General features: G+C 45.3%; 1 protein-coding gene across 1 annotated transcript; it reads right to left on the bottom strand.

Moving 5' to 3' along the window:
• Positions 1-62,117: 62,117 nt before the first annotated feature.
• On the bottom strand, positions 62,118-143,734 carry GASK1B (golgi associated kinase 1B). The gene is made up of 4 exons (XM_063920478.1): positions 142,584-143,734; positions 93,703-93,917; positions 68,811-69,037; positions 62,118-65,544 (listed from the first exon to the last, which is right to left on the bottom strand). Exons 1-4 carry the CDS (start codon positions 143,467-143,469, stop codon positions 65,337-65,339), a joined length of 1,536 nt encoding a protein of 511 aa, XP_063776548.1. The 5' UTR covers positions 143,470-143,734; the 3' UTR covers positions 62,118-65,336.
• Positions 143,735-144,179: the final 445 nt, after the last annotated feature.

Here is a 144,179-nt window from a genome sequence, read left to right as displayed (position 1 = left end):
AGCAGCCAAACACCAGTCACAATTGTTAGCACCGGTGTCCCAACGTGCCGCATTAGAGGGAAGAAGATGCACTTATTAAATTACAGCTCCCAGCAGCCTTAGTGTCGGAATCCTCTGGTGCTCAGGGCTGCTGGGAACTGTAGTTTATTTAGTGCATCTACTTCCCTGTAATGCAGTCCGTTGGGACACCGGCACTAACAATAGTGACTGCCTGGCAGAACTGACTGACTTGCTGAATCAATGTAAAAGGTGAGAGTGCTGTGCAGTGTCATTGACACTGCACACCCACTGCACTGCACAGCACTGTCACCTTTTACATTGATTCAGCGTCCAGACATTACCCTCCACGATATCACCCACTCTATCCGTTACATTAGCCATCTCGGGGGTTCCAGGCCGGCAGCTAAGGTGCTGTGTTGCGGAGTCAGGGCATCTGGGGATCTGTGTGCGGCTGTTGTGGGGAGACAGTTCTCTGACATCACGCGCAGAGGAGGCTCTGGGGCTCAGAGAGTATGCAGCGCAGGGAGGGCTATGAAAGCCTTCCGCTGCGCCGCTTTCATACATATTTATGCCGGTGGCCGCAGCAGCTTTTGTTCCACCTGCATCGCGGCTAGGGAGTGGGGTTTGTTGATGCCGGAAGGGGCAGGCAGACTGGCAGCAGGACATAGGATGTTGCAGTAAAAGGATTTTTTTTCTCTCTCTATCTACAGTGCAGAGACTTGCTGCAGATACAGTGGCATACCCTCCAACTGTACCTTTTTAGCAGGTACAGTCCCTTTTTTCTATAGTCTGTACCGATTTTTGGCTCTCCAAACTTCCATTGAAAGTATAGGAAAAGGGGCGTAGCCACGCCACTTTACCCATGACCACGCCCCCTTTTCACATTTGTACCGATTTTTATGTGTAAATTGTTGGATGGTATGTTGCTGCAGATGCAGTGGGCTTATTTTGGGGTGTGGACTTGGAGCTGCAGCCCCATTAGCCCCATTGTTAATCCTGCTCTGGAAACACACAGCAGCCAAAGGGCGGGTATGGGTCGTTGGGTCGATTTAACTTAGGTTGACAGTCATTAGGTCGACCACTGAAGGTCGACATGAGTTTTTGGACTGTTTTTGGTGTAGTTTTCTTCATAAAGTGACGGAGAACCCCAATTAGTGCTTTGGGCAGGTTACCGTTCCAATCTTAGTAAACGTGGATCGTCAAGTATGGAAAAAGCCAAAAAATGAAGAAAAAACTCATGTCGACCTTTTGACCTGTCGACCTAGTACATGTTGACCTAATGACCATGTCGACCTATTGACCATGTCGACCTAATGCATGTTGACCTTCAGTGGTCGACCTAATGTCTGTCGACCTATGCTGTGTCGACCTAACGACCATATCCCCAAAGGGCAGAGCCTCCCATTGGATGTAACCTGTGTGGGAGGGCGTTTCTCGCCCAATCAGCTGTGGACTGGGTGTGATAGATCTGCTGCTAACACAATGAGAGCTCCTAGCCAAGCCCAGCATTGTACACACAGTCACAGAGTCACAGATCTGGGCTATTATATAGGAAATGTAATGCTGGCCATACATTAGTATAACTTGCATTAGATGTGAGTCATAATGATCCCCCTGCCAGCCGCCGGGCATGCGATAGATTGTATGGTGCTTTTGCACCATACAATCTATTGTACCTCTGCAATTGCCAGGGGCTGGGATCGGCTGATCATATGTGCAGCACATATGATCAGCTGATGCGACTTGCAACCTGCGGGTCCTCACATCGCATTGTGGCCCTCATTCCGAGTTGTTCGCTCGCTAGCTGCTTTTAGCAGCTGTGCAAACGCTAAGCCGCCGCCCTCTGGGAGTGTATTTTAGCTTTAGCAGAAGTGCGACCGAAAGGATCGCAGAATTGCTACAAAAAAAGATTGTGCAGTTTCTGAGTAGCTCGAGACTTACTCCAAGCTAGCAATCACTTCAGACTGTTTAGTTCCTGTTTTGACGTCACAAACACGCCCTGCGTTCGGCCAGCCACGCCTACGTTTCCCCAGCCACTCCTGCGTTTTTATCCGACACGACTGCATTTTTACACACACTCCCCGAAAACGGTCAGTTACCACACAGAAACACCCACTTCCTGTCAATCACTCTGTGGCCAGCAGTGCGACTGAAAAGCGTCGCTAGACCTTGTGTGAAACTACTTTGGCTGTTGTGAAAGTACATTGCGCGTGCGCACTGCGCCCCATACGCATGCGCAGAAGTGCCGCTTTTTTACCTAATCACTGCACTGCGAATGAAAGCAGCTAGCGATCAACTCGGAATGAGGGCCTGTATTTGCACCCGTTAACTTGCACAATGTGCATGCAATGGGTCGATTGATAGGTCAATATCGTGTATTCGTACATGATATCGACCTAGTGCATGGCCAGCATAACTTAGTCTCTTTCAGATCTATATTACTTTATATTGCAGCCCGATTACACTGCTCAACTCACACAGCCTCCATGGATCCTGCTGGCGCTCTCTGCTTTACCACACTGTCTACCCAAATCTCCTGCTCGCATTGCTGGTGCTCTACTGCAGCACTCTGTCAGTGGGTACACAGTGGCCCTGGCACTCAGCACAACCTCAGTGTTGTTTCTTACCCAATCCTCACCCACAAACCTGCGGCACCTCTCCAGCTCCTCTCCGCAATGTCTGCTGCAGAGCACATGCAGTGCAGAAACACGCAGTATCCATCCGCAAATGGACTTGCCATCATCAGTCTTTTTGGACTTTTTTATATTGAGGTTTATTGAAATCTATTTCTATACATTATGAATGCTTACGTGAAATTGTTTGTAATGTTCATTTTATTTAGATTGCTTATTAGCATATGCAGTAACTCATGGAGTGCTTAGGAAGGTTTGTTTTTGTGTTTTTATATATTTTCACAATTTATTAAAGTTGTATCTCCATAATTGGTCAGCAGGTAATTCTATTTTCACAGTAACCATTATATGTTAAATATTTAGAGTTATGCTTATTGTACATTGACAACTTGTATATCATCATGAAGACTTCTAGTAAAAAGTTTGGGTAAAAAAAATTAATAATAATAATAATAAAAGAAAACGCAGTAAAACAAAATGATCATTATTATATTACTACAAACTATGTACTGGAGGTTGAAGTTCAAATTTGGGCTATGGGTGCCAAACAAACTGAAGTGAGACTGTGTTTTTAAACAGGATGTTTAAACTCTTTTTTACTTTGACCTTTTTTATCTCCATGAATTCTACAAACCTGCTGCTGTACAAAGTGCCTATCTGCTTAGTCAGTGCTGATAGAGCCATTTATGTAAACCTTCACATTCACATACACTAGTTCTCTAGTCAGGGACAGAAATGGATCTTACACAATAGGCAGGCAGTGTCCAAATATTTAAAGATACAGTAATCAGTAAATCTACTGTATTTAGGGGGTCATTCCGAGTTGATCGCACATGGCAACTTTATGCTGCCCGTGCGATCAACTCGACGCCGTCTATGGGGGAGGGATTTTTTGCATAGCAAGGCTGCAACCGCTTGTGCAGACCTGCTATGCAAAAAAAGTTTTATGTGGAATTAGACCAGGGTAACAGTTACTTAACCTATGCGATCAATCCAGCGATGCAGGTCCCGGAATTGACGTCAGACATCCGCCCTCCAAACGCCTGGACATGCCTGCGTCGGACTCACCACTCCCAGAATACGGTGAGTTGCCGCCCCGGAACACCTTTCTGCTGTCAATCTTCTTCTGGTCGTTGCCCGGCGACGGCCACCACTGGGCAATGACGCACGTGCGCATTTTGACTGCTGAGCAGGCGCAGAACCGACCCATTCGCACCGCTGCAGCGTATGAACTGGTCGGCATGACCCCCTTAGACTTCACATCCATCCTGTTGTTTTGGAGTGGCAAAATGCAGACTCTATTTTATTTTTCTCAGGAACAATTATACCATATATACTAGAGATGTGCACTTGAAATTTTTCGGGTTTTGTGTTTTGGTTTTGGGTTCGGTTCCGCGGCCGTGTTTTGGGTTCGACCGCGTTTTAGCAAAACCTCACCGAATTTTTTTTGTCGGATTCGGGTGTGTTTTGGATTCGGGTGTTTTTTTCAAAAAACACTAAAAAACAGCTTAAATCATAGAATTTGGGGGTCATTTTGATCCCAAAGTATTATTAACCTCAAAAACCATAATTTCCACTAATTTTCAGTCTATTCTGAACACCTCACACCTCACAATATTATTTTTAGTCCTAAAATTTGCACCGAGGTCGCTGGATGACTAAGCTAAGCGACCCTAGTGGCCGACACAAACACCTGGCCCATCTAGGAGTGGCACTGCAGTGTCACGCAAGATGGCCCTTCCAAAAAACACTCCCCAAACAGCACATGACGCAAAGAAGAAAAAAAGAGGCGCAATGAGGTAGCTGTGTGAGTAAGATAAGCGACCCTAGTGGCCGACACAAACACCTGGCCCATCTAGGAGTGGCACTGCAGTGTCACGCAGGATGGCCCTTCCAATAAACACTCCCCAAACAGCACATGACGCAAAGAAGAAAAAAAGAGGCGCAATGAGGTAGCTGTGTGAGTAAGATAAGCGACCCTAGTGGCCGACACAAACACCTGGCCCATCTAGGAGTGGCACTGCAGTGTCACGCAGGATGGCCCTTCCAAAAAACACTCCCCAAACAGCACATGACGCAAAGAAGAAAGAAAGAGGCGCAATGAGGTAGCTGTGTGAGTAAGCTAAGCGACCCTAGTGGCCGACACAAACACCTGGCCCATCTAGGAGTGGCACTGCAGTGTCACGCAGGATGGCCCTTCCAAAAAACACTCCCCAAACAGCACATGACGCAAAGAAAAATGAAAGAAAAAAGAGGTGCAAGATGGAATTGTCCTTGGGCCCTCCCACCCACCCTTATGTTGTATAAACAGGACATGCACACTTTAACCAACCCATCATTTCAGTGACAGGGTCTGCCACACGACTGTGACTGAAATGACGGGTTGGTTTGGACCCCCACCGAAAAAGAAGCAATTAATCTCTCCTTGCACAAACTGGCTCTACAGAGGCAAGATGTCCACCTCATCATCATCCTCCGATATATCACCGTGTACATCCCGCTCCTCACAGATTATCAATTCGTCCCCACTGGAATCCACCATCTCAGCTCCCTGTGTACTTTGTGGAGGCAATTGCTGCTGGTCAATGTCTCCACGGAGGAATTGATTATAATTCATTTTAATGAACATCATCTTCTCCACATTTTCTGGAAGTAACCTCGTACGCCGATTGCTGACAAGGTGAGCGGCGGCACTAAACACTCTTTCGGAGTACACACTTGTGGGAGGGCAACTTAGGTAGAATAAAGCCAGTTTGTGCAAGGGCCTCCAAATTGCCTCTTTTTCCTGCCAGTATAAGTACGGACTGTCTGACGTGCCTACTTGGATGCGGTCACTCATATAATCCTCCACCATTCTTTCAATGGGGAGAGAATCATATGCAGTGACAGTAGACGACATGTCCGTAATCGTTGTCAGGTCCTTCAGTCCGGACCAGATGTCAGCATCAGCAGTCGCTCCAGACTGCCCTGCATCACCACCAGCGGGTGGGCTCGGAATTCTGAGCCTTTTCCTCGCACCCCCAGTTGCGGGAGAATGTGAAGGAGGAGATGTTGACAGGTCGCGTTCCGCTTGACTTGACAATTTTGTCACCAGCAGGTCTTTGAACCCCAGCAGACTTGTGTCTGCCGGAAAGAGAGATCCAAGGTAGGTTTTAAATCTAGGATCGAGCACGGTGGCCAAAATGTAGTGCTCTGATTTCAACAGATTGACCACCCGTGAATCCTTGTTAAGCGAATTAAGGGCTCCATCCACAAGTCCCACATGCCTAGCGGAATCGCTCCCTTTTAGCTCCTCCTTCAATGCCTCCAGCTTCTTCTGCAAAAGCCTGATGAGGGGAATGACCTGACTCAGGCTGGCAGTGTCTGAACTGACTTCACGTGTGGCAAGTTCAAAAGGTTGCAGAACCTTGCACAACGTTGAAATCATTCTCCACTGCGCTTGAGACAGGTACATTCCACCTCCTATATCGTGCTCAATTGTATAGGCTTGAATGGCCTTTTGCTGCTCCTCCAACCTCTGAAGCATATATAGGGTTGAATTCCACCTCGTTACCACTTCTTGCTTCAGATGATGGCAGGGCAGGTTCAGGCGTTTTTGGTGGTGCTCCAGTCTTCTGTACGTGGTGCCTGTACGCCGAAAGTGTCCCGCAATTCTTCTGGCCACCGACAGCATCTCTTGCACGCCCCTGTCGTTTTTTAAAAAATTCTGCACCACCAAATTCAAGGTATGTGCAAAACATGGGACGTGCTGGAATTTGCCCATATTTAATGCACACACAATATTGCTGGCGTTGTCCGATGCCACAAATCCACAGGAGAGTCCAATTGGGGTAAGCCATTCCGCGATGATCTTCCTCAGTTGCCGTAAGAGGTTTTCAGCTGTGTGCGTATTCTGGAAACCGGTGATACAAAGCGTAGCCTGCCTAGGAAAGAGTTGGCGTTTGCGAGATGCTGCTACTGGTGCCGCCGCTGCTGTTCTTGCGGCGGGAGTCCGTACATCTACCCAGTGGGCTGTCACAGTCATATAGTCCTGACCCTGCCCTGCTCCACTTGTCCACATGTCCGTGGTTAAGTGGACATTGGGTACAACTGCATTTTTTAGGACACTGGTGAGTCTTTTTCTGACGTCTGTGTACATTCTCGGTATCGCCTGCCTAGAGAAGTGGAACCTAGATGGTATTTGGTAACGGGGGCACACTACCTCAAGAAATTGTCTAGTTCCCTGTGAACTAACGGCGGATACCGGACGCACGTCTAACACCAACATAGTTGTCAAGGCCTCAGTTATCCGCTTTGCAACAGGATGACTGCTGTGATATTTCATCTTACTCGCAAAGGACTGTTGGACAGTCAATTGCTTGGTGGAAGTAGTAAAAGTGGGCTTACGACTTCCCCTCTGGGATGACCATCGACTCCCAGCAGCAACAACAGCAGCGCCAGCAGCAGTAGGCGTTACACGCAAGGATGCATCGGAGGAATCCCAGGCAGGAGAGGACTCGTCAGAATTGCCAGTGACATGGCCTGCAGGACTATTGGCATTCCTGGGGAAGGAGGAAATTGACACTGAGGGAGTTGGTGGGGTGGTTTGCGTGAGCTTGGTTACAAGAGGAAGGGATTTACTGGTCAGTGGACTGCTTCCGCTGTCGCCCAAAGTTTTTGAACTTGTCACTGACTTATTATGAATGCGCTGCAGGTGACGTATAAGGGAGGATGTTCCGAGGTGGTTAACGTCCTTACCCCTACTTATTACAGCTTGACAAAGGCAACACACGGCTTGACAAATGTTGTCCGCATTTCAGGTGAAATACTTCCACACCGAAGAGCTGATTTTTTTGGTATTTTCACCAGGCATGTCAACGGCCCTATTCCTCCCACGCACAACAGGTGTCTCCCCGGGTGCCTGACTTAAACAAACCACCTCACCATCAGAATCCTCCTTGTCAATTTCCTCCCCAGCGCCAGCAACACCCATATCCTCCTCATCCTGGTGTACTTCAACACTGACATCTTCAATCTGACTATCAGGAACTGGACTGCGGGTGCTCCTTCCAGCACTTGCAGGGGGCGTGCAAATGGTGGAAGGCGCATGCTCTTCACGTCCAGTGTTGGGAAGGTCAGGCATCGCAACCGACACAATTGGACTCTCCTTGTGGATTTGGGATTTCGAAGAACGCACAGTTCTTTGCGGTGCTTTTGCCAGCTTGAGTCTTTTCATTTTTCTAGCGAGAGGCTGAGTGCTTCCATCCTCATGTGAAGCTGAACCACTAGCCATGAACATAGGCCAGGGCCTCAGCCGTTCCTTGCCACTCCGTGTGGTAAATGGCATATTGGCAAGTTTACGCTTCTCCTCCGACAATTTTATTTTAGATTTTGGAGTCCTTTTTTTACTGATATTTGGATTTTACATGCTCTGTACTATGACATTGGGCATCGGCCTTGGCAGACGACGTTGCTGGCATTTCATCGTCTCGGCCATGACTAGTGGCAGCAGCTTCAGCACGAGGTGGAAGTGGATCTTGATCTTTCCCTAATTTTGGAACCTCAACATTTTTGTTCTCCATATTTTAATAGGCACAACTAAAAGGCACCTCAGGTAAACAATGGAGATGGATGTATACTAGTATACTTATGAATGGACCAGCGACTGCCGACACAGAGGTAGCTACAGCCGTGGACTACTGTACTGTGTCTGCTGCTAATATAGACTGGATGATGAGATGAAATTAATATATATATATATATATAATATCACTAGTACTGCAGCCGGACAGGTATATATATTTATTATGTAATGACTGATGACGGACCTGCTGGACACTGTCAGCTCAGCAGCACCGCAGACTGCTACAGTAAGCTACTATAGTAGTATGTATCAAGAAGAAAGAGAAAAAAAAAAACACGGGTAGGTGGCATACAATTATGGATGGACCAGCGACTGCCGACACAGAGGTAGCTACAGCCGTGGACTACCGTACTGTGTCTGCTGCTAATATAGACTGGATGATAATGAGATGAAATTAATATATATATATATATATATATATATATAATATCACTAGTACTGCAGCCGGACAGGTATATATATTTATTATGTAATGACTGATGACGGACCTGCTGGACACTGTCAGCTCAGCAGCACCGCAGACTGCTACAGTAAGCTACTATAGTAGTATGTATCAAGAAGAAAGAGAAAAAAAAAACCACGGGTAGGTGGTATACAATTATGGATGGACCAGCGACTGCCGACACAGAGGTAGCTACAGCCGTGGACTACCGTACTGTGTCTGCTGCTAATATAGACTGGATGATAATGAGATGAAATTAATATATATATATATATATATAATATCGCTAGTACTGCAGCCGGACAGGTATATATATTTATTATGTAATGACTGATGACGGACCTGCTGGACACTGTCAGCTCAGCAGCACCGCAGACTGCTACAGTAAGCTACTATAGTAGTATGTATCAAGAAGAAAGAGGAAAAAAAAACCACGGGTAGGTGGTATACAATTATGGATGGACCAGCGACTGCCGACACAGAGGTAGCTACAGCCGTGGACTACCGTACTGTGTCTGCTGCTAATATAGACTGGATGATAATGAGATGAAATTAATATATATATATATATATATATATATATAATATCACTAGTACTGCAGCCGGACAGGTATATATATTTATTATGTAATGACTGATGACGGACCTGCTGGACACTGTCAGCTCAGCAGCACCGCAGACTGCTACAGTAAGCTACTATAGTAGTATGTATCAAGAAGAAAGAGAAAAAAAAAAAACACGGGTAGGTGGTATACAATTATGGATGGACCAGCGACTGCCGACACAGAGGTAGCTACAGCCGTGGACTACCGTACTGTGTCTGCTGCTAATATAGACTGGATGATAATGAGATGAAATTAATATATATATATATAATATCACTAGTACTGCAGCCGGACAGGTATATATATTTATTATGTAATGAGTGATGACGGACCTGCTGGACACTGTCAGCTCAGCAGCACCGCAGACTGCTACAGTAAGCTACTATAGTAGTATGTATCAAGAAGAAAGAAAAAAAAAACACGGGTAGGTGCGGTATACATATACAATTATATATATATTATATACAATTATATATATATATATATATATATATATATATATATATATATATATTAAACTGGTGGTGATTAATTAAACTGGTGGTCAGGTCACTGGTCACACTATCAGCAACTTGCAAGTAGTACTCCTAAGCAGACAATCACAATATATACTGGTGGTCAGTGTGGTCACAATGGCAGTGTGGCACTCTGGCAGCAGAGTGCCAGCAAAAGTGTGCACTGTACGTTAAAATATGTACTCCTGCTCTCAGACTCTAACTGCTCCCCACTGTCTCCCCCACAAGTCAGATATACAGTCACACTATCACTTCAGCAAGTAGTAGTACTCCTCCTAATGCTCCCCAAAATTACTAAAGTAAATAATACTGTGTCTCTCTCTACTCTAGTCTCACTCTCTATAAACGGAGAGGACGCCAGCCACGTCCTCTCCCTATCAATCTCAATGCACGTGTGAAAATGGCGGCGACGCGCGGCTCCTTATATAGAATCCGAGTCTCGCGATAGAATCCGAGCCTCGCGAGAATCCGACAGCGGGATGATGACGTTCGGGCGCGCTCGGGTTAACCGAGCAAGGCGGGAAGATCCGAGTCGCTCGGACCCGTGTAAAAAAACCTGAAGTTCGGGCGGGTTCGGTTTCCGAGGAACCGAACCCGCTCATCTCTAGTATATACTCGAGTATAAGTCGACCCGAATATAAGCCGAGGCACCTTATTTTACCACAAAAACCTGGGAAAAACTTATTGACTCGAGTATAAGCCTAGGGTGGGAAATGCAGCTCTAGCCGTACACAGCCATCAGTGCCAGATATGCCCTCATACTGCCAGATATGCCCCCACAGTGCCAGATATGCCCCACAGTGCCTGATGTGCCAGATATGCCCTCATGCTGCCAGATATGCCCCACAGTGCCAGATATGCCCTCATGCTGCCAGATATGCCCCACAGTGCCAGATATGCCCTCATACTGCCAGACATGCCCCACAGTGCCAGATATGCCCTCATACTGCCAGATATGCCCCACAGTGCCTGATGTGCCAGATATGCCCTCATGCTGCCAGATATGCCCCACAGTGCCAGATATGCCCTCATACTGCCAGATATGCCCCACAGTGCCAGATATGCCCTCATACTGCCAGATATGCCCCACAGTGCCTGATGTGCCAGATATGCCCTCATGCTGCCAGATATGCCCCACAGTGCCAGATATGCCCTCATACTGCCAGATATGCCCCACAGTGCCTGATGTGCCAGATATGCCCTCATGCTGCCAGATATGCCCCACAGTGCCAGATGTGCCAGATATGCCCCCACAGTGCCAGATATGCCCCACAGTGCCTGATGTGCCAGATATGCCCTCATGCTGCCAAATATGCCCCACAGTGCCAGATATGCCCTCATGCTGCCAGATATACCCCCTCAGTGCCAGATATGCCCCCTCATAGTGCCAGATATGCCCCCTCATAGTGCCAGATAAGTCCCCTCAGTGTCACATATGTCGTCCCCCCCCCCCCCCCAAGTGCCAAATATGCTCCCCTAGTGCCTGTTACTTACCCTCCATCGCTCCCGCGCTGTCTTCTGAAGGAGGGACACGGAGCGCACAGCGCGCGCCTTTCCTGTGTCCCTCCTGCATCTCCGGCGGCCGCGGCGGGTCTATTAAAGGAAGTGCCGGTTCGTGAGCCAATCAGAGCTCATGAACGGGTACTTCCTTTAATAGACCCGCCGCTGCCGCCGGAGATGCAGGAGGGACACAGGAGAGGCGCGCGCTGTGCGCTCCGTGTCCCTCCTTCACACTGCTCTCCCTGTCACACTGCTCTCCCTGCACTGACTCGAATATAAGCCAGTTACAGTGGCTGAATGCACATAAGCTTGTGATGCTCAAAAATAATCAGATAAAAACTGGTGTGATCATTAATTGACATGTTTATGAAAGCAATTCAGAGATGCGCTACAGTATATTAGCTTATGTGTGGCCTCCTCATGAGAAGCGAATGGTAGTGTGAGTGTCCTATATACTTCTGCAACCTGTGTGTAGCCAAATTCGATATTGGTCTGATTTAGTTTTGTGAACATGTATCTATCTATCATACATGTATTTGTGTTGCTTGAAGTCTTGACTAGAAAGATCCTAAAGGTGTGAATGTCATGGATGGTTGGTATACAATGGCTTATAGCAGTTATAAGTGTGGAGTAAACGTTAAGCAGATACAGGAGATGTTATTTTAAACCTCCCTGGTACTGGGTGTAAATGTCTGCAGTGTCATGATGTATGGTGTGCCACACTTATTATGGGGATTACTCAGTAAGGATTGCAGATTCTTCTCGGGTACCCCTGAAGATCAGGATCTTCCTATCGCTGGGCTCTGGAGTCAGCTGCTCTAAGACTGCAGTTTCACTCTGTCAGGTGCCCTGCTATGACTGACAGCAAGCACTCCCCCTCATGTTCTTTGTAGGGGCTCTCACTGAAACTGCAGACTGTCTCTCACTCCAGCTGCAGTCACTTGTTTACACAGGCTTGCATCATAATTTACAGGAGGCCTTCCTATTCTTAGATAATTAGAGGTGACTACAAGAGGGCACTTTCTCAGTGGGGCTACCCCACCCCCTTTGCATCACACGAATGATTTGCCATCCTGTGTGTGCCACAGGAGCTTCCCCTTTGTGACATAGGGCCTTTCCCCTTTAGTATATTGTGCCCTCATGGCGAGTGCCAGGCACCCCCCAAATAAATGTCAGACCTGGGACCTGCTCTGCTCCTGTGTCCTGGGCCTCATCTTTCCACCTGAAAGCCAGGAAATTGAGTCTTTAAAGACTCAGGAAAAAACACTACATTGGTCCCCAACAGAAATGAAAAAAAAAAAACACTGGCCCGACAGGGAAAAACACACACTGTATATAATACCAGTTGCTGTCATGACCTACCAGTAAAGGTGTCATCACATTACTCTGACTGGGGAGCATATTATATTGGCTGTGTATCCCCCCCCCCAATTTAGCAGCAAAGATGCCCATTATTTTACACCAAAGTGGTTTCTAATAAAAATTAACCATAGATGGATTCTCATCATGTTATATAGGTTTGGAACACATTATACCAACAGAGTTAACAAACACATTACAGCACTTTGGTAGAGATCCCAATAACTTCAGTAATTCATTTTCCCAGCTTCTGGGGTAATGTGGGAAAGCAGACACAAGGGGAAGTTTGTAAAAGCTCCTCATGTTCATTCTGGGGTCAGAGACTGAGTTCACAGGCAAAGCATAACAAGAGGTTGGACAACTATATATAAGGTACACCCATGCTGGAAACTCTCCAAATATCAGTTGTGAGGAGAGTTTACTTACCTGATGATGTCCAACTCCGTTATCTCACTGTGTCATGATGTCACGCATTGGTCGCGCAGTGCTCCTCTGGGAACAGATTGCAGAGTAATAGTAACAGATCTTAGTGCCAGTATTAGTGATAGTAATACTGGTCTGAGCCCCATTACTGAGTCTCCATAAAACATTTAAGTAGAAGCCAGCCTTTATGATGGATCATGGATGTGTGGGATTTAGGAGGGTATCGCCGGGGGCTATCCTATTAACCCTGATGCGGCACGTTCCTCCCCCCGATGCTGGCACTTATCACGGGTTATGCTTCAGGTGCCTCAGGCAGCGTTAATACATGGGTCCCATGTGCTATCGTGCGATTGCTTGTCTGTTTTCATCCAATGAAAATGGCCTGTAATAGAGTACCTCGATAGTGACCATCAGTCATTAATCGCGAAATCAGGAGGTTTTTATCAGCCAAAAACTGATCAGGGTTAATGGGAAAACCCCACATAGTGGGGCCTGGCCACGGGCCCCCTGCAACCCACCAGGCCCTTGGCGGGCACCTAGGTTAACTTGTGGGAAATCCAGGCCTGTCCTAAGGGCAGCGTTAGTTGTCTTTAGCCCTTTATTGGTGCACATGCACAGTCACACTGGTGCTGAGGAAGCTTTAAAGCAAGGAGTCAATGTTTCACATGTCCCTTGTTAACTACTGGCCGAGATAGAAGGATGTAGGCAGTTAGCAAAACATTCTTTTTTATATATAGTGCAGGTTAGGAGCATCTATAATATTACTTGTATTTTAGTCATACTGGTGCTGTAACTTAACTGCAGCACTCTGTTGGTGGGGTTTTTTTTGTCACTGCCTGGTCCAGTATTAATCATTAGTGCACAGTGCACACTGGTGTTTTTTTTGTCACTGCCGTGTCTACATTACAGTGCAGAGCTCCATATAGGGCTTCATGGTGCACAATGGTGTTTTTTGTCACTGTCTAGTATACATTATAGCCCAGAGCTCCTAAGGCAGGGCAGCAGCATTAACCTTTTTTCTCTTACGTCTGGGGTCCACATTAGTACCATGTGTTATAGACGGGTCCACTAGGAGCCACTGACACTTTAAGAGTTTAATAGTGTGGGCTGGCCCCTCCCTCTATGCCCCTCCTACCAGACTCAGTTTAGAAAATGTGCCTGGAGGAGCCGGTCACAGCTAGGGGAGCTCCATAGGAGATTTTCTAGTTTTATTTTTTTTTCATTAGCGTTTAGGCACAGGGAGGCTGCTGGCAACAGCCTCCCTGCTTCGTGGGACTTAGGGGGGAGTCGTGTCCAACCCTGAGAGGTTAATGGCCACTATCTCCACTGACAGGACACTGAGCTCCTGAGGGTGATGATCGTTAGCCACCCGAGGCGACCGCTCACTCCCGCAGCATGCCGCCACCCCCTAACAGAGCCAGAAGATTCCAGTGGCGAGTGAGTCACCGACGGCCCAGACAAGCGGGAAGCCTGTGTGAATGGTGGCAACAGGGTAGGAGCGCAGTACTAACTGCACTCCGGAGAGCTCAGCAGTACACAGTGTGGCGTGGTGAGGTGGCGCCCTGAGCCAGCGCAGATACCCTACACTGGTCACTCAAGGCTACCAGGGACCTCGGTGATGCTGTTAGCAAAATCCTCAGGCCAGTATAATCTTTTGAAAGTGCGGGAAGAGGCGCCATTTCCAGGGGGCGGAGCTTCTCAGAGTGGACCCAGCAGCGTTCAGCGCCATTTTCTCCCTACAGAGACAGATCCAGAGACGCTGACAGGGAGTGCTGTCCCTCCACACGACTCAAGCAATCCTGTGCAGTACCATGGGGTTGTAGAAGGGGGGGGGCTGTAAACTTCTGTGTAGTCGCCAGGTATTTTGTTATATCTACCTAATTAAGCGCTGTATGTGTGCTGGCTCCAAGCTCTGTGTTTCTCTGAAAGTTCTTGGGGAAAAAACTGTGTCTGACATTTCCTCTGTGTGTGTGGGTGTATGCTCTCTCACATAGCCATGTCCAGGGACTCTGTGTCTTATGGTGCAGAGGATATTTCTTCCCCAGAGGAATCCATTCCATGTACCAAGGAATGTAATGTATTGTCTCAGATTCCTATTAAAGAGCCAGAATGGCTGACTTCTATTAAGGGAATGATCTCTCAGATCTCTACTAGAGTAGCTCATACTGAGACAGAAACTCAGGTTTTAAAGAATTCTATGGCTGTTTGGTCAGGTTCTGTTCCTATTCCTTCTCAATCCCCTAGCATATTCCCAAAGAAATGTGCACTTGCCAAGATTATGCAAAATGACACGGATACCGACTCTGACACGGCAGACGGTGATGGGGATGTGCTGGGGGGGGGCGGCATCCCTGGCTAAGGGGGTACAGCTCCTGATTGAGGCCATTAGAGATGTGTAAAACATTACTGATACACCATCTGAGCAGGTTGAGGAGGATTAAGTCACAGACAATAAGAAAGCCTCGCTAACCTTTCCTATGTCTAAAGAACTAAATGCTTTATTTGAAAAATCCTGGGAAACCCCGGAGAAAAAATTCCAGATCCTCAAGAGGGTTCTGGTTGATTTTCCCTTCCCTGAGGAGGATAGAAAAAGATGGGAAAACCCACCCATAGTTGACGCATCTGTATCCAGACTGTCAAAAAAGGTGGTTTTACCTGTCCCTGGATCTACCGCGTTAAGATTGACACTACGCTAAAATCCATATACTAGAAGATTTAGATACTATGGATAGAAGTGACATTGGGGGTAATTCTGAGTTGATCGCAGCAGGAAGTTTGTTAGCAGTTGGGCAAAACCATGTGCACTGCAGGGGAGGCAGATATAACATGTGCAGAGAGAGATAGATATGGTGTGGTGAGTTCAATCTGCAATCTAAATTGCAGTGTAAAAATAAAGCAGCCAGTATTTACCCTGCACAGAAACAAAATAACACACCCAAATCTAACTCTCGCTGCAAATGTTATATCTGCCCCCCCCCCCCCCCCCCTGCAGTGCACATGGTTTTGCCCAACTGCTAAAAAATTTCCTGCTGCGATCAACTTGGAATTACCCCCATAGACGGGTCCACTAGGAGCCACTGGCACTTTAAGAGTTTAATAGTGTAGGCTGGCTCCTCCATCTATGCCCCTCCTACAAGACTCAGTCTAGAAACTGTGCCCGAGGAGACGGACAACTTCGAGAGAAGGATTTTACACAGATAGTGGCGAGATTCACACCAGCTCACACAAACAAGGCAAACCAAGCTAACAAGCTTGAAAACTCAGCAACAGCTGAATAACATAACTGAACCAAGTAATAACGCAGTACTTAACTAAGAACCAAGCAGTACTGAACCAAGTAACCACTGCAGGATAACAAAGCGCTGGGCGGGCGACCAGCATCCTCTATGGACTACGAGAAAAGGATTTACCGATAGGTAATTAAAATCCTATTTTCTCTTACGTCCTAGAGGATGCTGGGGTCCACATTAGTACCATGGGGATGTACCAAAGCTCCCAGAACGAGAGGGAGAGCGCGGAGGTTCCTGCAGAACTGATTGACCAAACTTTAGGTCCTCAGAGGCTAAAGTATCGAACTTGTAGAACTTAGCAAACGTGTTCCACCCAGACCAAGTAGCCGCTCGGCAAAGCTGTAAAGCCGAGACACCCCGGGCAGCCGCCCAGGAAGAACCCACCTTACGAGTAGAGTGGGCCTGAACAGATTTTGGACACGGCAGTCCTGCCGTAGAATACGCATGCTGGATAGTGAACCTGATCCAGCAAGAGATCGTCTGCTTAGAAGCAGGACACCCAAGTTTCTTGGGATCATACAGGACAAACAGAGAGTCCAATTTTCTGAGACGAGCAGTCCTCTTCACATACATTGTCAGAGCCCTTACAACATCCAAGGACTTTGACGGAATTGAGGAGTCAGTAGCAACTGACTCTGCAGGACTCTGCAAACTTTATGGTGGAAGCCATAAAGGAAATAGGCGTGCTTAACGCATGCACCACTGCTACGGCAGTGTTAGCACGCAGGGCCTTGTGGCTACGCCAGTGGACTGCTGATGCGGACTCCAGGAAAGGCATGGAAGGCCTACCATTCACAGGAGAGGCCTTATTTGGAGATGAACTAGACAAATGGATCTCTACAGCTACTGCGGGTAAGTCTATGTATCTTCCTTCCGCAGCCCCCCCAACCAAGAAGACTTATTCAGCTTCTAAGTTACAGTCCTTTTGGACGGCCAAGTTCAAGGGCAAATCCAGAGGTGCTTCTATGTCCTCCAGCAGCGCAAGAGGTAAACCACGCCTACCAGCAACTGCAGGTGTTCAGAAACAGAGCTCAGGCTCTGCTTGCTCAAAGACTCAGCATGACGGTGGACCGCAAGGCCTGGAAGACTATCAGGTGGGAGCCTGACTACAATTCTTCAGTCAGATCTGGTCAAATTTGTGCCAGGATCCCTCGGTCATAGGTCTTACTTTCCAGGGCTACAGACTGGATTTCCAAGAGCTCCCACCTCACAGATTCTGCAAATTAGGCTTGCCAGTTTCACAAGAGGCAAGTATAATTTTACAGCATGCCATCCAAAAACTGGTACAGACTCAGGTAATTGTTCCAGTTCCACCTCATCTACTAAACAAGGGGTACTATTCCAACTTGTTCGTGGTACCGAAGCCGGACAGTTCAGTACGACAGATTCTGAACCTCAAGTCTTTGAACCTGTACTTACAAGTATTTAAATTCAAGATGGAGTCTCTGAAAGCGGTGATCTCAGGTCTGGAGGAGGGGGAATTCCTAATGTCTCTGGATATCAAGGATGCGTACCTTCATATTCCGATATGGCCATCTCATCAGGCTAATCTATGGTTTGCACTGCAGGACTGTCACTACCAGTTCCAGGCCCTGCCATTTGGTCTCTCCACGGCACCGAGGGTGTTCACCAAGGTGATGGCAGAGATGATGTTTCTACTCCGCAAACAGGGAGTGAACATAATTCCGTACCTGGACGATCTCCTGATAAAAGCGCCGTCCAGGGAGAGGTTGCTGGACAGCATTTGTCTCGCAACCAAACTCCTCCAGGATCACGGGTGGATTCTGAACCTCACGAAATCTCACCTAGAGCCAACACAGAGGCTCCCATTTCTGGGAATGATACTGGACATGGAGTCAGAAAAGGTGTTCCTTCCATTGGAAAAGGCATTGGTAATCCAGTCGATGGATCGGGATGTCCTGAAGCCAACCCGGGTGTCGGTGCATCTGTGCATTCACCCTCTGGGGAAAATGGTGGTCTCTTACGAGGCACTTGAATACGAAGGTTTCACGCAAGACCCTTCCAGCTCGATCTGTTGGACAAATGGTCTGGATCGCATCTTCACATGCACCAGAGGATCCGTCTGTCGTAAATGCTAGGATCTCCCTTCTGTGGTGGCTACAGTCTTCTCACCTCATCACAGGACGGAGGTTCGGAATTCAGAACTGGATTCTGTTAACCACGGATGCAAGACTCAGAGGTTGGGGAGCGGTCAATCAGGGGGTGCAGTTTCAGGCAAGATGGTCAACTCAGGAAGTCACCATTCCAATCAACTCAGGGCCATATACAACGCCCTTCTGTAGGCCTCACATCTTCTTCAAGATCGGGCACTTCAGGGCCAGTCAGACAATGTGACAGCAGTAATGTACATAAACCGACAGGGCGGAACGAAAAGCATAGCAGCAATGTCAGAGGTGTCAAGAATTCTCCTCTGGGCAGAAAGAAACTCTGTGTCATTGTCAGCTGTCTTCATTCTGGGAGTAGACAACTGGGAAGCAGACTTCCTCAGCAGACACGGCCTGCACCTGGGGGAGTGGGGCCTTCACCCAGAAGTGTTCAGGTGCTTGACAAGTCGATGGGGATATCCACAGATCAACATGATGGCCTCTCATCTCAACAAGAAGCTCAGGCGGTATTGTTCCAGGTCGAGAGACCCACAGGTGGTGGCGATAGACACTCTGACAACTCCATGGGTCTATCAGATGGTGTACATGTTTCCTCCACTTCCTCTGATACCAAGAATTCTAAAACAAATAAAAAGGGAAAAGGTTCAAGCAATACTCATTGCTCCGGACTGGCCAAGAAGTGCCTGGTACGCGGACCTTCTGGACATGCTCCTCGAAGATCCGTGGCCTCTACCTCCTCGCGAGGATCTTCTGCAACAGGGCCCTTTTGTCTATCAGGACTTACTGCTGCTATGTTTGATGGCATGGAAGTTGAACGGCTGATTCTAGCCAGGAGAGGGATCCCTAACAAGGTTATCCTGACTATGATCCAAGCCAGGAAGGGGGTACTGTCTAAGCATTACCATCGTATTTGGAAGAAATCCGTCTCTTGGTGTGAGAGCAGAAATTATTCTGTGGCGAAATTTCATCTGGGATGTTTCCTGCTTTTTCTGCAGGCAGGCGTGGATGTGGGCCTGCATCTGGGCTCCATAAAAGTCCAGATTTCGACCTTGTCCATTTTCTTTAAGAAACAATTGGCTTCTCTCCCTGAGGTCCAGATGTTCTTGAAAGTTCTGCACATCCAACCTCCCTTTGTGCCTCCCACGGCACCTTGGGATCTCAATGTAGTGCTGCAGTTCCTCCAATCTGACTGGTTTGAACCGATACAGGAGGTGGACATAAAATATCTTACATGGAAGACCATCACACTGTTGGCCTTGGCTTCAGCAAGACGTGTGTCGGAGCTGGGGGCTTTGTCTCACAAAAGTCCTTATTTAATTTTCCATGAGGACAGAGCTGAACTCAGGACTCGTCAGCAATTTCTTTCTAAAGTGGTGTCTGCGTTTCATATCAAACAACCTATTGTGTTTCCGGTTGTCACCGACACCTCTGCTACTTCAAAGTCTTTTGGATGTTGTGATGGCTTTGAAGGTGTCTGTGAAAAGAACAGCTCGTCACAGAAAGACGGATTCGCTGTTTGTTCTTTGTGATCCCTTTTGAAGGTTTTCCATTTAGGAACTGTACTTTATACATTTATTTCTCCTAACTCCTTATCTCCCACTGCTTCTTCATATCTCTCTCACTGACCCTTCATATTTCTCTTACTGATCATTTAACTATGTCTCTCTGGTCCTTTGTTTATCTGTCAATGTCCCCTCCACAATGCTCTCACTGTCCTTTCCATAGCTCTCCCACTACCCCCTCTATATCTCTCCTACTACCCCATCAATAGCTCTCTCACTGCCCCCTCCATAAACCTCTTATTGCCACCTTTGTCTGTATCTCACTGTCCTTCCATAGTTGTCACTGACCCCTAACATCTCACTGCCCTTACAAATTTCTGTCATCGCCCCATGATTATCTTCTGTTTTTACAGTGGAACAGGATTCTGCTGCGCTTTCCACAGGAAGTGAAGTGAGCATACTTCCTCTAAGCGTAACTTGGTCTGTCTGACTAATCCTTGGTTCACATCCATGGAGTCAGATTAACATCATGCCCTCTGTATACCACCAGGCTGACTAATGTGCCCCCCCCCCCCCCCCCACAGTGCCTATGCTTGCTCACCCTCACATATGTCACCAGAGGCACAGGCCCTGCCAGCCATATGCAATATCTAGGGTTCCAGATGCCCCTGACAAAATGAAAGACTTGACACCCCATCCCTATCATCCAGTTTTTTCTTATAACTTGGCCATTTGTGCTGTATAGGGCATACTATTGAAGACCCTGCCAGTACAAACTTAAAATGCGTTAGCGAATGGTGGGACGATGGACTTAGTGGTCATTAGGGGAAACTGAAGAGGATGAGACTGTGCAGTAAAAGTGGAAGGGGGGTAGGGGTGTTGGCAGGAAGAATGGCAACAAGGAGGGACAGGAAAGGTGTAGTATGACAGGTGGAGATTGAGGGGGAGGATCAGTGGTGGATTTTACCTATGGGCTGTAGGACTGCAGCCCCCCCAGTAAAATCCACCACATCAGTGAGCTCGGCTGAGCCAGATGCAGTCTGTGTGACTGCACTGACTCAGTGGCATCACCGTGACTTGCAGTGACTTCCTATAAGAAGTCCTAACTGCATGTCCCCCGCAGGACAGGCAGTTACAGTTCAATATATACAAAGATTATCCAGTATGTTGTTTGGACCACTCACAATAAGGTACAGCAATTGTATTTCCTGGCTCCTGGTGCGTTATCTGGAGTGTTCATGCTGTAAAACTATTCCCAAGCGTTTGGTCTCAAAGGGTTGTCTTTACATGCTTCTCTGACTCTAGATTTTGCATGCAGGCATGCCAAATCTAGTAGATCGCTCATTTCACCGCTGGGTGAAATGAGCGGCCCCCCATCCACCTCTTCAGCACACATCGCACTGTGGGGGTCATTTCGAGTTGTTCGCTCGTTGCCGATTTTCGCTATACAGCGATTAGTCGCTTACTGCGCATGCGCAAGGTACGCAGAGCGCATGCACTTAGTTATTTTACTAAAAACGTAGCTGTTTTGCTGTGGCTTCTGCGGCGTTTTTCAGTCGCACTGGTATTCAGTAAATGATTGACAGGAAAGGGGCATTTCTGGGTGGTAACTCAGCGTTTTCCCGGCGTTGGCTAAAAAACGCAGGCGTGTCAGGGAAAAACGCGGGAGTGTCTGGAGAAACGGGGGAGTGGCTGGGCGAACGCAGGGTGTGTTTGTGATGTCAAACCAGGAACGAAACGGCCTGAGCTGATCGCAGTGTAGGAGTAAGTCTCGAGCTACTCAGAAACTGCTAAAAATTTTCTATTCGCAATTCTGCTAATCTTTCGTTCACAATTCTGCTATGCTAAAATACACTCCCAGAGGGCGGCGACCTAGCGTGTGCAATGCTGCTAAAATCAGCTAGCGAGCGAACAACTCAGAATGACCCCCTGTGTTCTGAGTGGAGGGAGAGATGTGTGCTGAGTGGTCTGTGCTAGATCGCTCAGCACACATCTCCCCCGTGTATACGGGGATTAAGTCTTACTAGCTAGTTACAGCAATGGAACGTAGAGGGAGATCTTTGAAGCAGGAAAAGTGTAGAGAAGTGAGCCAGTGGAGAAGTTGCCCATTGAAACCAATCAACTTCTACCTATAATTTTATAGAATGCACTTGATAACTGCTACCTCAAAGCTAATTGGGTGCTATGGGCAACTTCTCCACTGGTCCATTTCTCCACTCTTATCACTACTTCGTACATCTTCCCCGTGATGCAAGTCTGGAAGCATATCTTTCAGGAGCATAAAGCTGGGTACACATTGGGATGATGTGTCCCCAGCCAATATGTCATCCAAAAGGGTCAACAAATCGGATCCTGGGTACACATTGAATAATGTAATGAAGATTGGAGCAACATATCTCTTTTCATTAGACATGCCACGGTTGCTAGTTTTATTGTTAGGTTAGATGTACGGACAATGTAGGCAGGTGAGGCACTGCCTCGTCTGTCATAGACCAGTATACTCCAGAGTTTTGACTATAATATTTATTAGAATAATACAAAGAAGATGTTTATAATATTTTCTTTGTATTTTTCTTATAATTGTAAATACTCACAAATCTGAAGTATGCTGAAGTATGACAGGAGAGGCTCTGCCTCAAATGACCGCACGTCACTGATAGTAATAGTCATAGAATGGATGGGTCAAGTTCAGAACATGGAACCCCCTTGGTTAACATAATAAAACTGATTCAGAACATCAATAAACTTGTTAAAAATATTAAGTAAACTATTTTGACACTTACTCTACTACTTCTTACTAATGTAACACTTTTTAACACTTAACCTGCTACTTCATAAAGTAATGCACTTTTTGTATCTTCTCATTACTTCCTAATGTAACATTTTTTTAATGTCCTCTCTATCTGGAGTATAGAGGAGACATGTCTGCAGAGTACCCGGACTGCAGACATGCTCCCATGATAATGCTAACAGCTGACGGCACTACTGTCTTCCCAGGGCCGGCAACAGAAATCTTGGGGCCCGGTACACGGCTATCTCTGGGCCCCCCATCCCCCATATATGGCCATTATGTAATACATAGGATACAGTATAATACTGTATATGCTTCTGACAGCTATGTGACTTATGCTATAAACATCACCACTACATCAGGGTCGTAACTAGTGTTTTTGTTATCTTGACATGTCCCTCCCCCCCATATAAAATTACTACACACATTATTACACCGCACAGTAGTACACCTTATTAACATTACCTCACACAGTAGTGTCCGTTATTCACGCTACACCACACAATTCTACCCCTTATACACATTATGCCACAGTAGGTGTATTACTGACTCCAAGTATATGGGAGGAGGAGGCGGAGTGCAAAGGTAACAGCATCACACGCACACACTACCGTAAACACAGTGTACCGGCTGCATACACACTCCTCTTGTCAAACAATATAAACTAGCGCTCTCCCTAGAATATGAAGCAGTTTTAATATCAATATGAAGTGGTGCTAAAATAAGGTATATCTAAACAGCAGCATGAAACAGACACATAAAATATCATAAATCGCACACACACACACACAATATGTATAGGTACTTTAGGAAGAGTTGGCAGGTGCTTCACTGTCAATATGCGGGGAAAATACCATGTGCTGCAGGCAGCTTTCCCTACCTTTCCCTACTAGCAGTGCCCGGATCCATAGAGCACAGGGCAGCGCTCACAGAGATCTAAAGCTGGTGATTGCAGAGTGTGGAGAGCCCCAAATGCACAGCGCTGGTCTGCTGTGTGGAAGCGCGGATCTCCTATAGAGCTTTTCCCCCCTGGTGTCCTTCCGTGACAGGTGCTGGGAGCCCGCACTACAGCACTGGCTTGCTCAGTCAGCGTGCCGCTCAGGTTCCTCCTGCCTTCCTTCCTCCCGGATATGGCGTACACCATGCAGTCAGTGAAAGCGGCTGCGCCAGATTCTTGGGGCCCCTCTTAACCTCGGGGCCCGGTACGGGAGTCCCCTTTGACCCCCCCTGTCGCCGGGCCTGTGTCTTCCGCACAGTCCCTGCAGCCTCTGGAGGAGTGATTGTCTCTCCTCCAGCTCTCCGGTGGCAGTGGGGACTGTGCGGGAGGCAGCGCTGCTGCCAGCTGTTAGTATTGCCAAGGAAACATATCTGTGGTCCGGGTTCCCTGCAGACATGTCTCCTCTATACTCCAGACAGTGAGGATACTGAAAAGTGTTAAGTTAGGAAGAAATGAGACTATACCTGAAAAGTGTTACATTAGTAAGAAGTAGCAGTTTAGGAACATAGGTTGTCAGTCTACTGGGGCAGTGACTGAAAGCCAAATATTCTCTGTAAAGCAGTGAGTGCTTTATGTGTGTGCGCTACATAACTTGTAATAATAATAGCAATACCTGGCAGAATGTTTTGGAGTGATTTGCCACTGACCTCACTCCTTTACTCGGCCATTCAGGATCTCTCCCCTGTTTTCTCACCCCTGTTTACAAAGTGTAGCCTACTGGCTACATTGGCTAACACCATCTTCAGATGGCATTAGTTGCTGGGCCAAGCATTCCATAGCTTGGTATATTCTGCAATAAAGCAGCCCGCCAGAAAACATTTGCATTGAAAACTGGTACTGCAGTAGATACTGTATATGCAGCAGTCTCCTGTAGATATATCCAGGGGAAACATAATATTTGCAGATACCCCTCTCATAAAAGGTGTTTTTCGTGAATGTCCCGCAAATATTAATTGATACTGTGAGCCAAAAACTCAAGAGCAGGGGCAGAGTTCCTCACCCATCAGAAGGCAGCCATGCCAGTAGATTGGGTTGGGTATGCTTTACCGGTGCTGGAGATCCTGATGGTCGTTATACCAACCGCGGGATCCTGGCAGCAGAATGACGGGAGGATGGGGGAGGGGGGGGCGAGCACAACAAAGCACCTTGCAAGCTCGCTGCGCTCACAACGCAGTGGGCTCAGTGGCGAGCTGTGCTTGCCACAGGTTCTATTTCCACTCTAATGTTGTCGTGGACACCCACAAGTGGGAATATTCCCTGCTAATTGGCATGCCAACTGTCGGGATTTCGTGCGGGCAACATGCAGGGGTCGGTATTGTGACCGGCAGTTTCCTGATCACCGGTCACATAACTACATCCAAATAGGTTATATCTATTCGACTGTGCATAAATACAGTACATGAAGCACATACTGTAATACAGTAATCCAGTTCATTTGAATGATTTTCATTACATTTCTTATTTTCCCCAGAACGTATTTAATTGAATTTACCCAATTCCATGAGTAATGTTTCCTTTAGAGACATGAGCAAAGTGCAGAGAGAACAATATGTCCTTTAGGTTTACAGTCTGTATCTAATTAGAGTGGGAGACACATTCTGGTATGTCAGCTGTAGTTCTACATTATTGCTGAAATGGGCAGAAAATAACTTGTGTTAACTAGTTTAGGTTGTAAAAGTCCATTTATATCACAGCGATAAAGGTTAGAGATCATTAACATGTATCAGAAAGAGTACTAGTAATGTTCTCCATCAACAGCTGCCTTCTATCTCCCTTAGCTTGGATTAAGTCTCAAAATGTGCCCCCTGGGAATGGAAGGATCTGGGAAGCAATGGATTTCCTGTTTAGCACAGCAATTCTCTCTGAAATTGCATTTTTCACATCTACAGTATGTTTGTTTCATAATCACTATTAATGTTTATTTAGTTCCCATCTCTTGGTAGCTCCTTATTTACCATATATGGGCGGCAAAACAAATACTGTAACTATATAATAACTGTAATGTGTAATCCATACACAAGCTGGGGCAGAACACTACATTGCCAGCCAATAGGATAATTTGGGCCAATGAGGCTTTAGCCTTCCAGGCAGACTGGTCCATGTTCAGAAGAGGCCTCTGCTCTGCTTTTTGGATAAACAGAAAGCAGCCGTACATAGGTGTGTTCTGTGAAGGTGGTTGATGTTTGTTGAGGTGGGGGATAGGGAGATAAAGATCCTCTCCTCAAAAGCAATAGCTGTTTCATCGTTTAAACTGGTCTTTTTTGCTTCACTGCAGCCTGATAGTAAATCATGGACTTTCTTTTGTAGGGTGCATAACGAGCAAATTGTACACAATAAAATCTATAGCTATGGTCATTTACATAAACAGCGTCACCCACCCAACCACATCCATCATGATTACCCCTCATGATGCACCACTCGCTCAAATTATTCATCTAGCAATACCATACTGTATATAGTAGCTCATACCCACTTCTACTCACAGATACCATCTCACCCACTGAAATATCCCTAGCTCACCATCACCACTTACTGACACCATACCTCACTCACAGAAATATCCCTCTCCCACCACCACTCACTGACACCATACTGTACCTCACTCACAGAAATATCCCTCTCCCACCACCACTCACTGACATCATACCTCACTCACAGAAATATCCCTCTCCCATCACCACTCACTGACACCATACCTCACACACAGAAATATCCCTCTCTCACCACCACTCACTGACACCATACCGCTCCCACAGAAATATCCCTCTCTCACCACCACTCACTGACACTATACCTCACCCACAGAAATATCCCTCTCCCACCACCACTCACTGACAACATACCTCACTCACAGAAATATCCCTCTCCCACCACCACTCACTGACACCATACCTCACTCACAGAAATATCCCTCTCCCACCACCACTCACTGACACCATACCTCACTCACAGAAATATCCCTCTCCCACCACCACTCACTGACACCATACCTTACTCACAGAAATATCCCTCTCCCACCACCACTCACTGACAACATACCTCACTCACAGAAATATCCCTCTCCCACCACCACTCACTGACACCATACCTCACTCACAGACATATCCCTCTCCCACCACCACTCACTGACACCATACTGTACCTCACTCACAGAAATATCCCTCTCTCACCACCACTCACTGACACCATACCTCACTCACAGAAATATCCCTCTCCCACCACTCACTGACATCATACCTCACCCACAGAAATATCCCTCTCTCACCACCACTCACTGACACCATACTGTACCTCACCCACATAAATATCCCTCGCTCTCCAACACTCACTGACACCATACCACACCCACAGAAATATCCATCACTCACCACCACTGACTAACACCATACCTCTCCCACAGAAATATCCCTCACTTATCACCACTCACTGACACCATACCTCACCCACAGAAATATCCCTCTCTCACCACCACTCACTGACACCATACCACACCCACAGAAATATCCATCACTCACCACCACTCACTAACACCATACCTCTCCCACCGAAATATGCCTCACTTATCATCACTCACTGACACCATACCTCTCCCACAGAAATATCCCTCACTCATCACCACTCTCTGACTCCAGACCACTCCCACAGAAATATCCCTCGCTGACCACCACTCACTGACACCATACCTCACCCACAGAAATATCCCTCACTTAGCACTACTTACTGATACCATACCTCATCCACAGAAATATCCCTCACTCACCACCACTCCCTGACTCCATACCTCACCCACAGAAATATCCCTCTCTCACCACCACTCACTGACACCATACTTCTCCCACAGAAATATCTCTCACTCATCACCACTCACTGACCCCATACCTCCCCCACAGAAATATCCCTCACTCAGCACCACTCACTGACACCATACCTCTCCCACAGAAATATCCCTCACTCAGCAGCGCTCACTGACCCCATACCTCTCCCACAGAAATATCCCTCACTCAACACCACTCACTGACACCATACCTCATCCACAGAAATATCCCTCACTCAGCACCCTTCACTGACACCATACCTCATCCACATAAATATCCCTCACTCAGCACCGCTCACTGACCCCATACCTCACCCACAGAAATATCCCTCACTCACCACCACTCACTGACCCCATACCTCTCCCACAGAAATATCCCTCACTTAGCACTACTCACTGATACCATACCTCTCCCACAGAAATATCCCTCACTCACCACCACTCACTGACACCATACCTCTCCCACAGAAATATCCCTCACTCACCACCACTCACTGACACCATACCTCTCCCACAGAAATATCCCTCACTCAACACCACTCACTGACACCATACCTCATCCACAGAAATATCCCTCACTCAGCACCCTTCACTGACACCATACCTCATCCACATAAATATCCCTCACTTATCATCACTCACTGACACCATACCTCTCCCACAGAAATATCCCTCACTCATCACCACTCTCTGACTCAAGACCTCTCCCACAGAAATATCCCTCACTCAGCACCACTCATTGACCCCATGCCTCACCCACAGAAATATCCCTCACTCACCACCACTCCCTGACACCATACCTCACCCACAGAAATATCCCTCACTTAGCACTACTCACTGATACCATACCTCATCCACAGAAATATTCCTCTCTCACCACCACTCACTGACACCATACCTCTTCCACAGAAATATCCCTCACTCAGCACCGCTCACTGACCCCATACCTCACCCACAGAAATATATCTCAATCACCACTCTCTTACTCCAGACCTTTCCCACAGAAATATCCCTCACTCACCACCAATAACTCACACATACCTCTCCCACAGAAATATCCCTCACTCATCACCACTCACTGACACCAAACCTCTCCCACAGAAATATCCCTCACTCACCACCACTCACTGACCCCATACCTCACCCACAGAAATATCCCTCACTCAGCACCCCTCACTGACACCATACCTCACCCACAGAAATACCCCTCACTCACCACCACTCACTGACACCATACCTCATCCACAGAAATATCCCTCACTCAGCACCACTCACTGACACCATACCTCTCCCACAGAAATATCCCTCACTCAGCACCACTCACTGACACCATACCTCACCCAGATAAATATCCCTCGCTCACCACCACTCACTGACACCGTACCTTACCCACAGAAATATCCCTCACTCAGCACCACTCACTGACACCATGCCTCACCCACAGAAATATCCCTCACTCGCCACCACTCCGACTCTATACCTCACCCACAGAAATATTCCTCTCTCACCACCACTCACTGACACCATACCTCATCCACAGAAATATCCCTCACTCAGCACCCTTCACTGACACCATACCTCATCCACATAAATATCCCTCACTTATCATCACTCACTGACACCATACCTCTCCCACAGAAATATCCCTCACTCATCACCACTCTCTGACTCAAGACCTCTCCCACAGAAATATCCCTCACTCAGCACCACTCATTGACCCCATGCCTCACCCACAGAAATATCCCTCACTCACCACCACTCCCTGACACCATACCTCACCCACAGAAATATCCCTCACTTAGCACTACTCACTGATACCATACCTCATCCACAGAAATATTCCTCTCTCACCACCACTCACTGACACCATACCTCTTCCACAGAAATATCCCTCACTCAGCACCGCTCACTGACCCCATACCTCACCCACAGAAATATATCTCAATCACCACTCTCTTACTCCAGACCTTTCCCACAGAAATATCCCTCACTCACCACCAATAACTCACACATACCTCTCCCACAGAAATATCCCTCACTCATCACCACTCACTGACACCAAACCTCTCCCACAGAAATATCCCTCACTCACCACCACTCACTGACCCCATACCTCACCCACAGAAATATCCCTCACTCAGCACCCCTCACTGACACCATACCTCACCCACAGAAATACCCCTCACTCACCACCACTCACTGACACCATACCTCATCCACAGAAATATCCCTCACTCAGCACCACTCACTGACACCATACCTCTCCCACAGAAATATCCCTCACTCAGCACCACTCACTGACACCATACCTCACCCAGATAAATATCCCTCGCTCACCACCACTCACTGACACCGTACCTTACCCACAGAAATATCCCTCACTCAGCACCACTCACTGACACCATGCCTCACCCACAGAAATATCCCTCACTCGCCACCACTCCGACTCTATACCTCACCCACAGAAATATTCCTCTCTCACCACCACTCACTGACACCATACCTCTCCCACAGAAATATCCCTCACTCAACACCACTCACTGACACCACACCTCTCCCACAGAAATATCCCTTACTCAGCACCGCTCACTGACCCCATACCTCACCCACAGAAATATCCCTCACTCACCACCACTCACTCACTCATACCTCACTTACGGAAATATCCCTCACTCAGCACCACTCACTGACACCATGACTCACCCACAGAAATATCCCTCACTCGCCATCACTCCCTGACTCTATACCTCACCCACAGAAATATCCCTCTCTCACCACCACTCACTGACACCATACCTCATCCACAGAAATATCCCTCACTCAGCACCCCTCACTGACACCATACCTCATCCACATAAATATCCCTCACTCAGTACCGCTCACTGACCCCATACCTCATCCACAGAAATATCCCTCACTCACCACCACTCACTGACCCCATACCTCTCCCACAGAAATATCTCTCACTTAGCACTGCTCACTGATACCATACCTCTCCCACAGAAATATCCCTCACTCACCACCACTCACTGACACCATATCTCTCCCACAGAAATATCCCTCACTCACCACCTCTCACTGACACCATACCTCACCCACAGAAATATCCCTCACTCAGCACCACTTACTGACCCCATACCTCTCCCACAGAAATATCCCTCACTCAGCACCACTCCCTGACCCCATACCTCACCCACAGAAATATCCCTCACTCAACACCACTCACTGACACCACACCTCATCCACAGAAATATCCCTCACTCACCACCACTCACTGACACCATACCTCACCCACAGAAATATCCCTCACTTATCACCACTCACTGACACCATACCTCACCAACAGAAATATCCCTCTCTCATCACCACTCACTAACACCATACCTCTCCCACAGAAATATCCCTCACTTATCATCACTCACTGACACCATACCTCTCCCACAGAAATATCCCTCACTCATCACCACTCTCTGACTCCAGACCTCTCCCACAGAAATATCCCTCACTCAGCACCACTCATTGACCCCATGCCTCACCCACAGAAATATCTCTCACTCACCACCACTCCCTGACACCATACCTCACCCACAGAAATATCCCTCACTTAGCACTACTCACTGATACCATACCTCATCCACAGAAATATTCCTCTCTCACCACCACCACTCACTGACACCATACCTCTTCCACAGAAATATCCCTCACTCAGCACCGCTCACTGACCCCATACCTCACCCACAGAAATATCTCTCAATCACCACTCTCTTACTCCAGACCTTTCCCACAGAAATATCCCTCACTCACCACCAATAACTCACACATACCTCTCCCACAGAAATATCCCTCACTCATCACCACTCACTGACACCAAACCTCTCCCACAGAAATATCCCTCACTCACCACCACTCACTGACCCCATACCTCACCCACAGAAATATCCCTCACTCAGCACCCCTCACTGACACCATATCTCACCACCACAAATACCCCTCACTCACCACCACTCACTGACACCATACCTCTCCCACAGAAATATCCCTCACTCAGCACCACTCACTGACACCATACCTCACCCAGATAAATATCCCTCGCTCACCACCACTCACTGACACCGTACCTCACCCACAGAAATATCCCTCACTCAGCACCACTCACTGACCCCATGCCTCACCCACAGAAATATCCCTCACTCAACACCACTCACTGACACCACACCTCTCCCACATAAATATCCCTTACTCAGCACCGCTCACTGACCCCATACCTCACCCACAGAAATATCCCTCACTCACCACCACTCACTCACTCACTCATACCTCACCCACAGAAATATCTCTCACTAATCACCACTCTCTGACTCTAGACCTCTCCCACAGAAATATCCCTCACTCACCACCAATCGCTGACACCATACCTCTCCCACAGAAATATCCCTCACTTAGCACTACTCACTGATACCATACCTCACCCACAAAAATATCCCTCACTCACCACCACTCACTGATAGGATTGTAGTTGGATAGGAAGTCTAGGTCTGGAAATAGGTCTCACTGGTTTAGAAATTGTTGGGGGTTTAAATACTTGTATAGACCAACTTCCTCCTTATACCTTAACAAAGAAACCTTTTGGTTTTGAAACGCGTTGGTAAGGAGGAACAGGAGCTCAGTGGATTCTTGCTGCGATACTTATCTTTCCGGGGACATGTGTGGAAATATCATTCATGCGTTTTTGTCTGCTTGCATGTAGACAAAAGCCTTTGGTAAGAGTCCACTTGGACCCATTGTTTTAAGGACTTTTTATGGATGTTTTATTTATTAAATTTGATAAGACACTATTGGAAGCATTTCTCTTTCATATGCATGCTTGACTGATCAGTGGTGGATATTGAGGCTGGCATTGATCGCCCTTTTATAAATGTGCCAAAGTCTACATTACTGGTAGACTATCCATGAGGGTAAGAGTCCATGTATTTGGTTTCCGTGAATTAAACAGAGGTGGAAATTACAGGGTTACACTATTGGATTGTTTCCTTCTCTTGTATGTCACTTTTGAATCATATTGGAGGATTTTATCAGAATCAACTTGGAATCAGCAGTGTTCGCTCTTACATATCTGAATGGTCTGCGTTTGGTAAACTTCTTCCACTGAAAATACTCCGTGGGAATTTCATGTGTATAGCGCCTGAAATACTCAGTGCTTTTTTCTGTTAAAAGTTTTCTGGGCGTAAAAGGTGATATCTACTCCCTGGGTGTGGGCTGCTTGTATACACTAGCGCTATTGGTTCTAACTAATATTTCCATACACTAGTTCATTTTTTTACCTACTTTAATCTGAACCATCTGCTGCTGAAATGTTTAGATTAAGGGAGAAGAGATCTAAACATCTTGATTCCAGATTTTCTAACACACAGGGGTATATTTACAAAAAATCGTATTTTCCCAATTGAGGTTAAAGTTCAATCACGAATGACATCGAAAGTGTAAAGTTGCAACTTTTTGAATTTATTACGACTAATTTACTAAGCTGTCGTATTCTGCATTTTCGTATTTACCGATGTCGATGTCATTCGTATTTTTTTGCAGTGTTTTACGTGAGTGACTTGTAAAACACTGCCGACTTTAACACAATGAATCTCGGCCAGATCTGTGAGATCCGTGCTGGGCTTCATTGTGCACCTTTAGTAAAATAAAAATCATTGTTAAAATCTTTTTAAAAAATGCGTGGGGTCCCCCCTTCTAAGCAAAACCAGCCTCGGGCTCTTTGAGCCGGTCCTGGTTGAAAAAATATGGGGGGGAAAATGACAGGGGTTCCCCCATATTTAAACAACCAGCACCGGGCTCTGCGCCTGGTCCTGGTTCCAAAAATACGGGGGACAAAAAGCGTAGGGGTCCCCCGTATTTCTGAAACCAGCACCGGGCTCCACTAGCCAGATACATAATGCCACAACCGGGGGACACTTTTATATTGGTCCCTGCGGCCCTGGCATTACATACCCAACTAGTCACCCCTGGCCGGGGTACCCTGGAGGAGTGGGGACCCCTTCAATCAAGGGGTCCCCCCCCTCCAGCCACCCAAGGGCCAGGGGTGAAGCCCGAGGCTGTCCGCCCCATCCAAGGGCTGCGGATGGGGGGCTGATAGCCTTTTTGTCAAAAAATGAATATTGTTTTTAGTAGCAGTACTACAAGTCCCAGCAAGCCTCCCCCGCAAGCTGGTACTTGGAGAACCACAAGTACCAGCATGCGGTGGAAAACCGGGCCCGCTGGTACCTGTAGTACTACTACTAAAAAAATACCCCAATAAAAACAGAAGACACACACCTTGAAAGTAAAAGTTTAATACATACATCCACACCTCCATACACACATACTTACCTATGTTCACACGAGTGTCGGTCCTCTTCTCCATGTAGAATCCATGGGGTACCTGTTGGAAAAATTATACTCACAAAATCCAGTGTAGATCGATCCTCTTCTTTTCTATTTGTAATCCACGTACTTTGCAAAATAAAAAAACGGACACCCGACCACGCACTGAAAGGGGCCCCATGTTTTCACATGGGGCCCCTTTCCCCGAATGCCAGGAACCCCCCTTGACTTCTGTCTAAGAGAGTTCCATCAGCCAATCAGGGAGCGCCACGTGGTGGCACCCTCCTGATTGGCTGTGTGCTCCTGTAGTGTATGTCAGGCAGCACACGGCAGTGTTACAATGTAGCGCCTATGCGCTCCATTATAACCAATGGTGGGAACTTTGTGGTTAGCGGTGAGGTTACTTTCGGTCAACCGCTGACCACAAAGTTCCCACCATTGGTTACAATGGAGCGCATAAGCACTACATTGTAACACTGCCGTGTGCTGCCTGACATACACTACAGGAGCACACAGCCAATCAGGAGGGTGCCACAACGTGGCGCTCCCTGATTGGCTGATGGAACCCTCTTAGACAGAAGTCAAGGGGGGTTCCTGGCATTCGGGGAAAGGGGTCCCATGTGAAAACATGGGGCCCCTTTCAGTGCGTGGTCGGGTGTCCGTTTTTTATTTTGCAAAGTACGTGGATTACAAATAGAAAAGAAGAGGAACGATCTACACTGGATTTTGTGAGTATAATTTTTCCAACAGGTACCACATGGATTCTACATGGAGAAGAGGACCGACCCTCGTGTGAACATAGGTAAGTATGTGTGTATGGAGGTGTGGATGTATGTATTAAACTTTTACTTTCAAGGTGTGTGTCTTCTGTTTTTATTGGGGTATTTTTTAGTGGTAGTACTACAGGTACCAGCGGGCCCGGTTTTCCACAGCATGCTGGTACTTGTGGTTCTCCAAGTACAAGCTTGCGGGGAGGCTTGCTGGGACTTGTAGTACTGCTACTAAAACCAATATTCATTTTTTTACAAAAAGGCTATCAACCCCCCATCCGCAGCCCTTGGATGGGGGGGACAGCCTCGGGCTTCACCCCTGGCCCTTGGGTGGCTGGAGGGGGGACACCCCTTGATTGAAGGGGTCCCCACTCCTCCAGGGTACCCCGGCCAGGGGTAACTAGTTGGGTATGTAATGCCAGGGCCGCAGGGACCAATATAAAAGGGTCCCCCGGCTGTGGCATTATGTATCTGGCTAGTGGAGCCCGGTGCTGGTTTCAGAAATACGGGGGACCCCTATGCTTTTTGTCCCCCGTATTTTTGGAACCAGGCACAGAGCCCGGTGCTGGTTGTTTAAATATGGGGGAACCCCTGTCACTTTTTCCCCCATATTTTTTCAACCAGGGCCGGCTCAAAGAGCCCGAGGCTGGTTTGGCTTAGGAGGGGGGACCCCACGCATTTTTTTTTTTAAATAACACTTTCCCACCCCTTCCCACTGAAAAACATGCACGGATCTCATGGATCCGTGCATGCCTATCCGAACACGGTAAAAAAAAGCAGGTCTGTTATTTTTTAGCACTTTTTCACGATTTGTATTTTATCACGGCAGTGTTTGGCTATTGTCGGCAGTGTTTGTGATTTGCACTTTTAGTAAATGACCGATTTCTACCAAATTCCAGGCGTATTTGACCGATGGTGTATTGATTCGTAATTTTTTCCTAGGACTTTCAAAATAATACGAATGCCCTCATCACTGCCATGATTTGAGTTTAGTAAATTCCCGAGATGACACTTTGAAGAAAAAACATCATCTCGGTCAAAATCGGGACCTTAGTAAATATACCCCACAGAATGAGGCAAATTTGGCCGATGAAGATCTAGACAATCTACTTAGAAAATTAGAAAAAGCCTTAATTTAAGGAAAATAAAATACGGTGGGAGGTGGCAACATGGAAAAGTATTTGTTGGACCTTCTCATCCCTATGGGTTTAACAATCTCTAAAGTAGCAAGTTTCACAAGTGCAAGTGAGCAGTTTTCTGATAATTGGAATACCATTATCAAGGACTGTTCATTTAAATTAATGGAATTAATTATAAATGAAAGGAGGAAAGATCTAAAAAATGTTGATGATGTGATCAGTAAGTACAAAAGACTCACTGTCCCATTTTCCAAGCTACCTGAATATTTAGAAAAAGAAAAAGTAATAGAGGAGAAACCTAAAAAAAAATAGAGAAGAATTTGATTCAGAGGAAAACAAATACATTTATAAGAGACAAACGGGAGGCTGATAATAGAACAAGCATTTTGAAAACACCTCCTAAAGGCAAATTAGAAAATTCCCAAAAATTACAAGATAGCCCCTTAAGATGGAGGAATAAAAGAGGGGTCCCTTTTGAAAAAAGGACATATTTTAATACGTCAAATAGATCCTTTTATCTAGAAAAGCGACCTCAAATGGAAACACGTAGGTATAACAATGAGATCAGTAGGAGGTGGAACAAAGACAATTATGCTCCAGAGTGGAGACACAATGGGGGAGTGTCAACAGAGGATGACATCCAAATTGAATAAAACAGGATTTTAATACCTACAGGTAATTCCTTTTCTACTAGTCCGTAGAGGATGCTGGGGTCCACTTCAGGACCATGGGTTATAGACGGTTCCGCAGGAGCCATGGGCACTTTAAGACTTTTCTAGAGTGTGAACTGGCTCCTCCCTCTATGCCCCTCCTCCGGACCTCAGTAAAGGAACTGTGCCCAGGGAGACGGACATTTCGAGGAAAGGATTTACTTTAAAGATAACGGTGAGATATACACCAGCTCACACTTCAACCATGCAGCACAACATGGTATTCAACAAAGCAAATGCCAACAGCATGAACATTACATCAAACGTGCTGAAAACATTTTCAACAAATAACAACTGCAGGTAAAGTACGCAATGGGTGCCCAGCATCCTCTACGGGCTAGGAGAAAAGGATTTACCGGTAGGTATTAAAATCCTGTTTTCTCATACGTCCTAGAGGATGCTGTGATCCACTTCAGTACCATGGGGTTATACTCCAGTACGGGCAGGAGAGTGCGGATGACCCTGCAGCACTGATTGACCAACCTGTAGGTCCTCATCGGCCAAGGTGTCAAACTTGTAAAACTTAGCAAACGTGTTTGCCCTTGACCAAGTAGCCCAGGACGAGCCCACCTTTCTAGTAGAATGGGCAGTCACCGAATTCGGTAACGGCAATACTGCCGTAGAATAAGCATGCTGAATCGTACCTCTGATCCAGCGCGCAATAGTCTGCTTAGAAGCAGGACCCGCAATCTTGTTGGGAGCAAACAGGACAAACAGAGCCTCTGTTTTCCTCATCCGAGCCGTTCTAGCGCCATAGATTCTCAAAACCCCAACCACATCTAGGGACTTTGAAGCAGCGATGGTGTCAGTAGTCACTGGCACCACAATAGGCTGGTTTATATGGAAAGAAAAAAAGACCTTTGGAAGAAATTGTTGACGAGTTCGTAACTCAGCTCTATCTTCATGGAGAACCAAGTAAGGCTCTTGTGAGACAAGGCCCCTAACTCGGACACCCTTCTTGCGGATTTCAAGGCCAACAGCATGACCACTTTCCAAGTGAGAAATTTCAACTCAATCTCCTGGAGAGGTTCAAACCAATCCGATTGAAGGAATCGCAAAACCCGTTAAGATCCCATAGTGCCACAGGAGGCACAAATGGAGGTTGGATGTGTAGCACCCCCTTCAAAAATGTCTGAACTTCTGGAAGGGAGGCCAATTGTTTATGAAAGAAAACGGACAAGGCCGAAATCTGGACCTTGATTGAACCCAATCGTAGGCCCGCATCCACACTCGCATGGAGAAAATTGAGAAAACGTCCTAACTGAAACTGTTCCGTTGGAGCCTTCTTGGTTTCACACCAAGACACATATTTTCTCCAAATACGGTATAATGTTTAGACGTTATTCCCTTCCTGGCCTGAATAAGAGTGGGAATTACTTCTTTTGGAATACCCTTTCGGGCTAGGATTCGGCGCTTAACAGCCATGCCGTCAAACGTAGCCGCGGTAAGTCTTGATACACACACGGCCCCTGCTGCCGCAGGTCCTCGCGGAAAGGAAAAGGCAGAGGATCTTCTATGCGTAACTCCTGAAGATCTGGATACCAAGCCCTCCTTGGCCAGTCTGGGACAATGAGGATCGCTCGAACTCCTGTTCTTCTTATGATTTTGAGAACTTTCGGAATGAGTGGAAGTGGAGGGAAGACATATACCGACCGAAACACCCACTGGGTCACTAGTGCATCCACTGCTATTGCTTGAGGGTCTCTTGACCTGGAACAATATATCTGAAGCTTCTTGTTGCGACGAGACGCCATCATGTCTATTTGAGGAATTCCCCAAAGACCTGTCAACTCTGCGAAGACTTCTTGGTGGAGGCCCCACTCTCCTGGATGGAGATCGTGTCTGCTGAGGAGGTCTGCTTCCCAGTTGTCCACTCTCAGGATGAAAATTGCCGACAGAGCTTTTGCATGTCTTTCTGCCCAGAGGAGGATCTTTGGCACCTCTGCCATTGCCGCTCTGCTTTTCGTTCCACCCTGATGGTTTATGTGCGCGACTGCTCTTACATTGTCCGACAGGATCTGTACGGGTTGATCTTGAAGAAGAGGTACCAGTTGTAGAAGGCCGTTGTAAATGGCTCTCAACTCCAGAATGTTTATGTGAAGACAAGCTTCTTGACTTGACCATCTTCCTTGGAAGCTCTCCCCCTGTGTGACTGCTCCCCAGCCTCGGTGAGACTTGCATCCGTAGTCACCAGGATCCAGTCTTGAATCCCGAACCTGCGTCCCTCTAGGAGGTGAGAACTGTGAAGCCACCACAGGAACAAAATTCTGGCTTTGGATGACAGGATTATCCCCTGAAGCATGTGTAGATGGGATCCGGACCACTTTTCAAATAGGTCCCACTGGAATACTCTGGCATGGAATCGGCCAAACTGTATGGCCTCGTAGGCCGCTACCATCTTCCCCAACAACCGAATGCATTGATGAATCAACACTCTTGTTGGTTTCAGAAATTGTTTGACCATTCCCTGGATTTCCAGAGCCTTCTCTACTGGAAGAAATACCCTCTGTACTTCTGTGTCCAGTATCATCCCCAGAAAGGACAATCTTGTCATCGGTTCCAATTGTAACTTTGGAAAACTTATGATCCAACCGTGATGTTGAAGTACTGTCAGGGAGAGTGCCATGTTCTGCACCAACTTTTCCCTGGATCTTGCTTTTATCAGGAGATCTTCCAGGTCAGGAATTATATTGACTCCTTGCTGTCGAAGGAGGACCATCATCTCCTGCCATCACCTTGGTGAAAACTCTCGGTGCCGTGGAAGGTCCGAACGGCAACGCCTGAAATTGGTAATGACAATTCTGTATTGCGAATGTCAGATAAGCTTGATGTGGAGGATAAATGGGAACGTGTAAGTAGGCATCTTTTATGTCTACTGACACCATGAAGTTCCCCTCCTCCAGACTGGAAACCACTGCCTCAGAGATTCTATCTTGAACTAGAACCTTTGCAGGTAGAGATTCAGAGTATACAGGTTTAGAATCGGTATGACCGAGCCGTCCGGCTTCGGAACCACGAATAGGGTTGCAATAAAACCCTTCTCCTTGTTGTAACAAGGGAACCAGGACAAAAACTTGATCCTTACATATATTTTGTATTGCTGCTGCCACCACTTCCCTGTCTGGGATAGAAGCTGGTGAGGTCGATTTGAAAATACGGCCTGGGGAAATGTCTTGAAACTCCAGTTTGTACCCGTGGGACTCTAGTTGTATGACCCACGGGTCTAGGCCAGATTGAACCAAGAACTGACTGAAGAGTTTCAGACGTGCCCCACCTGAGCGGACTCCCGCAAGGGAACCCCAGCGTCATGCTGAAGATTTGGCAGAAGCAGAGGTTGATTTCTGCTCCTGTGATCCTGGAGACACTGTGGACTTTATTTCCTTTTCCCCTTCCTTTTACCCACAAAGAAAGGGGAACCTTTACCCTTTTATGTAATTTTTGGGCCGAAATGACTGCATCTGGGAGTGATGTGTCTTTTTCGCCGGCGCAGGAGCAATAGGCAAGAATGTCGACTTACCTGTAGTAGCCATAGAAACTAAAGCATCCAGCCCATCTCCAAATAAGGACTCACCTTAATACGGGAGAGCCTCCATATTCCTTTTGGAATCTGCGTCAGGATTCCATTGGCGAATCCACAACGCCCTCCGTGCTGAGATTGCCATGGTAGCGGCTCTTGATCCCAAGAGACCAATATCTTTCATGGTTTCTAGCATGTACGCCGCAGCATCTTTGATATGACCTAACGTTAGGAGTATCTCGTCTCTATCTATTGTGTCAATGTCTTATGACAAGTTTTCTGACCACTTTTCAATAGCACCATTCACCCACGCACAGGCAATGGTAGGCCTGAGTAGTGTCCCATTGACCACATCAATAGATTACAACGTAGTCTCCAACTTGCGGTCTGCCGGTTCCTTAAGTGAAGACGTCCCAGGCGCAGGGGTAAACACCTTTTTTCTTTAACCGTGACAGGGCACTGTCTAAAATGGGGGGTGACTACCACCTTTTCCTGTCCTCTGCATGGAAAAATCTAAGCTGCCTGACTACTTTTGGGAATCTGAAAATTTATTTTCGGGTTAAACCAGACTCCCTCCAAGAGACTGTTCAGCTCATGAGGTGGAGGGAAAGTTACATTACTTCTTTACTAAAGTAAGCCTGCTCCAGTGGTAAAGGAGGGGCCCCGTAACTTCTAATACCTCCTTTATAGCTAAAAACATGTTTTTAATGTTTTTCGCTAACTTAGGACCTATTCCCCTGGAATCACTATTGTCAACACAGGAATCAGCATCCGTGTCGGTATCATTTCATACTACTTGTGCAAATGTTTATGTGACCCAGTTGGGTCCCCTGTGGATGAAAGGCAGAACTATTAAAAATCACATCTTCAACAGCTTATTTTCAGTTTTCTGCATGAGACTCAGACTTATCCAATCTCTTACTGATATGATTCACATTATCACGTAAATATTTCACCCAGTCAGGCTCTTGGGTGTCACATTACAACTCTGTGTCCCTAACATGGCTCCCACAGAGGAAGAGCTCCCTGCCTCAGACATATCACACACGTGCACAATCACACCATAGACACTCTGGGGCTTATAGGGGACAGACCCACAGTAAAATCTGTCAGAGGGATACAGAAAGGAATTGCCAGTCCACAAATCAGTGCTTAAATAAAAAATCCCTGTGTCATGTACTTTGTACACAGAGACTTTCCGCTCTATATATATTGTCCATAATAGGTTATAATATCACAATATACACTTTCCCCTCCTTTTTTCACACTCTGATACTAAAATCATAAGTTGAGAGGAGAATCAGCATTTCTTCACTTGATTTTTGCTGGAAGAAAATGGCGCTGTACAGTGTGCTGGCTGCTTGAGGAAGAAGCCCCGCCCCCAGAAATGGCGCGTTTTTCCTCAGCAAACATGAGGTAATATTTATACTGGCGGGGGTGTAGGATTGTGCCACGGCCCAATACGCTACCTTTTTGCCATTCAGAGTAGGTGTTCATGCTTTCCAGGGCGCTTTCTCCCCCCCCCCTCCCCCCGGGCCCTGCACCCTGCTGTGCGCTGTGTATGGATAGGGTTCCCGCTCGCTGCGCGTTACCTTGAGCCGTCACGATGACCGAAGGTCCCTCTTGCAGATCTCCGGTAATAATACTCACGCGTCTTCTGACTTCTGGCTCTGTTAGGGGGGTGACGGCGTGCTGTGGGAGTGAGTGCATAGCCGCAGCTAGTGTTCAGTTCCCTTCAGGAGCTAATGGTGTCCTGTCAGCAAGACACAGAGCCATGAAACTATTCAGGAAGTTGGTTCCTACTTCTTCCCCCTAAGTCCCTCAAAGCAGGGTAACTGTTGCCAGCAGCCTCCCTGAAAATAAAAAACCTAACATAGAGTCTTTCAGTGAAACTCAGTAGAGCTCCACTGGAGTGCAACCAGTCTGCCTGGGCATATTTTCTAAACTGAGGTCTGCAGGAGGGGCATAGAGGGAGGAGCCAGTTCACACTCTAGAAAGGTCTTAAAGTGCCCATGGCTTCTGCAGAACCGTCTATACCCCATGGTACTGAAGTGTACCCCAGCATCCTCTAGGGTATGAGAAAAAGTGGTTATTTGAATTGGCATAAAAGCAGAGGGAACTCTGGGCAGAACTATAGTTGGACAAATAGAGATAACAACAGGTATGAGGTATTACAAAATGAAAACAATTCTTCTTTTTTAGGGAGAGGGAGATACTTCCCCAGCCAGAGGTAAGGAAGCGACATAGGGGTAAAAGAGGAGGTTAAAAAAATCACCCGAAAGATGCGTAAAAAGAACACTAAAAGTAATACCTATTACTGATTCTGTTGAAACTAAAACTAAGATATTTCATCTTAGTTCACACCTCCTATTAGAAGGGGAAAGAGCATTATTGGAAAAGGGGCTAAAATTTGCTCCTTCGACAAAATGAATGCATTTGATGTTTTTATTGATATTCAGAAGTTCACCAGGAAATTGACTGAAAATTTTTTTTTGAAGATGAAATCGGGAGAAGAACTAGTAACAGAAGCCAGATACTACATTTAAACCTAAGTCCACTTTTTACCCCTCCCACCTCAGGGGCTGTTTCATTGAATCCTTTGGCACAATGATAAATGAGGATATTGAAAAGTTAGTACATAAAAAAATTAAATTCAATCTCAGGTATGGGGCAGTGTGTGTGGCTATGGGGTCAGTGTGTGAGACTATAGGGACAGCATGTGTGGCTATGGGAGCAGGCTATGGAACCAGTATGTGTGGCTATGGGGCCAGTGTGTGTGGCTATGGGGAAAGTGTGTGTGTGCGATTACTCCCCACCCCACACATCATGCAGCAGCCAGGGAGGGAGAGGACTGACTGCTTCTGCAGCTGCCTCTCTCCCCAGTGCAGCGCACAGCAGCATGTGTGCTGGGCTGGGGGGAGAGGCCTGCTGCAGCAGCACTCAGTCCTCTCTCTCCCTGCTCCAAGTGTTGTAGTCTAAAACTGGGAAGGGGGAGAGTCAGCAGGATCCTGGCCCCCGCCGGGCTCTTCCAACAGGGCCGACTAAATAGTACCCCCCTTCTCTTAGGGCCAATGTGTTTATGCATGCAGGTTCCTTCGTCATATGGCTTCTTTTCTCTGTAAATCGCTGAGCTCTATTCCATAGATAAATGATCTGTGAGTTTACACTTCATTCATTCACTGTCAAAAATGGAATGGCGTAGAGACAGTATAAATAACATTCCTGTAGAAAGTTGAAGGTAGCGGTAGACACTATGTTGCAGTGAGCCATGATTAAATAAGCAGTGGCAGTGAAGGTCAATCTACTATAGTGTTTTGTAGGAGTGTACACTATCTTAGTGCCCTTTACAGGCACTTTGTTATTAAATAAGGCTTTCATGTAATAAGAAATGCAGGTTGATCATGAGAGGGTCACAATCCAAATTGGTCATATACATGGGTGGCAACATTGTATGAGATCCAGATATTCAGAATCAAATGAGTGTCTGTAATGTAGTGTGACAATTACCACTCACACAGACTGATAGGAAGATGACTGCTTACTGATATTTGGGTATTATAATGTCAAAGTCGAAAAATATTGTAATGCATACACCATGTACTAACCCCATGCACATGCCCGCTGCGCGTGCACTTAATCCGCCGCGCGTGCACATATCCGCAATTTGCGTAGGATCGCTCCTGCGATCATGCGCGTGGTATGGGTATTTACGGTGGAGTTTGTAGAGGGTTATTAGAACATTACATATTTAACCCAAATAGTGTACATTTTAGATATAGCTCCCTTGTACCATATCAGCGAGTATCAACAGTTTAAACAGTTCCAGGACAAAGGGATTCGCCTTTGCATGATAGGAAGGGTCAGATAAAGGTTGGAAGGTGATGTCTAGTATCCAGCTGTAGGGTATTTTAAGGGTAACATTCCGGTGTTGGTTAGAGAAAGATCGCATGTTCCAGCATATAGTTAAGTGCAGAAGTAGAATATAGATATAGACTGTATTTACTGTATATTATGTATGCGGCGGGAATCCAGAGGATACCACCCACAAGAGCAGTTGAGAAAGACATCGCCCACCTTTTCAAATCAACCTATGACCTCTCCTGTAATGTAAAGATGCACCTCTGATGTCCAATGGACAATGCGATTACAGTGACCATTGTATTGTGTATGTAAGTTGTGTATAAAAAGCCCGTTGCTGCCTGGTTGGTCGAAAGACTCTGAACGCTTGATACCTGATAGGCGGAGGACTGGTCCAGGTTGCGCTTGCGAACATTCTCACGTATGTACATTGACTGTAGCCATTATTCTGTTTTAGAGTTATCTTGTTAGCCTGTAGTGTATAATTTGTACTGTTTTTACCTGTTGAAATAACCCACTGTGGCCTTAGAACCCTGTGGTTTCAACTACAAATCGGTGTTGTGTCCTCACTTTCCTGCAAGGGTTTAAAGCGTATTTAACTGTATAAGGTTTTTAAGTATTGATAAGGTGTACGCACTGCGGGTACTTTATACCGCCAGTGCTACTTAAGGTTTAAGGTATAACGTCGTTGCAGTACTTTGCTGCTAAAGGTTTAAAGTGTAATCATACCATTGCATTGTATCACTAACAAGGTTTAAAGGTTATCAATTGTGTGTGCGTTCGCTGTGCGTACTTTGTACACTCAGCGTGGCGTGTGTACGCCAAGTACGTACCACGTACGGGACTCTGTACGCAAATAGCGTACAAAGTGCGTAGCGCATGTATTCAGTCTAGCGGCCATAGCGGCTCCACGGTAAAAGTGTATCTAGAGGTATAGCTTTATGGTTTAAGATAATATCGACATTATCAATAACTAGAGATGTGCACCAGAAATGTTTCTGATTTTGTGTTTTGGTTTTGGATTCGGTTCCGCGGCCGTGTTTTAAATTCGGACGCGTTTTGGAAAACCTCCCTGAAATTTTTTTGTCAGATTCGGGTGTGTTTTGGATTCGGGTGTTTTTTTTTTAAAAAACCCTCAAAAACAGCTTAAATCATAGAATTGGGGGGTAATTTTGATCCTATAGTATTATTAACCTCAATAACCACAATTTCCACTCATTTCCAGTCTATTCTGAACACCCCACACCTCACAATACTATTTTTAGTCCTAAAATTTGCACCGAGGTCGCTGGATGACTAAGCAAAGCGACCCAAGAAGGCGGCACAAAAACTTGGCCCATCTAGGAGTGGCACTGCAGTGTCAGACAGGATGGCACTTAAAAAAATTGGCCCCAAACAGCACATGATGCAAAGAAAAGAGAAAAAGAGGTGCACTGTGGTCGCTGGACGGCTAAGCTAAGCGACACAAATACCTCAATATCACAGGAATTATTTGTTCTAATCAATGGTATTATTGGTCCAAATCACTGGAAGAAAATGACAAAATCACTGGAATTATTCGTTCTAATCAATGGTATTATTGGTCCAAATCAAAAATCACTGGAATTATTCGTTCTAATCAATGGTATTATTGGTCCAAATCACTGGAAGAAAATGACAAAATCCCAGGAATTATTCGTTCTAATCAATGGTATTATTGGTCCAAATCACTGGAAGAAAATGTCAAAATCACTGGAATTATTCGTTGCAATCAATGGTATTATTGGTCCAAATCACTGGAAGAAAATGACAAAATCACTGGAATTATTCGTAAACATTTGTAGAAAGTCGCTGCTTTCTGATTACAGAAATGCGCAGATATTCCTGCGAATCCACAATCCCTTCCCAGAGGAAAAAGAAATTGAAAAACCGTTGTTTGAGAATGTTTGTTCTCTTTCCCTTACAAAGGAACAAACCACTTTCCAAGAAGACTGACGTTTTTGGGATTATGGAGACATATTGTTTTTGAATATAAATCCTAAAGCAGGTGGTGTATTAGAGCAAAAGAGTGCAAGAGACCAGCCATGCAGTTTCTGAAATATTATGACAAAATGTTACTGTATTTCATAAGCACTCATTCCTAACTCTGCTAAATTCTGTTTGGTATACTGTATCTGGCTTCCATGAGGTAGTTGTCCATTATTTCAGCTTCCATTGACCTTTTTGAAAGCAGTAGAAGTTATCGATTCTTTTTTTTTTTTTTTCCTATTTTTTAATTTTCTCCTGCATAGCCCAGTAAAATGTTGCAATGTTAAGTACTGACTTGTGCCTTCTGGGGGTCCACTTCTTCATCAAACCCAGCCAAATTTCATCCTAGCCCTCTGTTCCACTTTCTCTGTGTACCCCATCTGTGTCACCCATGTCTGTCTACCTCTCCCCTTTAGATTGTAAGCTCTCATGAGCAGGACCCTCTTCCCTCATGTGCTTATACTTTGTCTTACTTTAATAATCTTCAACTGTACCACATCCAGCAGTCTTCTGCCACCTGATACTTATTCCAGTGTCATCTGCTGATGTAACTATGTGTATTTACCCTGTACTTGTCCTATACTGTCATCAACTGTAAGTTGCTGTTTTCCTGTTTGATTATTTATGTACTCTGTAATTGGGCGCTGCAGAACCCTTGTGGCACCATATAAATAAAGGATCGCTAAATACAGATTACATGATGTATAATCACCAGGTGTATAACACAAGTCGCACAGAACAGTTTACATACTGGTCACAACAATGCAGCAGATATTTAGCACTGATCAGGATACTAGAAGTGACACAGAGCTGCAAGATAGAGCAATGGCCTACTGTACTGTACTATATATGTATACTGCTGGTCACCAAAATGCTGCACTGTCCTACTATATACTGCTCACAATAATGCAGCACAGAAATGGAATGGATACTTGCAGTGACACAGAGCTGCAAGATACAGCAATGGCCTACTGTACACAACTATATACTGTTGGGTCACCAAAATGCTGCACTGTAATACTATATATACTGCTCACAAAAATGCAGCACAGAAATGGAATGGATACTTGCAGTGACACAGAGCTGCAAGATAGAGCAATGGCCTACTGTACACAACTATATACTGTTGGGTCACCAAAATGCTGCACTGTAATACTGTATATACTGCTCACAAAAATGCAGCACAGATATGGAATGGATACTTGCAGTGACACAGAGCTGCAAGATACAGCAATGGCCTACTGTACACAACTATATACTGTTGGGTCACCAAAATGCTGCACTGTAATACTATATATACTGCTCACAAAAATGCAGCACAGATATGGAATGGATACTTACAGTGACACAGAGCTGCAAGATACAGCAATGGCCTACTGTACACAACTATATACTGTTGGGTCACCAAAATGCTGCACTGTAATACTATATATACTGCTCACAAAAATGCAGCACAGATATGGAATGGATACTTGCAGTGACACAGAGCTGCAAGATACAGCAATGGCCTACTGCACTGTACTGTACTGCTATAAGTATAATTATATACTGGTGGTCCCCAGTCCCCACAATAAAGCACACTGAGAACAGATATTTGCAGCACATTGAGCACAGATATGGAGCGTTTTCAGGCAGAGAACGTAGATATTTTCAGCACACTGAGCACAGATATTTGCAGCACACTGAGCACAGATATTTGCAGAACACTGAGCACAGATATTTGCAGCACACTGAGCACAGATTACGGAGCTTTTCAGGGAGAGGACGCAGCCACGTCCTCTCCCTTCAATCTCCAATGCACGAGTGAAAATGTCGGCGATGCGTGACTCTTTATATAGAATACGAATCTCGCGAGAATCCGACAGCGGGATGATGACGTTCGGGCGCGTTCGGGTTAACCGAGCAAGGCGGGAAGATCCGAGGCTGCCTCGGAACCGTGTAAAATGGGTGAAGTTCGGGGGGTTTCGGAACTCGGAAAACCGAACCCGCTCATCTCTAATTATTAACATTATTGTCATGACATTGTGTCATTGTGCTCATGGGTCAATGCACTGCCATATAACAGTTTAACTTGCGTATATCGGCCCTCATTCCGAGTTGATCGCTCGCTAGCTGCTTTTAGCAGCAGTGCAAATGCTAAGCCGCCTCCCTCTGGGAGTGTATCTTAGCTTAGCAGAAGTGCGACTGAAAGGATCGCAGGACTCCCGGACACTCCCGGAAAACGGTCAGTTACCTCCCAGAAACGCCCCATTACTGTCAATCACTCACTGATCAGCAGTGCGGCTAAAAAGCGTTGCTAGACTTTGTGTGAAACTGCATCAGCTTTTGTGAAAGTACTTCGCGCATGCGCACTGTGGCCCATACGCATGTGCAGAAGTGCCGATTTTTAGCCTGATCGCTGCGCTGCGAACAACGGCAGCTAGCGATCAACTCGGAATTACCCCCATCATTATATGAACCCAGATTGTCATAGACTAAATTTCTTGATATGAATCAACTTTGTCAAAGCAGATTGTTGATTTCTGATATATTGTATGTCAACAACAGACTGATGGTTCTCACAAATGATGCAAGTTGTAGGCTTTATTCTTGGTGTCAGATATTATTCCAGCTCTCTTCCTTTATACAGAGATTCGTTGAGTTTGGCACTTCTCCGCATATGTTGCCTTCCGTGGAGGAGACTGGAATAGCTTCCCAATATAGACTGGCGTGTACGGCGGCACTCAGGTCAGAAAAACGACAGGACACACAGCCTCTGTTTGCCAAACAGAGGCTGTGTGTCCTGTCGTTTTTCTGACCTGAGTGCCGCCGTACACGCCAGTCTTCCTTTATACAGATAAATATTCTTCATTGAACAAATGTTAATATTTGGATTAAAATGTATTACTTATTTTATCTTGGATAAATGCTTTGTCACCATCTGACAAAGCATCAATTTAAAATTAGAGATTTAAAATTAGAGATGAGCGGGCTCAGTTCTCGGAAAGCCGAGCCCGTCCAAACTTCAGGGATCTGAGGGAATCTGAGCACCGACTTGGGTTTCCCCACATTGCTCGGATTCCAAATGGAGGTAATACGTCATCATCCTGGCGTCGGATCTCGGGTTGTGTATTCTATATAAGCCCCTCCCTTGGCAATTTGGGTGCAATTTCACAGCAGACACATAGCAAGAGCACATCCACTAGACTGCCAGGGCAGAAATTAATATATTATTAATAATAAATATATATTATAACAGTCCTTCACTGGTACACAGCCCAGAGCTCCTAAGGGCGGTGTTACTGTTGTTACATTGGTGCACATGCACAGTCACACTTGTGCATTCCGCACTGCTGCTGATGAAGTTTTGCAGCTAAACTAAGAGTCAGTGTTTGATGTGTCCTAGTTAACTACTCGCCAAGTTTGATGGATGTAGGCAGTTGGCAAAATATTTTTTTAAATTTTTTATAGTGAAGGTTAGGAACATCTATAATATTACTTTTTGTCACCTTGGTGCTGTAACTAAACTGTTGCACTTTAGTGCACAGCACAATGTTGGTGTTTATAGTCACTGCCAGATCCTCCGTCCTAATACAGCATTAACTCTTAGTGCACAGTGGTGGGGGGTTTTTGTCACTGCTGTGCCTACACTGCAGGCCAGCTCTCCATATAGGGCAGTATTAACCCTTGGTGCACACATGTTTTTTGTCACTCCCTAGTATACATTGAAGCCCAGAGCTCTTTATACAGGGCTGTAGCATTAACCCTTTTTTATGTACAGTACACACTGGTGCTCGCAAGTTTTTGGTGAAAATAAAATAAAAAAGTAAAAAAAAACTTTTAGAAAATTGATTTTTTTTGTGTACAACTTGTGTGCTATAGGTGCTGTACCACACTGCATTCACATAAAAATAAGCACTGTGACTCCACAGTGCGAGGAGTTGTCATTTGTGAAATGTTCAAAAAAATAGTTGTTTTTTTGTACAACTTGTGTTCACATAAATATAAGCACTGTGACTCAGCAGTGGGTTGTTTGTAAAAAGTTAAAAAAGGTGTTTTGTTTGTACAACCTGTGTGTGCTGTAGTTGCCACACCCCACTGTGTTCACATAAATATAAGCACTGTGACTCAACAGTGTGTTCTCATTTGTGAAAAAAGTTAAAAATAATTGTTATTTTTTTTTGTACAACTCAATATGAATCAAGATCAGTAAAGAGAAGAGCAGGAGCAGCAACTGAATACTAGCACTGCAGCTGCTGCCATGAGGATTCTACGCCATCTAAAGCTGATGCTCAAGGGCTTAGAGGGTTTATGTCAGGGCATCTAGCATTGGTAATGAAAAAACATTAAAAAACCCATAAAATTGCCAACTTGTCATTCGCCACCCGCCATGGCAAGGATAGGCTCAGGCCTTGGCTTTCATTTATGGGGGTGATTATGCAACTGTCAGTGAGACATCTTATGCCTCTCATGATGATGCAATACCTTTTCACTCATGAGTCTAGGAGACATATCAAAAAAATTAAAGCGGGAAATTCAGTCCTAAAAAACCCCACTAAGGCGGTGTTCAGAAATGTCACAAATCCCTGAGGAAAGTCTAAGGGGCAACTTCACTAAATGAAAAGTGGTGATGTTGCCCATAGAAACCAATTAGATTCTGTCTATCATTTTCTAGGATGCAATATAGAAATTATAGAATATGATTAGTTGCAATGGGCAACATCACCACTTTTCATTTGTAGAAGCTTTAGTTAATTTACTCCTAAATGTGTCCACGAGTGCTATGTGTGAACCTAAACTTTCTGATACTGTTCTCGTAGAAAGGCCTTCTTCCACCAATTCTGCACCCTCTGCAAATATAGGAATGAGCAGCACAAGTATAGCTGGTGACTAGATATTGAGGATGCCACTGATAAAGTGCAACAGGATAATGATGATATTTGTGTAGCTGACACCGGAGTTAAAGAGTATGTTAAGCTGAAGATGAGGATGTTGTTTATGTAAGTTAGGCACCAGTGCAAGCAGTTCTTGCCTATGATAAGAAGGCCATTGTCATGCCTGGGCATAAAACCACAAAATCCACCTCTTATGTGTGGAATTATTTCTACCCAAATCCTGATACAATTGTCCAGCAATCTATAGTGTTTGTAAAGCCACAGTTAGCAGAGGTAGGAACCTTAACAATCTAGCAACCTCCTCCCTGTTATATTATTTGCAGTGAGTTCATGGAAAGCTTTGTGGAAAACCAGAAACTTATGCAAAAAATAACAAGCATCCAGCATCAGCTGCCGCCATTCCCTCAGCTAAATACCACTTTCTGCAATCTCCACTACCAACGCCTTTATCATCAATATCCCTTTCTAATAAGCGAAGGTTGTCCTACATCCAATTTGATAAGGCTAGGTGACTCCTCCTCTATCCAGGATTCCTCAAAAGAATCCTTGAGTACTAGGCCTGCTGCTGTGGGTGGCTCTTTATCCAAAAAGGGGTCCAAGAAGACTACTAGTAGGTTCAAATAACACTTGACTGTTAACCAATACTTTGCAATAGGAAGCAAGTATGACAGCTGTCACCCAGTTGCACAGTGGATCATTGACACCATGACGGCTATGCTGGTATTAGATCTGTGTCCAATATCTGCCATTAATGCAGTGGGTTTTTGACAGTTAATTGAGGTCTTGTGTCCCCACTTCCAAATCCCATCTCGATTCCATTTTGCTATAAAAACAATTCCTCGCCTGTACCAGGGCAATCATAAAAACCTTATTATTGGTCTACAAAATACCATTGTACCCACTGTCCACTTAACCACAGATATGTTGACAAGCAAAACTGGGCAAACTAAACATTACATGACTGTGACAGCCCACTGGGTGGGTGAATCACCTTCAGCAGCAGGAACAGAAGCAGCACCATCCAACAAACCATGCCAGCTCATTCAAAGGTCGGCTACTTTCTGTATCCCCAGCTTCACAAAGAGGCATACTGCTAACAATCTGTCGTAAAAACTAAGGTATGTCATAGCAAAATGGCTTACCCTGCTTGGACTCACCTCAGGATTTGTGATAAAGCCCCAAATATTGTGAGAGCATTATAACTGGGTGAATTCAAACACATCCCATGTTTTGAGCACACAATCAACTTTTTGATGCAGAGTTTTTTTTTTATAGTAAAAATAAGAATTTACTCACCGGTAATTCTATTTCTCGTAGTCCGTAGTGGATGCTGGGAACTCCGTAAGGACCATGGGGAATAGCGGGCTACGAAGGAGACTGGGCACTCTAAGAAAGAATTAGGACTACCTGGTGTGCACTGGCTCCTCCCTCTATGCCCCTCCTCCAGACCTCAGTTAGGGAAACTGTGCCCGGAAGAGCTGACACAATAAGGAAGGGATTTGGAATCCCGGGTAAGACTCATACCAGCCACACCAATCACACCGTACAACTCGTGATACTATATCCAGTTAACAGTATGAACAACAACTGAGCCTCACGAACAGATGGCTCATAACAATAACCCTTTAGTTAGGCAATAACTATATACAAGTATTGCAGACAATCCGCACTTGGGATTGGCGCCCAGCATCCACTACGGACTACGAGAAATAGAATTACCGGTGAGTAAATTCTTATTTTCTCTGACATCCTAGTGGATGCTGGGAACTCCGTAAGGACCATGGGGATTATACCAAAGCTCCCAAACGGGCGGGAGAGTGCGGATGACTCTGCAGCACCGAATGAGCAAACTCAAGGTCCTCCTCAGCCAGGGTATCAAACTTGTAGAATTTTGCAAATGTGTTTGAACCCGACCAAGTAGCAGCTCGGCAAAGTTGTAAAGCCGAGACCCCTCGGGCAGCCGCCCAAGAAGAGCCCACTTTCCTTGTGGAATGGGCTTTTACAGATTTAGGATGCGGCAGTCCAGCCGCAGAATGTGCAAGTTGAATTGTGCTACAGATCCAGCGAGCAATAGTCTGCTTAGAAGCAGGAGCACCCAGCTTGTTGGGTGCATACAGGATAAATAGCGAGTCAGTTTTCCTGACTCCAGCCGTCCTGGAAACATATATTTTCAGGGCCCTGACTACGTCCAGTAACTTGGAATCCTCCAAGTCCCGAGTAGCCGCAGGCACCACAATAGGTTGGTTCACATGAAAAGCTGAAACCACCTTAGGAAGGAATTGGGAACGAGTCCTCAATTCCGCCCTATCCATATGAAAAATCAGATAAGGGCTTTTACAAGACAAAGCCGCCAATTCTGATACACGCCTGGCCGACGCCAAGGCCAACAGCATGACCCCTTTCCACGTGAGGTATTTTAGCTCCACGGTTTTAAGTGGCTCAAACCAATGCGACTTTAGGAAATCCAACACCACGTTGAGATCCCACGGTGCCACTGGAGGCACAAAAGGGGGCTGAATATGCAGCACTCCTTTAACAAAAGTCTGAACTTCAGGCAGTGAAGCCAGTTCTTTTTGGAAGAAAATCGACAGAGCCGAGATCTGGACCTTAATGGAACCCAATTTTAGGCCCATAGTCACTCCTGACTGTAGGAAGTGCAGAAATCGACCGAGCTGAAATTCCTCCGTTGGGGCCTTCCTGGCCTCACACCAAGCAACATATTTTCGCCATATGCGGTGATAATGTCTTACGGTCACATCTTTCCTAGCTTTAATCGGTGTAGGAATGACTTCCTCCGGAATGCCCTTTTCTTTTAGGATCCGGTGTTCAACCGCCATGCCGTCAAACGCAGCCGCGGTATGTCTTGGAACAGACAGGGCCCCTGCTGCAGCAGGTCCTGTCTGAGCGGCAGAGGCCATGGGTCCTCTGAGATCATTTCTTGAAGTTCTGGGTACCAAGCTCTTCTTGGCCAATCCGGAACCACAAGTATAGTTCTTACTCCTCTCCTTCTTATTATTCTCAGTACCTTGGGTATGAGAGGCAGAGGAGGGAACACATAAACCGACTGGTACACCCATGGTGTCACTAGAGCGTCCACAGCTATCGCCTGAGGGTCCCTTGACCTGGCGCAATATCTTTTTAGCTTTTTGTTGAGGCGGGACACCATCATGTCCACCTGTGGCCTTTCCCAACGGTGTACAATCATTTGGAAGACTTCTGGATGAAGTCCCCACTCTCCCGGGTGGAGGTCGTGCCTGCTGAGGAAGTCTGCTTCCCAGTTGTCCACTCCCGGAATGAACACTGCTGACAGTGCTAACACATGATTTTCCGCCCATCGGAGAATCCTTGTGGCTTCTGCCATCGCCATCCTGCTTCTTGTGCCGCACTGACGGTTTACATGGGCGACCGCCGTGATGTTGTCTGACTGGATCAGCACCGGCTGGTGTTGAAGCAGGGGTCTTGCCTGACTTAGGGCATTGTAAATGGCCCTTAGTTCCAGAATATTTATGTGTAGGGAAGTCTCCTGACTCGTCCATAGTCCTTGGAAGTTTCTTCCCTGTGTGACTGCCCCCCAACCTCGAAGGCTGGCATCCGTGGTCACCAGGACCCAGTCCTGTATGCCGAATCTGCGGCCCTCTAGAAGATGAGCACTCTGCAGCCACCACAACAGCGACACCCTGGTCCTTGGAGACAGGGTTATCAGCTGATGCATCTGAAGATGAGATCCGGACCACTTGTCCAACAGATCCCACTGAAAGATCCTTGCATGGAACCTTCCGAATGGAATTGCTTCGTAAGAAGCTACCATCTTTCCCAGGACTCGCGTGCAGTGGTGCACCGACACCTGTTTTGGTTTTAGGAGGTCTCTGACTAGAGATGACAATTCCTTGGCCTTCGCCTCCGGGAGAAACACCTTTTTCTGTTCTGTGTCCAGAACCATCCCCAGGAACAGTAGACGCGTTGTAGGAACCAGCTGCGACTTTGGAATATTCAGGATCCAGCCGTGCTGTTGTAGCACTTCCCGAGCTAGTGCTACTCCGATCAACAACTGTTCCCTGGACCTCGCCTTTATAAGGAGATCGTCCAAGTACGGGATAATTATAACTCCCTTTTTTCGAAGGAGTATCATCATTTCGGCCATTACCTTGGTAAATACCCTTGGTGCCGTGGACAGACCAAATGGCAACGTCTGGAATTGGTAATGACAGTCCTGTACCACAAATCTGAGGTACTCCTGGTGAGGAGGGTAAATGGGGACATGCAGGTAAGCATCCTTGATGTCCAGTGATACCATGTAATCCCCTTCGTCCAGGCTTGCAATAACCGCCCTGAGCGATTCCATTTTGAACTTGAACCTTCTTATATAAGTGTTCAAGGATTTCAAATTTAAAATGTGTCTCACCGAACCGTCCGGTTTCGGTACCACAAACATTGTGGAATAGTAACCCCATCCCTGTTGAAGGAGGGGTACTTTGGTTATCACCTGCTGGGAGTATGGCTTGTGAATCGCCTCCTGCACCGCCTCCCTGTCTGGGGGAGTAGTTGGCAAGGCTGATTTGAGGAAACGGCGAGGGGGAGACGTCTCGAATTCCAGTTTGTACCCCTGAGATACCACTTGTAGAATCCAGGGATCCACCCGTGAGCGAACCCACTGGTCGCTGAAGTTCCGGAGACGGGCCCCCACCGCACCTGGCTCCACCTGTGGAGCCCCAGCGTCATGCGGTGGACTTAGAGGAAGCGGGAAAGGACTTTTGTTCCTGGGAACTTGCTGTTTGGTGCAGCTTTTTCCCCCTACCTCTGCCTCTGGGCAGAAAGGACGCGCCTTTAACCCGCTTGCCTTTCTGGGGCCGAAAGGACTATACCTGATAATACGGTGCTTTCTTTGGCTGTGAGGGAACATGGGGTAAAAATGTCGACTTCCCAGCCGTCGCTGTGGAAACGAGGTCCGAGAGACCATCCCCAAACAATTCCTCACCCTTGTAAGGCAAAACCTCCATGTGCCTTTTAGAATCCGCATCACCTGTCCACTGCCGAGTCCATAATACTCTCCTGGCAGAAATGGACATTGCATTTATTCTAGATGCCAGTTGGCAAATATCCCTCTGTGCATCTCTCATGTATAAGACTACGTCTTTAATATGCTCTACAGTTAGCAATATAGTGTCCCTGTCAAGGGTATCAATGTTATCAGACAGGGAATCTGACCACGCAGCTGCAGCACTGCACATCCATGCTGAAGCAATAGCCGGTCTCAGTATAATACCTGAGTGGGTATATACAGACTTCAGGATAGCCTCCTGCTTTCTATCCGCAGGCTCCTTTAGGGCGGCCGTATCCGGAGACGGTAGTGCCACCTTCTTTGACAAGCGTGTGAGCGCTTTATCCACCCTAGGGGATGTCTCCCAACGTATCCTATCCTCTGGCGGTAAAGGGTACGCCCTTAGTAACTTTTTGGAAATTACCAGTTTCTTATCGGGGGAAACCCACGCTTCATCACACACTTCATTTAACTCTTCAGAAGGGGGAAAAACCACAGGTTGCTTTTTCTTCCCAAACATAATACCCTTTTTTGTGGTACCAGGGTTAATGTCAGAAATGTGCAACACATTTTTCATTGCCGTAATCATGTAACGGATGGCCCTATTGGAATGTACACTAGTCTCATCGTCGTCGACACTGGAGTCAGTATCCGTGTCGACATCTGTGTCTGCCATCTGAGGTAGCGGGCGTTTTTGAGCCCCTGATGGCTTTAGAGACGCCTGGGCAGGCACGGACTGAGAAGCCGGCTGTCCCACATCTGCTATGTCATCAAACCTCTTATGTAAGGAGTTGACACTGTCACGTAATTCCTTCCACATATCCATCCACTCAGGTGTCGACCCCGCAGGGGGTGACATCACATTTATCGGCACCTGCTCTGCCTCCACATAAGCCTCCTCATCAAACATGTCGACACAGCCGTACCGACACTCCGCACACACACAGGGAATGCTCTGACTGAGAACAGGACCCCACAAAGTCCTTTGGGGAGATAGAGAGAGAGTATGCCAGCACACACCACAGCGCTATAAATCACAGGGATGTACACTATAATGAGTGATTTTACCCTATAGCAGCTATATATATAGTATTTGCACCTAAATTTAGTGCCCCCCCCTCTCTTTTTTACCCTATTGAGCCTGGAAACTGCAGGGGAGAACCTGGGGAGCGTCCTTCCAGCGGAGCTGTGAGAGGAAATGGCGCCAGTGTGCTGAGGGAGATAGCCCCGCCCCCTTCACGGCGGACTTCTCCCGCTTTTTTTATGGATATATGGCAGGGGATTTTACACATATATAGTCTTAATGACTATATTATGTGTATTTTTTGCCAATGTAAGGTAATCTTATTGCAGCCCAGGGCGCCCCCCCCCCCCAGCACCCTGCACCCATCAGTGACCGGAGTGTGAGGTGTGCATGGGGAGCAATGGCGCACAGCTGCAGTGCTGTGCGCTACCTTAATGAAGACCGGAGTCTTCAGCCGCCGATTTCCTGGACGTTCTTCTTGCTTCTGGCTCTGCAAGGGGGACGGCGGCGCGGCTCCGGATGACCGAGGCTGGGCCTGTGTTCGATCCCTCTGGAGCTAATGGTGTCCAGTAGCCTAGAAGCCCAAGCTAGCTGAAAGCAGGTAGGTTCGCTTCTCTCCCCTAAGTCCCTCGTAGCAGTGAGTCTGTTGCCAGCAGATCTCACTGAAAATAAAAAAAACCTAAATATACTTTCTTTTCTAGAAGCTTAGGAGAGCCCCTAGTGTGCATCCAGCTCGAGCCGGGCACAGATTCTAACTGAGGTCTGGAGGAGGGGCATAGAGGGAGGAGCCAGTGCACACCAGGTAGTCCTAATTCTTTCTTAGAGTGCCCAGTCTCCTTCGGAGCCCGCTATTCCCCATGGTCCTTACGGAGTTCCCAGCATCCACTAGGACGTCAGAGAAAGGGGCATGCAGGAGATGCTGTCTGTGGGCCGAACATTTTTGAGACAGTTTCAGAATTCAGCAGTGGCTGCAAGAACAGTTCAATTTGCCCTACCACCAGGTGAAGCAAGAAAAAGTAACAAGGTGGAATTCCACCCTTTATATGCTTCAGCAGATGGAGAAACATCAACACGCCATCCAAAACTACACAACAAAACCATAACATTGGGAAAGGAGGGGTAATACACAATGCAATGGAAAATACTTTCCTTGTTGTTCAAGGTGCTGAAACTATTCAAAGTAGTCACCTGTGAAGTGAGTTCAGACACTGCTAGCTTGAGTCAGGTGATTCCCGTAATTAGACTTTTGGAAAAGCAGCTTTAAAATTAAAGGAGGAGGTGAAACAAAGTTATTCCGCTAAGTATGTCGGACTTGCAGATCAAGTCATTTATTCACTTCTCCGGGATCCAAGGGTTGTCAACATCTTGAAATCAGATCACTACATTTTGTTGACTGTGCTTGGTCCTACGTTTAAGTCACTTGTCATGTATTTCTTTCCAACAGACCCAGATCTTAAGATATGCAAAGAGCTCATGGTGAGCAAGTTGTCAGCTAAAGTAGTTTATCACACAATGGGGATAATTCAGAGTTGATTGCAGCAGCAAATTTGTTAGCAGTTGGGCAAAACCATGTACACTGCAGGTGGGGCAGATATAACATTTGCAGAGAGTTAGATTTGAGTAAGTTATTTTGTTTCTGTGCAGGGTAAATACTGGCTGCTTTATTTTTACACTGTAATTTAGATTCAGTTTGAACATACCCCACCCAAATCTAATTCTCTCTGCACATGTTATATCTGCCTCCCCCTGCAGTGCACATGGTTTTGCCCAATTGCTAACAAATTTGCTGCTGCGATCATCTCTGAATTAGGTCCAATGTCTGTGGCAACTGCTGCTGCCAGGACAAAGCTGAGCTTTCCCAAGAGACCCATTGGTGATGCAGATGAGTCAACACAACATTTTGTCATCTGATCAGGTCTAAAAGATTTTCTCAAAATTAGTGCCACCTCTACCAGAACTCCATCTTATAGTCAATATCCAAAGAATGGTGGATGATTATTTTAATGACTGCATACAGACATGTCACAGAATCCCTTTGACTACTGGAAGGAAAAAAGATAATTTGGAGACCCTTGAACAAACTCGCTTTGCATTTCTTAAGCTGCCCACCCACCAGTTTGTACTCAGAAAGAGATTTCAGCACAGCCATGAACTTTGTCAGCGATCAGAATAGGAGGCCACTACTTCAAAATGTGGAAAATATGATGTTTATCAAAATGAACTACAAATTCCATGAGGAAGACCTTTACAGCAATTACATCAGTGTGGATGAATTAATATTATGTGAGGATGTAAACACTGTTGAGGTTGAGGATGACATCTTGCCACTGTAGATATTATTGACAGCACTGTTCGCTTAACTGCCTTAAGCCCATTGGTAGCTTTTTTGTGGGCGCTCAAACAAACCAAGCACTTCAGCCACAAAAGTGTCATTCCCTGTCGCTGAAGTGTTTGGTTTATTAAACTGTGCATGTCCTTTTTAATATCCAACATAAGGGTGGCAGGGCTCGGGAGGGCCCAAGGACAATTCCATCTTGCACCACTTTTCTTTTCTGCCACAGCTGTGTGGCAATGCTTTATAGATGTGCTATAAACTGCCGTATGTTTGTGCAACTGCTTTGTCGCTTAGTAACCAGCCAGCTTGCTGCAGCCTTTGGCCTCAACTGGATGAAAACAATATTGGGAGCTGTGATGTGGTCAAAATTCAACAGTTTCATACTTTATACAACTTTCTTCTTTCTTTTTAAATATCTTTGTATTTTAAGGGCCATCATAGTCAGAAATTACTAAGTAATAGCTGTCCTCTAACAAGTGACTTGGGGGTCTATTTACTAAGCCTTGGATAGAGGTAAAGTGGATAGAGATAAAGTACCAGCCAATCAGCTCCTAACTGCCATGTCTCAGGCTGGATTTGACAAATGTCAGTTAGGAGCTGATTGGCTGGTACTTTATCTCTGTCCACTTTATCTCCAGCCAAGGATTAGTAAATAGACTCCTTGATCTTGTTTTCATGGATCTAGTAGTTACCTAATATAACACTCACCAACTGACCCCTTGACGCTTCCACCTATTTAACCGTGGCTTATATGCCACTGGAGATACTAAATAAAATATACTTTTTGAGATAATTTTTATTTAATTCTGATACTGTATGTTGGTCTAATTCACTTTTATTAAATTGAAGATTCACATGGATAAGTATATCATGTTTTATGTTCATGTAGTATAAATAGTAATAAATACGAAAAAGTATTGTTTTTATATATTGTATTTATTCACCTTCCCATCATTTTACAAATAAGACACTTACCAACATGGTAAAAAAAAAAAACAATGATTTTAAAATGTTACCATTTGCAACACATGGTTTTGGTGTAAGTGTTGTACAGTGTAATTCCATAACACACATTCTGTTACAGGTAAGTCTCAAACACATAATTCTTTATGTTAACAGACCATAGGTGATATCTTCAGATTTTACATAAATTCAAGTGCTACAATTTTTGCATAAAAAAAAAACCTTAAATGTTACGTGCAATTTTTTTCTTTTAGATTGATTGTAAACATATTAGTTGCTTAATAATCATAAAAAGCAAAGAACAACAACAACAACAAAAAAAACAAAACCTGTCGGTTAGTAGATATTGTATTTCATGCTTCTGATATAGATATATGTAACTCTATGATCAACCAGGAAATAATACAGGCTCTATATGAATAATGTGGTGAGAGATATTGGAAAGATTATGTTAGGGTTCATTTATCAGTTATCACATCTGCAATATCATCTGAGTGTGATATTAGCACCAAAACTCACACTGCAGGAAGTGATTATACCGCCTGGATGTATGAAAGAACACACACAGGGCAGGGGCTCCGAAAGGAGCTTGTCCCTGTGATGTGCTTGTAGTGAAGAGACCGCATCAGCAGCTGCAGGAGACAAGCTTTGTAAATCTGACATCATTGCATGCCACATAGGAAGATATGGATACTGCGGCTACTGTCAGAAATGGATGGACCTTAGCAGGTATCAGCGATATCTGCTGAGATGTCCCTCCTTCATACACTGGGGGGATATTAAGAGCAAGATGCATGATGCATCACAATCCTGCCAGTCATCGCAAGCAAAGGAGATTTTATGAATGCCATATGCTTTAAGAAAATCACAAAGGAGAGCTCTCCCGGGAAAGAGCGGTCTTCTGCAATGACTTCCAGGTTTAGGACCCAGGAGTACTTCTGCCCTTACATTGAGTGATGTATGCGCCATGGGTGGTGCTGGGAGGGATCCCATTGGATCCCTCTCAGGCAGAAAAATAAAAAGCAATCCTAAGGATTCTATAGGGTAATGTCATCTAAAGATGGCATTGCCCACCGCATACAAGCCCCAGAATGTAGAGCATTAAGGAGCTTGGTGCATATGAGAAAAGTGGACAAACTTCCAAAAATTGCTTTTTCAGAAGGTTTGGCCGCAGTTTTGGCTTTTCTGCATCCCACCCTCAATATCTGCGGATGTCTCCCGAAAATGTGTGTTTCAGGGGAATATGCCACAAATATTTAACGATTAATGGGTACCTTAGGGAGAGAAAAATCTACTGACACATGGGGTAAACATAATAACCTACAAGTTGCAGGTAGCCATGAGATTTTGTTGATTTAGCCACTAGATTTAAAAAGGCAGTTGTTTAAAAATGATTACAGACTCCAATTTGCTTATTAAAAACGTTGCGTTAACCCTTGTGGCTAAACTGACAAAATATTGATGCTGTCTGTAACTTACTGTACAAGCCATTACATTTACCCATGGAGTGATTTACTAAAGGTATACATGCTACCTCACTAGGCAGACCTTTCTGTATGCCCAATGCCTAATACAAATAGTTTCTTCTAATGTTGGAATTGGGTAGTGAACACAAGTCTGTCGTGCTAGGGTCAAATTAACACATATAGGCCCAGATTTATCAAGCCTTGGAGAGTGATAAATAGCACGGTGATAAAGTACCAACCAAGTAGCTTCTAACTGTAATTTTTCAAACACAGGGGCAGATGTATTAAGCCTGGAGAAGGCATGAGGAAGTGATAAAACAGTGATAAGTGCAAGGTGATAAACACACCAGCCAATCAGCTCCAATATGTAAATTGACAGTTAGGAGCTGACTGGCTGGTGCGTTTATCACCTTGCACTTATCACTGGTTTATCACTTCCTTATGCCTTCTCCAGGTTAATATATCTGCCTCACAGTCTGTGACATGGAAGTTAGGAGCTGATTGGTTGGTACTGTACTTTATCACGTGCTATTTATTACTCTCCAAGGCTTGAAAAATGGGGTCCTTATTTTACCCTAATTGTGTATCAATTCTGTGTATGTGTTTCTTTCCTCCCAATTATTTATAGTCATAGACATTGACGGTCACTACATTTACTGATTGGCTACAAAAAAAAAAATTCTTGTCAGTGAAGGTTATGAAATGATGCACTACTTTCAAGCATAATTCATTAGGTCAATGGTTTAGTTCCAGAAAGAGTAAATACAGTAGCTCCTTATTTCCAATTCCTACCCAAGTTAACATACAACTACCTACTTCTTTCATGTTTGTATTACAAACAGTATATTATATTTTGAATGTAAGAAAAATTGATTGTCAGTACATTTTTGTAGATGTCAATAAAAAAAATAATTGTAAGTAAAAAAAAAAAAAGGAAAAAAGAAAAAAAAAAAGACTAAAAAGTGAAATAAACATAGATATAAGCCGTTGGCTTAGACACATGGAAAATGAGAGGGAAAAAAAGGAAATATATATATTATTTTGGTCATATTTCAAAACAAACAGTTTATGCTTTAAAACATAAACAGGAACTTTAGGTCCCAACATATAACTTACCTTTAGAATAAAGGTATTGCATATAGTTTTGTTTTATTTGTTTCTATAGAAAACTTATATTAATCTCTTTTTGTTTTTATTGTTATGTTTTAGAATAGAACATAGAAACATAGAATTTGATGGCCGATAACAACCACTTGGCCCATCTAGTCTGCCCTATATGTACACACGCACTTACATTTTAGCATTAATTTTTTGGAAGCCAATTAACCTTCCAGTATATTTTTGGATTGTGGGAGAAAACCGGATTACCTGGAGGAAACCTGCGCAAGTACAGGGAAAATATCCAAGGATACAGCACTTAATTAATATAAAATGTATAATACAGGTTGAACTCGATGGACATTTGTCTTTTTTCAACCTGAACAGCTATGTAACTATGTAATATACAAACTCCGCACAGTTAGGGCCATGGCGGGAATCGAGCACCATCCGTGCTGACCTTCTTATTGTGTAAGAAGCATTCATTATTATGTTTTATTATTGTTAGAGCATTAAATTAACATTTGAGCATATATACGTAATAAATGGAAGGTTTTATTTAAATGACAGTAATATCTTTAGTGATGTTGCTGTTAATTGAATATAACCTCCATGTATAGCAAATAGGAGTGCACTCCCACTCTCTCCAGTGATCCTGAAGACCAAGGCATGATGCGGAGTTTATAAAAATATTTGCGTACAAGATCATATATAATATGTGCCTGCAGTGCAGATGTGCACAAATGGCAAAATGTATGAGGTTGTACCCATAGCTAATACGCCAGGTTTACATCAGGCTTAAGTATTATGTACTTATGCCCACGTTTTATAATATTTGGTTTGACAGCAGAATACGTATCAGCTATTTAGAGTGCATACAATTAATAAAAAGCTCTAATAGAGCAGGTACAAAATAACAGATGTATATGCATGCGGATGGTCTTTACGCTATACAAAGTCCAATTCGGCATCAGCCAGAAAATGAGCACAGTGCAAATGCATCCTCATCTCCCAATATACAGTAGCTCTGGGAAACAAAGTTCATAAAGCTCTATTGTACACAGATGTGTGTACTAAAGCGGCACTCCATCCAACACAACTTTTAGTTCTGTGTGTAAGTGACGCCCCTCTCCCTGAGCTTGTTGTTTGCTATGTCTTCAATACAATGATCAGTACTATACTTCACTTCCATTACACAATACATGATGTAACAAATCTGTATCATACAGATAGTAGGAGTCTATTTACCATTCATAAAAGTGAGGCCTCAAAAAGTGTAGCATCTTATATTGAATATTGTAGCAATAAGAAATTATTTTTTGGTGGAATTTAACAACAAAATTGGCTCCAGGATATTATCTCTCATAGGAGCCCGTCCCAGCTCAGTGGCCTGCAGCATAAGTTATAGGAATCGCTATCATCTTACTGCCAGCTCTGACCCTGCACAGAACAAAGCAACAATGAGAGGAGAATGGAGGCTGCTGGGGAATGGATCAGGAGATTAATCTCCATCTCTGCTCTCCCCATAGGGCTATAATGGCTATCGCCATCTTAATATGGTGTTAGTATCATGGCCAAGCTCAAAAACGCTAGGATTTTCTGTGCTTAGTAAATTGGCCTAGGCTGCAGTCTCCACTGAGAATAATGGAGACTGTGGTCTGCAGTGTTAATTTGGCTAAAGCAGGAGCTATCTCTTATATCCCTGCATTAGACATTTCTTAAATTACACATAAACCTAAGCAAGGCTTTAGCTTTTATAAATAGATCCCATTAATCTTTTTCTGAAATAAGTTTTATGTGTATTCTAGAAAACATTTACCTTCCCCACTCCTGTTAGTTGGAGTACATATTCCAAAGCTGTGACAGGGGAAAAATAAAAATACTCAGCTAGGCTGGAAATCTGTGCTTCACTCTCCACAGGCAATGGTATATCTTACCACAACGGAAGCAGGCTATGACATATAGTTATCCTTATTGTTGCTGTGTATATACCAAATGCCCAATGTAATTAGCATTTTTGGTTTTACAAGTCTTTAAAACCTTCTTACTAGCTAAAAATAAAGGATGTTTTACATTGCTGAAGATAATATAGCACAATGTGGACCATGTATATACACGGGAACACAGGTATGGGATATATAATCTATGCATGAAACAAATAATATTTTGCATAAGCATGTCCTTCATTATTTGGGCTGCCATGTTAAAATATACCAAATTAAATAGAAAATTACCTGTCTTTCTACACATTGTCCTTGGTATTGCTCTACTCCATAAATTGTTTAGCAGTGCTCCTCCCAGTGACCAAGGGAAGACATATTTGATGCTCATGCCCGTCTATAGGACTACTTTTTTCCCTTTTTAGGTTTCAGACCTTTCAGTTTTCTGCCTAAAGGATCCCATAGCTATACACCATATTACCTGGGCCTAGTGAATACTATTCTAAAATATATACACATCTAGAAAAAATATTGTAATGATGCATTTTGTGTTGTTCAAGTAAATGTGACTACATCTTCACTGCCTTGTTTCATGAGGTCATTTGGTCAGTTTAATCATTCATTGGCAAGACTTTAAGTCCATGGGCATTGATGTAAGTAAGCAGAATTTTTGCCCTTCTCTCTATTACATCAATGAGCTTTTCAATCCCTTGGCGGCCCCCTTGACTCTCCCAGAAAATCTTGTCCAGAAAGAAAGACTGGAGGAGTTTTTCCCGTAGTCTATGACTTTTTAGCACTGACACAGCAGATTCAGGAAACCTGAAAAACAAAAAAGAGATTTTGTAACAACAAGTGAAGATGAAGTTTAACCTAATTGATCAGAATGTTTGGACAAAATATTTGTCCTTACTGGCTTAGAACGCTATACACCGCTTTAAAGTGTACACAATTTGTTTACTTGGACTTGTTGGAGCAATTAATAGTTTAATAACAGCTTTCTTTCCCCCCCCCCCCCCCCCCCCAAGAACTGGGAATAACATTGTTAACAATGAAAACAAACTTCCACATGTGAGAACAATGGTGTAATTGCAATGCTTCCTATGTCAAATTATACTGCTTTTTTACCAAATTCCAGGATCTGACTCAGTATTTGGAACACGGTCCAAGCTGAGTCAGACTCAGGATTTACCCCATTTCCACAGTGGCTCCGACCTGGAACTTAACAAGTAATACAAAACCAGTGTTCGGTCTATAGTCAGCAGCTGGCTGGAGAGAGATTTGCCAGTCTCTAGTGTCAAAAGAATATAGTGTAGTACCTGCTGGCGCTTAACCAAGACACACTATATAGTGAAAAAAATATTTTTAATAAAACTTTTTTAAGATGACAAAATAATCATATAAAATATCATGCACACATTATTCAATGTATCCACATTTAAATATAATTATCTTTCTTCAGGTATAAGTACAGAAAGATAATTATATTAAATATGGATACATTGAATACAATAATATGTAGTGTGTCTTGGTCTTGGTTAAACTCCAGCTGGTACTACACTATACGACCTGGGATTTACCCCGTTTCCACTGCACCCGGTATTTGGCAGTGCTTGGAGATGACATCGCAAACAGTGGACGGAGATTAGCAGCGAGCGGACAGAGACCGGCGGCAGGAGGAGTGACAGACTTGAAACAGCAGACTGGAGACTGTGGGCAGCGGGTGGTACTCGGCAGGGTGGGTGCGGCGCGCTTGGGAGGGTTTTTCGCTAATCCCCAGACTGTAAATGGGTTATCCGGGTCGGATAATCCGGATAACCCATTTCCACTGCAGCTAACCCAGGAAAGACCCGCTAAAAACCCTGCTTGTTACCAGGGTAAAAATCCCAGGTCACTTTAGCCAGGATTTTTGCCTTGTAGCAGTTTCCACTGACAAAAATTCCTTGTTAGTGCGTGTTCATGTGCAAAAATCCAGGATTTTAATGTCACTGGAAAAGGGGTAATAGAGAAAGTATTAGATGTGGATTTGGCCCTCATTAACTATTTGTTGAACTAAACCCCAAACAGAAAATGGAACAAGAAAATAAATATTAAAAAAAAATCAGATAACCATAAATTCCTCTAAGTTGTACTGAAACAGAAATAGTAGGTGGGGATAGGAGAGGGCTATGACCAATTGTATTGATCATGGTACAGAAACAACTGAATTGGATTTAAAGGCCTACACGTTTGTTTAGTAGGAGGGGTGTGCAATAAGTTTCTGGATGTGCAGTGCATAGGTCAAATATACACAATCTGTCCGGCTGTGAACTGTATTCTCTGACTAAAGCTCTTGTGAAATATCAAGGCACAGAACAGTATATAAGTAGAACTGCACATTGGAGAAGTCAGAATGTTTACTTCCTTCACAATCTTGTTATGGAGCTCAACAGAGGCCAATGGAAAGCCATGATCTTCTACAACTACAAGAGTGGTCTGCGACAGCAGGAGTGTTTTGACCAACTGCAAGCTGCCTTTGCAGAAGAAGCACTGTACTGAAGCTTTGCTTTGGGTGGTTTGCAGAATTCTGGCATGGGAGATGGTGCCTGGAAGACATGGAGCGCTGTCGCCGACATCAAGAACAACGATGTTGTCATGCATGCCATAGTTGAGGTGGACACCAGTGGCCCAATTAGAAAAGGAGATAGGACTCTCATCAGGATCCATTTGCTTGATACTCCACGAAAAACTTGGCCTGAACAAGGTTTTTGCATGCTGGGTGCTCCATCAGCTTACTCAGAAGCAGAAGGATGCTTGGGTGACTTGGTGCCACAACATGCTGGCCAGATTTGATGGCAGTTGCTCTTACTCTGTCTGGGAGATTATAAGTGGCAATGAATCCGGGATCTACTGCTTCGGCCCTGAGACCAAATAGCAGTTGGCCTAGTGGACCCCAATTGCAGGTGCACGCCACAGAAGTTCTGACGTCAGTAGAGCATAGCCAAGGAGATGGTGGTTGTTTTTGTTGACAAGACTAGTCATGTAGCTACCGTACCACTCGTGCAGCACCACATCATCACTGGGGACTGGTGCGCCAACCAATGTCTGCCACAAAAGTTGGATGCCATTTACAGGTGCAGTTCAAGAACTTGTGTTCGTGGTCAATGCACCGGTCAACAAATCCAGGAAAGTGGTGGGTTTTCTGGCCCATGAAGTCAACTTGGTCATTCGCCGCTATGCCGCTTACCGATGGTGGAAAACCATTGCTCATTGATGGTAGAGCCGACAATGGTCATTACCAGAATAGTGCAGGTCCAGCATACTGGACTGTTGCATTGGCTGGCTGGACAACACAGCCTCTCCACTCCCCTGATAACCTGCAGCCACCCTTCCCTTCATGCAGAAGAAGAAGGTCCAGAAACAATTCCTCGAACATGACCAAGATGATGGTCTGAATGGTAGAAAGCTGGAGACGCCCCTGCCGCTGCTCTCCCTGTGCCTGTCAGTGCCATCAGTGCCATCATGCGGCAGCACACCATTTCCCTACATGCTGCTCCTTGGTGAACTACTGGCCATGTACACTGCAAGAATCCAACAGGATATGTTACCCATGGTAAAAGATTCAGGACCCTGGGGGCAGACTTCCACCATACAGACCAAAGGGTATCATCTTTAATTACATCTTAGTCGCCCCCTATGATCCACTGATAAGTTCTAGAGACCATGTATAGACAGTGAAAAAAGGTGGGATAGAGAGATGCGGATAGGGGCAGACAGAGGAAGGTAGCAATCCAGCTCCCAGGAACAGTGATTTAAAATTCTATTACATTCCTCAATAGAAAAATATGACATGAGTGAGGTGTTCGGAAAATGTACTTAAGCACTGCACTATAGTGCAACTACAATGTAGGTCCAGCTATTTACTGCACTGTAGTCTACTTTCCACAGGTAAATGCTGTACAACAGTATGAAAACTTTTTGCATACTAAATGCCCACAAACCAGCCCTACTTGCCCTCACCATCACCCACACTATCTCTCACATCCACCAACTCACCAACTTGCCCTCACTTCCACCCATCCTCCCACCTGCCGCAGTACAACACTTACTCTTTTATTCCTTCCAACAACTTAAAGTCCAAATTATCTTCGCTTCTATCAAAATACCCTTTGTTATTGATAAAAACCAAGTGCCGAGGGTCATTCTTCTTTTGTACAATATGTGTCAGGTCAATATTGCGAGAGTCGTCACATTTCAAGTATAACCCTTCTTGCACACATGTGTCTTCTTTTCGAGGTCTGAAGCCACAGCAGTGTTTGTCAAGACGTGTGTAGACCTGTGTGGAAATCAGAGAGATGTAATTTTATGAAATTGATGAATAAACAATGCTCTCATAAACTATAAGCACATGCCATCAATGGTATACACTTTTAACTATGCTATGGGGTCACAATGGCAATTCCTTAGCTGCAGATGTAACTAAAATTCAGATTTGTATTCATTAACTTTTTTCTGTAGTGATTTTCTAGTTTACAGGTGATTTTGATGGATACCATGCTGACGAAACGCTGCTACAAATCTTTGTTTGAGCCAGTATAACTGTCTGTCACATACTATTCATAATATATCTGCTTTTTCCAGTAGTGTTTTATTCTCTGAGCTAAATCACTGTCAGTAGCAATTGCAAGCAGTTCTCTAGAGGAAAATCACTGGTGTGATACCCTCCAATAAGATTTGACGGATATTTACAGAAACATTTCAGCTATGATACTTACTTGCATAGTTGCTGCAAAAAGAATGTCAGCGTGAAACCGCCATTAGAATAGAGCTTACTGTATTAAATTAAGTTTAGAAGTATCTCAAGAAACATACAACTGGAAATACAGACATAAAGGGCCAGATGTAATGAAGTCCGAGTTGGCTGTAGGTGTGAGTTGCTGGCCGAACTCGGACATTTTTTTAAAGCGGTAATCATTCGAGTTCGTCCGGGAAACCGCACCTCTGGCCAATTCAGACTTTATTACCTCCGGCCCTGAACCTCAATGTTTCTGATTTCATATTTATACATACATTCGACCCACATGCATACGAGGAGATGCCTATTTTAGAGGGATCTCTGGCATCCAGCATAGGGTAGGTGTAAGGGTGTGTACACACGGTGAGATCCTTGCTAGGCCCGATTTTTACTTGCGATTTCCCTTGAACTCCCTGGACCCCAGCACCACTGATTTTGACTAACATTTCTTGAGATATGGACTATGTGTGCTTACGATTTTGGCTTATGTGAGATTTCATTGACATGTGAGATGAACTAGATAGTACACCGATCTAGCAAGGATTGACTTGCCTGCACAGTCTATCTTTTCTTGCGATGCCGACCTGGCAGGACCGCGCATCTGGATCGAATCGGGATCGCAAGGTGACTGCACCTTGCAATCTGCACTAACTTTTCTTGCGATTTTGACTATATAGTCAAAATCGAAAGAAAATATCTCACCATGTGTACACACCCTTATTAGTGCGGAAACTGACAGCTGCTTTAGTGTACAGAACCAGTGTGATGGCGTGATGCGTAAGACTGAAGAAGTGCATACAGGCCCTCATTCCGAGTTGATCGCTCGCTAGCTGCTTTTAGCAACAGTGCAAACGCTAAGCTGCCGCCCTCTGGGAGTGTATCTTAGCTTAGCAGAAGTGCGAACGAAAAGATCGCAGCGCTGAGGCTAACATATTTTCCAGCAGATTCTAAGTAGCTGCAGACCTACTCCTACATTGCGATCACTTCACTCTATTTAGTTCCTGCTTTGACGTCACAAACACGCCCTGCGTTCGGCCAGCCACTCCCCCGTTTCCCCAGGCACGCCTGCGTTTTCATCTGACACGCCTGCGTTTTTTAGCACACTCCCGGAAAACGGTCAGTTACCTCCCAGAAACGCCCCATTGATGTCAATCACTCACCAATCAGCAGAGCGACGGAAAAGCGCCGCTAGACCTTGTGTGAAACTACATAGGTTTTTGTGAAAGTACATCGCTAGTGCGCACTGCGGACCCATACGCATGCGCAGAAAAGCTGATTTTTAGCCTGATCGCTGCGAGCGAACAACGGCAGCTAGCGATCAACTCGGAATGACCCCCATAGTCACATTAGCCTAGTGCAAGATATCTGCACTTCCAATATGGCTGCATACAGAGCAGTGTGCGACTTAACCTTGTTCCCTTATATATTAGAACTCCCTCCCTGCTTCCATAATTATTAGACATCCAGGATTAAACAATGAAAAGATAAACTGCTGTGAATTTCAGATTTCCTTCTGTTGATCAGAAAAGAATAAATAAGATGCAGAGTTAGGACATTCCACACACAAACAGCTGGGAAATTACTTGATGCAAGTTTCCTGCTTGATCCCGGCCACCACCCTGGCAATGCTATGTTTAATTTGGAGAACATAAAAGTATGATGCCACTGCTAAATATAGGTATTAAAGCCAGACAGAACAAGGTTTTTTCCTAGATGATGAGGCAGTCTGACACAACCACAAACATTCATTCGCCGTCTGAAGTTACTTTGCTCTATAACAAACAGCAACCAGGTTCATTCTACATAAAATATATTTTGTGATATATGCTGTGTGACTGTCTGCGATAAATAACAGAGAAAGAACCATATCCCCCAAATCAGTCTGATATTTAGAGAAACTGTTCCTAAACTCCTAATCCCCCAGCCAGGGATTCTGGGTCTGATGAGATTTGTAAAATAAACCCTTGCAGCAGCTCCCAAGAGTATGTTTTGCTATGAAAGTCACAGAAGAATCTATCCTGTGCATTAGACTTTTACAGCTTCTCTAGGTGTGTGTGTTATAAGATCTGTTCTATCATAATTTGTATTCCAAAGCACGCAAATACAGTATGTGTGCATGTATTATCTTTAGTCATAATTAGTGTAAAGTGTCTCTTTTGTATAACAGATGTATCTGTGTGAACAGGAATATAACCCTGCTGGAAGTATAGAGAATGCACACAGCTGTTCTTAAACCCAATGTGCTCTGCCAGCTGGATGGACTATGATGCTGGGAGTAAACAACAGCTGGAGAGGTAAAAGTTGTTGAATGTACTGTCCTCTTGTATTTTAATAAAGCTAGCCAACTCAGCAGTAATTACCTAGAAAACCAGAATATCAGACATATCTACACATGTAAAGTTACCAGAATGTGGGTGTCCACGACACCCACAGAGTGGGAATAGAACTTGTGGCGAGCGCAGCTCGCCACAGAGCCCGCAGCATGGCGATCACAGCAAGCCCGCAAGGGGCTTCGTTGCACTCACCCCCCCTTACCTCCGCCAGGCATCTCAAATCCGGGATCTTGGTGTTGGTATGGTGACCAACAGTCTCCTGACCACCAGTCACACATACCCAACCCTAACAGACCTGGAAAAATTGCATAAGGATAATGCATCCTTCTGTGGTAGTCTTCTATTAAAGCATACCTTTTTTTGTGCTGATATAGATAAAGCTATATTTATGTTAAGGTAGACTGAGAAGAGAAGTTCTATTGCACTATGGGGGTCATTACTAACAATTTGCACGCAGCGGTTCTTCGCTGCGGTGTGAACAGATCGGAAATGCGCATGCGCGGTGGCCGCAATGCGCACACATGTCATTGCCCGCAATGACCAGAAGAAAGTGATCGCTAGCGCGATCGCAAGAAAATTGACAGTGGGGAAGTGTTCCGGGGTGTCTACTCAGCGTTTTCGGGGCATGGAAATCCGAATGCAGGCATGTCCAGGAATTTGAAGGGCGGATGTCTGATGTCAATCCCAGGACCTTCGTCGCTGGATCCGTCACACAGGGTAAGTAACTTTTACCCTGGTCTTCTTTTGCAGGAAACTTTTTTAGCATAGCAGGGCTGCACAAGTGATCGCAGCCCTGCTATGCTACAATACACTCCCCCATAGGCGGCATCTAGCTGATCGCATGAGCAGCAAAAAGTTGCTACGTGCGATCAACTCGGAATGACTCCCTATGTTGCTGATTTTGTGTTGCTAATAATGACAAAATAATGTGGGACAATTGGGGAAATTTACTAAGCAGTGGGTTTACCATCTATTGGAATCTAACAGGTGAATTGCATTTAAAAAAAATACCCAGTAGCATCGTTTTTTTTTTTTTTTTTAATTGTTTATTCTTTATTGTAAGTTTTTTAAAACACCCCCCCAAAAAAATAACATAATTAAAATACAACAAACAATCATGGCAGATACAGTAGAGCATGCAATATGCAGACAGGAGTACTGTCAGACAATGTATACCAAATAAAATTACAATACATGCCCAACAAAAAACAGGATATATAAAGCACTCATCAGTATAACATTAAGCAATAAGAGCACACAGGCGTCATGTGAGCTCACATATTGAGGATAAAGTGAGAGTAACCTATATCTGAGGAATATAGAGATACAGAGATAATCATATTACAGACCATGAACAGAATAGGCATAGAGTGAAGGAATATTGAAAAAAATATATATATAATTCCGGAGACATCTGCCATAAATCTAAACAGAATAAAACAAAAAATGAAAACAAATCCCTACAGTCTCTAACTAAATCAAAACAAAACCCCCCAAAACAAACCACCTCAGAACCCCCCACCCTGTATAACCTAACCCCAACCTAGGTATACCTGGATCCCCATAACCCCCCCCCCACCTAAGCTACTTAACTTGTCTAAGCCCTAAATCCCCCCCCCCACCCCATCCCCAAAACGAGGATAAATAAAATAGATATATAACTGGGGCAACTGAAAAGATAATATCAAAGGGTAAAAATCTAAATCTAGTAGAACTTCCACGTATAAACTTACATATGTGAACATAAAATATGAAGGATAGTGTTTGCTATACCCAATAGATATTCCAATGCGTATCTAGATATATAAGCTCTTAGATGAAAAATGTTCAAATTAAACATAGTGTGGAACTATGTAATAACAAAGTTATGCCAATAATAAGACATACAAAAAACATGAGAATGGACAATATTTTAGAGAGAATCAGTGAGAAAATAAAACATAGCAAGGGTCCTGGCAACAGTGAATCAGTACACAGACTTGAAAAGAAACAGAATCAGTCTGGGGGACGGGCCCATTCCGGAACCACATAGCCCAACAATTCACAACAGTAACCAGCAAACAAATGGAGTCATCAGCCATCTTGCACAGCATTATCCAAGTAGAGAAGAGTAAAGGCCTCAGGTCCACAAAAATTACAGAATGGAAATCCATCCCCCTCCCTAGCACCTCAACGGACTGCAATGTGATACAGTACATTTCTCCAGTGTCGAAAAAGACACATTTTGAGGCCCTGAATGAGATTACAGTGTGGGTCCACACAGTCACCCATGACGAGATGGAGGCTGCCGCTGACATCCCATGCACCATCGCCAACCAGGAATAACGGCGAATACGCATGGGATTAATCCGCAACTCCCCCAATTTATTTATAATTTGTTGTGTAGCGGAACCCACAGGCTCACCCAAGGGCTCCGAGGGCATCAACACAGGTAGGCAGGCAGACTGTTCAGGAGAAACAGGCACCGCAACAGTCTCTTCTCCAAACATAGCAAGAATCCTTTTCTCAGATTCCATAACAGCCTTCAGGATAGAGGAGGTTAGATGTTCAGAGGTACTAGCAGGGTTAAACATGGCTGCAGGGGGTGCCTCACCGAAGCCAGTAATATGCAAAGAAGCACTGAATAGCAGATAGAAATAATAAAAAGGTCCAGTCTCAAACAGGCAATATCAGAGGTATAAAACGCAGAAGAAATGGCAGTTCCGTGTGTTCATGATAAAGGAGACCTCAGTGTTCAGCAGAGAGCTATAGTGAAAAAAAAGGGTGTGCACTCACTAGGGAAGCATAGGAGAGACGTTATGAAGTGCCCAGATCTGCGGTTTCCTAGGGGCCCGGTCAAAAGATGGCGTCTCCGCGGCGGGAAAGCACTCTCTCAATAAGCTGCTCCCAGGGTCAGCCAAAGTGCAAGGCTACCGCTCCCAATATAAGGCGACAGCAGCGGCACAGACACGGAGTTAAAAGCACCACTCAGAAGAAGCCGTCCCGCATTCAGCTTGGGTAGACAGTCGGGTAGGAGACGTGGCGGATCCGCAGCAGGTAAGTTTGGCCACAGTAAACATGCGGTCAATCCCGGCGATGTAGAAGTCTCCCACCAGTCATCGCCAGCAGTCCCCGAATCAGCAGCCCGCCAGCCGGGGCGGTCAGAGGAGAGGAGAGCCGTAGCCGGAAGTGAACCTGTGCACAGTACAATGTCAGGCAGCGAGGCCGGCCGCGACACCTAGGATGTAGGCCGCACTACGCAGCTCCGCGATGCCAATGTTTATTTGCAGCTAGATACACAGCACAAACACCAAAAGATGCAGCACACTGGAACACCCCTGTGGAGCAATTTCCAATGAGAACGCAGCAGGGAGCAGGATATATCAGCAGGATGTTGGTGAGGAGCTACAACCTGCCGCTGCTACTCCATGCCGAGCCAAGCCCCCCCCCCCCCCCCCTCCCCCAGTAGCATCAGTTTTAACTGTTATTTTTAATCCACCATCAATACCCACTGGATTTCAAGCTCCTATCCCACTGCAATCCGATGCAAATCCATTGTCAATCTGAATCAGATTTAAAGCACTACACAGACTACTATGATCAGCACACAGATCACTATGGTCAGCGCACAGATCACTACAGTCAGCGCAGGCTTTGTTCTTGTAAAAAAAAAAAAGATAAATAAATAAAAATAAAGTGTCAAAAAAAAATGGAGTGGGGTCCCCCTTCAAATTGTTAAATGCCCTGGACCTTGGAGCCTTGACTGGTATTGAAAAATAAGGGAAGGGTGGCAGCATGGTCCCCAAATTTCCAATAACAAGCGCTAGTCTGAACCAGTCAGGGCAGCAGACACTATAGCAAGGGGACACGCAGTCCTCCTGCAATAACAGCAACCAGCCCTCAACTGGTCACCCAGGTACTGGAATACCTAGGGAAGTTCCAAAATGGGGTCCATCTCCCCAAGGACAACCAACCCTGGGATGAAAGCCCTGGGCTCCAGGTACGGAGGTAATGTTCATAATAAAGTTTAAATAATATTACTCTTTACAGGTGGACTACAAGCATGCCATGCCCAAGCATGCCCAAGCTTGATGGCACTTGGCAAACCACAAGTATCAGCATGCCCCAACATCAATGGCCCACTGGCACCTGTACTCCACCTGTAAAAAATACCATTTATTTATTTCAATGAAGCGCTGTGAATACTTTCCGGATGCACTGTATCTATATATAATATATATAGATACAGTGCATCCGGAAAGTATTCACAGCGCTTCACTTTTTCCACATTTTGTTATGTTACAGCCTTATTCCAAATTGCAATACATAAATAGTTTCCCTCAAAATTCTACACACAATACCCCATAATGACAACGTGAGAAATGTTTTTTTTGTGATTTTTGCTAATTTATTAAAAAGAAAAAACTAAGGAATCACATGTACATAAGTATTCATAGCCTTTGCTCAATACTTTGTTGATGCACCTTTGGCAGCAATTACAGCCTCAAGTCTTTTGACTATGCCACAAGCTTGGCACACCTATCTTTGGGCAGTTTCGCCCATTCCTCTTTGCAGCACCTCTCAAGCTCCATCAGGTTGGATGGGAAGCGTCGGTGATAAGCCATTTTCAGATCTCTCCAAAGATGTTCAATCGGTTTCAAGTCTGGGCTCTGGCTGGGCCACTCAAGGACATTCACAGAGTTGTCCTGAAGCCACTCCATTGATATCTTGGCTGTGTGCTAAGGGTCGTTGTCCTGCTGAAAGATGAACCATCGCCCCAGTCTGAGGTCAAGAGCGCTCTGGAGCAGTTTTTCACCCCGGATGTATCTGTACATTGCTGCATTCATCTTTCCCTCTATTCTGACTAGTCTCCCAGTTCCTGCCACTGAAAAACATCCACACAGCATGATGCTGCCATCACCATGCTTCACTGTAGGGATGGTATTGGTGATGAATGGTGCCTTGATTCCTCCAAATATGATGCCTGGCATTCATACCAAAAAGAGTTAAATCTTTGTCGCATCAGACCAGAGCATTTTGTTTCTCATGGACTGAGAATCCTTCAGATGCATTTTGGCATACTCCAGGCAGGCTGCCATGTGCTTTTTACTAAGGAGCAGCTTCCGTCTGGCTACTCTACCATACAGGCCTGATTGGTGGATTGCTGCAGAGATGGTTGTTCTTCTGGAAGGTTCTCTTCTCTCCACAGAGGAATGCTGTAGCTCTGACAGCGTGACCATCGGGTTCTTGATCACGTCCCTGACTAGGGCCCTTCTCCCCCGATCGCTCAGTTTAGACGGATGGCCAGCTCTAGGAAGAGTCCTGTTGGTTCCAAACGTCTTCCATTTATGGATGATGGAGGCCACTGTGCTCATTGGGATCTTCAAAGCAGCAGATATTTTTCTGTACCCTTCCCCAGATTTGTGCCTCAAGACAATCCTGTATCGGAGGTCTACAGACAATTCCTTTGACTTCATGCTTGGTTTGTGCTCAGACATGAACTGTCAAGTGTGGTACCTTATATAGACAGGTGTGTGCCTTTTCAAATCATGTCCAATCAACTGAATTTACAGTACCACAGGTGATCTCCAATTAAGCTGTAGGAACATCTCAAGGCTGATCAGTGGAAACAGGATGCACCTGAGCTCAATTTTGAGGTTCATGGCAAAGGCTGTGAATACTTATGCACATGTGATTTCTTAGTTTTTTATTTTTAATACATTTGCAGAAATCACAAAAAAACTTTTTTCACGTTGTCATTATGGGGTATTGTGTGTAGAATTTTGAGGGTAAAAATGAATTTATTCCATTGTGGAATTAGGCTGTGACACAACAAAATGTGGAAAAAGTGAAGCGCTGCAAATACTTTCCGGATGCACTATGTGTATGTATGTATGTATATATATATATATATATATATAGATAGATATATAGATAGATATATAAAGAGACATACAGTAGTACACACACTCGGAATATGCAAAGATTTTATCAAATAAATACATTCCAACACAATCCTCATTTACCCGTTTATTACTCACAAAATGAAGTGATCACATCCTCTTCAGTTCCTGTAGCATCCCCAAATCTTGAGGGGAAAAAACATAGTTACTGTTTCTCCGAGGCCCCATCGCAAATAAGCAGTCACTCGGGGGATCCGATTGGTCAGAGCATGGGAACTGACGCACCGGATCCACAAAACAAAAAAATATTTGCAACAGTTGTAATACTATAGAGCCTGATTCTCAGTCAGACATAGCAGCATCTCTTTCCGCAATTCCACCTGCAACTTTATGCTAATGCAACTAGAAAGCTCTTTCCTGGTGTACAGCCGTGCATCTGAATGTCATGCATCCGAATGTGCAAGGACTGAGATACCCACTACAGACACGGCAATCATACTTGTGAAACTTTCCCCAGCACTATGCTACGTGCAGATTCTCCATCTGAGTATAGCCTCCAATGTGACTTATTAGGCTTCTGGAGTAGGAAACCAGCTGTGCCGGCACACCCATAAGACTTCCATAAGACACAGCATCTATGTGCGACTAAAGAGCCACTTTCCTCTATCCTCTCACTCAAACCCCCCTCCCAGGAAAGTCAATATATTTCTTATACATTTCATTGACTGTGCATCTGAATCAGTACTGTAACTTCGTAGGCAGACAATGAGGACGCATGTGTGGTGCAACTTAGATACAGTAGAAAAACTTTGGGGTCTATATATAGATGCGTCTTCTTAAGTTGTTGTGATGCGTTCGCAGCATTCAACTTGCGGCTACCGCTATGCCATTCACTACAATGGTAGCTGCGTGCGCATGCGCCCACCTCCCATTGAGTATACGCATTGTGATCCTGCTACAGTAAGCTGCTTTACGCAGAGAGATAAAGTACCAGTCAATCAGCTCATACCTGTCATGTTACAGGCTGTGTTTGAAAAATGACAGTTATGAGCTGATTGGCTGGTACTTTACAGCTCCACTTTATCTCTCTCCAGTACATACAGCAGATCCCATTGTTACCTGATGTGCTTACAAAAAAAGAAATAATTTACATAATGAAAGCTGTTGCATAGAAGAACTATCCAATGATCTTTGGACAAAGCATACCAACCTCTCAGATAGAATGCTTCACTATACAGCATACACATGGAATTTAGAATCATAATGACATTTTATTAACATTTACCAGACTATAATGCAGTATTAGTAATTATGTTAATAAATCACTTCTGTTTCTGTAACTTATTAGCTCATAAATAAATAAAGTGTGTGTCACTACTGGGAAAAGGCTGAGATTTAATTGATTTACAACTTCACAAACAGTTGCTAGACCTGGGGAATGTAACTGGAAGGTGAGGAATGCTGTAACTATTAACCAATGGTACACATTATACATACAGAGGTCTCAGGGCTACAGTACGTATGTGAGAAAAAAGCACTCAAGGTGAAACCATAATGAGATTTGTACTGGACAGCATAAAATGTCACTGTGGCCTTTATTCAGGGTGAGACATAAACGTGTAAATACGCCTTATTTTTTCAGTTGCACGACTGCCATGCGACTGTGTATAAAATGTTTAAACATTTAATATATGGGTGGCACCAAAAAAGGAATCCTCTCTCTGCAGCCTAAGGAGAATTCAATGGTATTTTACACATTAGAATGTGGTCATAGATAAAAAAAATGTAAAAACATAAAACACATTATCGCTAGTAAAGACAATAAATCGACAAACTGATTACAAAATAATTACTAAAACCAGTACCACAAAGATAAATGAATGGTAATAAAATGAAAGAACATGAAATTAACGTATGCAATACAAAAAATGGTCTCACTTAAAAACTGCCACTACCTCAGGTAAGGTATGCAGACACGGACAGTAGAGGGACTACAGACGTGGCCTAGGAAGAGTATGTTGTGGCCACAGGACCAGCCTCAGGTCTACTAGCATTCTGTGCAAGAAATTTTGCAATTAACTCAATAGAGACGCACTTCACTGATGGACTGCGCATGTGCAGATCTCATCCAGTGATGTTGTTCGTAGTGCCCTGGACACGTCTGCCTGATTTACAGGCTGCACCTGTTGGGTGAAGGGACAACGGCGCCTTCTGATAGCGTTGGACAAATAAGGGGCGTGTCTGCCCCGTTTTGTAAATGAGCAGAGACCAGTGACTGCGTCTTCCAACACAGATTTACTGGCCTCCGCAGCAGTGCTCTGGCAGCCAGTCTGAGTAAATACAGGGTTACTCAGGTGGCCAATATTCATGTAGGGGGAACCGATGCTACATCTTTAGATGAAGCAACAGATCTGATAAGCCTGCAGCGGGTGTCACTTTACTTATGATGCCTTCTGCCACTCTATATGCAGCGGTTATGCTCAGCGTCATATTAACCCATGCCCGGGACCCTAGGCTTTCAGATATTTAGGGCCACCACAGTGTCCATCTCCGTGTCAAATTTACAGGCAGATGTTTGGGAAGCAGAGCTGATGCCATCATTTGCGTAGACTTTGAGTATTCACACGGATACAGATACCCAGTTGAAATATAGTCTGCTGACTTCTTTTCCTGACTTGTGCTTGTATATGTTGGCTGCAGTTTGTTCTTCTTAAAAATTCAAAAGAATAACTATTTAGATGGGCCCCTGGAATCTTGCAGGGCCCCTAGGCTTCAGCCCAGTCAGCCTTATGGAAAATAAGTCCCTGTCTGTGCAACAGCATCCACTTTTGAATCAGCCTCTTTGTGCAGTGTCTGCATACTGCTTTTATTTGCCTGTAGTAAATAAATCCTTTCTGATCGTTTTACATTTTGGAGGTTTGATGTCACAAATTTACACTAGGGATGGCCATCGGTAGGTTATCCATTGATGGTGCCATTTATGGGTAACCTCGATGGTGTAAAACCATCTGTAAAGGAACCATCGATGGTCACCCCTGCAGTACTGTTTACTGTAATGCGGGCCAATCAGAGCCTGGGGACATGGCTTCGTGGGAGCCAGGGGGCGTGGCTAAACTCTGTATCCTGACACTATGAGGGGGAAAAAATAAATACAAAAATTTGGTAGCACTAAACCATCGATGGTGGTAAACCATCTGGTTCTCCCCCATCGATGCTAAAAGTAATCAACATCGGTCATAGACCATCGATGATTTCGAATCATCAACGGTTATCCCTAATTTACACTGGATGTGTGAATGAACAATTCTACTGATTTAAGTGATCAATAGAGATTCCACAAACACTGTAAACTACCAGCATGTATACACATACTTTAGAATACAATAGTAAGGAGGTTATGACGTGTTCCTGAGTAGCTGTGACCTGGGATTAGCAGGATAACTCTCGCACAATTTTTCCGGCTCACTTAATTTAGTTGTTGATAGGATCTTTAACATGAAAAGCAGACACCTATTAATAAGCTGACATGCACTTTGAAGTATGACATACACCAAACCATTTCTAAAAGACTTGTACTATGTTTGGGGTCAATATAATCCTCACAGGACGTTATATTACATTGTAGGCATAGCGTAGTCACAAAAGGAGAGTTATGCATGTGATGGACACAAAAGGAGCCATCACAGTAGCCAGCCATACTATATTTAGCTCCTAAATCCTTTCGTTGAAAATGTATCACATTTCACAAGAACATAAGTATGTGTCATATGCTACCAATGAAACAATATAATTCCTCTTTTTTATTCTTATTGTTATTACAAGAATGTCCTGGGCACTCATAATGTGCGGGTGTGAAAGTGTTAATCTCTCTACCTCTTCCTGATAATGCAGGTGTCCAAGCATGAGATATGTCATGGGTCTCAGTTTACCAAATACAGATGTACAGTTGTGCTCATAAATTTACATACCCTAGCAGAATTTATGATTTTCTGGCCATTTGTCAGAGAATATGAATGATAACTCACAAACTTTTCTTTCACTCATGGTTAGTGGTTGGGTGAAGCCATTTATTGTCAAACAACTGTGTTTATTTTTTTTAAATCATAATGACAACAGAAACTACCCAAATGACCCTGATCAAAAGTTTACATACCCTGGAGATTTTGGCCTGATAACATGCACACAAGTTGACACAAACGGGTTTGAATGGCTACTAAAGGTAACCATCCTCACCTGTGATCTGTTTGCTTGTAATCAGTGTGTGTGTATAAAAGTTCAGTGAGTTTCTGGACTCCTGAAAGACCCTTGCATCTTTCATCCAGTGCTGCACTGACGTGTCTGGATTCTGAGTCATGGGGAAAGCAAAAGAATTGTCAAAGGATCTGCAGGAAAAGGTAATTGAACTGTATAAAACAGGAAAGGGATATAAAAAGATATCCAAGCAATTGAGAATGCCAATCAGCAGTGTTCAAACTTTAATTAAGAAGTGGAAAATGAGGGATTCTGTGGAAACCAAATCACGGTCAGGCAGACCAACAAAAATTTCAGCCACAACTGCCAGGAAAATTGTTCGGGATGCAAAGAAAAATCCACAAATAACTTCAGCTGAAATACAGGACTCTCTGAAAAAAAGTGGTGTGGTTGTTTCAAGATGCACAGTAAGGAGGCATGTTACGCCGCCGCCCCGGGCCCCTTACTTACCTCTCCAGGCGCGCTGGTCCTCTCTGCGGCCGTCCTCGCTGGCGGCTCCCGGCTCCCGTCGCTCGGCCCGGCGTCTGGGCAGGTGACGTCATCAGGCACTTCCCACCAACCAGCTGGTGGTGGGAAGTATAAATTCAGGCACCAGGCACTGCATCAGTGCCTGAGTATCATCAGTTCCCCAGGAGTGGTGATCGCCAGACTTCCGTGCCTCCCAGCACCTCCGTGCCTCCGAGCATCTCCGTGCCTCCCAGCACCTCCGTGCCTCCGAGCACCTCCGTGCCTCCGAGCATCTCCGTGCCTCCCAGCACCTCCGTGCCTCCGAGCATCTCCGTGCCTCAAGCACCTCTGTGCCTCAAGCACCTCCATGCCTCCCAGCACCTCCGTGCCTCAGAGCATCTCCGTGCCTCAAGCAGCTCCGTGCCTCAAGCACCTCCGTGCCTCCAAGCACCTCCGTGCCTCAAGCACCTCAGTGCCTCCAAGCGCCTTAGCGCCTCCAAGCACCTCAGTGCCTCCAAGCGCCTCAGCGCCTCCAAGCACCTCAGTGTCTCCACACGCCTTAGCGCCTCCAAGCACCTCAGTGCCTCCAAGCGCCTCAGCGCCTCCAAGCACCTCAGTGTCTCCACGCGCCTCAGCGCCTCCAAGCACCTCAGTGCCTCCAAGCGCCTCAGCGCCTCCAAGCACCTCAGTGTCTCCAAGCGCCTCAGCGCCTCGCAGCACTTCAGCGCCTCCCTGCACCTCAGTGCCTCCAAGCACTTCAGCGCCTACAAACACTTCAGTGTCTCCAAGCCCCAGTGCACGTTAGTGCAGTTGTGCCTCCAGCACCTGGTATTCTTCTCTGATTCACCAGCACCTTTCAAGTTCTGTCTTTCAGGAGACCTTCAGCGTCCACGCGTGCCTCCTGTCTGTCGACCTGATCCTGCATGAGGAAAACTTACATTCGGCCATCTCTGCTGCGGCCTAGTTGCGGTTCCTCTTCCCGGTCACCGGAAGAAACCCCGAGTCCACAACACTCCCAAACCAGGTCAGTGATAAGGCATTTGAAGAAAAATGGGCTGCATGGTCGAGTCGCCAGAAGAAAGCCATTACTACGCAAATGCCACAAAGCATCCCGCTTACAATACTCCAAACAGCACAGAGACAAGCCTCAAAACTTCTGGAACAAAGTCATTTGGAGTGATGAGACCAAAATTGAACTTTTTGGCCACAACCATAAACGTTACATTTGGAGAGGAGTCAACAAAGCCGACGATGAAAGGTACACCATTCCTACTGTGAAACAAGGAGATGGATCGATGATGTTTTGGGGATATGTGAGCTACAAAGGCACTGGAAACTTGGTCAAAATCGATGGCTAGATGAATGCAGCATGTTATCAGAAAATACTGGAGGAAAATCTGCACTCATCAGCCCGGAAGCTGCGCATGGGACGTACTTGGACGTTCCAACATGACAATGATCCAAAACACAAGGCCAAGTCGACCTGTCATTGGCTACAGCAGAATAAAGTGAAGGTTCTGGAGTGGCCATCTCAGTCTCCTGACCTCAATATTATTGAGCCACTCTGGGGAGATCTCAAACGTGCAGTTCATGCAAGACAGCCCAAGAATTTACGGGAACTGGAGGCTTTTTGCCAAGAAGAATGGGCAGCTTTACCATCTGAGAAAATAAAGAGCCTCATCCACAACTACCACAAAAGACTTCAAGCTGTCATTGATGTTAAAGAGGGCAATACACTGTATTAAGAACTAGGGTATGTAAACTTTTGATCAGGGTCATTTGGGTAGTTTCTGTTGTCATTGTGATTTAAAGAGAGTAAACACAGTTGTTTGACAATAAATGGCTTCACCCAACCACTAACCATGAGTGAAAGAAAAGTTTGTGAGTTATCATTCATATTCTCTGACAAATGGCCAGAAAATCACAAATTCTGCTAGGGTATGTAAACTTATGAGCACAACTGTATACATAGATATTCTCCAATAGGGATTTTTAAAAGCGTTGTTTCTACGTATGTTCCTTGCAGGATATAACATACTGTAATACACTTCCAGGGACCACAGCTAGTGACTTCAAGGAGATCCTAACTATAATTGCTTCTGTGGGCATGTTTGATAAACCCTATCTGGCGGGTATTCTGAGACCCTTCAGATTATATGCAGAAACATTCCAGTTACAGTAAGTGCCAATAAGGAGATTTTACAGCAGAGATCACTATATATTTAACCTTGGTTTCTCTACACATAGTGATTTCAAACATTAAAACAACATATAACTGTGTGAGGTTAGGCTCCCTCTTAATATTTTATTTTGCCAGCTCCTGATTCAGCCATAATGATGACACCAACATTGTTAATGTGATATAAAAGATGCATATTTTTAATATTGCACTGTAAAAAAAAAAAAACATTTCAATTAAACTTAAAGGACCTTATTCAGGTTGCATCACTAATGCTAATGTGATGTGACCACAGTCTCCCATTTTCAAGGCCACTGCTCATGTGCAGGTCCCGTTCTGCACGTGCCTGGGAGAATGCAATTGCATCTCATTGCCAGGAATGCTTCTACCTGATTGACATGAAGAGGCATTCGCGGGGTGGCGACGTGACATTGCGGGGGCGGCGACTTGGCATTGAGTGGGTGTGGTGTTGGAAACGGGGGCGAATTCGGGCGGCCACATGACATCACACGCGCCAGCTGCAGCCCAAAAAATGGCTGCCCTGTGCCTGCCTTTGCAGCTTGGCGACGAGACATTGCGGGGGCGTTGACTCGGCGTTGGGCGGGCGTGGTGTGGGAAGCGGGGGTGAGTTCGGGCAACATGACATCACACGCGCCCGCTGCAGCCCAAGAAATGTCTGCCCTGTTTCTGCCTTTGCAGCCTAGCCACAAATGCTGGGCGGCCCTGAGCATGCGATGGCAGCCAGTTGTAGTTTGCTATTTTAGCAAAACTACAACTGAAGCTGAATAAGGGCCCTCATTCCGAGTTGTTCGCTTGGTAATTTTCTTCGCATCGCAGCGATTTTCCGCAAATTGCGCATGCGCAATGTTCGCACTGCGACTGCGCCAAGTAAATTTGCTAAGAAGTTTGGTATTTTACTCACGGCATTACGAGGTTTTTTCTTCGTTCTGGTGATCGTAATGTGATTGACAGGAAGTGGGTGTTTCTGGGCGGAAACTGGCCGTTTTATGGGTGTGTGTGAAAAAACGCTGCCGTTTCTGGGAAAAACGTGGGAGTGGCTGGAGAAACGGGGGAGTGTCTGGGTGAACGCTGGGTGTGTTTGTGACGTCAAACCAGGAACGAAACTGACTGAACTGATCGCAATGGCAGAGTAAGTGTCGAGCTACTCAGAAACTGCTTAGAAATTTCTAATCGCAATTTTGAGAATCTTTCGTTCGCAATTTTGCTAAGCTAAGATTCACTCCCAGTAGGCGGTGGCTTAGCGTGTGCAATGCTGCTAAAAGCAGCTTGCGAGCGAACAACTCGGAATGAGGGCCAAGGTCCTGAGCGCTAAGAACCTTGTTAATATAAAAGTTAAACTGTACAGTGCAAACAATTAGATTCCTTCTCAGATGATATAGATCAGTGGTTCCCAACCACGGTCCTCAAGTACCCCCAACAGTTCATGTTTTCCAGGTCTCCTCACAGGATTGCAAGTGAAATAATTAGCTCCACCTGTGGGTCTTTTAAAATGTGTCAGTGAGTAATGAATGCACCTGTTCAACTGCTAGGTGACCTGGAAAACATGAACTGTTGGGGGTACTTGAGGACCGAGGTTGGGAACCACTGATATAGATGATCCAACAATTGTGTTCTGCATTTTATATTTGCAGCATAAGTAGGCGTAACAGTGTCACAATTTTTACATTTCCAGAACTTCCAATCCAGGAATCAGTTAAGGTATAATAATAGACAACTATCTTTGGTTCCTCTAATACCCCTTTTACACTGCACTCCCAGCTCTGACCCATGTCTGACCCAGTATACTAAATAGGGGTTGGAGCCGGGCTTCAGCTATGCTTACTGCTATCACACCGCCACCAGAACCCAGGTTGTGCCACTCACACAGCGTGCTTGGAGATGACGTTCTCTCCAAGCGCTCCTGAGCCAGCCAATCGGCAGCCTTTTATGCATGACTCAGGTCGTCAGTGCCTTTCACACTGCAGCCGACACGGGTCAGACCCAGCAAAAACCCAGGTCAACCCTTTCACATGTGGACCTTGCCCCGGCAGTAACCCAGGTTCTCCACTCTGTGTGAAAGGGGTATAAGCTGAGTGATGTGAAACTGAATGTTCTTATTAAAAGATACAGTAAACCTACTGAGAATGTACCAAATTAGATGTGTGGGTTCGAATTTACCTGAATAGCAAAAACGGCATCTTATTGGCTATCGGCACTCCTGTTTTGGATAACCAATAAGAAAAATCTGGATAAATCTGAACTTGCGCAAGTTTGGCGAAAAGTACTGAATACATCGGAACCTGCCTATCTCTAATTAGAACATACTGGGCCTGATTCACAGTTACACATAAAGAGGCTCCAATTGTGCCCATTTTCTGTGCTTGGAAATAAATATGAAAAGCCACCTGTATTCAGATTGGGCCACATCTATGCGACCACATATAATCCATCTATATTGTGAAAGAAGCAGTTACCATTCGCAGCATGCATGTGCACCAGCCCTGTCCCTGCTTCAAAAGATCCGTCTGAAACGCAACCTAACACACAGTTGCCATCCCATTATACATTCAGCTGTAAGTGGAGATACACTCTGAATAGTCCATAAGTACTCTAAGTTGCATATGCATGCTCCGATGATGAATAATAATAATAATACAATAATAATAATTACACTTTTATATTGTAGCTCTTTTCTCCAGCAGTACTCAAAGTTGCTTTAAAGACATAAAAAAACATAGCACAGAAGACCTAATTCATGTTTGTACACAATCGATGATGATCACACAACAGCGATTATTGGCAAACTGCGCATGTGCTGCGATCGCAGTGCACAAGCGCAATGGTGCCGCTGTAATCCTGCTCGCACTGAGAACTTTGTTACAGAGTGCTTGACAGGAAGTGGCCATTTGGAGGTGTTAGTGGAGAGTTTAAGGGGACTGGTTGGGAAATGCAGGCGTGTCATGACCGTTTTTGGGGCGAGAATCTTCTGATGGCTGCGTGATCACATGTGCAAATACATGGCATCTGGGCCACTACTGCTGTGACCCATCTGCATAGTTATAGACCAACCCTTAGTTTTGATGTTCTCTGTAATTGCGTATAGGTCGCTAATGTGTATGCAATTGCGATTGCGTTTGCAATGACTCCGGTGGGTATCTCTTTTTATTCCTGGGCATCAGCTTCACTTGCCAACATTAGCAGCTCCATAGCCTAGTGTGATGAAGATGTGACATTTAGACACAATCAGCAATATCAGAATTGTATCATATGCAAGTGTATGAACGACCCTTGCATGGAACAACATGGCTTCTATGCTGTGTCCTGAAGTTGACCTAACTTTACCCAGTGAAAGGGTAGAAGGAGAAATGTATGTGCAGGGATACTTAACAATCTCTTATCTTGTACCAGTCATAAATGTTTGGGGGTGGGAAACTGCATCCTTCATCCTCAAACAAACAGACCTGGTCATGCTAGGCCAGGAATAATAAATAAAGTAGAATTTCACCTCTTAAGGAGAATGGAATGTCTGTGTCCCATTAGGGCTCTAACCTCCCCCTCCCCTATTGACTGAGTATAGATTTGGGAGGACATGATACCTTACATGTCCAGTGTCCAGAATTTAGCTAATTAAAAAGCAAAAAAGGTGTGAGGGAGGAGTGGAGCTGGAATAAGTACCAGTGTCACTCAAAGCTCAGTGTTCATTGTCTGTTGGGGATTCAGCCGCATGCTGAAAGATGAATATTAAAGATCCAGTGTAGAGTCCCCCACATCAAGAATCCTAAATTCTTTGTGTAAGTGTTAGGCTTCTGAGATATTATTTTCTTTTGTTTTCTGAAATTCGTGTACTGTATTTCTGTCCATAGTTGTATACTTATATTTTTGTTATAATCGTACCTTGGATTATTTTCTTTGAATTAAAATAAAATTAATTCTAGCGTATTCTCTGTGTCTCTTGGTGACTCTACGAGCTTGTGAGGTCAAAGCTACGTACCGAAGAGAAAGTGGGTGTGCAATTAATAATTCTGGATGCATTTAGCTGCAAAAGACTGTCTGCTATCCATATGTTTTGTGTTTCTTTTACTGTTGGCAGTTACCGCCAACAGTAAAAGAAACACAAAACATAATTATATGGATAGCAGACAGTCTTTTGCAGCTATCTGCATCCAGAATTATTAATTGCATGCCCACTTTCTCTTCGGTATGTAGCTTTGACCTCAAAGGCTCGTAGATTCACCAAGGTTTTCACTAACCGCGCGTGCTGAGGTAACCATAAGTCATTGGTGGCAATTTTCAGATTGAGCTATCTGGAGAATTGGCTGGCAGCCATGACACCTAGAGAATAGCAATTGCGTTTGCGTACAAACATGAATTAGGCCCATAGTGTATAGGATTAATATTACAGCAAGTAGAAAACCACAGAGAGAAATATTGAGAGAGAGAGAGAGAGAGAGAGAGAGAGAGAGAGCACAATAAGCATAATGCAGGGTTGGTGCAGACATTTTGGGTAATAAAATCCATGGGTTATATATTCCATCCACATGAGGCAGCCGTCTTGGGCACACTACATAGGATTACCCTGGGTGGAATAGGCCACACTTAGAAGAGAGGACACAAAAAGGATGGTTGTAGTGTCCTAACGCTAGGAGTGGGGTCAGAACCATGTATTTTTCATCCCTCAATGATTGTACCAGATGAGGCAGCCATGTGGGCGAGAAAACAAAAATAGAAAGTGCTGGCAAGCTGTATATGTATATATAAAATTATTTATATTTTATTAATCCACTTTAAAACATACCAGTCAGATATATTTAAAATGAAAAAATCACACCTTTCCCCAGATGCACATTTTTATATATTTTTCCGGTCTGCAGAGGCCAATTTATCTAGATATTCATTTTTATGTAACTTGTCTATATTTATTTAGTCTCCGCAAGCCGGAAAAAAAGAAATACAATTGTTACAAATTCACAACACAGTTATCTATTGCAAAACAGGCAGATACATTAGTAAAAGATGCTTTAAGCTTGGCTGTGTGGAAAGGATACTATTGTATCCACAGTTCTTTCAAAGAATAGCTTTCACGCGATGGAATTAGAAAGACTTCATTTTCTCCACAGTGTTGCAATATTTTTGTTAATTAGTAATCAGCAGTCTATCCATTCAATAGCGGCTCATTATAACAAGATTTTGCCCAGCATATTAGCAGTCTGCTAATGAGATGCTGAAATCCTTGGCTGTGAAGTGAACAATTATTTTATAAAATATATGCTCTCCTTTCTTTAATATTAAAAACATGGCCATGCTGTTTGAATTCAAATTACCACGTCCGTCCTCCGTTGTTTTAGGGAACACAGGTCTGCTTACTCCCGGCCATGGTAGCTAATTCCTTTTAGGTGAGCCATATCAGGAGATCGGAATCCAGTTCCACGATGTTAGGGAGGTTAGGTGCGTGTGCCACTGGTATCAGATAAAATGCATTTCTCCGCCTTTGAAATGTCTCAGCGGCTTTCTCAGTGGCTTCCTGAGGAACTATTCAAGGCAGCAATCTGGGGCACACTGCACATTTGCTGCTAGCACGGTGTGCAGATAGTAGAGGCATAGCATACAGTTACAGGAGGAAAATAATACAGAAGAGCAAAACACAGTGGCATAAAAGGCAGTAATAAAACAGTGGTGAGGTAAATCCAAAAGTAATGGCATAAGATTTCTAAAGTTTCAGGGAGCAGAAGATGCTCTGGAGGTCATGGATAGTGGGCAGCTTGTTACAGATGGATCTGGAATTCCAGAGGGCAGTGTGGTGTGTGGTCTGGAAGGGAAATAAGTGATGGGGCGAGGATGGGTATTACACAGGTGCGGGGACACATGGTGAAATTGAAATAGGAACAGAGATAAACTGATGAAGGGAGAAAATACAGCAAAAAGTAGCAAAGCACAATCAAGTAGGTACTCACGGGTAAGCTGTTGGGAGAGTTTTGGTATGTACAATAGACAGGGAGTGCAGTTAAATTGGCAGAAATGCACAGCAGGTCAAAGAACAGTGTAGGTATGATTACAATTATAACTACAGCAGTGCTGTTCAGAGGAATATTCTGGAGTGTAGTAAGAAAATATTAAAATTAACAATATTAAAAGTGGGTGTGGTAAAGCAATGGCAATACAAACAGGAATATTAAGGGAATAAAGGCAGGCTGAAATTGGTGCAGAGTAGATGTACTCAGTGATATTTTCAAAAACAAAAAGCAATGGCTGAGAACAGCAAATCATATCACGGCAGGGAGTTCGGTAAGGGGTGTCCAGGTTGTATCAGGTGTTTAAGGTGTGAATTAGATACAGTAACTCACAGTGGTGTGATGAAAGCAGTAGATATGGCAGATAGATTGCTGTCCTTCTGTTTTCATCCTGTTTAACTTCGGCACAACTCTGAATTTCACATTACTATCTCATAACACTTTAAACACCATGGCAGTCTGACCTGTACTGACTAAATAAGGCTGCAGACATATGTGGAGCCTAACTGAACCACCATCTCCAAAAACTCTACAAACAGAAAAAGGTGATAATAAAGCCTAAACAGTGAGAGGCCAGTACATCACCACTAATTCACAATTTATTATTTATTTATTAACAGTTTCTTATATAGTGCAGCATATTCCGTTGCGCTTTACAATTAGAACAACAGTAATAGAACAAAACTGGGTACAAACAGAGCGACATAGAGGTAGGAAGGCCCTGCTCCTGTCTTACTACAGATTTTAAGCTATTAATAAAAACTATTAATTTACCTAAGCAATGTTTTCATTGTTGTGCTATATAATCACAATTTACAATTTGCTGCAAATCATGAGATACATCTGCAGGCAGATCTGAATCAGGCCTGCTTGGATTCAAATGGTCTAATGAAGTCTGCTCTTCAGTTAGTACAGTTTGAGTATCCCTTATCCAAAATGCTTGGGACCAGAGGTATTTTGGATATCGGATTTTTCCGTATTTTGGAATAATTGCATACCATAATGAGATATTATGGTGATGGGACCTAAATCTAAGCACAGAATGTATTTATGTTTCATACACACCTTATACACACAGCCTGAAGGTAATTTTAGCCAATATTTTTTATAACTTTGTGCATTAAACAAAGTGTGTCTACATTCACACAGTTCATTTATGTTTCATATACACCTTATACACACAGCCTGAGGGTCATTTAATACAATATTTTTAATAACTTTGTGTATTAAACAAAGTTTGTGTACATTGAGCCATCAAATAACAAAGGTTTCACTATCTCACTTTCACTCAAAAAACTCCGTATTTCGGAATATTCCGTATTTCGGAATATTTGGATATGGGATACTCAACCTGTATAGTAAGTGTTTTTACCACAGAAAGGTTGGCATTTTATCTTGTGTGTATGAGACTTTTATTGCATTATGTAAGATTAATATGCTCTGGATTTTTAAGGTTCTTAAAAAAACAAAACAAAAAAAACACATAAAAATTAGGTTTATTAAATTAATTTTTTAGGATTTTAAAGGTTTTAAAATTTTCACCTTAGGAATTTATATGTTGTTTAAAAATAAAACAAAACCATGCAACTGTTTGAAACACTGCTACTTCCTTGCATCGTTTGCTCCCGCGATGTGCTACGCTGTGGGAGGCAGCTGTGGCTATCCCATAGAAATAAATGAATCGCTGGTGTGTGCGTACACTCACACCTGCATATCTCGGGAGCCGGCAGTAGCGATGCATACGCTACGTAGCATGTCTGTAACAGGGCACATCTGTATACATGAGTTACATATGAAAACTACTCATTCTACACATTTCCTCAGTAAGTTTATATAAACTAGTTTCAACTTAAGTAACAGAATTAGGTCTTTTTAGGGTCTAACAGTCAAAATAAATCATTTTAGGTACTAACACCCTGATTGGGTCATTTTAGGCCCTGTAGAAATTAAGTATGTTATTCCCTGGTACATAGAGCATAAAAGGAATCTAAATTTAGAGTGTAATGGGAAAGAATTAGAATAAGTTAGAACAGAGACAGACTAGGACCGATATGTGGCCCTTGCATGCGTGTCCGGAAGGCCCACACGCTCATGACAGGGGCGTGCACACCGTAAAGGGGGCACACGGTCACTATTCACGGGAGAGTCCCGTGAGTAGGGGTGCGTGGACTCGCGGCACGCCTCTATATTTCTTAGCAACCAGAACTTCGGAGGGCAGGGGGAATAACAGAGAGCCAGAAGCTGCGCTGCATGCAGCCTTCCTGGCACTCTGTGTCACCGGACTGGCCCTCCAGCCCATCTGGCATGTGCCAGAAGTTCCAGATGGGCAGTCCAGCTCTTTGAAAAAGTCACGTGATTCCGTGACGAAACGCGTCAGTCTCCGCCCACCTTTTCGTAGCTGCAGCAGTGTTCTCGGCAAGCAAGGAGGCGTACAGCTTAGCAGAGCGGGAGTGCTATCGGACTTTGCCATCTGTCCATCCCGCTACAAGCTGCGCTTCCGCTGGACTAAGCGCTAGCATCAAGGGTCCGATTCTACATTTTCCTCCTGTGGAACAACTTGCATTTACAGCTGGTGAAAAGAAAAGGAAACCCCGTGGACAAACCAATATATCCGAGGACGCTCGGTACTGGGGGTAGGACCACACCGCTGTATGTACAAAGGAGGTAATCGGATACAGTGTAAACGCTTCATATAGCCGTCACACTTCTATATTTCTAACGTGCAACAGTTACCTTCACTGACTGACATTAAGTTGCAAAAGCTGACAGTGTAACAGCACAGTATCTGAAGTGCACTGTTTCTTTTCAGTGGGAAGTTTAATATATACTACTGCCAATAAACACTGCTGGCCAGCAAGTAAACTATTAACCTATATTATACAAGGATTAATTAACTGTTTTTATGTCACAATATTTATTCATGTTATTTTTAGTAGCAATATATTTTTTTGACCAGCCCTGAGTAAGAACCTAAGAATCCTGGGCTTAAAGAGTAAGTATTGTCAAACATCCTCTTTATTGGTAATTCCATTGTCATTTCTTCCCCCATGCCCCCATGCAACTGCCTTCAAAACAGACGTCATATTCTCATAACACGTTTGCTTACTTGTAGAAGAAAATCAAAAAGTGCCAGCTTGGACCACTCGTGGTGATGTATGTCTGGACAGCCAAGATCTATTTTAGGGACTTTTCCATTCAGCCAACACTTGTGTGTAAGGATCTTTTGGTAACTTCCCCACTTCAGCTTAATGGAAGATTTTGTGTTGTTATCTGTTGGAAGCAAAGAGGAGTCCCACAATATAACAGGACACGGTAGTACATCTGTAAAAAAGAAAGAAAAAGAACATGCTGCATCTCAGTTAACTAGTTCTGACAAACATTATATCACGCTTGCCTAGCCTTTAGGACTTCCTGTCAAGAAAACCCAGAGTGACAAGTGTGGAGAAAAATGCCTCATAATACAGGGTGGCCAAGCCGCGATGACACAACTTGCATTGCATCATCATGGCCCAGGCACCTCTACTACACAAGAATATGAATGGCGGGATCCAGGAATAATAATAATAATAATAATTATTATTATTATTATTATTATTATTACAAAATTATAATTGTTGTTATTATAAATAATAAAGACAAATGCATACAAAAAAGCAGAGTTTAAGAATAAATGTTTGCACCCTATAAATATTTAAGTTTTCAGTGTCATGTCTGTAATAGCTGTAGTACCCAGAAATGGCAGAGATTCATGCTGATGCAATCTGCTGGAGGATCATATTGTGCATGTGCTCTGGGACAAAGCATATAAAACTATGAGTGATGTAGATTATTATAATCCTTTATTTATATGGTGCCACAAGGGATCTGCAGCGCCCAATTACAGAGTACATAAACAAAGAAGCAAAACAAGAAAACAGTGATTTACAGCTCAGGACAATATAGGACCAGTACGGGGTATATAAACATAGCTGCATCAGCAGACGACACTGAAATATCAGGGCAGCAGAAAACTCGGGGATTTGGTGCCGTCGAAGATAGTATTGAAAAGGAGATAGGTTAAGTCAGAGATGGAAAAGCACATGAGGGGAGAGGGTCCTGCTCGTGAAAGCTTACATTCTAAAGGGGAGTGGCATGCAGACACGAGTGACACAGATGGGTCGAAAGTGACCGTGGGACAGAGGGTTTAGGATGAGAGACAGATTCAGATTAATATACAAACCAAACATCTCCAGTCAAGGGGATTAACTTTTTATAACAGTTCATTCTCACGTAGGTTAAGTTCAGAGACGGCATGTTATGCAATTATGGTCTATACAGAGATGGTCATACTCATAATTAAGACAGATCTTTTGCACCAGAGAAAGGACAGCAAGGGCACATTGATAATTATGATGACTATGAAACCAAGTATATGTACAGGCATAGGGCCTAATTCAAGGTTGATATCAAAACAACATTTTCCTCTAATGGGCAAAACCATGTGCACTGCAGGTGTGGCAGATATAACATTTGCAGAGAGAGTTAGATTTGGGTGGGTTATTTTGTTTCTGTGCAGGGTAAATACTGGCTGCTTTATTTTTACACTGCAATTTAGATTTCAGTTTGAACACACCCCCACCCAACTCTAACTCTCTCTCTGCACATGTTATATCTGCCCTACCTGCAGTGCACATGCTTTGGCCCATTAGAGGAACCTTGAATTAGGCCCATGATTCAGACACAGAGATAGGCATAATTCTGCATAATTGCGAATATTTGCATTTAGTTCTGTGAACACAATGTGAGAACTACGGCAAACTTGTGTTCAACTCTGCATCATCCATACCTCCTAACTTTATCCTGGCTGCAAGGGGGACATCTGCATGCACCGCAGGAGCACGGTCAAAATTAGGGGCATGGTCTCTCATCTAGGGAGGGTAGCGTCATATGGAATGCCATTCCTGTGTGCCATGCCCCCATTTTTCGCCACTGTTTGGCCATGGCTAGCACTCTGAGAGCAACATGCCCCCAGTCCTTTTCTCCCATGGATAGATGCTGTGCACATAGTAAGTAGACCAATGAGCAAGAGGGGGGATCCTAACTCCACCCCCACTATGGGACACTGTGGCCCACATGTGGGATGGCATAAAAATATAGAATTGTCCTGCTTAAATCGGTACAATTGAGAGGTACAGTATGCAGTCCCATTAAGTCCTTTGCTGGTGTACCCATGTCACCTCCAGATAAATATGTAAAATGTGCACGTTTAATTCTAATTTCAAAACTTTAAATATTACAAACACATTCAATGTATTACTTCACTATCATTATTGAGATATCGGCACCTCCTTCTGGTTCAATGGGTAGGGACTGTGTGCTGCCTCTATAATGCTATAATCAGCGGTCAGCCATGGAGATCAGTATGATTTCCCAACTGACGGGATCCCGGCGGTCGAAATACCAATGCCTGAATCCCGGCCTCGAGCACAGCGTGTCCCCTTGCGGGCTCGCTGCGTTTGCCATGCTTCGGGCCCAGTGGCGGCCTTTGGTCGCTACAAGGTTCTATTCCCCCTCAGGTGGTGGTGTGCACCACCACCCAAGTGAGGTTTCTGGCCGGCCCGCGGGATTTCGACCGTCAGCATTTCAATGGCTGTTGGGATTTCCGCGTCAGGATTTTTGGGCGGCCGGGATCCCAGTCGGGAATATAACTGCATATCGTAGGCAACTACACACACCTAGCACCTGAAGGTGAATGCTTTTGTTGCCCCTGTGAATTATGCTAATGAACATCAGTTATTTAAGATGCTGTGATATCACTGCATCATTGTATACATTTGCAGTGATTTTTTTGTACAGCATAGTAAAGTTATACACCAGTTATTACTCAGCTTAGTAATAAACAGTCTTTGATATATTGTACAGTGTATTCATGTCAAATACTTGCTTAACATGCTCTCTAAAGGGCACTGCCACTCAAAAATAGGGAGGGGGGGGGGGGGGGTCAACTAAGCAGAAAAAAATACTATATATTTACTTTACCAGCCGCTACATGGTAAGCTGACAAAAGACAAACTGGCTTACAGGAAGTCCCAGCATTCTATTCAGTCGCTTCATCCAACAGATTATATACTGTAGTTGGCAACACTTTGAAATAGTTTACAGGGATACTTTGATCTGCTGAGCCAGTGCCCCTAAATACATCACACACAATAATGTCTCAGTTGACCTTGGAGCACCACAATCCCAAACAAGACAAGTTTACTGAATGTGATTATGGCATGCTTTTCGCTTTTTTAAATTCCCTCTTCGAGAAGTGTTAACTTAGCCAAGAAAATAAGAATGAGATTCAAAATTGCATTCAACATGCAGAAAAATACATATATTGTGCAGTTGGTAAGTATTTGAAAAATGTGACAAGGACTGTCCCTTGAAATTAGAGAGTTATACTTTGTTCAATAGCATTTCAATAATATTTTCTGGACTATGTGTTGTGCCTGCTGTTATGTGCCAACGGTCTATCCTAGGAGATGGTGATCACTATGTTTTACAATGTTAAATTCCTAGGAAGTTTTTTTCTCTCCATAACATGTGTTTCCATCGGTACTCTGTTATGGAGCACCCGTCTGTAGATGCGTACACGTAGCGTACATACTGTATCATACCTCTAAATATTTAGACTTGACTTCTGAAACAGAGACAAATTAAGCCCTAATTAAACTCTAACCCAATCTGCATAAATCCTGCACCAATCTAAGCAAATTCCACCCAGTTCGGCTCAGAGGGACAGTCAGTTTTCGCCTTCGGCTCCGAGCCCCGCTTACATGCACCACCATGCAATGTACCAACATAGCTACATACTATACAAGGTCATTCTGACCTAAGACCTTTGTGGAAAATGCATATGCTGCCAGTTTACTTTATATCCTTTGCAGGCACAGGTTCATACATGAGCCCATGTCGAGGCGGCTTCACAATGGTAAATAGCCCTAAAAAGATACTTCAGATTGCAGAAATATGAGAGGAAAAGGAATGCAAATTAACAGGGCCATGATGCGAGATAATAAAGAGGCCATCTAATAACTATAATACAAAATTGCAACTGGCGCTGTCACTCACCAAAGTGAGAGTAGCTGATCTCAGAGGGATGACCCCAGAGGGATCTTTGTTTATATCATCTAATAACTGCACCCACAACAATAAAATATCTATAATATCATTCCATGAATTCATAAGTCCATGGCTTTGGAAGGAGCTTAGTGGCCACAGATGAAATGTATGAGAGCATTTTGCAGCTTTTGACCATCGTGATTGTATTATCTATCGATGCAAGTACAGAAAAAGCTTGGTATCCATTTGCTACTAGTGTCTTTTTAGAATATCAAAGGTCATTTAGGATTGTCCACTGCATTTCCGTTCCTGATTTGAGTAACTACACAATTGTAATGGTTGGTCGGCAAGCTCCTTTATTATCCGAGCTTTCCTGAGTCCCAAGTTGTATTCGTTGCCTGTACTTAACAAAATTAGACCGTCACAGAGTTGACAGCCTTTTTAAATAATGAAAACATTGCAAAGATACTATTTTACTGTAACAAAATATTAATATTATAGTATAGTTTTCAATTTCCGTAGTCCGATTTATTATCAGTTTTGACATTTTTTGTTGTTGTTGAACTGTGTTTTACAACAGTAGAAAGTTGGAGTTTACTGATAATATGCATCCCAGGCATACTGTATCTGTACATTTTCTGGCAGAGCCTCAAAAGAAGAAGTTTAAATATTTTCATCATATCATCATATAAAAAAAAAGTTCACTTTTCATCTCCTGATCTAGAATGTTTATATTCAATGACTTCAAGCATTTAATCTTTACTTTAGCATCTGGCAGACTCCCCTTTCAAATGTGCCCTCATCACCCTCATGCTGTGTAAGAATGTAACTGAACTTATCACTTCTTTAGTAAAATATGTAACCCGCATAACTTTGTTGAGCAATACCTAGCATGTATGCTTGTGTGCTGCACTGAATTATCCGTGTCATTACCATATCAAATCATAAACATGACATGAAATATATCATAGGATATAAATATGGTTTTCAAATAATTATTTCACTGTAACTTAAGTAGCTTTATATTTGTATATGCTGTGAAGGTAAGAGGTGGCACATGTCAACACTATGGGCCTAACGCAGTGTGCGTTCCAACCGGAATTTTTTAGAAAAAGATGAGGGCACATGCGCAGCGCCCATTCTGCGCATGCGCCCACATTTTCTACGGGGGAAGGGGGGAAATGCGATCGCCTCTGCCTGTCAATCAGTCGCGGGGCTAGGGCGGGCAACGCTCCATTTTCAGCGAGGAGACGGAGCGTTGCGAGGGCAGAGCCGGACGAATGGGAGGGCGGTGCGGCACCAATGGGGGCATGACGGGGGCGTGATCATGGCGGCTGCGTGACTTTACATGCAGCCACCACGATCGGGAAGATGGCGGCGGGTCTCCTGTGGGCGCAGCTAGGCTGCGCCTGCAGGAGGCTTCCTCTAGTTCTTCTAACAAGCAGAAATTGCAATGTGATCGCAATTTCTGCCTGTTGAAACGGGGGGAGGCTCCGGTCAGCATGCTGGGTGGCCTTGCCCAGCAATGGGCGGCCCCCAGCATGCGATCCAAAGAATAGTAAATTCTGCTAATTAGCAGCATTTGCAATCCTTACTGAATTAGGCCCAATATTCAGAGCTTTAGCAGGGCACAAGGCCATCCAGCGCTGGTACCACCCTCCCCCAGTGCACAGACATCAATATGTCACAAAGCAGCACCGGAGGAGCAGGAAGATCAAGTGAGCAGGAAGGTCTCCAGGCAAGCTGCAAGCGAAAGGGTACAATCAGGGCTGCAGCTGTGTAGCCCCTCCTGGCACTGCACCCTGGGCAGTGGCACTGATCGCACAATCCTTGTTATGGCTCTGATTATACTCATACATTATTATTTTGCTCCTTTCCTCTCCGAGACAGTGGGCGCCCATACTTATTTGTTTTCCGCACAAATCACTTATGGATTTCTGTTTGGTATTGTTTGCAGTTTTATTAGGGAATCCCCTGCTAATTGCTTGCCCGCTCTTGCCACTACCAGCATAGACTGTGAGCATTTAGGGTGGTATATGTCATAGTTGAGAGAGAGAGAGAGAGAGAGAGAGAGACAGACAGAGAGAGAGAGAAAATTGTGAGCGATAAAGTATCAACCAATTAGCTTCTGCCTTACATTTTACACACTGTGTTTGCAAAATGACAGTTATGAGCTGATTGGTTGGTACTTTATCTCTCTCCCAGCTTTGATAAATAACCCCCTTAATCACTTGTATAATTTTTTGGACAGAGAATCATGCCTTTTATTTATTTAAAGCTTTTTTTATTTTTGTTACAAGCAAAACGCCATTCATAATCATCAGACTTAAAGCAAATCTTAATGAGCTGTAAAGGAGCACATAATTTTTGTACAAGCATCTTATTCTTGTGCTTTGGACACATCTCAGCTCTTAAGAGACCCTCGAGTTTATGTTAATATCAACTTACTTTGTTGCATTAAAGTATCAAAGTCTCAGTTCTGCTACCACATCAGCTAACCCCATATTTTAATTATACATTGTTCCATGTCTGAGTGACTAAAACAGGAATAATGTATGCCTGAAAGCTGTCTTGTAATTAGCATATGCAGGCGTTTGGGGCTCTTCAGTATCTCGCCAGTTTGTTAAGAAGTGCAGTTAGATCACCAGTACACAGCTGCATTTGAAAGGGTTTATTTCGTATTTGCCAAACCCTACAGTATAATGATCTTGGTGTGTGCAGTATGTTTATTTGACTATTCTGCCTAATAAGCAGCTTGCTGCTATCCAAAACCAAAATGGAAATAATTACTTTTTCATATTTTACAGTAAATCTGTTAGCAAGATTAATGTCACAAAGGAGTTTGAAAACAATTGTATCAAAATGTAACAGATGCATTTTAAACCTGAGTCACTTTCCTGAGGAAATTGCTCAGATTGTGGAAAGCTGAAGCACTGCTGTAGATACTTATGGTATAGCATGAACTTAATGGCTTCATGTCTTATGCTGGCCGGACATATAACAATGGGCATAGGGGGTCATTCCGAGTTGTTCGCTCGTTATTTATTTCTCGCAACGGAGTGATTATTCGCTAATGCGCATGCGCAATGGGGGTCATTCCAAGTTGTTCGCTCGCAAGCTGCTTTTAGCAGCTCTGCACACGCTAAGCCGCCGCCTACTGGGAGTGAATCTTAGCTTATCAAAATTGCGAACGAAAGATTAGCCGAATTGCGAATAGACACTTCTTAGCAGTTTCTGAGTAGCTCCAGACTTACTCTGCATCTGCGATCAGTTCAGTGCTTGTCGTTCCTGGTTTGACGTCACAAACACACCCAGCGTTCGCCCAGACACTCCTCCGTTTCTCCAGCCACTCCCGCATTTTTCCCAGAAACGGTTGCGTTTTTTCACACACTCCCATAAAACGGCCAGTTTCTGCCCAGAAACACCCACTTCCTGTCAATCACACTCCGATCACCAGAACGAAGAAAAAACCTTGTAATGCCGTGAGTAAAATTCCTAACTGCATAGCAAATTTACTTGGCGCAGTCGCACTGCGGACATTGCGCATGCGCATTAGCGAATAAGGTAAATTGAGAGCCACCCCCTCGTCCGCCCCCCTCACTCAACACACATTGCACTGTGCTGAGCGGGGGGATAGATATGTGCTGAGCGGTTACTGATAGATCGCTCAGCACACATCTCTCCTCGTGTGTACGGGGCTTAACTCTCTCTGCACATGTTATATCTGTCTCCTCTGCAGTGCACATGGTTTTGCTCATTAGCTAACAAATTTACTGCTGCGATCAGATCTGAATTAGGCCCAATGTTACTACCCAGGCAAACAACGCAGCTGTACAATCAGATCCAAAAACAATTTAAGTACATAAAGATTGCATTTATTAATCAATGCAATATGACGACAAATTCTAATCTTTTGTTAAGAAATAAACAATTGTGTCTTGTACACAATAATAGACTTGACTGCATTTTATTTGCAGCTAAATGAATAGCACATTTTTAATAACTTCATCTTTTAATCCACAATTGGATAATTAAATTATAAAGAGGTTACTTAGGGCATTATTCAGGTTGCATTGCAAAATTTGCAAATCGCAATCCGTCCAATTATGGAACAACTGTGCATGCATAGCGTTCAATTACGCATGCGCAAGGGGAAATAGCAACAGAAATTGCATATAGATCGTAATCGCAATGCAGCTGCTGTTTGACTGACAGGAAGTCGGCGCTTCTGAGTAGAAACCTGCCGTTTTCTGGGTGTGTCTGAAAAAAATGCAGGCGTGCCCAGGCATTTTTAAGGAGGGCCTCCGACGTCAGCGATGACCACTTTGAGCTTCTTGCATTGTTAAAATTGTGGGCGACCTTGCCTGGCGCAGATAGGAAAAATCCTGAAATCAATGTTCCGCCAATTGCGTATGGTTTTGTGATCAGAACACTCATTGTGATGCAGTTGCAATTTCTGCAATAGACATTTTTTTCTCTATTTCTATTAAACTGCTTTTTAGCAGAAACTGCAATCCTTGCTGAATGAGGTCCTTATTGCAAAAAGCTAACCATTTATCACAGTGCTGGTGGGGTAGAACCTGTGAACAAGGGAATAAGTGGCAGGAAAACCTTAATTTTACTCATTGCTGCTAATTATTTTTGGCTGTAACTCAATTTAACTAATTCATTTTCTATACAGAGTGTATAATGCATAGTTACAGGATAAACTGTCTGGAGAAAGAGGCAACCACTACTTCCAATAATTCTGCATTCCTATATAATCCCTGAGCAAACAGTGCCTATTCTGTGTGTCCACTTTGGAGAGCGGGCGGAGATATGCAAATGTCACCTTTTGACTTATTACATCAATTCTCCCAGTTTTAAAAATTCTATATATTCTTAGATCCTAATCACGGTTGGCAGAATATATTGCTGAATATTGATTCTACTTAGCAATAAAAAGTTTAATTTATGTTTCATGTTAGTTTATTTATGGAAATATTAGGAGCTTTTTATTATATATTGTTAGTACCATTTATTTATAAGGTGCCACAAATTTCTGCAGCACCATTTAGAACAGAGATGCAAAACACAGAAAACAAAAAAGTAAAGTAAAACGAAATATGAATTACACACACACACACATATATATATATATATAGCTATAGCATAGTGTACGTAGAAAATCCACATAAAAACCAGCACAACACCATGTTGTAGCAAATAAATTCAATACATATGGAGCCAGGGCCGGTTCTTGCTCATTTGGCGCCCCGGGCGGGAAATAGGGGCGTGGCTTCATACAGGGGGCGTGGTCAGTTACGCCCCCTGTACAGTAAAGTAGCCCCGCTGAAAAAGAAAAAAAATGTATACTTACTATCCCCCCTCCCGACCGCTGCAGACCTCCGCCGGCGCCGCTCCTGTCCTCGGATCTGGCATAGACAGACACTAGAGGTCAATTATGACCCCTAGCGTCTGTCAGTCCCACAATGCTGTGCGGTGCGCGATGACGTCATCGCGCACCGCACAGCAAAGGTCCTCTACACGAAGGGAAACTAGGCGCGTAACGTCTAGTTCACTTCACAGCGGGGAACCAGCGGGGGACACAGCGGGCAGCGGGGGGCACAGCAGTAGCGGATCTTTCCATGGTGCGGTGCCCTCTGGATGGCGCTGGCGCCCTCCGGAAGGCGGCGCCCCGGGCAAAAGTCCTGCTTGCCCGTGGCAAGATCCGCTACTGTATGGAGCTGCCATCAGAAATGGTGAGGAGTATTATGATGCTGAATTTATTGCTATTATGCTGCACATTCCACTGTAAACTGTATTAAAAATATGTATTGAATCTATTTGCTACAACATGGTGGTGTGCTGGTTTATATGTGGATTTTCTACGTATACTATGCTATTGATATAAAAACCAGACACCCACGTTTTTAATGTGGAGATGTGTGCGATCCCTGTTCAGTTTATATATATATATATATATATATATAGTTACAATATACAACTATTGGGGAACAATGGGGAACATAGGGCAAGGAGTGGGAACATTCAGTGGATTCAGTAGATACAAGTAGATTAAGTATCTAGGAGGGAAAGAACATATCAAGCAGAGATCCTTTAGGCTAGGATGCATAGGTGAGTTTTGAGGGAGCACTTGAAGTAATGGAGGTTGGGGGAAGAGTCTGAAAGAGTAAAGGATGGCAATTTCTATATTAAGGGCAGCACAGAAGAAGTCTTGGAGGCAGGACTGAGAAGTGGTAATCAGTGGAGGGAGGAAAGGCAATAGGCAATAGTTCTCGCTTTACTGAAGATGGCGGAAAAAGAGTGTGGAGGAAAGTTAGTTTGGATATGTAGAAGGAACAGGAGAATGTAAGAGCTTTGTGAGGTAAGGGTAAGAAGTTTAAACTGGATTCCATGGGGGATAGGGATTTAGTGAAGGAATTAACCATGAGGGTAGGCAGGGACAGAGTTGTGTGGATGTAAGAACAGTTGAGCAGTAGCATTAAGGAGAGACTGAAGCGGTAAAGGATGTTGAGAGGAATACCAAAGAAAAGAATATTGCTATTGTCGAGGAAAGATATTATGGAGGGAGTTGATGAGTGTTTTGGCAGTGTCAATGGATAGGTAGGGGTGAATTCTGTACACATTCCAGAGATTGAGCCAAGTGAATAAGAGAGCAGAAATAATGGTTATGCTCAAGCAATAGGGAAAGGTGAAAAGAGGTGAAGACACAAGAACGATGGTAGACAAAAATCTGAGCCTTGGTCATATTAAGTTTGAGATAGCATGAAACATCCAAGATGATATAGTGAACAGGCAAATTGAAATGTGTGAGAGGAGGAAAGAGAGGATGTGAGGCGAGGAAGGAGAGGTTTTGAAGCAGAGGTGTAGTGATTAGGCCCAGAAGTAATCACCATAAATTATTCTATTGACCTAGGTGTGTTCAGTGTGAAACTATCCTGTGAAATGTAGTAAAATGGCTGACAAGCTGTGTTCTGTATGTGACCTGTTTACAGGGGAAGCAGTTAGCCCCCCGACAGATGGGATCTCGATGGGATCCCGAAGGAGGATGCAATGCTGGCGTCTAGATACCAACACCGCTCGGGATGATGGCGTCACATTACTGACAGTCGGCATCCCAATCATCCTAACAGTGGGATGCACTGGTGTCCTGCCACGGGGGGAGGGGAGGTTAGGTTTTGGCAGGAGAAGGGGGGTTAGGGTTAGAATGCAGGGCCGGGTAGGTTAGGGTTTGGGACCAGGGAGGAATGGTTAGGGTTAGGCGCATAGAAGCGGAGGTTAGGGTTAGGCAGTAAGCAGGGAGGGTTAGGTTTAGGCAGCGGGGAAGGGAGGGTTAGAGTTAGGCACCAAGCGGGGAGGGTTCTGCTCCACCGGGGAGGGTTAGGCACTCACAGGGGAGGGTTGTCAGAATTATGATGGATGGGATGCCGCTGGTCATACTGAAACTGTTTACAGCAGTGGTTCCCAAACTTTTTTAGTCCAAGGCACCCTTTGGGTCTCCCTGACTTTTTCAAGGCACCCTTACGCCAAAATAATTACCGAAGTGTACCTTTTTTAAAGTAGTCGGGTCAATACAATGCTATCAGTATTTAGATGATTTAATTCAGTCCCGGAATTGACGTCAGACACCCGCCCTGCATTTGCCTGGACACGCCTGCGTTTACCCAATCACTCGTGGAAATGGTCAGTTGACACCCATAAACGCCTTCTACCTGTCAATCTCCGTGCGAACAGATTCGTCGTAGAATCCTTCACTGTGCAATGACCCGCTGTGTACTCGTACGACGCACCTGCGCAATGCAGTGCATCCGCAGATCTTCCCCGTTCTTATTTGATCGCTGCGAAAATCCGCAGCTTGCGATCAGGTCGGAATGACCCCACATGACTGTTTGCAGAGCAATACTGGTCACCTACATCCATTTAAACCCCCCCCCCCCCCCCCCACAGACTTCATATAAAATAACAGGTTCTTTTTGCAGTCAGATAAAATCAATCTAAAAAGGTTCCTATGCATCCATGCACCAAGACCAGCCCCCCCCCCCCCCGCTTACCAGCTTGTCCTTATATAAAGGGCCCTGCATACACACTTAAAGATTTTACTGAACGATATGAACGTTCTCTTTCATTAATAAATGAGAACTCGTTCATATCTTTCAGTGTGGAGGCACCACCGTTGAACGATGCGCGACTCCGCGCTCGTTCATCGTTGGTGCTGGCTTGCTCCTACCTGCAGGCCAATATGGACACTCTCGTCCATATTAGCATGCAGGGCTATGGAGCCGGGTGACGGGGGGAGTGAAGAAACTTCACTCCTCCCGTTCCCGTCTCCGTCGTCAGGTCGTTTGACGGCCGTCGGGCAGCTTGGCGGTGGGTCGCCGAGTGTGTAGGGCCCTTAAGTCACAGCAGGCACCCCTCTCCTATAGACTTCCATATGCAGCATCTCACATACAGTATCATGTACTAATATTTAATACTCACTTTTTCAGCCAGCTCCTATGTCGGCGGCCAAGACTTCAATCAGCCGTCAGGACCCTTGCCCAGTGCACTCCTTGGCCACTCCAGCCTGCTTACACCTGCACCCTCCACTGATTCCAGTCACAGGTTCCCCCACCCCCACAACACCATCCCTTCCCTGCCAGGTGACTCCAGTCACCGGTTACTACCCCCCCCCCACCCCCCCGGCACCTGAGCCGAGCAAAACATCCCACCTCCGCAGGTAAGTACATGGCAAGTGACATCCCGAGCCGCTGGCTGACTTTGGGCACAGCCTGCCAGCAGCTCTTACACATCCGGCACTCTTTCTCCCCCGCACCGGTGGCCGCACCGGTGGCCACTCCTGCTGGCCGCACTACCCCCCCCCCCCCAGCTACTCAGTGCGTGGCCGCTCCTGTCCCGTTCCGTCCCCCCAGATAACCACACAGTGGTGGCTGCTCCTGCTGCCCGCACTCTCCCTCCCCCCTTCCCAGCTACTCACTGCCGCTCCGGCCGCCCGCACTCAGCCCCCCCTCCCCCCCCCCCCGGCTACTCACTCAGCCCGGCTGCTCCTGCCGCACACACTCTTCCCTCCGTACACCTCCCTTCCCTGGCGCCGGCTAGCTTCACACTGCCCGTGCACTCAGGTTACTCCAGTCCGCACTACACATCCCCCCCGGTGCCGGCCGCTCACACACACACACAAAAAAAAAAAAGGACATGAAGATGTGGCTACTAGGCTGCGGCACCCCTGTGACAGCGCTGCGGCACCCCAGGGAGCCGCGGCGCACAGTTTGGGAACCGCTGGTTTACAGGGTTGCAGAAGGGGTAATTTGTACTGTACCAGGATGGTTTACGGTTGGCTCAAGGAAGTGTTTAAAGTAACTATCTACTACTCCAAAATAATAATAAAAAAACTCCTTTTATAGCAGTTTCAAGAAATAGAGGTTCATGAAATGGGTTAGAGAAATGTACCAACAGTCATTGATTTACCTCTAAAGAATGCTGTGTCAGTCAATTAACATTTGGCACTGAGAGTTATCCAAATGGTGGGGATGGAGAGGAAGTTGGGTAACCATAATAATGAGATGTTACCAGCACCCAGGGTCCATTAATGGGTTTTGAGTAAATTACTCTTTATCAAGAAAAGAGTAATTTACTCAAAACATGTCAGTGGCTGCAGGTGGAGTCATTATCTGTGCAGCATTTAAGGACGCTGAGTCCAGATCAGTGTGAGAAGTAGGGTTCTGGAGCTTCTGTATGTTACACTTACATGTCTCAGTGGAGCTTCGGATCTGGTAAAGATCGACTGCTTATTTAATTTGGCTGCTGTGTTATTTCACCAGTTTTATTATTGGAATTTTCATTTTATGAAATATAAGTAATTGTGGATTGGTCTTCGATATTACACTATATTGCTTATCATTTTATTTTCCATATGAACGAGAGTACCATCTGATTGTTATGCACACCAGTGCCTGCAGGAAAGTACTGGTGTCAGGACTGTTATGCACTCCAGTGCCTGCAGGAATGTACTGGTGTTTGAACTGTTATGCAAAACAAATGGACTCACAGACAGACTAGGGAATATGACATAACGTACACAGAAGGTGGTAGGGTAACAAAATACACACAACGTGAACAGAGAAGCCCAGAGGCTAAGGAACTGGGTATCTCCCTTGTATTAGAACTGCTCAGATGTGAAAAGCAAGATGTTGTGTTTTAATACATAGAAAACCGAAATGCTGTTGCTAAGGGCAACAGCAAAACCCTAAAGGGTTACCAACGGGTGTGGCAGTAAACTCCTTGGTCAGAGATGGAATGATAGACACAAGGAGATTCTCCACAATCCTAATTCTCACTTGCAGTGCACAGGTTCGGTTTACTGCCACTAAACTGACCCCTGACACCTAGCACAGTGAGACAGGATTAGACAGGCAAGTCTTAGAATACAGCCGCAAACTTGCTAAGTTCACAGAGTAGTAACAGAACCCCAGCAAGCTAAACGACTGACTCCAGTCTTACTGCTAGGTCTGGATTGGCAGAGTGTAATACCAAATCCCCAGGCCTATTTGCAGTAAGCAACAAACAAATACAAAGCTACACAGTACTGGCTAACTTTCAGAAACTGACTAACCAACAAAGATTCAGCAGCATCTGCTTACCCTGAAAAGAGGCCTTATAAAGCAGGTGCTGTCCACGCCCCACTCAGACCTCACAGACTGTGAGCACAAAAACCAGCACCGGATCCCCTGCCATGCACAGAGCCTATAACCACTGCACAGCAAAAGACCCGAACCGGAGTATCAGCTGCGCTCAGGTTACTCCGCTAGCACTTGTCTCCCGGTTGCCATGACGACATGGCAGCACAGGGCAGGAGACCCTAACAGTACCCCCCCTCTGACGAGGGGTCAAAGAACCCCTACCACCGGGTTTATCGGGGAACTGCGAGAAGAAAGAGCGTATCAGTCTGGGGGCATGAAGATCACAACTGCGCACCCACGACCGCTCCTCCGGGCCATACCCCTTCCAGTGCACCAAAAATGACAGCCGACCCCGAACCACCTTGGAGTCAAGAATCCTTTCAACAACAAACTCCCTCTGGCCACGTATCAGAAGAGGGGAAGGTCTTCCACTGGAAGAAGGATTACTAATCGCCCGTTTTAAAAGGGAACAATGAAATGTTTTATTGATACCCAAAGAACGGGGCAGATCTAACTGAAATGCCACCGGATTGATAACCCTGGTGATCTTATAAGGGCCGATGAACCGGGGGCCTAACTTATGAGATGGCTGTCTCAACTTCAAATTCTTGGTAGACAACCAGACGAAGTCTCCTAATTTGAAGCTGCAGGGTCTTTTCCGCTTATCAAAAACCCTTTTGGTCACTAATGACACAGACACAAGGGCTTTCTTCACTTTCCGCCAAATACCTCTAAGGACCGAAACCACAGAGGAACCACCAGGCGTGGAGTCCAGGGGGTCAAAAGAATTGGCCTTAGGATGATGCCCATACACACAAAGGAAGGGAGAGATCCCTGTAGCAGAGTGAGCCGCGTTGTTATAGGCAAACTCCGCCATGGACAGATGAGCAACCCAGTCAGTCTGACACTTGGAGACATAATACCTGAGGAACTGCTCCAAGGACTGGTTCACCCTTTCAGTCTGCCCATTAGACTGCGGATGGTAGCCCGACGACAAGCTGACAGAAATCTGGAGATCGGAACAAAATGCCCTCCAGAATTTGGCCACAAACTGGGATCCGCGGTCAGAGACCACATCAAGTGGCAACCCGTGGAGACGCACAACATGCAGCATAAATAATTCAGACAGGCGTCTGGCCGATGGCAGCCCAACCAGTGGAACGAAGTGCGCCATCTTCGAAAACCTGTCAACGACAACCCAGATGGCTGTCATCCCCGAGGATTTGGGCAAGTCCACCACAAAATCCATTGAAATGTGGGTCCATGGCTTAGATGGGATAGAGAGTGGATGTAGTGGGCCAACAGGAACCCCTCTAGGAGTCTTATTTCGGGCACAGATGTCACATGCCCGAACCCACTGATCCACATCCTTAGCCACCGAGGGCCACCACACCGCCCTAGATAGCAACTCCCGAGTTCTGGCAATACCCGGGTGACCTGCAGACTTCTTGGCATGGAATTCCAGGAACACTCGCTGTCTTAACCTAGGAGGCACAAACAAAAGACCTACCGGAAGGTCTGGAGGAGCCTGCTCCTGTGCTCTAAGGACTAATGATAAGAGGTCCTGGGTAATGCCCACTTTAATACATGATGGGGAAACAATGGGCAACGGCTCCTCGGTGGTCTCCTGGATTGGAGCAAAACTCTGCGAGAGCGCATCAGCCTTGATGTTTTTTGACCCAGGGCGATATGTTATCAAAAAATTAAAGCGAGCAAAAAACAAAGCCCATCGTGCCTGCCTGGCATTGAGACGCTTCGCTGACTCTAAATATGCCAGATTCTTATGGTCAGTGAGAATTGAGACCACAAACTTAGCCCCCTCAAGCCAGTGTCTCCACTCCTCGAGTGCATCCTTAATAGCCAACAATTCCCGGTTACCCACGTCATAATTCATCTCGGCAGGCGAAAATTTACGGGAAAAGTAAGCACAGGGATGAAGGCGATTATCTGACACTCCCATCTGAGAAAGCACTGCCCCAATACCCATCTCAGAGGCATCCACCTCCACCACAAAAGGACGCTCTGGATCTGGGTGTCGCAGCACCTTGGCCGAAACAAATGCCCTTTTGAGACGGGCAAAAGCCACTTTAGCCTCACAAGACCAGTGAGCAACATCCGCCCCTTTCTTAGTGAGTGCCACCAAGGGCGCCACTATAGACGAAAATCCAGCGATAAATCGTCTATAAAAATTCGCAAAGCCCAGGAAACGCTGAAGCGCCTTCAAACTAGTGGGCTGCACCCAATCCAGGACTGCCTGTACCTTGGAACCCTCCATTTGGAAACCTTCTGGGGAGATAATATATCCTAGAAATGCGATTTGCTGAACTTCAAATTCGCACTTCTCCAGCTTCGCCCCAAGCCGGTGGTCTCTGAGTTTCTGGAGGACTAAGCGTACATGCTTCCGATGTTCCTCCAGGGAATGGGAGAAGATTAGGATGTCATCTAAGTATACAACTAAGAATCTATCCAAATATTCCCTGAGCACATCATTCATGAAATCCTGGAAGACTGCCGGGGCATTACAGAGCCCAAAAGGCATCACCAAATATTCATAATGCCCCGAGTGGGTATTAAAGGCAGTCTTCCATTCATCCCCCTCTCTTATTCGGATTAGATTGTACGCACCGCGTAGGTCAATCTTAGAAAAAATGGTGGCAGTACGAAGCTGGTCAAACAAGACCGAAATGAGAGGCAGTGGGTATGAGTTTTTAATCGTGATACGGTTCAATTCCCTGAAGTCGATGCAGGGTCGCAACGAACCGTCCTTTTTACCCACGAAGAAGAACCCCGACCCAACTGGAGACTGTGAAGGTCTGATAAATCCCTTAGCCAAGTTCTCCTGAATGTACTCTGCCATAGCCTGAGTCTCAGGACGTGACAGGGAGTACAACCTGCTCTTGGGAAGCTTAGCATTTGGCAACAAATCAATGGCACAGTCATAGGAGCGATGGGGAGGTAGTACCTCTGCAACTTTTTTGGAGAACACGTCCGCAAAATCTGCATAACACCCTGGCAATCCTGGCAAACTTAGCTGCGAGAACCTGACTGGAAGGCTCAAGCAACTCCTGAAACAATCAGTACTCCAACTAAGAATCTCCCCAGAGACCCAGTCAAATTGAGGATTGTGGGCCCTTAACCAGGGTAACCCCAACACCAATGGGGCAAAAGTACAGACAGTCACATAAAAGGACAATTTTTCAGAGTGTGTGGCTCCAATAAACAAAGAAATCTGGCTAGTGCAAGAGGTAATTTTACCTTGGGATAATGGTTCCCCGTTTAACCCACAAATCTCAATTTCCGATGCCAAGGGTACTAAGGGAACAGAGTGTTTCAGGGCGAATTGGCGGTCCATAAAAACCCCGTCGGCCCCACTGTCCACAAAGGCCTCAGTCTTGACAATTTGACCGAGGATCTTCAAGGTCACCGGAATGATAAAAGTCTTCTTGGGAAATTCTGACTTCTGGCCTGACAGGATATTTCCCATCACCCTCAGGCCCTGAAGTTTTCCGGCTTTTCTGGGCATGATACTACCACATGACCTTTATTCCCACAGTACAAACACAACCCCTGCTGTCTCCTCCGCATCTTCTCACGCGAGGAGAGGCGGGTAGCCCCAATCTGCATAGGCTCCTCGGAAAATTCCTCAGAGTCTGAGGTTCCCTTGGGAAGGAAGGAAATCTCAGTCTCCCTTTCAAGCCTACGCTCTCTCAGCCGTCTATCCACCCGGATGGATAACTGCATGAGCTGATCCAAGCTATCAGGCAAGGGATGTTGTACCAGTTGGTCCTTTATCTGGTTAGAAAGACCTCTTCGGTACTGGTGTCTCAGGGCTGGGTCATTCCACTGGGTATCATGGGCCAACCTCCGAAACTCCGTACAGTAAACCTCAACTGGCCTTCGCCCTTGCTTAAGGATCGAAATCTGAGCCTCGGCTGAGGCCGTCTTGTCAGGGTCATCATACAACATGCCCAGTGCCGTAAAAAAAACATCAACACTTTTAAGCGACGGACAGTCAGGCTGCAACCCATATGCCCAGACCTGTGGGTCTCCTTGTAGCAAGGAAATCACTATGCCCACCCGCTGAATCTCCGACCCAGAAGACTGAGGCCTAAGCCGGAAGTATAGCTTGCAGCTCTCCTTGAAACAAAAGAACTGCGAGCGATCTCCAGAAAAACGATCCGGGAGATTTACTTTCGGCTCCTTAACCCCTGCAGGTGCTGCTGCTGCGGGAGCTCCGCCAGCAGCCTGGGAGGTGTGCATTTTAATGGACAAATCATTACATTTTTGAGTCAGGACCTGCACCTGATCAACCACCTGTTGCAACGTATTTTGAGGGGTATGCTCCATATTCCCACAAAATTTCAACAGGAGTATTGGGCTGCTGAATATGTTATGCACACCAGTGCCTGCAGGAAAGTACTGGTGTCAGGACTGTTATGCACTCCAGTGCCTGCAGGAATGTACTGGTGTTTGAACTGTTATGCAAAACAAATGGACTCACAGACAGACTAGGGAATATGACATAACGTACACAGAAGGTGGTAGGGTAACAAAATACACACAACGTGAACAGAGAAGCCCAGAGGCTAAGGAACTGGGTATCTCCCTTGTATTAGAACTGCTCAGATGTGAAAAGCAAGATGTTGTGTTTTAATACATAGAAAACCCGAAATGCTGTTGCTAAGGGCAACAGCAAAACCCTAAAGGGTTACCAACGGGTGTGGCAGTAAACTCCTTGGTCAGAGATGGAATGATAGACACAAGGAGATTCTCCACAATCCTAATTCTCACTTGCAGTGCACAGGTTCGGTTTACTGCCACTAAACTGACCCCTGACACCTAGCACAGTGAGACAGGATTAGACAGGCAAGTCTTAGAATACAGCCGCAAACTTGCTAAGTTCACAGAGTAGTAACAGAACCCCAGCAAGCTAAACGACTGACTCCAGTCTTACTGCTAGGTCTGGATTGGCAGAGTGTAATACCAAATCCCCAGGCCTATTTGCAGTAAGCAACAAACAAATACAAAGCTACACAGTACTGGCTAACTTTCAGAAACTGACTAACCAACAAAGATTCAGCAGCATCTGCTTACCCTGAAAAGAGGCCTTATAAAGCAGGTGCTGTCCACGCCCCACTCAGACCTCACAGACTGTGAGCACAAAAACCAGCACCGGATCCCCTGCCATGCACAGAGCCTATAACCACTGCACAGCAAAAGACCCGAACCGGAGTATCAGCTGCGCTCAGGTTACTCCGCTAGCACTTGTCTCCCGGTTGCCATGACGACGTGGCAGCACAGGGCAGGAGACCCTAACACTGATTTACCTGGTCTTTTGAATACGTGTCCCCAATGAACTAATGTGCAACATTGGGATGACCATATTATATATAAGGTCAATGCTACTTATGTGTAACGTTATTGTTAGAGTATTAATAATAAATTGTGGTACAGAATTTGTCAGGATAACGCAACAACTCCAGATCCCTTCCTTCGGACTGGCAGCTCAGTTGTATATTTACTGTGAGTGCTAATGTAATCAATAAGCATGAACAGCGACTCCAGATTGACGTATCTGGGAGTCGACTGGGCTCCTAACAAGGGGATTACTGGAAGAGATGAGAGCCTTCAAAAATAACTGTTTGGCTAGTAAAAGGATGAAAGTGTCAGTAGAGCATAAACTTGAAGTAAATTGAAAACAGAAAAACAGAGCGGGACTTTCTCCAAAGACATTAGGCAGCAGTGGAGCAATTTTAAAGGAATCTGGTCATTTTGGATTTTCAGAGCTGGGGTTTGGTCTTCCAGAAGTGGGCTTAAGTAGTATGCGTGGATGAGTTGAGGAGGGGAGTCAAGTGATTGGTTGTAAAAGTAGGAGCCTGATTTGGGCTGGCCATATCGCTCAAAGAGGAAAGGATTTAAGTGAGGAGAAGATGGTGGGGTTGAAGTAGCTAAGACAGCACTTGATAAAGGAGGTTTTGGAAGCAGGGAAGGCTGCAGGAGGTGGTAGTAAAGTGGTAAAAGAGAGAAAGAGAAATCAATAATGTTGCACGAGGGGGGAACACTGTTTCCATACTGCGCAAGAGATTTCATGCTTATCAGGCTTCAGAACACCTGTGTGTGAATAGGGTCAGCACATCAACTTTATCAAGTAATTACTCGAGGGGCTGCCTGACAAGGCCGTTGTCCAGGGCATTGTAGCCTGAAAGGGTGCCGCTGCAGTTATCATGTCTTCCTGACTATTTCTCATTGAATGTCTAGCCCCATACCATTATTATTAAACTGAGATATGGTAATTTTTGGTACGGATGGGCGGGTGCCAAAGCACATTTTTGCCCTGTGCTCCATTTGGTTTAGAACTAGCCCTGCTGCTGTTACACTGCTGTTCACAATTCTATAACTATATGTACTGCCGTAATACCACAATAAACTGGCAAGCCAACACCTGTAGAGACATTGTAGCGCTATTAAACAGATATCATTCTGGGCTGTTAAAACTGCATGCAACTATTTATATGTATCACACAGCTGTACTTTTAAATGCCCTAATATTCAACCTGCATGGGTTGTTGCACCCTTGTTGTTGTCCTGGTTTGCGAACCCTTAGAATTTTTGACTGGTGTGCATTTTGCTAATAAAATATAAGATGAAAAGCATTCTTTTCTCTCTCAATGTTTTTTGACAAAAAAAACTACAATAGTGGACACTAACTAAATGAGATTATAAGAATAGATGCTTCTAGAGACAATATGATAAGCTAAACACAGCGGATGCTAAATAGGTTACGTGTTACTTTTTTCTATCACTGATGGTCTAGGAAGAAAGAGGTCAATGGAAATAATAACAGAACTGTCGCCATGGAGAAAAATCCTACACACAATGGTACAGAATCAACCTATGTTACAAAGTCAGTGTGCGCTGTAATAGCATCCGTGGCTAAAGGGTCAATAACTAGACAAGAAATGATGAGCTGCTGAATTAAAATGATGGTATTTTAATCAGATAACAAACATTACATACAGAGCAGCTATATTAAACTTATCACAAAACTCATCTCAGCTTCCCGCTGTTTATTGAATTGTGTGATTAGTAAAGATTAGTAACTCTAAAGCAATATACACTTTTCTGCACTAATTTATGGGTAATGCTGTGTGACTATATTTATTTTTTTATATGACTTATGGTTATGCTATTAAATACTATTATAATTTTCTGATACCCTTATGCATACCTAATAAAATTAGATTTAATTGTTTTTATTACTAAAAGGGATATGAGTCATACTTCTAAAAACTGGCTAATTTTTCTTCTCCTTTGACTTCCCAATGAGATTATCTGGAGTATCCATTAAATTACTATTCATTATGCAAATTTGGGCCAGAGGGAATGATAGCTCTTTAAAGTCTGAAACTACATGAAACAGGTCGCACAAAATGTGATAATATAAGCCTCAGGAGCTGTAGAGAGCTTTCCCGTTTTGCCCTGGTAATGTAGGCGGCATGGCTAACCACAGGAGGTGTGGCCACAACCCCTTTCTAAGAAATAACTATATAAATTACTTTTAATGCACCGTAGACCTGAATGGTGCCACTCAGCCAGGGTCAGAGGCAGGGAAGGGCCGCCAGGACCTACTATGAGCAACAAAGATATTATGTTGCAATATACCTGGCTTTTAATGGGTTTCACCATTCTGTACTTCCACAGAAGCTTGGTGTAGATGTAGAAGAAAGGAGTAATATAAAATAAAGATAATTCCTTGATGAAGTCCACATTGTGACTAAAGAGCGGATTTGCATCTGTTTGCATCACTAGGTTATGGTGAAAAGTGTTGCTCCTCTGCAAAGGTTCAGCCCAGCAGACTGCAATTATTAGAAATTAATTATTAGAACTGTGAATTATGATACTGTGCCTGAAACCACTTACAGAGAAACTTACATTCTTAAGATTACAATGTTATATGGCATTTACTGTAATAAGTTAGGATGTATTAGTAAGCTGTCCAACATGAGAAGCGAAAACTGGAACTATTTCAGGGTAATTTGCTCTTTGGCAGTCTTGGAAATATCAAGTCCAATCTACTTTGATTCTTTTATCTAGATCAATTATGTCTTTAGTTTAAATATGGTTTCTCAAGACATGTACAGTATAGCGTGGCCATCCTCCTGTTAACCATAAAATATAACTCAACAACTGTTAAATGCTACGCTCCATATAAAAATACTTGTCAAAGTGACGGCATAACATTATTTTCCTGAGCCATATGCAGTGCAATGAAATCACTGTATATACTTCCAAAAGCATACAGTCTGAATACGTTTTCAGTTTAATTGGACAAGCAGCATGTCAACAAGTGGATTTGTTGGCCAAATGGTTCATGCTCACTAGACAAATATATCTGATATACACTGTTAAATTGAGCGTGAGGCTGAAAAGATATGCCAAGTATGCGTTGCAGACAGCAAAGTTTATCTTCTGGACTTTTTGTTATCAATCAACAGCACAGGCCAGTATGACAAAAATACCAACCTTCACAATTTCAAGTGCATACATCCCTACATTTATCTTGTTAAGCAGAAGCGGACACTTATAGCCCAGTAAGGCAGACTAACTGCAAGTACTGTGTCTGCCTTTTCACTATATTAATCAACTCTCACCTTTTGCAACTATCTCTGTATGATTTCTTGCTTTGGGTATTTTATATACTTTTGTACTATGCTTTGTGAATCAAATTATTATGTTCACATCACAATTTAATTGAACGAATATGATACTTGTGTGGTCTGAGGTATTAGTCGTGTTATAAAAAACCACATGGCTGAACAGTAGGTAAGTGGAAGTGACTGATAGCTAGGTTCCTCTCACTGAGTGGAAAAATAATCATTATAACAAGGCAGTATGCCCCTTCCCAAGTTGTCAACCAATCCCAGGGCTCGGGAGCATGGGCTGGTGTCCAGTATAACAGGGTTATTACAAATATTGCATCCCCCTACAATAGTCAGGATCAGCTCCAGGCTCACATATCAGTTTTGGTGCACCTGGGGTGTAAACATAAGCAAATGGCCTATGCTCTTCTACAAATACTCTCTAATGGAAAAATGGAAGTGGCTAAAATGGTGAGAGAAAATTTTGGTATATAGCCAGTGGAATATATGAAAAATTGTTATGTCAAAGAGCTATAATCAAATACAGCAGTTACTGGCTGCAAAAGACATCTGACTGCTATTTAGTGCAGAGACTATACAATACAGAGAGAATCCGTGTGAATGATAAGCAATAAAAAAAGCATTCTATTGACAAGTATACAAAACAGAGCACATTCTAGTGACCTCTGTACAATGCCGTGTATTCTAGATACTTCTACAGAGCAGTGCTCTAAGTATGCCAGTATAAACGGTATAGTATAACGGCACTTCAACATTGCACTTTTTTAAAATTTCAACATATTTATCTCAATCACTGTGGCTAGCAGCGACTGATGGCCCATGACACTCCTCACATGGCAGGCGGCTGCTGAGTAGGCGGCCCACAACAACCCCCTCCTCAAAAGTCGAGCAGCTGCAGAGCAGGCAACCCGAGGCACCCCCCTCACCACCCGGCAGCTCAGGGTAGAGCAGGCGGTTCCCAACATCCTCATCCGGTGGGTGACTGCAGAGCAGAAGCCCAAGGCACACCCCTCTCTACCGGGTGGTTGCAGAGCAGGCGGCCAGCAGCAGAATAATTGGGGAGCAGAAGAATGTGCTGACACTTCTGAGGAAGGTAATGAGGGGGCTGGGGAATGTAATAAGCGGTGAGGACTGTGATGAGGGGCAGAAGAAGGTAATGAGGAAGGTGATGAGGGGTTAGAGGAAGGTGTCTAGGGGTTAGAGGAAGTTGACTAGGGGTTAGAGGAGGGTGACTAGGGGTTAGAGGAGGGTGACTAGGGGTTAGAGGAGGGTGACTAGGGGTTAGGTAATGAGGGCTGAGTACAGTGTTGAGCGGCAGAGGAGGGGGTTGAGGAAGGTGATGAAGGGCACACCACCCAAGTCTGCCTCACCGCCTCTGTCCTCTTAAGGACATGCTCCCTTTCTGGTGTGCGCATGCCTTCGGTGAGCATAGAAGTACACCCTAAAGTGAACAATAAATCCCCTTAAAATTTTCCATATACCCGCTTCAAAATTCCCACTTTGAACACTGATGCAGAGTATATTGTAATGAACAACCAGCAAATTAGAAAACATTCTAGTGACCACTACACAATGACTAGACTATTCTAGTTATCTCTGTACAATACAGAGTCTATTCTAGTTATCTATATACAATACAGAGACTATTCTAGTAATCTCTATACAATATAGAAATCATTCTATGACCACTAGTCAAAACACAGTGCATACTAATAACTGCTGTTCAACACTGTAAAATACAGACGCTCAAATTTCTGGAGGATTAAAATGCATATCACCAAAATCTCAGATGGATTGTGTAGGTACAACAAACAACTCTCTGGTGCTGTTACAGAGCAGACTCATGTGACAGTAGAACACACCAAAGTCCTTCTAACTTTACAATATAGACCCAAGAATTCTGCTATCATTTTAAAGGGCCAGATGTACTAAGCCCTAAAAAGAGATAAAGTGGAGAGTGATAAAGTGCCAGACAATCAGCTCCTAGCTGCCATGTCACAGGCCCTGTTTGAAAAATGGCAGTTAGGAGCCAATTGTTCGCCAGTTTATCACTCTTCACTTTATCACTTTTCGAAGCTAAAGGTACACACACATGGTGTAGTGTAACCTTACGATTTTAACTATATAGTTAAAATCGTAAGGAAAGTTAGTGCAAATTGCACCGTGTATACACAACTTGCGATACTGATGCGTGCTCCCATGGGGTCAGTATCGCAAGAAAAGATAGACTGTGTAGGCAAGTCAATCTTGACTATATTGTGTACAATCTTGTACATTGGGGGTCATTCCGAGTTGATCGCTAGCTGCATTCGTTCGCTGCGCAGCGATCAGACAAAAAAAGGCACTTCTGCGCACGCGTATGCGGCGCAATGCGCACGTGCGTCGTACTATTGCAACGAACGATGTAGTTTCACGCAAGGTCTAGTGAAGCTTTTCAGTCGCACTGCTGGCCGCAGAGTGATTGTCATGAAGTGGGCGTTTCTGGGTGTCAACTGACCGATTTCAGGGAGTGTTCGTAAAAACGCAGGCGTGCCTGGAAAAATGCAGGCGTGGCTGGGCAAACGCAGGGCATGCTTGTGACGTCAAAACAGGAACTGAAGTCTGAAGTGATCGCAAGCGCTGAGTAGGTCTGAAGCTACTCTGAAACTGCAGAAAATTATTTTGTAGCCGCTCTGCGATCCTTTCGTTCGCACTTCTGCTAAGCTAAAATACACTCCCAGTGGGCGGCGGCATAGCGTTTACACGGCTGCAAAAAACTGCTAGCGAGCGAACAACTCGGAATGACCACCATAGTATAGTCAAAATTGGCACAGTCAAAATTGTACATAGTCAAAATCTCAAGTAAAGATAGTCAATATCAGTGGTTCAGGGCTGCGGGGAGTTCAGGGGAAATCGCAGGGTCAAAATTGGAGATAGTCAATATCTCACTCACCATGTGTATGCACCTTTAGTACATCTGGCCCACATTCTCAATTGCAATCTCTCTTGATGCCAAAATGCAGAATCCAGCTCTCTGATGGAGACCAAACTGAATGACTAATCTCATCTGTGATCCAGCTCTGTCTCAAATCATTATTGAGACATACTGTGGCTGTGCTAGAATTAATCAAGGTATCTCTCCACACCCAGCCAATCATACCGCTTGTGATTGGCTCTCACTGAAGATGAGTCCTGGGAATTGCTAATTCTAAATATTTTGCAGCAATCATTGGTAAATAGCAGGTGTTGTTTTACAGTTCTCAATTCTGCCAAGTTTTATTGCCAGTCACGGACTCCAGCCTCTGTTCAGATCACAGGTTCTGTTGATTCATTTAAAATTAAATTAAAGGCCCTAATATTTTATTATTGACAGCATCTGTATTTCATTTTAAACTGCGGTTCTCACTGTGACTGTCACACGCCATAGGCGGCGTTCACCGCGCTTACCCCTGCGTGACTGCTGGTCTGTGTTGCGGCCTCCGCCTTCGATGGTCCACGGGCTCCGGCGTCTGGCTGGCGCGGCTCCCGGCGGTTCCCCGGGGCAGGGGCGCCACCATGACACCCGGCATCACGTGGGCGGGGAGCGGGTGACGTCATCAGACTGTTCCGCCAATCCAGCGGAGGCGGGAGATTCAAAGGCAGATGCCGGGCAGAGCCTCGGCGCCTGAGTATCGTCTTTTCCCCTGAAGTGGATGCCAGTGCTCTTGTTCCCGGCGAATCTCTCTGCAGTCTTACCCCAGTGTCTCTGGCACTTCCAGGTGCCAGTTGCTGCACAGTTCCAGCGTATACAGCGGCTGGTGTGTTCCTCTACAATCCAGTCACCAGTGCTTTTTGGAGTCAGCGTGGGCTGCGGGCTAAACACCGCTCTCAAGTACTACAAGTCATCAGTGTCTTTAAACACAGCTCTCAAGTTCTACAAGTCATCAGTGTCTTTAAACACCGCTCTCAAATTCTACAAGTCATCAGTGTCTTTAACCACCGCTCCCAAGTTTTGCAAGTTACCAGTGTCTTTAACCACCGCTCCCAAGTTTTGCAAGTTACCAGTGTCTTTAACTACCGCTCTCAAGTCATACAAATCATCAGTGTCTTTAACCACCGTTCTCAAGTTCTAGTGTCTTTAATCATCGCTCTCAAGTCATACAAATCATCAGTGTCTTTAACCACCACTCACAAGTGTTTCAAATCATCAGAGTCTTTAACCACCGTTCACCAGTTCTTCAAATCATCAGTATCTTTAAAAAAACATCACTCACAAGTTCTTCAGTCACTATTATCTTGTACCAACATTCACAAGTACTTCTTTTCCTGGAATCTTTAACATTGCTTACAAGTTCTCCTATAGGCCTGGACATTTCCCCCATACGTTCTTTCTCTGCTATGTGACATTGTGTTGCTCCCTTCCTGCAATAAAGTTATTTAATATTTTCACCAAGCTTTACTGTCAGAGTCCTGTATGAGGAAGACCTATATCAAGCCATCCCTGTTCCGACCCAACTGTGGTTCCTTTCCCCTACCATCGGGAGAACCCCCGAGTTCACAACACCCCCAACCTAGGTCAGTGACAGTATACTCAGGCCTCATGGACCCGGGGGATCGGAGCCCAGAGGCAAGTACCATCCAGGACTTGATTTCTCGAGTACAAAGTCAGGAAGCAGCACAGGGCCAGGTGATGCATTATCTCCAGGAATTATCTGGCCGGCTGGATCAAATTCAGACTTCTCTGGCTTCAGTAGTACCGGCCCCAGCTCCAGTACCCGCTCCAGTGGTTGTCTCTAGTAATGTTCCATCCTCCTCTGGAACCAGGTCACGCCTTCAGCTCCCTACTCCTTCTCGCTATAATGGGAATCCAAAGAATTGCCGTGGTTTTCTCAATCAGTGCGAGGTACATTTTGAACTTCTTTCACATAACTTCCCTACTGAACGGTCCAAGGTGGCATACATTATTTCTTTGCTCGAGGGTTCAGCGTTGGATTGGGTGTCTCAGTTATGGGAACGATCTGATCCATTGGTTTCTAGTTACACCAATTTCATTACGTCATTCCGGAGGATCTTTGATGAGCCCGGCAGGACGACCGCTGCCTCTGCAGACTTGCTTCGTGTCCGACAAGGCTCTCGTTCAGTGGGACAGTATGTGATTAATTTTCAGACCATAACCTCAGAACTGCGCTGGAATAATGATGCCCTTCGGGCTGCCTTTTGGAACGGGCTCTCCGATCGTCTAAAGGACGAGTTGGTCACTAGAGATTTGCCGGATTCTTTAGAACAGTTGATCTCGCTCTGTGTAAAGGTGGATCTTCGCATGCAGGAACGAGGTGGCGAACGTAGTCGGTCAGATCGATCAAGGGTCCGATCTCTTCCATCTAAGCAAACGGTTATTCCAAGTCCTGATGAACCCATGCAGATTAATTGATCTCGGCTGTCCCCAGAAGAACGTCAGCATCGTCGTGAGGGTAGACTCTGCCCCTACTGTGGAGCCGCGGATCACTTTCTCAAGTTTTGCAAGTCTCGCCCGGGAAACGGGCAGTCCTAGCTTGTTCTGGAGGAGTCGAGCTAGGGGTTTCTTCTAAACCTTCTCCGCCAGTGGACTGTTTACTCTCCGTGTCTCTGTTCTCCAAGTCAATAGCCAAACCCGTTAAGGCTCTGCTGGACTCAGGGGCTGCAGGGAATTTTATTTCCCTTTCCTGTGCCCAGGATCTGGGTTTTCAGCTACGGTCGGTCGAACGACCTATTACGTTGACTGCTATCAATGGTACCCAAATTTCTAACGGTCTGATTTCAAGTTGCACAGTACCAATCAAACTGCAAGTGGGAGCTCTGCATCAAGAACACCTGGAGTTCCTAGTGATTCGGGAGATGCCCCACGATCTGGTTCTTGGCCTTCTTTGGCTTAAACTTCACAACCCTCACGTCGACTGGAGTTCGACACAAATAACATCTTGGAGTTCTTTTTGTCATTCAAATTGTCTCACCCCTGTCTATCCGCTCCGTGTATCTTCCAAGTCAGATGAAGGGATCATTCCGGAGGCCTATCGGGAGTTTTCTGACGTGTTCTCGGAGCAAGCGGCCGATCAGCTACCACCGCATAGACCCTGGGACTGCCCCATTGAGCTCATTCCGGGGAAAATGCCACCTCGGGGTCGCACTTATCCCTTATCATTGCCCGAGACCCAAGCTATGTCGGACTATATCAAGTCTAATCTGCAGAAAGGATTCATCCGCCCCTCTACCTCCCCGGCCAGGGCGGGTTTCTTCTTTGTGAAGAAGAAGGATGGAGGGCTGAGACCATGTATTGACTATTGTGGTCTAAATGATGTCACCATTAAGAATAAGTATCCTTTGCCGCTCATTACGGAGCTTTTTGATAGAGTTCGCGGAGCCCGAGTTTTCACCAAACTTGATTTAAGGAGAGCTTAAAATTTGATACGTATCCGACAGGGGGACGAATGGAAGACGGCCTTCAATACCAGGGACGGGCATTACGAGTATCTGGTAATGCCGTTTGGCCTCAGCAACGCCCCTGCCGTCTTCCAGGGATTCATTAACGAAGTCTTTCGGGATATGCTATACCTAAGAGTAGTGGTATACTTGGATGACATTCTGATATTTTCTAAAAATCTCACAGAGCACAGAATACAGGTCAAAGAGGTACTTCTTCGATTGCGAGAGAATCAACTTTATGGCAAGATTTCCAAATGTACTTTTGAGGTTCCTTCTATTCCATTTCTTGGTTACATCATTTCGGGCACGGAGCTTCGTATGGATCCAGAGAAACTCACTGCCATCCGGGACTGGACTCAGCCTCTTTCCTTGAAAGCGGTACAACGATTTCTGGGTTTTGCAAATTACTACCGGAAATTCATAAAGGGATTCTCTACCATCGTGGCACCTATTACTGCCCTAACAAGGGTTCTGACCCAAGTCATTGGTCCTCCAAAGCTGTAGCAGCGTTCGCTCAGTTAAAGGCAGCCTTTATGTCCGCTCCAGTACTTCAACAACCAAATTTTTCAAAACCATTCTTTTTGGAGGTTGATGCTTCCACGGTAGGCATAGGTGCCGTGCTTTCGCAGTACGCTCCAGATGGGAAGTTACATCCATGTGGTTTCCATTCTCGCAAATTCTCTCCTGCGGAACAGAATTACACCATTGGAGACAAAGAGCTTTTGGCAATAAAATCTGCCTTGGAGGAATGGAGATATCTTTTGGAAGGTGCTAAACACCTAATTACAATTTTCACTGATCATAAGAATTTGCTGTACCTCAAGACGGCCCAGTGCTTGAATCCCCATCAAGCTAGATGGGCGCTCTTCTTTACTCGGTTTTCGTTTGTTATTAAGTACCGGGCTGGGACTGTTAACACCAAGGCTGATGCTTTATCCCGTTCCTTAACAGCTTCGGATGAGGAGAATTCCATTGAGAAGGCTTTGATTCTCAGTCCAGTTTCTATGTCAGCGGCTCCCACCGCTCTGGGTCCTCCTCCTGGGAGAATGTCTGTGCCAGCTAAATTTCGACCAAGGTTGTTGCAGTGGGCTCATATCTCCAAGTTTTCTGGTCATCCTGGAGTTCAAAAGATGTGGGAGTTTCTACGAAGGTCTTACTGGTGGGACACCATGAAGAAGGATATTCAAGATTATGTCAACTCATGTCCTCAGTGTGCTCAGCACAAAATTCTTCATTTGCCTCCTGCGGGGTTGTTGCATCCACTGTCCATTCCTCAGAGGCCTTGGACCCATATCTCTATGGACTTTGTCACCGAATTGCCCCTCTCCAAGGGTCATAATACTGTCTGGGTAATTATCGACCGTTTCTCTAAGATGGCACATTTTGTACCTTTGACCGGGTTACCATCAGCTCCCAAGTTGGCTTTGTTATTTATCCGAGAACATTTCCGCCTGCACGGCTTACCTCAGGAAATCGTCTCTGACCGGGGGGTACAATTCACTGCAAGATTCTGGAGAGCTCTCTGTACGGCCTTACAAATAAAACTCAAGTTTTCATCCGCTTACCATCCACAAACCAATGGGCAAACTGAACGCGCCAATCAAGATTTAGAGACTTTTCTCCGTGTTTATCTTTCTCCCTCGCAAGATGATTGGGTGGAACTGTTGCCATGGGCCGAGTTTGCCCATAATCATCTGTACCACTCTTCGACTGGTGAGTCCCCATTTTTGATTAATTATGGGTTCCATCCTCAAGTTCCTGAATTACCCATTTGTCCTCCTGAGGATGTTCCTGCTGTAGCCTCTACTCTTCGGCACTTCAGCCAAATTTGGAGTCGAGTTCATGCTAATCTCAAGAGAGTCTCCGGCCACTATAAGTTCTTTGCGGATAGAGAGCGACGAGCAGCTCCCCAATACAAGGTTGGTGACAGGGTATGGCTTTCCACCCGCAACCTCCGGTTAAGGGTGCCCACTATGAAGTTCGCCCCAAAGTTTATTGGTCCTTACCCCGTGTTACAAGTCCTGAACCCGGTTGTTTGCAAATTGGGATTGCCTTCCCACCTCCGGATACCAAACTCCTTTCATGTCTCTCTCCTTCGCCCCCTTGTTTTAAACCGGTTCCATTTAAAGTCCCCGAGGCCAACCTCTGCAGAGTCTGAAGCTGGAACGGACTTTGAAATCAAAGCTATTCTTGACTCTCGTTATCTTCACAAGAATCTACAGTATTTGGTGGAGTGGAAATGTTTTGGCCCCGAGGAGAGGAGCTGGGTCAAGGCTACTGAAGTTATGGCTCCCCGACTGGTGCGGATTTTCCATTTCAGACATCAAACAAAACCTGGAAAGTGTCCGGGGGCCACTCCTGGAGGAGGGGGTACTGTCACACGCCATAGGCGGCGTTCACCGCGCTTACCCCTGCGTGCCTGCTGGTCTGTGTTGCGGCCTCCGCCTTCGATGGTCCACGGGCTCCGGCGTCTGGCTGGCGCGGCTTCCGGCGGTTCCCCGGGGCAGGGGCGCCACCATGACACCCGGCATCACGTGGGCGGGGAGCGGGTGACGTCATCAGACTGTTCCGCCAATCCAGCGGAGGCGGGAGATTCAAAGGCAGACGCCGGGCAGAGCCTCGGCGACTGAGTATCGTCTTTTCCGCTGAAGTGGATGCCAGTGCTCTTGTTCCCGGCGAATCTCTCTGCAGTCTTACCCCAGTGTCTCCGGCACTTCCAGGTGCCAGTTGCTGCACAGTTCCAGCGCATACAGCGGCTGGTGTGTTCCTCTGCAATCCAGTCACCAGTGCTTCTTGGAGTCAGCATGGGTTGCGGGCTAAACACCGCTCTCAAGTACTACAAGTCATCAGTGTCTTTAATCACTGCTCTCAAGTTCTACAAGTCATCAGTGTCTTTAAACACCGCTCTCAAGTTCTACAAGTCATCAGTGTCTTTAAACACCGCTCTCAAATTCTACAAGTCATCAGTGTCTTTAACCACCGCTCCCAAGTTTTGCAAGTTACCAGTGTCTTTAACCACCGCTCCCAAGTTTTGCAAGTTACCAGTGTCTTTAACCACCGCTCTCAAGTCATAGAAATCATCAGTGTCTTTAACCACCGTTCTCAAGTTCTACAGTGTCTTTAATCATCGCTCTCAAGTCATACAAATCATCAGTGTCTTTAACCACCGCTCTCAAGTTCTATAAATCATCAGTATCTTTAGTCACCGCTCTCAAGTCATACAAATCATCAGTGTCTTTAACCACCGCTCACAAGTGTTTCAAATCATCAGAGTCTTTAACCACGGTTCACCAGTTCTTCAAATCATCAGTATCTTTAAGAAACATCACTCACAAGTTCTTCAGTCACTATTATCTTGTACCAACATTCACAAGTACTTCTTTTCCTGGAATCTTTAACATTGCTTACAAGTTCTCCTATAGGCCTGGACATTTCCCCCATACGTTCTTTCTCTGCTATGTGACATTGTGTTGCTCCCTTCCTGCAATAAAGTTCTTTAATATTTTCACCAAGCTTTACTGTCAGAGTCCTGTATGAGGAAGACCTATATCAAGCCATCCCTGTTCGGACCCAACTGTGGTTCCTCTCCCCTACCATCGGGAGAACCCCCGAATTCACAACACCCCCAACCTAGGTCAGTGACAGTGCCCTTGCATATTTAAAATAATACAACAAACCATATTGATAGCTCTGGTACTGCAGGTCAATTTGTTGTTTAATATGTACATTAGGCAAGAAGAAATCGCACTTTATGGGATATGTAATTACAGCAGACACTACTACTGCTGGACATGGAATTTGGTGTTCATCTTAAACTGAACAAGTCTCACAATTGTTCCAAGAATCCAGGGATACTCTCCGCTCTCCTACTAAAGCACATTTCTTTTAAACGTCTGACAGCGCCGATGAAGACTCTCAGTGATTTTCCCATTCATGTAAATATTTGTACATTTGCAACTTATACATTTTAAGAGGAATTAAGCAAAGAAAATATCTATATGTAAAATTCCATTTAGCTATTGCTGATTGGGTCATATGGGTGTGACTAAATGAACAATGGTCACAAAGTGAAAGAAATTAACTGAAAGAACAACATTATATTTGAGCCCAAGTTATAAGTGTTTGCAAAGAAATTGGACTTGGACCTATTATATATACAGAAAAAAATTCTAGGGGGTGAATTTACTAAGATTCATCATTAAGCAGCTTTCAGCAGAGATCCATCTCGGCTGACATCGGCAGTTTGATATTGCAGCTTTTTGGATAAAAAAAACAAACACTGTAATATACTAAACTATTAGACCTGCGGTCTACCGCAGACCGCAAGGTTAATTGAGGTCACCGGTCACTCTTGTGGGTGATCTCAATTAACCTTGCGGTCTGCAGTAGACCGCAAGTTCCCACCACAGACTTTAATGGGGATTTTTTCCCCCCATTATAGCCTATGCGCTCCGCTTGACTGACAGTCCGGAAGCGCACAGCCAATCAGGAGAGCGCTATGACGTGGCACTCCCTGATTGGCTGGCGGGTCACCAAGTGACAGAAGTCACAAGGTGACCCGTCATTCGGGAAAAGAGGATCCATGTGTACACATGGATCCCCTTAAGTGCAGTGGACTGGGTGTTTTGCGTTTTTTAATTTTTTAACCCCTGGATGCCTACATGAACTGAAGAGAACCGATCTACACTGAAAATAGGTGTGTTTATATGTATATTTATTTATTTATTATTATTTATTTATTTTTAAAGGTACCCTATGGATTCTACTGGAGAAAGGGATGTGAATGGCTGCGTGGGATGTAAGTATGTGTGTGTATGTATGTGAGTGTGCAAGTATGCTTTAAGTAGTACTATCACGTTGTGTGTGTGTGTGTGTGTGTGTGTGTGTGTGTGTGTCTTGTGTTTTTTGAATATTTCTTTCTTTTACCGTGGAACTACAGGTACCAGAGGGCCCTTTAATGTCCTGCATGCTGGTACTTGTAGTTCTCCAGGTACCAGCATGTGGGGGAGGCTTGCTGGGACTCGTAGTTACACAGCAAAAAACAATATTTATTTTATTTTATTTTTACACAAAGAAGCTATAAAGCCGCCACACCCAGCCCTCTTTCCCCCTGTATTTTTGGAACCAGGACCAGTCCAAGAGCCCGGTGCTGGTTTTCATAATGCTGGGAACTCCTATGCAATTCCCCCCCCCCCCCTGGTTTTTTAACAAGCCGGACAGGCTCAAAGAGCCTGGAGCTGGTTATATTCAGGAGGAGGGACCCCACGCAATTTTTTGGGGGGATTTTTAAGTCTTTACTACACTTTTACACAGAGGAGAATGCACGGCTCTCACTGATCCATGCATGATTCTCCAAATACGCCAGTCAGAAGCAGGTCTATTTGAAAGTTCTATTTGTGTATGAATTCCATCCTTTTCCGCCAGTGTTTGGCTATTGTTGGCAATGATTTAGAATATGAATCCTTAGTAAATTCCTGAGTTCTATGAGCTGTATGTGAAAAACCAACCGTGTTTGGCAGATGGTCTATTGCAGTGGTGGCTAACCTTGACACTCCAGCTGTTGTTGAACTACACATCCCAGTATGCCCTGCATCAGTTTTAGCATGGCCAAATAGCAAAACTGATGCAGGGCATGCTGGGATGTGTAGTTCAACAACAGCTGGCGTGTCAAGGTTAGCCATCACTGGTCTATTGAGTCGTATTTGTGTGTACGGCTGTGTATCTCAACGCAAATTGTCAGAACTGCCGTGATTGCTGTTTAGTAAATTATCGATTTGCATTTTCGTATGAAAATGCCAACTCAAATTAAATCGGGAACTTAGTAAATTTCCCTTGAAGTGTTTAAAAAAAATACATTCATTTTAATTATTGAATAATAACAATGAAAAATAATATTTCATAATATAATTAGAAACTGGAACAGAAAAGAAAAAAATAGAGTTAAAATTGGGTATGTACAGTTGGCAACAATATGTACTTTGAAAAGGAAAAGGGAGCAGGATAGGATTACAATTATCAGCTGTTAATGACACATTCCTATTGCTTGATATAACCACCCTTCCAAAACACAAATCTCCATTGAAAGTGTAGATTGCATTCCCTGAATTCCTCTAAAACATAAATGATATTAATGTACAGCTTTCATATAAGTAGCTACAGTATGTGAGAGATTTATTAGATGCATTTGACATTTATGTACAATCTTTACAAACTGAAATTTTAGCGGTTTTCTTTTACAAGTTTTCTTTTACAGAGTTCAGCTGTGGCCGTAGGTTTAGCTGGGGTGGGGGCATCACTACTTTGCCCCTGTGGACTGGCTAACACTTGGCAGTGACCGGGAATCAGTAGGAAAGGATGGAGAGAGAAGAGCTCCTGAAAAAATAATACGCTGGAATTCCTGGGGGGCGGCAGCCTTGCAACACAGCTTAAACAGGTCGTCACCCACCAGGTGTGTTCAATAAAGTGCTAAAATATTCGGTGTTTTGTCTTCATTTTAATATTTGCTTTACAGGCGGACTATAGGTGCCAGCAACCCTTAATGTACAGTAATGTCCAGTATGCCCGGGCAGGATTGTTGGGACTTGTAGGCTACCTGTTAAGAACAATATTAACATCACCATTAACCCCGCACCTACCACCATCAGGAGTGTAAAGAATAACCCAAAACTGCTCAGCCCTGTACATTTTTTTGGGAGTGGTTATAAATTTCCAATTAATTCCAGCCCTGGGCTGAATGGTTTGATATTGGTTAATGTTAAGGCAAATGGACCCCACACTGCGTTACCTCCTTGATTGGTTCATCCTGATGCTAGTTGGAAAATAGGGGGAACCCCACACCATTTTTCCCAATACCAAACTAGGTTCAAAGGCCCGGGGCTAGTTACTGATTTTTGTAACTTAACCTTTTCTGTAGCCTGCACAGATCATACCATACCAGCTGGACTGCCAAAGATTTGAAAAGTGTGTACAGTGATACAATCCTTTCAGCACATGGTTTCAGCAGATGCAGATTGGAGGTCTGCTGAAAAGTTGGACAAGTGTCCACACATAGACTGGATGTAGAATTGGAGTCCAAGTCTGCAGTAAAGCAGGTACACCATACCAGATGTTTAAATGCCGGCGGTGAATGACTATATCATTGAACGATATAGCATTCAACGATATAGTGCGTACCCACTGTACGTTATCGTTCAGCGATAACATTCAGAGACGTCACCGCTGGCATTCCCAAACATGCAGCTCAGTCTGACATTGACGGGTTGAGCTGCATGTTAGCTGAATATTGGTCAGCACTGAACAACATGTGGGAGCGCTCATCATTCGTCAATATCACCAATATACACGCTGGACGATTTCAAGGTGAAAATAAACAATAACAACATAAATGTCGTTATCGTGTATTTTTTAACCAGAAATTGCCTAGTGTGTACCCCCCTTAAGACTGTATGACCAGTCTGATCTGCAGTTGGATCTCCTATGGACTGGGCATGTGTGTACCCTGTAGGTTCACACCATACAATAATTGTACAGTATACTGTAGATCAGGTAGTACAGTATAGCTCAGGTAGTACAGTATAGACCAGGGGTGGGCACTAAATCATGAGACAGTTTATATAGTAACTATATGGATTAATGGCCTGGAGTATATGTGGTATAAGGTAAAGGGTGTATGCATTTGGGAACTTGCATTAGTGCTCAATCACAGCAAGTTGTGGAGCTACACATGCCAGCGAGCCCTGGTTTGGAGTATATGTGCTGGGGAAAGGAATATGGTGAAGGGTGTGTGGGTGGGTGAACGGGCCAAAGAAAAAGAGCAGAACAAGTGGAAAAAGGGCAAATGTTTAAACAAGTGGTGTGTGAAACACAGAATGCATCCTGGCCTGAGTTTTATTATGCACGCCCACAGAGGCGGCCCTGACTGGTGTACAATCGTAAGAACAGTTGCACACACACACGTCACTTTTGGTCCGACCTGGCTAGAGATCCCTAGGATATTGCTTTCCTTATGGTACAATTATAACCTGCACGTCCCTCACCTTTTCCTTTAGAGTAGCCCAGTGCCAGGTGGGGACCCAGGGGGTCATTCTGACCGGATTGCACGCTGCCGTTCATCGCAGCGCAGCGATCAGGCCAGAAGTGCGCATGCACCGGCACCGCAGTGCGCTGGCGCATGGCTGACAGTCGATGGCTGTCGTTGCCTAGCGATCGCCCCTGCCTGATTGACAAGCAGAGGCATTCGCTGGGTGGGGGGGGGGGGGCGGCCTGGCGGCGTTTGCCCGGCATTTTGTGGGCATGGTCCGGCCAATGCAGGCATGCCCGGACCGTGCGTGGGGTGGGCCGCAGCGACTGCGTGACATCACACGCAGCTGCTGCGACCCGGGCAGCAACGAGTAGCTCCCAGCCAGCACGCAAACGTTGCGTTGGCCGGGAGCTACTACTGAAGTGCGAAAGCATTGCCGTTGTGCGATGCTTTTGTACTTCTGCGGGGGAAGGGGGGGTCGGGCGGGCCTGACATGCGGGACGGACTAGCCCTGTGCTGGGCGTCCCCATGCATGTCAGTGTGCCTGATCGTAGCCCTGCAAAAGTTTGCAGGGCTACGATCAGGTTTGAATTAGGCCCACAGATGGGAGAGTTCTGTGCAGCATTAGCAGCCATGTACGAGTGAGGAGTACCTATGTGGGTCAGCAGGGGACTTGGTGGATGGCACCGACTGCGCTCCGGCAGCAGTAGAACAGGACTCCAGAGATCAGTGGTGGGCGCAGTCTGTGGTAATGATTTCCGATGGATTCTGCTGAGGTACTGGGTCTGTAAACCGGCCAGAGGATCAACTGCGGAGCGTGTTGCCTAAAGTCCCAGCTACAGAATTTATTGTGTACACTGCTGGTTTCTGTAGGACCTGTCCTCACTGTCAGAGAGCTGCGGCAGGAGTAGGCATGTTCACAGGATGTCCCCTTGCCGAGTGCCCCATTCGCCAGGGATGTCTGTGCTGCATGGAGGAAGGACTTTGGCTGCCATGGTGGATGAGATCTGTGAATCCCCCTTTAGTTGTAGTGAGAGGAGGAGAGTACATTCACCTGTTAGTAAGGCCCATACTCAGTGTTGGATGCCCTGGATGGAAGGCCTTTTACTTCCGGGTGCTCTAAAGCCTCGTGCACACTGGGCGATTTCAGCCCCGTACACGACTAGTGCTATATCGCTGAACGCTATATTGTTCAACGGTATAGCGCATACACACTGAACGTTATTGCTTAGTCACGTCATCCCCTGTACACTCCCCGAACATGCTGTTCAACAATATTGTCAAAATTGAGCTGCATGTTCAGTAGATCAGAGGAACAAGAACGGCTCACAGACGCGAGCATCGTACATCCATACATACTGGGCGATATGAACAATAGATATTTCAAAAAAGATCATTATCGTTCATATCGTCCAGTGTTATCGCCCAGTGTGTACGGGTCTTAAGGGTGCTTCATAGCCTGCCTGCCTGCCTGCCCTTGTATGCTGAATCTTTTTTTCACTTTTTTTCACACCTACAAGATAGAGATGTGCACTGGAAATTTTTCGGGTTTTGTGTTTTGGTTTTGGCTTCGGTTCCGCGACCGTGTTTTGGATTCAGACGCGTTTTGGCAAAACCTCCCTTAAAATTTTCTGGTTATACTGAGCACTGATTTTACTGAGCACTGATGATACTACGGAGAACTGTCACTGAGCAGTGAGAACAGCACTGGACTATTGTACTGTAGTATACTGGTCACCACAATGCTGCACTGTACTACTATATATATACTGCTCACAACAATGCAGCACAGATATGGATACTTGAAGTGACACTGCGCAGCTGCAAGATACAGCAATGGCCTACTGTACTGTACAACTATATACTGTTGGTCACCAAAATGCTGCACTGTACTACTATATATACTGCTCACAACAATGCAGCACAGATATGGATACTTGAAGTGACACGGAGCTGCAAGATACAACAATGGTCTGCTGTACTGTACAACTATATACTGTTGGTCACCAAAATGCTGCACTGTACTACTATATATACTGCTCACAACAATGCAGCACAGATATGGATACTTGAAGTGACACGGAGCTGCAAGATACAGCAATGGCCTACTGTACACCTATATACTGTTGGTCACCAAAATGCTGCACTGTACTACTATATATACTGCTCACAACAATGCAGCACAGATATGGATGGATACTTGCAGTGACACGGAGCTGCAAGATACAGCAATGGACTACTGTACTGTACTACTATAATTATATACTGGTGGTCCCCACAATGCAGCACAGATATTTGCAGCACACTGAGCACAGATATGGAGCTTTTCAGGCAGAGAACGCAGATATTTGCAGCACACTGAGCACAGATATGGAGCTTTTCAGGCAGAGAACGTAGCCACGTCCTCTCCATTCAATCTCCAATGCACGAGTGAAAATGGCGGCGACACGCGGCTCTTTATATAGAATACGAATCTCACGAGAATCCGACAGCGGGAAGATGACGTTCGGCCTCGTTCAGGTTAACCGAGCAAGGCGGGAAGATTCGAGGCTGCCTCGGACCCGTGTAAAATAGGTGAAGTTCGGGGGGGGGGTTCGGATCTCGACGAACCGAACCCGCTCATCTCTACTACAAGGTGACTGCTATTAGAAAATTACAGAAGACTGCTTTATTATGTGTGATGCTGATTCATTCTCACTGCGTTGCCTACACGTTAACTATTATTAGAGAACTGCATTTATAGCTAGACAGTGTACCTACATGTGCACTCTAAAATCCTTGGATTGTTCCTACCTGCTTGCTCTCCTGAGGAGCTGGGATTTCCTATAACTGCTTAACATTGGCTGTTGTGACTGTTATCTACTGTACAAAGCTGCAGCCAATCTTTACCTGCATGTACCTGAGAAACTCTCCATATCTGACTAATGCTGGCTGAATGATTCTTAAGGGGGGTACTCATGGAGCGATCGCTGCTTAAAATCTAGGCAATCTGACTAGATTGCTTAGATTTTAAGCAGCGATCACTCCGTGTGTACCTAAAGTGACGTCACCGCTGAGCAGAAAGTTCCCACCATTGGTTACAATGGAGCGCATAGGCGCTACATTGTAACACTGCCGTGTGCCGCCTGTCACTCAGTACAGGAGCACACAGCCGATCAGGAGAGTGCTACAACGTGGCGCTCCCTGATTGGCTGAAGAAACCCACTTAGACAGAAGTCAGAGTGGGTTTCTGGCATTCGGGGAAAGGAGTCCCATGTGAAAACATGGGGCCCCTTTCAGTTCGTGGCTCGGGTCTCCGTTTTGTTATTTTATTCAAGTACGTGGATTACAAAAGGATGCTACGGGGAGCCTGGGACCCTGGATCTGGTGAGTAGAATTTTTTCAACAGGTACCCCTTGGATTCTACTGGAGAAGAGGACCGACCTGCGTGTGAACATAAGGTAAGTATGTATGTATGTTTGTGTGGATGTATGTAATAAATCTTTACTTTCAAGGTGTGTGTGTCTTGTGTTTTTTTGGGTATTTTTTTAGTAGTAGTACTACAGGTACCAGCGGGCCCGTTTTTCCGCCGCATGCTGGTACTTGTGGTTCTCCAAGTACCAGCATGCGGGGGAGGCTTGCTGGGACTTGTAGTACTGCTACTAAAAACAATATCTTTTCATTTTGACAAAAGGCTATCAGCCCCCCATCCGCAGCCAATTGGATGGGGGGGACAGCCTCGGGCTTCACCCCTGGCCCTTGGGTGGCTGGGGACCCCTTGATTGAAGGGGTCCCCACTCCCCCAGGGTACCCCGGCCAGGGGTGACTAGTTGGATTTTTGATGCCACGGCCGCAGGGCACTATATAAAAGTGACCCCCGGCTGTGGCATTATCTGTCCAGCTAGTGGAGCCCGGTGCTGGTTTTAAAAATACGGGGGACCCCTACTCTTTTTGTCCCCCGTATTTTTGGAACCAGGACCAGGCGCAGAGCCCGATGCTGGTTGCTTAAATATGGGGGAACCCCTGTCATTTTTTTCCACATATTTTTGCAACCAGGATCGGCTCAAAGAGCCCGAGGCTGGTTATGCTTAGGAGGGGGGACCCCACGCATTTTTTTTTGTGATTTTACAGGGTTTAATTTAAAAAAAAAATAAAATGAACCCCAGCACGGATCACACAGATCCGGCCGAGATTCATTTTTAAAAAGTCGGCAGTGTTTTGCTAATCACTGCCGTAAAAAAAAAAAAAAAAACACAAATGACATCGACATCGGAACAAAAGAAAAATCCGAATACGACAGCTTAGTAAATTAGTCGTAATAAATTCAAAAAGTTGCAGTTTTACACTTTCGATGTCATTCGTGATTGAACTTTGACCTGAAACGGGAAAATACGAATCTTAGTAAATTTACCCCATAGTAAACAATTCATAGAGACACAGATGGATCTAGCGGAGAGTGACTGGAAGGACATTGGCCCTCATTCCGAGTTGATCGGTCGCAAGGCGAATTTAGCAGAGTTGCACACGCTAAGCCGCCGCCTACTGGGAGTGAATCTTAGCTTCTTAAAATTGCGACCGATGTATTCGCAATAATGCGATTACTAACTACTTAGCAGTTTCAGAGTAGCTCCAGACTTACTCTGCCTGTGCGATCAGTTCAGTGCTTGTCGTTCCTGGTTGACGTCACAAACACACCCACCGTTCGCCCAGGCACTCCCACCGTTTCTCCGGCCACTCCTGCGTTTTTTCCGGAAACGGTAGCGTTTTCAGCCACACGCCCCTGAAACGCCGTGTTTCCGCCCAGTAACACCCATTTCCTGTCAATCACATTACGATCGCCGGAGCGAAGAAAAAGCCGTGAGTAAAAATACTTTCTTCATAGTAAAGTTACTTGGCGCAGTCGCAGTGCGAACATTGCGCATGCGTACTAAGCGGATTTTCACTGCGATGCGATGAAAAATACCGAGCGAACAACTCGGAATGAGGGCCATTGATCCCCCATAGGCTGGTGTAGACACAGCACAATCAATGTAGGAGTCTTAGCTCCATAGGTAGGTGATACTGGTCCCCTCCTAAGGAACCAAGGTCATGTTAGAGTCCAGCAGTATACATCAGTAATGGACGCTTGGGACAGCTTGAGCAGAATACTTTGAGCGGGTAAGGCAGGCATTCCCAACCACGGTCCTCAAGGCACACCAACAGTGCAGGTTTTAGTGATATCCAGGCTGCAGCACAGATGGTTAAATCAAAATAACTGAGCTACTAATTAAGTCACCTGTGCTGAAGCCTGGATATCACAAAAACCTGCACTGTTAGTGTGCCTTGAGGACCGTGGTTGGGAATGCCTGGGGTAAGGTATGCGTGGTGATCTAGTGTGCACAAGCACAGTATGTTAAATAGGAGGTAATAACCATCATCACTGTACATATACACGATTGAGAAATGTTATTATGACCACCAGCTAATGGCCAGAATAACCGCCGTGTGCAGCACGGATAGCAGCTAGACGGGCTGAACTGTCATTTTAGACACACATCTGGAAGCTCCCAAGTTCATTTTGGCGGTGAGCTGCTCCACTGTAGCGTGCCAGTCAGCCCTCATGCACCTTAGCAGCTGTCGTTCACCTCTCACATCAATGGCACTTGATGCTACGCAGTTCCACGTTGGTTATTCGCAATGGTGCCATTTGTCCAGTCGTAATACACCTTCACCACAGCAGCACACAAACAGTTCACAAACTGCGCTGTTTCAGAAATACTGCCACCCTTGGCCCGACAGCAGGAAATCATCCCTTTTTGCAACACTGATAAATCACCCTTTTTATCCATGACAGCAACGAGCGATATATGTGCAGACTGCCTATCTCACACTTTATATATCCACCAAGCCAATGCACGACACATTATGTACTTTATGGGCTACGTTTCCAACGGCAAATGTAGGAGGTGGTCATAACAATGTGACTCAACCAAGTATATACCTCTCGTCATTTCTAATTCTCAAATTGAGAAAAAGGGGGTAATTCAGACCTGATCGCTAGGCAGCGATTTATGCACTGCTGCGATCAGATAGTCGCCGCCTTCAGGGGGAGTGTATTTTGTATTTTTGCTGTGCAAGTGTGCGAACGCATGTGTAGCAGAACTGCACAAACTGATTTTGTGCAGTCTCTGACCAGCCCAGGACTTACTCAGCCGCTGCGATCACATCAGCCTGTCTGGGACCAGAACTGACGTCAGGAACCTTCCCTGCAAACGCTCCCAAAAAACGGTCAGTTGCCACCAACAAACACCTTCTTCCTGTCAATCTCCTTGCGATCGGCAGTGCATTCGGAAATTTCGCACCATCCCGTCACTGACCGGCAATCACCGTTGATGTGGTCCGTCGCGCCTGTGCATTGCGGTGTATACCCATACGCAGTTCAGATCTGACCGCAGGCTGTGAGAAAACGCAGCCTAGCAATCAGGTCTGAATCGGCCCCAAAGTACTGAACCACATACTTGATTCACCCAACTCAAACTCAAGCCTGGGTGTTTGAGCTTGTAATTTGCTGTGAATAGTGTCACTGTGGCCCTGTTACACACAATGGCCCAAATAAAGAGTACTGAACAGTCTAGAGCAGAGATGTGATGATGCATATGGCAACAATCCTTCTGTACCTACCACCTTGACCTCTCCAGAGATCTTCAGGAAGGGTAAATGTATTGCAAAATGTCAGCAAATACGTATGTGTCCTAATACACTATTGCCACAGTTGCCTGGCATGCCAGGTCCCGTGTTCTCTTAACTTGAATGTGCATCTTAGTCGTGCCAGATTTGATTCATGAGACATTTGTACATCTGTGAGCAAGAGTCTGAGGGGTAGATGTACTATAGCAGCACATATAGTGCCGCTATAAGTTTTCCTTCTTCGCCTCTTTACCGAACATCTCATGTGCTGGAGCGGGCTGAGTTAAAACACCCCCCTCTATCGATCCCCGCCAGAGCGCACAGCGCATCAGCTTAGTGTTGATGCGCTGTGTCTCTCCCCCCAGCTGGCTCCAGGGCGCATGTGCGAGTTCTCACATGCAGGCCTGAGACTGACACCCGCCACAGCCACGGACAGTGCTGTCCCTGGCTGTGGTATATAGGCAACGACACCTGCAGCTGTCAAAAGTGATAGTTGCAGGTGTCGGAATGATCAGTGCTACTGCATATTTGCGTGTCCTGCATATCAGCGTGCCGTCATTCAGCACACACTGCCGCTGTCATACAATTCAATTGCAGGTTTTCTGTTTGCACCCTCCTGAGGTGCGTACAGAAATACATGGTAAGTAGGGCTTTTTGTTCTCAACCGTGGCCACTGCAACCTCGTTAACCTATAGCTCTGGGCATTTAACACGGAATCTATAGGATAACATCTGTTAGCTGCAGGAGGAAATGGTCTTATAATTGAATACCTCCGGCCGTCAAAGCTTGAGGCTATAATCCTGTGGTAAGCACAGCAGCTAATTGAATCTGCCCCTAAGAACTAAAGCTGGGAACACACTAGATGATATATCGTCTAATCCGATGGACCGGACTGACATACTGTATCAGGCATATCATTGAGTGTGTACCCGCTATGTCACTGGCGATGCGTGCTCCCACGTGTCGTCAGCAACATACTCCATTGGTCCTCCATGCAGGACTAATGGAAAACATCCCTAGCAAAGGCCATGCTTCTGTGTGTATGCGCTTGCATAAGTCATCATCGCAGCAATATTGTGCTGGGTACACATCGTTAAGTGTGTATCCAGCTTTATTCCACAGCAGTTACTAATCCACAAGCTGCTAGCATCTGTCCATAGTCTATGGCAGGGGTGGGCAATTATTTCAGCTGAGGGGCCACTTGACACTTTCCTGGCAGTATCCGAGGGCCACACACAAAATAGTAGCTCCCCCCACGTGCCAAAAATATAGGGGCGTGGCTTCATGTGGAAGGGGCATGGCCAAAAAATAATAGAGATTCATATTAGGCTGCATATTAGCCTCCATTATTCAAATTGCGCCACACAGTAGCGCCACTTACACACATTACACCAGGTAGAGCCCCTTTCACACACAGTATGGAAGGTAGAGCCCCCTTTTACACATTAACATTTTATTTAGGATAATCATTGCGGGGGTGACACGGTGACAGAACACAGGGTGGTGACACAGTGACAGAACATGGTGGGGGTGACATGGTGACAGAACACGGTGGGGGTGACAGGGTGACAGAACACGGTGGGGGTGACAGGGTGACTGAACACGGGGGTGACACAGTGACAGAACACGGGGGTGACATGGTGACAGATCACGAGGAGGTGACATGGTGACAGAACACGGGGGGGTGACATGGTGACAGAACACGGTGGCTGTGACACAGTGACAGAACATGGTGGGGGTGACAGTGACAGAACATGGGGGGTGTGACACAGTGACAGAACACGGTGGGGGTGACACGTGACAGAACACGGTGGGGGTGACACAGTGACAGAACATGGTGGGGGTAATGGTGACAGAAAACGGTGGGGGTGACAGAACACGGTGGCTGTGACACAGTGACAGAACATGGTGGGGGTGACAGTGACAGAACATGGTGGGGGTGACACAGTGACAGAACACGGTGGGGGTGACATGGTGACAGAAAACAGGGGGGGTGACATGATGACAGAACACGGTGGGGGTGACACAGTGACAGAACATGGTGCGGGTGATGGTGACAGAACATGGGGGGTGACACAGTGACAGAACACAGGGGGTGACACGGTGACAGAACACGGGGGTGACACAGTGACAGAACACGGTGGGGGTGACATTGGGGCAGATGTATTAAGCCTGGAGAATTGATAAAGCAGTGATAAATGCAAGGTGATACGGCACCAGCTAATCAGCTCCAATATGTAAATGAACAGTTAGGAGGTGATTGGCTGGTGCGTTATCACCTTGCACTTATCACTGCTTTATCACTTCTCCAGGCTTAATACATCTGCCCCACAGTGACAGAACACGGGAGGGGTTGGTACAGCGAGAGCTAAAGATCTCTCTCCCCCAACCTAAAACCTGACGCCACTGCCCGCACACACACATATACACACACTAACACACACTCTCTCACATATACACTCACATAGGGCGGGATGTATTAACATACATCGCCGCCCATCGCATGTACTATATCGCAATATCGCAATGCGGTGAAGGAGGCCCCCTGCGATACCTGTGAGGTGGTGTGCGGGGGGTCTCCGTCACCTCCCTGGGCTCTTCACCTGCTCCCCTGCTGGGAAGCAGGCAGCAGGCTGTCCCCGGCGCCTCCTCCTCCCCCCTGCAGCCGGAAGGACCTCTGGCTGCGTTGCTAGGGGGAGGAGGAGATTACCTTCCGGGTACAGGCTTCCTGGAGGAAGGTATGCCGGGGAGGAGGGAGGTCAGCGTCTGCGGCGGGGGGCGTCGGAGGCGGCGGATTGCGGTGGCCGGCGATAAGAAGCCCATAGGCTTCTATAGGGTATCGCCATGCAAAGATGGCGATACCCTGTGCGGCAAAAACGCGGCGGTCGGGTGTTAGTACATACGAAAATGCGATCATTTATCGCATTTTCCCTTTAGTACATCCCGCCCACACACACACACACACACACACACACACACTTTCTTTCTTTTTCTCACTCACTTTTATTATTTACTTACTGATCTGGCTGGCAGTGGCAGGAAGGATGGATCTGTAGCAGTCTGGCTATTGTCCCGTGTAGCTCCGCCCCCTGAGGTCCCGTGTAGCCCTGCCTTCTCATCGGCACGTAGCTACGCCCCCTTTTCGGCTGCACACAGCCGTTGTCACTGGGGACTCTGGAGGCGGGACTCGGGAGGAGGAGGCTACAATACAGGCGCCGTGCAGCAGCAGTAGCAGGGGAGACCTGCGCCGGCAGCTTGGAGGTACTGCAGTGCAGAGCAATGACAAGCAGCTCAGCCGGTCAGGCCGCTTGTCATTGCTTGCTGGTGGGAGGCAGTGGGCCGGGCAGGATTGGTTTGCGGGCCGCATCCAGCCCGCGGGCCGTATTTTGCCCACCCCTAGTCTATGGCAAGATATCCCTAGTCCTCAAGACACCCTAACAGTACAGGTTTTAAGGACATCCATACTTGTGCACAGATGGTATAATCAGATTTACTGAGGTACTAATTAAATCACCTATGCTTAATCAGGTATAGCCTAAAGATAGGTATACATTATACAATTATCTGGCAGATAATCTGCCAGATCTGGCTGGTTGGAATGAATATCTGGTAATGGATGAGAGCAAATGAAAATCAACCATTTGCTCCCAAACACTGCAAAACGGACAAAACAGTCGTTCATCCAAGTTGGTTAAATTTAAGTTTAACCAAGTTGTATGAACGACAGGTTTTGCTCATTTTCCAGTGTTTGGGAGCAAATAATTGATTATGATTTGCTCTCATCCATTACCAGATATTCATTCCAACAAGCCAGATAATAATTGCACAGTATAGTGTGTACGGGATCAGTACGAAATCCCGCTGGACGGGACCCCGGCGGTTGGAATACTGACACCGGGATCCCGACCGGCACAATCCCGACAGGGGGGTGAGCGCAACGCAAGCCCTTGCGGACTCGCTACGCCCGGCACACTAATTTATTCTCTCTCTATGTGTGTTGTGGACACCCACGGAGGGAGAATATGTCGGGATTGTGCCAGTCGGGATCCCGGTGTCGGTATTTCGACCGCTGGGATTCCGTCCGGCGGGATCTTGACCGCATCCCGTGTGTACCTAGCTTTAAAACCTGACTGTTAGGGTACCTTAAAAACTGAGTTTGGGAACCACTGAATTAGTCTAACTTTACATACAGCTTTCCAGAAATAACTTTTCAAATGTGTCAATATATGTAAATATACCTAAAGTTAAAAAAAAAAGACTGTTTTCTGCAGATGTTCTGTCAGGAGAGTCTTATAATACACGCATGTGCAAATTACAGCATCTCAGCACTAGTCTACAGTATACACAGTATACACTAATAAGATAATGTGTCAGATACAACGAAGTAGAGCCAGAGATGTAGCCTGGACAGCTGGCTGTAATACATGTACTGTACAGCAGGAAACCACACCCACTACAATAGAACAATAGATCCTCTTACCTTGGACGAACTCAAATTTTCTGCCCACTGATGGCAGCGTCCGGTTAAGCCCCAGTATCCGATCCAAGTGGAACGCAAAGACCTCACTCATGTCCAAGGGTCTCTTAATGAGACCACAGGTTCCCTGGCAGATTGAGCTGGGTGCGGAGAACAGAGGCTTTTCCTTGGACGGACTTTTAAAGTGGATGACATGCGCATGGCTCGCAGGCACCTGTCTAATCTGATAGATCCTGGAGTCTGCCAGGAACCGCATTGTCCTGATATCTTCTGCATGAAACCAAGGGGGAGCACTGTCACTGTAAATCCTTATGTTACTGTGATGCTTATTAGTTTCCCCCCGTGCATCGCTTAAATGAATTGTTGCTGGTACCTTGGATTTATATGTGGGGGCTCCCCTTTTTGGATACCCCTCCCAACGTTGGTCCACCGGTCTGCCAATGCTTTGCAGGATGCTAGGTTCATACCCATGCTGCCCCAGGGCTGCAGATTTCCTCCTCTTCTTTGGTCTCACTGTGCCCCTGATATTGGCTGGTTTGCTTCTCTTAGACCTCAGGGTGATGTATACAACATTAGGCTGGAGGGTGGAGGAACTGTTCAGGGCGCCCCCATCTGGCTGGGAATTTTCAACATAAAAAGTGTTCTGCTCCAAAAAGCTCCTGGGTTGCTGTGTGGCAGTCTCTCCATCCACTCTCTGAGTGGGCTTGTGCTGGGGCAAAATGTGTACCACCTGGCTGACTATAAAGATCCCATAAAGTAGACATGCAGTGCAGAGCAGCAGCAGACTTCTCCTGCTCTTGGGGCGTCTCCCACCCAAAGCCCTGAAGATCCTGGTGCAAAATAATCGTAGAAATGAGCTCCTGAGTGTCCCTGCCCGAGCTGAGGTCATCTCTCCAGGCACTCTACATAGTGACAGCTGCTACAAAGCTGGGCTCTCCGGTCAGGGTCTTGCATGCTTCTTGGAAGCAAATACTGGAGTTTGTTTAAGAAGTGGAATAAGTTTGTGCTGAGCCTGAGAATAGGAATGTGCTGGGTCTCCCAGTGACTCTGACACTGCGCCGCAGAGAGCTTTTATCAGCTACCACTAGGGAAGTGATTCCTTTCACTCAATGAATGGAGACAACTGTGTAAACACAGCGAGGCGGAGATCTCCAGTCCAAATGTCAGGGGCTGCCTGTCTAAGAATTGTTCATGTGAGAAAATAAACCCATAGCCTTCCATCATACCAGGAAATGCCTAGTTACAGGGACAGAGAACCCTTCAGTGTACTTTAATTCCCTCACACCCAAAGTATTTTAATATAAAACTGCAACGTGAACTCTGCTCTGAGAAGAACTGACAGATTCATTTCTGTGTCTCTATTATATAATAGTTTAGGAATGCCAGGAGAATTAGAAACATGCCTGTGTATTACAATGAAAAGGCTACAGGGGCTCATTGTGTATGTACCTATGGTGCACACTGTGTGTCCCCCGGGGTAGGAGGGGGGGGGGGAGGAGAGATGGGGTTTCAGTATTGCATAGCTATGCCTTCCCTGCATGTAGAATATTGGGTAATATGTACCTGCTCCCCAGGGGTGTGGTGATGCCTGTGGGGGCT

This window comes from Pseudophryne corroboree, chromosome 1 (genome assembly GCF_028390025.1).
Source record: "Pseudophryne corroboree isolate aPseCor3 chromosome 1, aPseCor3.hap2, whole genome shotgun sequence".
Taxonomy (NCBI): Eukaryota; Metazoa; Chordata; class Amphibia; order Anura; family Myobatrachidae; genus Pseudophryne; species Pseudophryne corroboree.
Note: the sequence above shows the minus strand (reverse complement) of the source record. Positions and strands in the feature narration are given on the sequence as shown.

Excerpts from the sequence above, each read along its gene's own strand:
- GASK1B (XM_063920478.1), bottom strand. The coding sequence starts at position 143,469 with ATGACCTCAGCTCGGGCAGGGACACTCAGGAGCTCATTTCTACGATTA. Across the intron at positions 93,918-142,583 it reads AAAATTTGAGTTCGTCCAAG|ATGTACTACCGTGTCCTGTT; the intron begins GTAAGAGGATCT and ends TCTTTTTTACAG. Across the intron at positions 65,545-68,810 it reads TTGTTGGAAGGAATAAAAGA|GTTTCCTGAATCTGCTGTGT; the intron begins GTAAGTGTTGTA and ends TTTGTTTTTCAG.